General features: G+C 31.8%; 3 protein-coding genes across 3 annotated transcripts; 2 read left to right on the top strand and 1 right to left on the bottom strand.

Annotated features, from left to right (window-relative positions):
- The first annotated feature begins 13,371 nt into the window (after window positions 1-13,371).
- LOC135143294 (protein embryonic gonad-like) lies at window positions 13,372-87,217 on the top strand. Its single transcript, XM_064075161.1, has 3 exons — window positions 13,372-13,461; window positions 32,274-32,351; window positions 86,233-87,217. Exons 2-3 carry the CDS (start codon window positions 32,274-32,276, stop codon window positions 87,049-87,051), a joined length of 897 nt encoding a protein of 298 aa, XP_063931231.1. The 5' UTR covers window positions 13,372-13,461; the 3' UTR covers window positions 87,052-87,217.
- On the top strand, window positions 81,371-82,425 carry LOC135143354 (myb/SANT-like DNA-binding domain-containing protein 3). The gene is made up of 4 exons (XM_064075211.1): window positions 81,371-81,573; window positions 81,636-81,819; window positions 81,876-82,059; window positions 82,125-82,425. The coding sequence occupies exons 1-4, from the start codon at window positions 81,500-81,502 to the stop codon at window positions 82,406-82,408; spliced, it is 726 nt and encodes a 241-aa protein (XP_063931281.1). The 5' UTR covers window positions 81,371-81,499; the 3' UTR covers window positions 82,409-82,425.
- Window positions 82,472-83,847, bottom strand: LOC135143416 (putative nuclease HARBI1). The gene has a single exon (XM_064075281.1). It carries the CDS (start codon window positions 83,531-83,533, stop codon window positions 82,472-82,474), a length of 1,062 nt encoding a protein of 353 aa, XP_063931351.1. The 5' UTR covers window positions 83,534-83,847.
- Window positions 87,218-112,330: the final 25,113 nt, after the last annotated feature.

Here is a 112,330-nt window from a genome sequence, read left to right as displayed (position 1 = left end):
TTCACCCATCTGGTGGTCCTTGATTTTATATGACTCTACGATGAGGGTTTAGAAGCTACCCAGCAGTCAAAGTTATATTTGGATTTTTATCTTTTACGTTTATACATTTTCGTTGAATATGTACTTTTGTGGCGGGAATTGAAATATTAATTTTGTAATATACTATTGTTTTGTGGCTAATTAAAGAATTTCGTGTAATTTTTATGAAAAGGACAATGGACAGATAAAGTTCTATTATTTTATTAAGTAAAAACAAGCACTAGACATGACAAAACATATTTCAGTATGAGCATCCAAAAGTTTGAAGTGTTAACAAAATGTGCTTATTGTGTGAAATAATTTCAAGTACAAATCGACATCTAAGATATTTTCACGGCGACAATTTCAAAAATATTAAAAACTAGCAGAATAATTTGTCCGCTATGCTTTGAAAACTTTCAGCGTTTTCACTTATTAACGAATCATTTCAACATCGTTTATAACATTGAGTTGGAAGTAAAGGATCTACAATTTAAGAAAACGGAAGATTTTTTTTACACGAAAAGCAGATTTAGAGTTAAAAACTAATTCTTTTATATGACGAATTATTATTTTCTACTATGAATGTCAGAAGTAATCTAGCAAATTCTGTTAGTAAATGTAATATACGAGCTCCTAAAACTAGTGGCAGTATCAAAATGCAAGGAGTCTGTCCTTCACGAATTACAGCTCACTTTGATCATTCTTCCTCAGTGGTACTTGTTCAGTTTATTGCTATTCATGTTGTTCATCACAATGATCTTCGCTGTCAACCCCTGACTACAAAAGAAACGACATATCTAGTTGAACAAATTCGCACTGGTTTAACACACGAAAAAATAATTGAAACTGTTAAAAATCTAGAACTCAGTTCATGTACCAGATTTATTAATCTTCTGACTATGAAAGACATTCCCCACATTGCAGAAAAAATAATATATCTGGTAAATGAAGTAAGGAAAATCTTGTTGTGCATCAGAACATGAAAAATTGCACAAAAATGACTGCATTAGCTTCCATGTACAGTGGGCTGGAGTATATGTTAAAAAAATATGGCGCCAAAATCATTTGTGTAGATGGCACACATGGGACAAACCTCTATGACATTGAATTGACCACAAGTCCATGTGTTAGATGATAAAAATATTGATTATCCAGTAACATTTATTCTGTCCAACTGAAAGGACACCAACATATAAGAGGTTCTGGTTGGTGAAATAAAATCATTAATATCGGTTTTGGTACCCAATTATTTCATGACAGATGATAGTTACAGCTACATATTGGAATGCCTGGAACAATAAATCAGATTCTTACAAAATTAGATTATGTATTAAAAGAAACAGATGAAAATAAATTTATAAGACTGAAGCAAGAGCTGATTAAATTTTTGGTAAAAAGTAAATTTGTGAATTATTTAAACACTTACTACTTTCAAAATAAAGAGCGCATGAAGTCATGGGCCCAGTGTTATCAAAAGAACGCAGGCATTAACACCAACATGCACGCCAAATCTTTGCACAGATCTTTGAAATACAAATATTTTGGTGGTAAACCAATAGAGGGCTGGAAACATATTTAGACACTTTGAAGAAACTACTGAAGGATACATCTTGGTCAAGAATTTCATCTACTTTATGACTTACAGCTATTCACCATGACCTTTTGGTCAGTAAGTCCCATAAACTTGCCACCCAGATAAGTTTTGATAATGTAGCTAAAGAATCTGCTGTAAAACATTTAATGCACTCACAAACCAAAACTAACTTTCATGAAGTAGAACTGATGGATAGGAAATGTAGTTATCAGACATTAAAATGCGTTGTTTGTCAAATTTGTATACACCATTAAAGATACTCTTGCTCTGAGTTCTTAATCAAAAATCATCTTTCTAAGCACATGCATCTGGTGTCCATGTATATAAAGGCATATTTAACCACCAAAGGCCCTTGGTCCCACTGGTCATCAATGCGCCTTCAACTTCTGAAAAACAGTTTGAAAATGAACTACATTTGCGCTTATCTAACTCCGTAACATCGCGCAGAACACGCGCTTCTCGATTTCGCACAAACTGTTTGTGCAAAGCTCTTCTACAGCATCTTTTGATCACGTTCCTCATCTTCAAATGTTATGCAAATGCTTCCTTTTGCCACAAAAATTTGTTAAATTTCGCATTCGTGCATTCTTTAATTGCAGCATTGCAGCCGTTGCTAACATAACCTAACTTTTTATGGTCACCAACGCGTGCTAACTTTTTGAAAGGACACACGGGCGCTTCGCCTCCTGCACTTCATTACAAATATACTCCTAAACGTGGAACTTCTTTTTCCGTGGATGATTTAGTTATTGGAATTTGTGCGTGTGTATATCAACACCCAACCAAAAATTTCACTTGTTATCGCCAGTATCGTCTTGTTATGTTAGTCACATGTGTATTGACGCATGCGTTTTCGATATTTAATCATGAAGCATTTAGGCAACCAGTTATACAGATGCATGTGGTGCTTGTCGTGCCCAAGGACACATTTAGTAAAGTACACATAAAGCGAAAGGCGGCACACATCCATAACCTTCTGCGACCCTATAATCATTTATGAAAACCCTGTATAAGCATTCGATGTACCAATTTAAAAATCGTCTGCGCATGTATTTGTGACGTCAGGTGGCATCGACGACCTTGTGAGCTTCGCTAGGGAAGTCTAGGGAATTTCAGCTTGAGTTATTATCGCTAGTTGTCGGCTAACGAAAGTTAATGAAAATTTGCTCTTATCACGTGGGTGTTGAAAAGAGGTTTTTGACATACTTACGCTCAGTTCTCTCCACCATGTCTCCACAAACGTAAATTCTGCGATCACATCACACATACGACTGCAACAACTGAATAATCACAAATAATTTTTTGCAATTTAAAGAATGTATTTTAAATTTGTTGCATTCAACTCCGGGGTTAGGCAAGGTGATGGTATGTCAGCCACTTTATTTAATATTGTGATGGACAGAATAGTTAAGAACAGTCATGCGGAAGGAACAATTATAAATAAGTCAGTGCAAATCATAGCATATGCTGATGACTTAGCTTTAATTGCGAGAGACAAGGAAAGTCTTATAGTAAATTACTAACAGTAATTACGAATGAAGCAAGCAAAAGAGGATTGGACATTAACGTGGAGAAGACAAAATATTTATCAGCAAGTAAGAGACAAGGACGAAGAGACAAAAAAGAAATTGAAATAGGAAATTTTAAGTTTAAAATTGTTGAAAACTTTAGGTACCTGGGAAGCATTATTGATAATGAGGGCAAACGGCACGTGGAAATAACGCAAAGAATACATAGAGCTGGTCATAGAGTGTATTTCAAATATAGCTACATCATGAAGAGTAGCAGAATATCCAAAGATACAAAGTTGCGAGTATATAAGACAGCAATAAGATCTGTAGTGACATACGCAGTAGAAACGATGAGCCTAACTAGCGAAGCAGAAGAAAAAAATGAGAAGATGTGAAAGAAAAATAGTTAGAAGAATAATGTGGATGAAGAAAATACAAGACCAAGAATACAGAACATTAATGAACCACGAAATAGAAGATATCATCAAAGGAGAAGACATAGTAAGAGCGATAAAGGCACGTAGAATACGCTGGTATGCTCATCTAAAAAGAATGGAGAAAAACAAACACGCGAAGAAAATTACCGAATGGAAACCTGACAATAACAGATCAAGAGGAAGACCAAAAATCAGCTGGGTGATCAAGTAAGAAAGGAAATCCTTTCAAAAATGTCAAAGCTAGATATTCAAGACTGGTCGAAGAAAATCCAGGACCGCACACAGTGGAAAGAAATAGTAGAGCAAGCGAAAACGTGCAGGCAATTGTAAATTCAGAAGAGGAAATGGTGGACTGACTCCCTACGACTAACCGAGTCCAAAGAGCTCAACAGAGCGGCTACAATTTAATAAAATGTAATGCCATGTATATATATTTTAAATTTCGCGCTAATTTGATGCCACTTGACGTCACAATCGTATGCGTATGCCTATTGTCTCCTTCTATCATGCACTGTGCTAGCGGCTTAGACTAGGCACTATTATTAACTGGACAGATAGAAATGGCGTGGATTTTAATTATTTAATTTTCTTTCCTTTTGCTGATTTTACTTTTCATTCTGTAATATCCTTTTTTTTATGATTCACGATTTGTGAATAATTAGGAAATTGAAAATAAGTGACTTTAATGACAACTTACAATGATGTTAGGATGTTTTGAATTGCAAGGTATCATACATTGCAAAGAAATTTTATGTGTGTAGAGGGAGTATAGTGCTCATTGTTTTGTATCAGACACAGGGGCGGCTTGTCCTATGAGGCAGGTGAGGCAGTGCCTCACCAATGAATTTTACGCCTTATTAGGATTTTTATTATTTTTTAGCGACACATTTCGGCCAATAATTTGTCTTTTTTCTAAAATTTTAAAAATAAATATAGAAAATTATATTCTTATTTTTATCTCGGTAGGTTGCTCCCTTAATTAAACAGCGCGCTTAAACGCTCGACACAACATGTATTTTGTGACGCGAATGAGGCAGACTCGAAGCTTGCCTCTACATCAGATACAGAAATCATGTTGTTAATAGGCAAGCAACCTGCAATACACTCATAAGCGGTATGAGTTGAAAAAAGACAAAATTGAGGCTAGCCTCATTTCCGTGCTTGCAAAAGAGATGGACAACAATATTTGCGCGCAGAGAACGTGCGATTACAATGCAGCCTGCATTTGCAGAAGTATTCAAAATTAGGCCGTTGATTGTTTTGCCACAAATCTGTGTGTGTATAAAATGATTCAAAATTTCGGTAACAGAATTTTCTCTTAAAAGTTCCTACGTTTGCGGTTGTCGCGTTAGTGCTTTGTGCTTGTCATAATTTGATTTCGGTAATCGTTATTTAAGATTACGAGTAAATCGGAATTTTTCTCTACTAACGTTAAATGACAATGGCAGTTCTGTTTTTTCTATTTTCACGTATGATGATAAGTTGTATGTAGTTAAGGAATTAAAACGGCCGGTTCCTGATTTGAGTAAATTATTAATTGATCTATAAAAAAAAATTAAAATAAATCCAGAGTATTTATATTTTATATTTTTTCGTTTTGTTTTTTGTAATAAATCAAATTAGATTTATTTTATGTTGTATTTGATTTTTTTCGATATGTTTTCTTTAAAATTTATTTTAATTTTGTTTTTTGTTAGAAGTTATATTAGTTTTTTCTGACCACGCTTCTCTTTCCTTTTGTCCTGTCATTCTCATCCTTTCCTTGCAAGAGTTCCTTACACCTTCACGTTGGTTCTTGGTGGACAGTTAAATGAGTTTACAAATTTGTTTATTTGACCAAGTAGAAAATATTTAAGTAATCTTGATTTATTTATATTTTGGAGCGTTTTGTGCTTTGCCTCATCAACTTTTCAAGTCATGAGCCGCCCCTGATCAGACATATACAAACTCTCTCTTCTCTTTCGGCCTCACTCCTCTCCCCAGAGACACGTTGCTCACATCTTGATAGTATGGAAGGTACGGCATACTCTATTAATACTTTTCAACATCTTCGATACATTGCAACTCCACGAAACATTTATTACAACTATAACCCCTAAAAACACTAATATAAATAAAAATTTCTAGGGGCTATAACTACAGCGTTTAGTGAGAGCCATCTTGTTTGAAAAGGTTTTATTAATTTATAACATGAGGTTCAGCGTTTACAAATTCCTGAAATGTCTTCAACTGTTGTTATCTTTCTGCACTATACGAAAAATAATTGTAAATGTTTCTAGCTATATTTTCTACACGATCTAGCAAAAGATTACAAGCTTTAGCTGCACAAAGGTGGCGAGATGTGATAAGCATATGTTGGGTACTATTTTCTGAAATTTGATTTTTACGGCATTTAAATGGCCCATCATCACAAATGCATTATCGGATGCCAATTCTATTATATTTGTTAGAGGAATGTCATATTTTGCAAAAAAATCCACAACTGTATTGAAAATTACGTTGGCTTATTGCAGCTGAAAGTTCAAAAAGGACAAAAAATTAATCTAAAGTCCACTCTTCCTTTTTTGCTGTAATAGCAAACAACTATTACTAAACATTTTGAAATGGATATGTTAGTTGTTTCGTCTATTATAACCGAAAAATATGAGCAAAACATTCCCCTTTATTATAAATAAGACTAGCCTTATTAGTCTTTGAACATTGCACCGATTTCGTTACTTCTCGATCAGGAAGTGAACAAATAAATTTATGGTGATGTTCAAAAATTAAAAAAGGAAGATTAATGTCAAGATAAATCTTGTTGATTTAAACGTCGAGAACTATCTGTAACAATACATAAGTATCTACTGATAGAAAGCTATATGTAAAAAATTATGGTAGCTATGTAAAATTCGATTGGCCCGCGGCCAATATTAGTAATTTAAGTTCAACTGCTTTTACCTGTTTAGCTAATATTTTGTTGGGATTTTGTAAAGCTCCATTAATTGCCTCAGTTCCATGAATCTTCGTGCATTTTGCTTGTGAAATGTTGGATTTTCATGACGTTCCAAATGTTTTCTGACACCAGCTAGCAATTTCTCATAGGAATCACAATAATAGGCTCTTCCTTTCATATTTTTTAGCTATTTGAATTGCTGAATTAAGAAACCAATATAAAAATAAGTCTGCGTCAAAAATAGTAAGTATATTAAAAAATAATTTGATAAAACTTATACACAGACGAATCTAGGTTTGCAGCATGACCGCCGCAGGCAGGAGGCTAGAGATGAGTGCCCTTAAGTTTTATAAAACATGTTTTTTTATAATATTTTATTCTAATTTGAATATTAAAAACATTGTGTTTTTAATTAAATCAATTTTGGTAATTTAGGGAATGTTTTAATAGTTGGCGTTTAAAATGAATGTATTATTATGTAGCGAAGTTTAAAACACGAGCCCTAGGCGAGTGTTTTAATCGCAAGGAGTGCATTAAAGCCTTTCACACACGTGTCTCATACAATATTTTATCTACGAGCTAGTTACAACAAAAATTTATTGAGTAACAAATAATTTCTGAATTTGAGGTTATGTTGTTTGTAACATCAGTGATTTCTGCAAATTCGTGGTCATTCATAATAATATTTTTAAAATAATTAAAACATGTATTAAAATTATGATAACCCAAACTTCCCGCCTTTAAATTGACCTTGAAAAAGTTTGAAAGGCCCGCGAAAAATTCAAAAATTCAAAATTTGGTCTTGGCTGTGATCGTCTAATAAAATGAGAACCTACGTTGTTTTTTTGTTTTGTTTGAAAAGTGGCGGGAAGACGTTCGTTCATACAAGTGAGCATACACTGCGTGCGAGTAGAAAGCGCAAGAAATAATAGACAAAATTTTTAGGAAGGGGGCTAAAATTCGCACCCCCTCTCTAGGAGGAAAAGAGCTGCGAGCATTAGCCCCAAAAACCCCCTATCGTATATTCACTGACATATTACATGTTAGCGCTCCTGGCGGGGACATCTGTTCCGTCCCCTCCACCCGCAAGGGTGGGCCAGAGCCACCACCCACTTTGAAATAAGGGTGATGAGAACCACCAGATAGATTCAAGATTCAATATTGAAGATAGAGGACTGACTCGAACGCTTCTAGACCGTGAGGTCACATATTCTCTAATTCTTTTTTGTATATACATACACTTATTACTATCAATATACTTCTATCCTACAAGTTCGCTGGTCTTATCATTATACAAACTTCGGCATTACATTTCAAATGAAGCACCTTAAAAATATGAAAGAAAAGACACTCGCGATTTCACAGACATACTCATATGAAAACCGAACAAACACAAAATCCTACACACATGTTTTGAATCAATGCAAATATTTGAATATCACAAATTTAATAAAACAAAGCAAAATCTGAATTAAAGTAACTGGATGCAAATACACAAGTTATTACGGGCGTGTGGCGTTGAATTTTAAAGTTACGGCAGTTAACAGGAGCACAACAAAATTACCCCTGGGGCGTTCTAGCACAAGCGGAGTTTGGGGCTACCGGTCGGGGCTGCCCCCTCGACGGTGATTCTATCTATCGCAAAGCCTACTCATGCGGCACATCTCCATGACGAAGCCGTCCGAAACTAGGGCGTTACGATCGCAAACCCGAAGTTGGATCTCGCATAGCAGCCAGTTTTGGACCGCAGTTTAATATCTTAGCAAACACTATTAGAAAAATTTACTTGATTTACAAAAAGACTAATCAAGTGGAGAAAATAAGTAATGGACACCGCCCAAGAAAGTTAACTGACAACTAACAACAAAAAGAACAAATATGCAAGTGGATTGATGAAGACTGTTTTAGTTCTTAATGAAATCAAAATCAAATTGTTAGAAGAAAGTCCATAACTATAAATAAACATATCTACCATAGACAGGGCTATCAAAGACTTTCACTACTGCTTAAAACGTATTTCATTCATATCCGAAAGACGCAACACACCAGAGACTACCAGAGACTACGGAAACTCGGTTTCAGTATGCTGTTTTCCTAAAAATTTGGGAGTACAATACTGTTATCATTAGTATTACACTACACCTATTGGTGATATATGTCTTTGCAAAATGTTGATGACGTCATCACAGGGCGAGGGAAGTTCTGTCGAAATAACTTTCGACCAATTTTTAAATAGAAAAAACACTGGACCGCGAAATTATGACAGAATGAATACCTAGTAGCTGCACTAGTTTCAGCGAAATTATCACAGTATGTTTCATTTTTCTTTCAATCTCTCTTTCGGTGGCTTCAGCGGAAAGATCTTTTTCGAAATTAAAAATGACTAAAATTTTTTTAAGAAACACAATGGGCCAACGCAGATTATCTTACCTGGCTATTATCTCAATTGAAAATGAAATTGTCAGAAGCTTAGATGTTTCAAATCTTGAATCAACTTGTGCCCATTGGAAAGCAAGAAAAAACCATTTTGAGATATTTTAATTTCTAATATATATTTTAATTATATGTATTCAGGTAGTTATTGTATTTTGTTTTTTTAATTCAGCGTTTCAGCTAGAATGATTTCAATAAAATGTAAGCCGCCCTAATTGCAATGTACCTACTCATACTTTACTTATTCTCATTATACATATGTACTCGTATTTTTAAATAATTTTTATTTCGCTATTCATTAGTGGCCCCGCAGTGTCGTAGAACACAGGCCCGTACTTTGATTGTTACGCCACTGCTTGATGGGTATAAGATGCGGGAGTGCTGCAACAAAATTTTGCGTAGTTTCTCTGTTGTCGATAAGCCTTTAAAATATGTATTCATCAGTGACCACTTCCAGTTTTACTGTGTACTGCGGCATGTAACGAGTAATTAAATTTTAGAACCGTCAGGTAAATATCTGTTTTTACATGGCTGCCTGTAATATTACCGACAAAAATATCCAAATAATTTATTATTTTTTTAACTATCCTTTAATTTAAACCAAGTATGATATAATTAAAAGTGACATTGAAAGTCAAAGTAAATATGCATATGTTACAGCTAATATCCGAAATACGTTATTATGCATAATAACTAGATATTTTAGGAATTATGGCATAATAACTAAACTTGTCCGTTAGTATGCATAATAACCGGAAACATTAGGAATTATGCGTAATAACTGAAATTTTTAGTTATTATGCATAATAACGGAAACGTTTAGGTAATATTGATAATAACTAACAGAGGGACAGGAATTTTCCAAAAAGCTATCCACTCTGTGTCGCTTTCCCCTACATATTACAGTTGATTTAAAAAAAAAGGGACAAATTACAGAAGTTATATAAACGTCATATTCCCATTGCTTTTTATTGATCTATGAGAACCTGAATTGCTCATCTTGTCCCGTTTTTTTGAAATCAGCTGGACATGTTATAGACCAGTGCCGAAGCCTTTGAAAATGGTAAAAAGTGAAAAAAAGTTAGAACAGGATGATAACCATTGGAAAAGGAAGAAAATATAACAAAAATAAAGGGAAAAATAATTTACGGGCGATCTGAGGTCCGGAAGGAGAAGAGGGTGAGCTTTTAAGGGTAGAAAACGGTTTATCACGATTTTCGGCAAAACTACAAGTCCTAGTGCAAAAAGTTTAAGGGCAAAGTTGTAGGTAATAAAAAGATCTATAACTGTTGTATTTACACTTTCTTTACATAACCTCAAAATTTATGCGAAAAATGCAAATAACCGAGTTTTTGGTTTTTTATTTTTATCTCCCACAAAAAAGTTTTTTTTTCACGAAATTTGTTGAAAACTTACCTATTTATGTCTCAAACTCGCTGTAATTTTTTTGATTTAAAATATTTGTTTTTCCCCCTTATTTTGATTTAATATCGAAAAACCACCCTAATTTTTTCAATCGAAAATTCTCACGTCAAAATATTTGCTTTTTTAAAAAATCGGTATGCCTTTTGTTCGCTGAAATCTCTACTTTCTGAAGGTGTAAAAAAAAGTATTTTTTGTGGGAAAAAAATTTCGTTAAAAAATTATTTTTTGTGGGAGATAAAAACAAAAAACCAAAAACTCGGTTATTTGCATTTTTCGCATAAATTTTGAGGTTATGTAAAGAAAGTGTAAATTCAAAAGTTATAGATCTTTTTATTCCCTACAATTTTGCCATTAAACTTTTTGCGATAGGACCTGTAGTTTTGCCGAAAATCGTGATAAACCGTTTTCTGCCCTTAAAAGCTCACCCTCTTCCCCTTCCGGACCTCAGATCGCCTGTGAATTATGTTTCCCTTTGTTTTTGTTATATTTTCTTCCTTTTCCAATGTGTATCATCCTGTTCTAATTTTTTTTCACTTTTTACCATTTTCGAAGGCTTCGGCACTGGTCTATAACATGTCCAGCTGATTTAAAAAAAACGGGACAAGATGAGCAATTCAGGTTTTCATAGATCAATGAAAAGCAATGGGACTGTAATTTGTCCCTTTTTTTTTAAATCAACTGTACATGTGATATGTAGGGGAAAGCGAGGCAGGGTGGGTAGCTTTTTGGAAAATATTATGCATAATTCCTGTTCCTCTATTAGTTATTATCAATATTACCTAAACGTTTCCGTTATTATGCATAATAACTGAAAATTTCAGTTATTACGCATAATTCCTAATGTTTCCGGTTATTATGCATAATAACTGATAAGTTTAGTTATTACGCATAATTCCTAAAATGTCTAGTTATTATGCATAATAACGGACTTCGGATATTAGCTGTAACACATGTTACCATATACATAAAGCATAGCCTTTAATACAATCAACAAAAGATGACCCAAACTACATCCAGTGAAAATTTCAACTCTGAATATTTACTCAAACATATGTTAACATGGGGTATATAATTTAACATGGGATTCCGTATGGCCACTTTTAAAAAAGATGCACTGTATATCCAAGTACACAATGCTTTATAGCCGAAGAACATTGCCAAAATTATGTGCATCATATGGAGACATATTTGGGAGATTGCCTCAACAGAAATGAAATTTTGAATTAAAATAATTTGGTATACTTCATGCTTATAGATAATAATATGGACATATTTATTATGCAATATTTTCTCAAGTAAAATATGTTACTTATGCTTGGGTCCTCGTAGCTAAAGTAAAAAATATTTATTAGAACAGAGGAAAAGCATTTACTATAAATTGAAAGAATTTTGACAAACAGGGAATTTCTTTTAACATATGGCAAATACGGGAAATACATTTGTCAAATAGTGAAACACATTCGATAAACCATGAAAACCAAAAGAAATACACTGTAATACAATGGTATTCTGGAAGTGCTTCGGCCTCCTCTACCTAGTCGGCTGGCCCTACTTTTAATGCCGTTTTGCTTACTCATTTTCATCTCGTTCATCTGCAGGTTTTTATTAATAAATAAAAGGGTAATAAACATTACTTGACAGAGGTTTTGTATTTTCTATTATACCCTACTATAAACAAAGCATTCTGGTAAATTTTCGGTTTGTTTCTTCAATGAAAACTTTAGTTTGTTAATCGTTTTACCTCTTGAACGTCCGGCCATAAGAGTTTACTAATAAAGCTACAGACATATTGAATCCAAGGTTGACATATTTAATTGCAATCTATCAGATCTTAAAAAATTGAAAAACAACTGAAATTCTTGAAACTGTTCTCAAGTCAAATTTAATAAAAAATATTGAACTATGTTTCGGTGTCAATTTTGATATATACATATATACATGTACACTTTTTTTTTGTCAATTATCTTGCTTTTCTTTCAGTTCATATTAATCAAAATTTTTCTAGTTGTTTTTTCCCTCTTTGTAAAGGGGCCCTCAGCCTGTTAAAAGGCGTAGTAATAATATTAATAATAATAAAAATAGATTCACTGTTTGACAGCTTTTACATAGTTCGTCTGTCACAATGAAACTGCAAAATGCCGAAAGTCGGTAGTTCAAAGAGTGAATTTTAGAACATGCAAACACATAGTTTAAATTGAACGCATGAAGGGAATGACTGAAATTGTTGTAATCAAAACAAATTCTTTTTGAAAAACTTATTTATTTAAATATTTTCCTCTAAAGTTCGACCAAAGATAGTGTGTTCACGGTTTTGACTTCATAAAAATTTTACAGTGGGCTCCAATAAATCCGTTTGCCTGGGAAAACCTTCTCTTGTTGTAAGAGTAATAAATAAAAATGATTTCAATGCGACACGTGACTTACCTAACTCGCCCAATGGTCTGTGTAGCGTGCCTTTGAGTGGGATTTCTCACTGAATAAAATATATTACTTAGACTTAGATGATAAGTGAAAACATTTTTGTGCAGAAAATTTACGTAAATAAACCAGAAAACTGACTTATTTTTGAGTTTATAGGCCATATTTTAGTGCAAAAGCAACTTCGGTAACAGTAGCAAAAAATAATAATAGTGATAATATTAATATAAGTAATAATAGTAATAATGACGCCAGTAATGCTACGAGTATATTTTCGTCAGTTTTAAAAAATAAATTGAACAAAAATGAAATAGGTCTGACACAAATTAATGGTTAATTAGGTAGGACCGTAATGAACTAATCTGATAAACTTATCACTATTTTAGGGGGCGTTTCCTGTGCCTCCTTCTCGCCAGGATTAGTTGGAAACAGTGAAGGGAATTAAAGCAGCTCCAATACATGTTCAGGTAGGTGTTGTTTAAAGATTTGAGGGGGAAATGGAGGTACCATTGACAGGTAGCGACAACTTGCGGTACTCTTTGAATTAAAATTATGGTTGTGGTACAGGTGCAGAGGAGCTGATCAGTACCTAGGTGTGCGACTTACCTGATGCTCGTTGATGAGATGAATCGCGATCCGTGAAGTTCGGAATGCCGCGCTGCTCGAACGACATATCGTTCCAGAAAGGTTAGTTAATCACTTCTGTTAAGGATTTTGGAACTTATATGATAACTGTAGGTACAAAATTATTTACTCTTTACTCATAAATTATAAAAATTATTATTTTTTTTATTATAAAGATTTACATTGTTTTAGTGATTTTTGCTACATTGTCAAATTTGCATGAATCAGAGTAGCTTAAAGCTGAGCCTTTGTTTTTGTTAGAAACGCGGTAATTTTGAAGGTTAAAGTGAAAACATCGGTGATATATAATATAGTTTAGGTTTTGATGTAGACCCATTTTTAAGTAGTATATAATGTTTGTTTAAGATGTGTTAACGTATTACATATTTTGAAAAAAATAGAGTTGCTAAATAACTTTCAGACATGTACGTAAGTTATAAGTTCTCTTAGATATTAGATACTTAATATTTATTTTTGCGGCGTATTTTAATATGCAATGAACTGTCGGTGTAATTTTTAAACAATACCTATATTATATTATTGTATTAACAAGGTAACAGCCTCTGCATTCGGTTTGCTTTTTTATTTTGTTGGGTTCGAATGCCAATTTTTTTTAGAGTAAAGCAGGTAAACTATTAACTATTTTTTTATTCGTATTAAATATTAAGGAGAGAAAAATATGTCTTAAATAAAAAAAATAATAATAATTTGATACCTTAAAAATTAATGTTTTAGAGTTTGTTTAGTATTTGATAAACCGTGACAATATTGAATATAAATTTCTTTATGATGGATCACTGTTGAGAAAGTTAAAACATATGTCTATAATTTATGACCTCCAACCAAGAAACCACGAAAATTACTACCAATCATAAACAACCCTCAAGATCGGTTCATTTATGGCCACGCTCCTTATTATTCTTAATTTAATTACTTCAAAGTATACGGTGACTAGCACAACATTAGCCTGTTGTTTGTTACATGTATGCATTAAGTTCATGTAATATAGGTACTTTAGTTGTACTACAAACATTTGAAAATAGAATATGAAGAATTTAAAAAACACATCGAACGATTAAATAGTGAAACTTTTTCTTGTTTAATTTTTGTTTTACAATGATAATTGTTATGTCGTTTAGTTAGTGCTTGTTTATACTTTGCAGCGGCAGTTGACACTCTTGTAAATTATTCTATTTATTTATAATTTTGAAATATTTTTTTATCGCAGAACTTACTCTGAATCAATTTGTTTTTGACAACACAGTAATTTAGGAGCAGGTGGAGGCAGGCAGAATACATAAGTTTCAGAGATAAACAAAAATAATCATGTAATAAATACTTTCTGACGCTTTTTCAGACCTGCTATTGAAATGAAGATGTAAATTAAAACAATCGCCAGGAGAAAAATGAGGCGTGATACAAAAAGTCGGTCTTTAGGTATCGGTATAGTTACTTGGTGCTGGACCATGCCTGTTGTGTACTATGTACAAAGGCAATAAGAAAGTTGGGTAATCATCCAGCGTCAACAAGAGGACATTTTTGTGGATCGCGCGTTATGAATAAAAATGAAGAATCATTTTTATTCATTTCTAAATGGTCGTTAGCCTTATCAGACTTTTTTCTTGTGTTTTTTACTTTTTTTGTAGTTTAAACGCGAAAAATATTCTGTTCTTTGTGAAATACCTATCTTTTTTGTTTTTAATTTCGAAATAGCTCAAATAATTTTATTGGCAAACCTGCTTATTATTGTTTTAATTCATAATGATTTATGAATCATTTCAATAAAAAAAAAGATAAACGTAAACGATGGTAGCTGTATGAGAGGATATATCTTTCCTTCTTAAAAATTTTAAAAAATATCTTCTAATAATACATATCTGTGCCTGCAGAGGCATTTGAGTGACAAATATGATGCAAATATTGCAATGCCAGTAGGTAACATTAGAATTGCAAAACAATGATGGAGCGCGTCTTGTTCCAGCTTCCCCTAATAGCGTTGATTATAAGTTTTCCGACAACTACCATAATTCTTGTCGTTGATTTGACCAATGAACAAATCGGATATAAAAAAAACAATTTATTTATAGTTATTTTCATCATAATAGATCGTCATTTTAAAACACTATACACTATGTGCCCTCAAGGGTGCACATCAGCTTAAAATTAACCTTGGTTAACATTAAAAAAAGTTAATTCCATAACGAGTAAGTAACTAGGTTCGAAATATAATCAATACGAGTATATCCAAATAAATGGCTTTTTAATAATTCTTGGCTATAACACGACATATGTTTGAATGTTCTCTGCTGTTTCTTTGACACTGAATATTTGTAGTCAGTAGGCTTCTTTCGTATCTGAAATTATTGTATTTAAGATATGTCTAGGGAACAAGAATTAAAAGCCCATTTATTTAGTCCCACCACTGACCCAGAAATGATCGACGTTCAAGCAAGACATCTATATCATTACAGGTATTAATATCAAGTAATGACATGCATTGATTAAATCAATAAAATAAATTTCGAGATTCTAGAATTACAGCATCAAATTCGTCTGCTATTATTCTTTAATCTCACCCCATCCCCAAAAGCCTAGCGTAACTAATCTATTCTGAATGATATGATCAGATCGTGCATTGTTCGAGAAACTTACGAACAATGTGACAGGTTCCTAACAAAACAGGTTTTTGAATTTTAACAATAATAATAATTATGTTAAACTATTTGGTAGGTACTACACCTACATTGGAAATAAATAAAGCTAGAACTGAAATTATCTGAAATAATAATAATATTAATAATACATCATGAAATTCATTGTACAAGACATGTTTAAATTCATTTTCTTTATTAAAACACATTTTACACTACTTTTAATTGTGATTTTTCAGTCCATTGCACTTTTGACACCTTTTTTAAGTTAGAAAATTTAGAAACATACTAGAGGTGCACAACTGAACTGCGAATTAAAGTTCAGTTCACAACGTGTAAGTTTATTTCATATGAATTTAAAAAACAAAAAAATCATAACAGAAACAAAAAATTGGTCGACGGTTAAAAATAATACCCCTAAAATAAATGCAGTACAATAAATCCAACTTTTTTGAAAAATTATAGGATTAAAAATAAAGATATGTATCTACGTAATGTTAAAGTAATGGTAAAGAAGCGTGCTACGTGTTTGTTTCGAGTGATTCTTTCCATTACACAATTTTGTAATGACATGATCAACATTTTTGCAAGGACACATATCAATTTGGATAGAAGCAATGCAATACTAATAATAACAGTACTGTACTTTCAAAGTTTCGGGAAAAAGAAGTGAGTCGTTCTTCATTTAATCAATAAAATAAATTGCTACATTCATTAATTTTTTTGAGTCACGCTCTATAAGTAATTTGAAAAATTATGAATACATTGATAGAGTCATAATATGTATTCTGCATATTTCAGAGAGGAATTATTCGGCAAAATATTGAGATGGCCTCATCAATTTTTTGGGAGGGGATAAACGAATAAATTTTGATTAACGATTTACTGTCATTACGATAATCTTAAAACGTTTGTAAGATTTCAGAGCATTCTATTTTGGAGTGTAAAAATTAAAATATTTTTTCTCCAAAAATAAGGATGTTTCAACACGAATTTATACACTACAGGTGTAGAAGTGTATATTCTTTTATCAAATTTAAAAAATATTTACTATTATACATTTTGGGGAAGACGTGATCAAATTGTTGGTGGGGATTATTAGCCAAATTGTGATTAGCGTTTTACCATCTACATGATATTCCTAACATACATACAAAATTTGACAACAATCGGTTTGGTAGATTCGGAGATTATCTGTTTTACCAAAATTGACACAGACGGTGGACAAACAAATAGACAGACATACAGACGGACAGACGGATAAAGTGTCGATAAGATGACGATTAGTCACTTTAACCATATAAGAAATTATTTTTGGAAAAGAGAAATAATCGGTAATACATATAGGTATGTATAATTAAATGCTATTGGATATTTGTTTTTTTTTTCTCTTTTCTTTTTTTCCTTGTTTACAGTCGATACAATTTTTTTTCTCTAATGTTGGGTTTAGAAATTCATTTCTCGCTCAACCCTCCAGATTATAATAATATCATTAATAATAAATGTTTTCTTCCAATTAAAAATATCTCAAACAATGCGACTTCATTTCATTGGTTGTAGATCTTGATAAATTTTTGAAGACTCACGAACAGATCCTAAAGCGAAAGTGAGAAAGAAAATTCATTGAATACAAAATTGAAGTATATCTTTTACATGCAAAAGCTCGTCTTTTTGTTGAGACCGAAGATTTCATATTACTGTTTTTTTAATTTTGAAGCGTTCAAACGTTGTTGTTTATTTTAATGTTATTTTTTTCTTTTAAATTAAATGAAATCGTTCTAAAACAGTACTTTTAAGGTCATATTTTCCTGTTACTATTGTATAGTTTTGGAAATTTCATTCTACCCTATAAAATTTTATTGACAATAATGAGACGGACAGTAGTACAATGGTAAGAAATATTTATGGCTCACACCAGTTCACCAGAATTTGTCGGAGAACATTTAGCATGTAGTTGTATTCATAAAATAATGCACATTTTTGTTCGAGAGTAACGATGGCCCCTGTCCGGATCTGGATTATTCTGCTTTCTAATAACTGGGGATTACCGGCACGCGACAACTTTAAGTTGTAAATATCTCTTGCTATTGTATTACTGTCCGTCTCGTTATTGCCAATAAAATTTTATAGGGTAGAATGAAATTTCCAAAACTATACAAGTTCGATCGCCTTAATTTTTAGTTACATTACAGTTTTGCGAGAAACCAGTTGAAAGTTTTGAATTAAATAATTACATCAAAATACAACGATATACATCTACCTATTTCACTTCCCTTGACTTTACTTTAAAATTGAAAGTGGGATTTACTTTTTCTCTGGAAATAAAAAACCTTCGGTTAATTTGGAGTTCGAAAAAATGTTATAAATGTGCTTCCTTATAATATAAATTTGAAATAAATTTTATTTTAACTTGTTATACTTTAACGCCTTCGTGTGATTCATTAACTGACTTTTGTAGTCCCACCGTGTGCATGATGGCTGCTCACTAATGGTCATGCTACGAATAGTTACCATTTTACTGCTGACCATCTTGATGAAGTCTTGTCCACATGCCGTCATTACTATTTAAGTCCATCACACGGTCTGAAATAGTCTATTGACTATGGCAGCAATACGTTTAAAAAGTCCACTTATATGGAACCTACTCATCATTATGTAGTGTTATACACTAGCATTTTTGTTGCACTCGGTTATAAACTGGACATCGGTTTTTGTAATATGCTTATGTGCAAGTTTATATTAAAAGTGTATGTAAGCTGTGTTAGAGAAACGCTAATATTAAGCTTTAAAATTACACCATTGTAGTTTAATATTTATTGAAAATTGGTCAATATTATATTATAACGTAGCTATTGTGAAATTGGTGAGATATTTAGAGTGTTATTGTAAAATTTGAAATATTCTGTCATATTAGTTATGTATGTATTAAGGACATAATTAGGGAGATTATGGCACGAGGGAATATTTAAAGCCCAACGAAGGGGGCTTTTCATTTCCCGAGGGCCACAATCGACAATTATTATGCCCATGGTACATACAACGTTTTATTTTATTTTAGTTTCTAAAATATTTCACTTTCTTTGAATTTACTTTAAAATTGAAAGTAGGATTTATTTTTTCTCTGGAAATAAAAAACCTTCGGTTCACTTATGTTTCTCGGAATTCTAAAATATTGAGTATTTCCTCCAAGATTGTGTGAATTGTGTCGATGCGAACTTTAATACAAAGCTGACTATTATTTTGTTGTTGTTATGGATACCGCGTTGTTTATTTGTTAAATAATTCGATTTTCAAAATGCAAACTGAAGAAACGGAAAATGAATGAAATAAGTATTATTTTCCCAGCTTTAATAAAAATGTTGAATATCGAAGCTTTTTTGAATAAATAATAATTAATGTAAATGAATAATCAATCGTTGCTTAGCAATTTTTGACTGATTTGTGCCATAAAGGTTAATTTATGCCCGCATTTGGGTGCTGATAAACAAGATCATGATTCTAAAATAGAATAAAAAGTATTTACTATTACCTTACGATTTAGGTATTAATATAATAATAACAATGAATCCGTTAAAATTAATAAGAACTTACGTATACTATGTCAATTAATACAGTATGCAGTTTTAGAAGTACACACTCACTTAAATAAATAAAATGCTCTTTATCGCATTAAGGTATGTGTTATATGTTTATAAATAGTGAAAAACTTAAGAAAAGCAATACTGTCGAAGTTTGGCTAAAATTTTAGAAAGTTTAGTTTGACTTACATTGACAATTGATTTTTTATGATACTTGTATTACCGTTTGTTCCAAACGTTTTCAGATAAAGAGAGGTTGTAATTAATACACGCAAGCTTGTCCCATTTCTTTCCAATAAACATTATCTATATATTTATTATCTCCTACCGCGAAATATAAAACTGTTTTATTTTATTACATTTCTTTTACTTCGGGGGCATCTTTTTTTAGCGTTTATACGAATCCCGAAGTAATAGTTAATCAGCTCAGATATTTTAATCACAGTTGTTTGCAGATTGTTTTATATTTATGTATCAAATTATGTTTTGTTTTATACCTACTATAGGGAGTTTTATTTGCATGTAATTTACAGTTACAAAAGGTTATGAGATTAGTATATCTTTACCTATCTGTTATGTAGTGTTATACTCCAGTGGTGAAAATTTTATTGACATTTCTATTAGAAGATGCTACTTGGGTTTATTAGCGTAGGTTCGAGATTTAAGTGAAATTATAATGGTATATATTTCTTTCTGTTTGAAGTGAAATTCGTTATGACGATACTAATTCTTTCTGCAAGTGCGAGCCAATCTTCTGTTAGTTCTGTTTGATAAACAAATCTGCTAATGACCTGCTTTTTAACATAAAGCAATGAGTACGTAAATAAATATTTATCTACTTATGACTAAAAAAAAATGTACTTTCACTTTTTACTTGACATGAATTTTGTAAAACTACTGACTATATTTTGGATTCATTGGAAATTTGACGTAATTAAACTTTCATTATGTTTTGACTGCACTACGAAGACAACAAGATTACAATAAACTATAGAACCTGAGTAAAAGTGTTAGATTGCAAATAAGATTGCAATTGCACGTTATGTCTCTACACACTGTATGCATGTAAAAAATTTGGTAGAAAGTACTTTGGATAATAGAATTTCATATCCAGAATATGCTGATGGAAAAAATTAATAACATTGTACTTCGGATGCCATATTTTTTAAGTTATCTAAACTTGACAGATTTAGCATAATTATGTTGTTGCTATACGTCAAATTTTTTCTTATAATGTTACGGCATCAAAAAGAACAGAATAGGAAACCCAATTGTCTAATAAAACAATATATTCTTTTCAAGTGAATCTTTGGCATAGGTAATTTTGGTGCTGTATAACATTATTTTCACAAAGGAATAGGTACGTTGTCTTAACGCCAGCTCACCCACAACATTTGTTGTACCTGGTTTATAATAATATGGAATAAATGGAAAATTTGTGGTTTAGTTGGCATTCGATGCTGGACTACTAGACAGTTGACCATTAAAAACTTACCAGTTTTATGAAACCGTAAAATCCAACACCTCCTGTTATGTCAATAGTATTTTATCAAATTATATAAGAGATTCACGATCGACACTGTTGTTCAGGCTGGTATTAGATATCACAAGAAACAGTAAAATTAAGAGACAAGGAACACTACAGCATTTAGAAATTGAAAGTGGAGTTGAAAATGTTTGTCAAAATCTTTAAACATTAAAAAATAAGTGTCACTGTAAATTTTGCATTTTTTTTTGCATCGTACACGCAATAGATCACAGAATTGTTTGAGTTGTAATAAGAACATCAATATGTACAGCACTATTGAACTGATCGAGGAACGGCTGTGTTTTGTATATTAAGTATAGTAGTCCAAGAGCTGTAAGGTTATATGGTCATCATAAAATTGTCTGATTGTGTCGAAGTTAAGTTGTTTACAATATAAAAGGTTCTAAAGTCGTAAATAACGGGTCCACTGTAGCTCGACCGGCTGTTGTCGTTTCATTTAGGGGCGGCTTTCACTAAATATCGAAATTTAAGCAAGAAATGTTTAGAAAACGATTTATTGCCAACCTGTAAGCTTAGTGCGAACCACACAAGGGGGGTATTGCGGTCAACTACTTTTATGATGGTCATATAACCTTATAGCTCTTGGACCACTTTTTAGAGCAAATATGCTTTTAGTTAAGAAGGGTTAGTTACATTTTTTCATTCAGTATTGCATCTAACTGAAATTTTAAAGATTATGAATTAATTTAACCATTTTATTTAAATTTATATTTAAATTGCCTGATTTAAATGTTTTCAATTTTTGACTCAATGGACAGAAACCGATAAAATCCTGAAGATACTACGGATGTAACAATGTCAGTGCCGAAACTAGCTATAGGCCGAGTAGGCCCTTGCCTAGGGGCGCCAACGACAAGGGGCGCCAAATTCGTCCAAAAATTATGTTGTACCAAGAATTATGTCATATTAATATTTTTTTATTTTGAACGGAAACTCAGAAACATATTACATATTTATACATATTATATACCTATATGTATAATCTCGATTTTTTTTTTCTTTTTTTTATATTTTATCATAGTATCTGTTTTGCATAGTTATTAAAAAATATAAATAAAACTGTTCTGTAAAATTGCTTTTTAATGTATAGAGGAGGGGCGCCTAACACAAGGTTCGCCTATACCTAAATATTCTCTGGTTTCGGCACTGAACAATGTCATAACAGCCTTAAATGTCTCAAAATCCTCGCTATCGCTCGGATTTCGGACTGGCATTTCGGCTGTTATGACATTTATTACATCCTAGGTATGTTAATAGCCATAAAAACAATGATGATTATAAAATATCCGAGTATCTTTCGACGTCAAGAACAGAAACACAGAAGAAACTAATTTGAGAATAAAATATATTAATTGAGTTGCACGCATAGTGTGAGATTTAGATAGTGGTGCACACAATTATAATTATTTTTATTCTTCTTTTTCATCAAAATGTTCGTGGGCTGCGTTCTAAAATAAATAATTACTTTCTTCAACAGTATTTGCCCTTCCTCTTTTGATTATGTTGCTTTTACAGAAACTTGGCTTGGTGATGATATCCTAAATAGTGAATTATTTCCCAGCAGTTATACAGTGTACCGAAAAGACATACATTTTATGGCATTTAATGTTAACAAAGGTGGTGGAGTCCTAACAGCTGTTTATATTAATTTTATGTTGTTGTTCACAGAATCACTTATCAGTTATCAGTATCACTTAGCACAAACACAGTTCCAGTCGTCGATGCCCTACGTTTAAAAATCTCGATTTCTTGCGGTAGCGTTCTCTACTTATTTCTTGTTTATATTCTTTTATATATTCTATTCTATGATACCAGAAAACAACAGCCCATTAGCATCTGTGTCGATTATATACAAATAGGTGCATGAATTTACAATCAGATTGAGGAAAATTTGATTCTAAAAAGAGAGCAGGTTAACACAATTTATCTACTAATTGAACTGAATATACATTTTATAAGTACATTTTACGTAGGTATAGAGTAATATTACTGTAAGAATGGCACATCATTAAAACTATGCATTCGTTAATTTATTTTTAGAGTTCATTTATATTTTCGTAATTGAAATACCCTCTATTGACGTCACAAAACACTGGATTTTCCAATGAAGAGTTATTTTTACCTGCATTGTAGGGTGTAAGACTACGGTAAGGGAGCATTTAGGTAGTGGGCGCAATTCGGACATTTTTCGAGCGGTAAAAGGGCGCAACTCCTATCTTTTTCAGGTCATGTGCGCAATTCGGACTCCCCCGTGACACCTAACCCCATAGTACAATTAAGGAATTAAATACCACATGATGGCGATCATCTTAAGCTCCCACTAAGGTCTCTAGGTTACTAGTAATCTAGGGACTTTAGCTCTCACAACCTACTACGATATCAGTTTTAAAATGCCCGTTTTAGAAAAATTTATGAATAAAGTTGAAGCACCTTACTTATACCATCGTGATCCATTATGTTGTGTATAATTGCTATTTTCGCGTTAGCTGGCATTGCCAACGTGATGATTTTTTCGATTGAACAGCTGGTATGAAGCTTCGTTAGTCAAAAGCATCATCACATCAACAACTCACGAATCTAATGATATTTTCTAAGTTGAAATTCAAATCATACGCATTAGCACTAAACTAAGCGTTTGAAGCTTAGAGGAATGAATTAATTTTGGAGTCTAATTTTGAAATTATTCGTTTTAGTTTGGTTTAAAGTAATGTTAATTTCTTCTTGAAATAGCGGGGAAAGATATACATCCTGCGTAGTTTCATTTCCTTTTCCACTGATGCAGTACCGACATAAGTTAATAAACATGATCATGTAGGTACCTAGGTTTGATCTGAAATGCAAAGAATTTTCGTAAAACGAAACCCAAAAAAAATGAATTTTCAATAAACACAAAAAGTACGGATTTCGCGTAAGGTCTTTATTCTTCAATAAGAAAACATGGTTACAGATTTAACATATAAAGCATACAAAGTATTTAAAGAGTCAGTCAATAAGTGATGGAGATGAATTTATCTTAAAAGTGAATTATATTTTAAACACAAACTAAAGTTAAAAAATAAAATATTTACACTTGCGTCACTTTAAAAATCATTACCAACTTCTAATATAATTTTTGGTCCTGTTCCTTCCACTAATAATATTTCTCGTTCACTCCATTCATTGATAAGTTTTTCAGTGTGTTCAATAAATAATTTTCTTCCATGTATTTGTGTAACAGTTACTTAAATAGTGCTTCTACATATGTAATATTTTATCATCGTCATAATTTTCTTCACCTATGTGTTTATTATAGTAAGTCTTAGCATTAGTCCCACTTAAGTCAATAGCGTTAAACTGCTAGTGACAAGGGAAGGGGAAGGCGCATTACATCATGTCAATTTTGTTGCAGCAATCAATCAACAATGTATTCCTTGGGTTTTTATCTAATAGTCAAGTATTATGCATTCTTATGCATAGGCGGTTCATATCTTACTGCTTTTTTTTAACCATTACTGAATGCTAGATTTTTATAATAGTCCATTACATTTGATATCTATGTAAGCAGCAATCTAACATTTTCAACAAACCCAGAGTTACATCTTTCATGTAATATGACGTAGCACTTGCCTTCATGACCTTGTGGTCTCCTAACGCTCTTAGTACTAGCGTCCTGCAAAGATTTTATGGCATTTCCTTTAGCAATAATCCATGTTTCAGCTAAGAATATTAATTTCTTTTGAAGTCGGATTCAAAATTTTCTTTGTGCGTGTGCAAAAAATTGGCTGTTTGCATGACAAGACGTGGTTTTATTTTCTTTTGCATATTTAAATTCTCAATGAAACAATAAACCTCGAAGAAATCACACTCCTATTATATATATATATATCCTTTCGTCTTACTTAATTCTAGGTTTAACGTCTGCAGAGTAATATGTTTTTCTAAAAATATTTCTGCATGAATCATTAGCATATACTGTCTTTTTACATGTCATAAATTGTACTCCTATTACGAATTTCCACGTTTGTTGGTTCATGTAGGTGGTCTGTATTAAGAGATTTGGTCTCGACTTTATTAGATTAATAGACGCAAACTAACGCCTATTGCATATTCAACTGGCTAAAAATTTAAAAATAAAATTATGAGATGATGCAAATTTCCACTGCTTTTTCTTTCTTGTTCTCTTTAAAGACAACAAGGGACTATTCTCTTTTTCCACAGCGAAATATTCTCTGAGATTGTCCAACATCATCTGTACACGGAAGTTCAAAGGTTTGTCGGCTAGGTTCACTTTTGCCATAAACGAACAGTAAAACAATAACAAAACAGAAAACAAACAGTACAAATAATAAACTCTGTGTTAGCTCTGATACGAACTGTTTTGGAAAATAGATAGAAACAATTAGCAACCACGGATAAAAACACTGAAGAAAAAGTAATGAAAGGTGACATTTGAGGAAAATTTTAACGAAAATACGTTAATTGACTAGCGCAGCATCTGACGAGCCAAATGTTCTGTACACTGCATAGTTTTATCTCTTTTGAGGTGAGGGGATTTTGTGAAATAGCGTAACTGGCATGTTGTGTAGCATTTGTAGATACACAATTCGTAACTCTCTTCGTCTGTGGCACGCATAAAACAGAGATTGCTATCTCAATAATTATCTGAGCCTATATGGTCACGTGTTTATAAAGATACATGAATCCGACTATACAGTTCTTCCTCATTTAGCTGGTAGGTAAGCGCTTCTAAAATTTAAGTCCTTTATTTTGCTACATTCAGTGTTTCTAATAAAATAAGAGAGTAAAAACCATTGCAAACATGATTTACTTACTTTAAAATAGTATATTGTATACCTAGGCGGTAAAGTTATTGTTTTCCAGGACGAAAGAAGAGATGGACAGGCGAGGCGAAGCCGAGGCTGGCCACTTTTTGAGGCCCGGAAAACACACTTTACCGGCATGGTATACACATAATTTTTTTATCCTACACAAATACAACACATCGAACAGGGTTTATTTCATATAAACATATTGTTAACTATTACTTGTAATGTTGATATTGGACGTTGCATTGGGTATGATGGGGTTAATAAACGAAGTAGCTAATTTAAATAAATTTGATAATTATATATTTTATCTGGTTTTTGGGATAAATTCTTCGATTTCATCTTGGGTAAATGTTCTTGATTTTTTTGCGGCGTACTCCACATATTGCTTTTTGAGAAAGGCGATCACAATGTTGAGGATTTGTAGTTTTGCGACAGGTACCTTAGGATCACGTTTTCACCATACCTTTTAACATTTTTTTTTTGTACACCAATCCATAAACAGTTTATATTGGAAGGTATACTTTTCTTTTGCCTTAGTAGGCAATAAATCCAATGTAACTTCCTTCGCCGCATTACCAACTTCATGTGGTGTGCAATATTCCATTGCTTTGTCTGTACAATCGTCTATTTCTATCGGTTTAGATCTAAATATTAACTATCAAACAACAAAAATTACATAAAACAGAAATTCATAAGCACCAGGATGTAAACCAGATTAACGAAATTTTCATGCAAACGTATTTGAGGTCCAATAATGATTATTGATAATAATTATATTAGTGCTCATTCACAATGGGCATAAAGCATACGGATGTCATAAGCCTTAATGCATAAGAATTTATGTTTAGTGCTCTATGCTTCTATTCGTTCACAATGAGCATAGTGCTTAGGACATCCTTATGCTTTATGCCTATTGTGAATGAGCACTTATGCTCATTGTGAACGAATATAACCATAGAGCACTAAACATAAATTCTTACGCATTAATGGTTATGACATCCTTATGCTTTATGCCCATTGTGAATGAGCACTTATAATTACTGCAAACTGACGTTTATGTTTAACAAAAGAGACGTCAGGGAAGTGAGGTTATGTGGAATTATGGTAAGAAGTATCAATAGAAAAGCGGGCAGTAAGGTTAGGGCACTTACGTGGTCTATCATGGCCCCCAGTGATCACTGCAGCAAAGCGATTTCAGCAATTTATGAGTGAGTTTATGAATAAAAAAAAAAATGCATTTATGAGAGCTATCTGGTAGTAAAACATGGCGATTATTTTGTCGGCTAGGCATTTTTAGTTATTTTGTCGGGCTAGCCGTGAAAAGTCGCACTTTACCTTAGAGACGGTAAAATTGGATTGCCTAGTAGTGTAGGATAAAAAAATATTTATCTAATTATTCATCTGTGAATAATTACAGCCCAAACACAAATTTTTAAAGGTTGTATTGCTTCTACAGTAAATTCATGTTGATTTTTGTAGTTCTAAATTTTTGACCGTTGCGAATTTATGTACCCACTTACATGAAACCATGCTTCATCCGAGGCTTCATCACTAAAAATTACCTTCTCCCACAAATTTCTGTTGTGATTCATATTCACAACCAACTGCAAAATTCTAATGTAAATAATCGACTGGCAACAATTATTCTTATACCGCAGTGACACGGTGTGGATAAAGTTCCAAATCCTCACGAAAGAATGTGTGGGTTGTTTCAGCAGAAAGATTAAGTTGCTGGTATAACTGATGAATGGACGGACGTTTTCGGTGCATTTTCCATTGTGTCTTTAGCTTGAGCAATAATTTCTTCTGTATGTTTCTTAGCTGCTACACTACCAGATTTTCGTAAAAGACTCCCAGTTTGTGAAATGAGCAAAGTTTGATTACATTACTTATATGTTATCGATAGTAACATTTGGAAATTAGTTTTGAAATTCCTCGAAACAGGCCTTTCCCGAATAAATCCATTCGTCCTGAACTGTAACACCATTTTGGTAGTAGCTCTGAGCTAGAAACACTTTGTAGTACGTGTAGACGACTGCGCCAGTAGTGAAACTGTTGTTTGTTAGTTGTGGGAATAATCGATCATTTAAAGAATTTGTTGAAAAACATTTAACAAATTTGTAGAATAAACTGAGTAAGATTCAAAGGCACCTAAGCTCAAAAAACCTAAACGTCTCTACCAAGTGTTATTTATACACAATAGTATTGAGTAATAAAATACACGCGTTTTTCCCTACCTTTTCTTCTATCAAAAAAACAACACCAACTTCATAGCTTTGTTAGTTGGGCATCCATTATACAGCCTCTTCTGGAATTGGATGCAAAATTTAATATTCCATAACACCCTGTATAGTATTGCGACATGACCGGGTAACAAATCCGTCAAGATTTTACTCTTCTGAAAACAAATGTATTTATGTGTTATTATATGTGAAAATATTGTAATAATGATAGTAACAACAACAACTGTAATATTAAGGAAAAGAACATTTTTGTCGTTTTAAAAACACGACATTTGCTATACAACATTGATTTTGCATTGCCTGTGAAGTAACAGTGTATGCTGTTGGTAAGGTGCGATTAGCAAAACTTGCTCTGTGTCAGACAGTGGAGAATAAAACGCCGTCCACGTACAAAAAGGGATTAGAAGACAGTTACGATTATTATGTTGTGTTAACAAGGAAACGTTCGTACGTTCTTAAGAAAAGAACGTTTTTTGTTTTTATACCCTTCTTTTTGTAATCTCCATCGGCCGACTCTCTACTTTTACGTTTTCTCGAACTTTCATGACCCCTAGAGTAGGAAGAAATAGATCTCCCGTTTCCTTCTTTCTCTCTCTCTCTCTTTGCCGTTTGCCCAGATTTTTATTAGACAGATAATCTCTGAAACTACTGGACCGATTATTCCCAAATGTGTATTAGGAGTATTCTGTAAAACGCTAACCAAAATTTGGATAAATCATCTGCAGCTAATGACGTCCGCTCATTATATTGCATTAACACTAGCGATTTTGTATGAAATAATATACTCCTTACTATTACTATATTTTTTTATTGTTTAAACCGCCCTGTTTTTTACCAATATGTATAGAACCTTCAGCTCATATAACAACTTTAGCGAAATGCTAAAATGTCTGCTTCACAGACTATAAGAGTCGACGGTTTGAAACCCCAGGGCGCAATATCCTTTTTTTTCCTTAGATAAAATAAATTTATAAAATTACTCACTTTTTATTGATCATATTAAGAACGAGTCACCCCATTTTCTTGAAAATGTGAAAATACGAACGTCTTTGTTTAATAAGGATTAAATAAGAATAATAATATGGATTAAATAAGAATAATAATAATAATATTCAGAAAATTTTGTTCGATTGTAGCTTACTTAGTAATTTTGACCCTCCGTTTCTCATTCAAATCAAACTAATTTCTACGTGACATTCGTTCGATATAGAAACAAACACTTCAAGTTAATTTACTTATAGAGCGCAAGATAAGGATGTATAGTGATGGGGTCCATTGGGCAATTTGGTACTTTCATATTTTCTCGATATTTCATGATCCCTAGATAAGGCCGTAGCTAGGGGGTGGCCAGAGGATGCTGAGTCTGCCTCCCCTAGGCCTAGACAAGTTATAATTAGCCAAATGTGAAATACAACATCGAAATTCAAAATAAAATGCAATATTTTCTTTAATAAGTGGAAGTCAGAGCAATATAAAAGTCTGGACCATCGGCATTGTGACCCTCCGGTTATTGAAATTTGTACAAAATATCTAGTTTCTCTGTTTTACTCTCACGTATACGGCTTGACAAGCTTTATCGCTATTTGTCTTTAATTACGAGCACCTATCGTAAATGATTTTGGAGGATTCCATTGTCACATTCGGGACATTTGCGACAATAATTTTGTGTAGAACTTAGTCATATTAATTTTCTAAAGCGGAAAAGACCACAATGGCGGCTACCTTAGAAAAACTGAGAGCAGAAAAATTGAGAATTGTTTGAACAATCCAGGTCATTTTTTTTCAGGGTTTTGTTTTGTAAATTATAAAAAATTCATTACTAAAGTATGTCACGTATGGGACATCAAAAATTCTCACATTCTAAATGTATCGAAGAAATTTTGCTATATCTGCTCCGTTTTAATTATTCGAAGACGGTGTATTTTATATATTAAATATTAATAACAGGAGTACAACCTTTAATTTAGGTATTATTTTGTATTTTTACATAAACAATTATTTTTAAACTGTCACGTATGGGACATGTGTGAATAGTAACTTAAAAAACAATAAATCCCAATTCACAATTTTAATAATCAGTAAACACAGAACACACCATAATGACAGAACTAAACATAAACAATAACAAACAAATAAATTACAACAAATTACATGACTTTTTAATATTTTTTAAATGTTTGTAAAGTCTAGAGCATTTTTTAGAAACTTCAGCGGTGTGGTTCCATATGCAGTGAACATTTTGACATAAGTCAATTTGTTATGTCACATTTATAAGTTATGGCTGACTACGGCTTTTAAGAACTTTATTTTTCACTCGTATATAATGTTTGTTTTATATCCATGATTTGATAAACGTAAAGCGGCATCTTATATCCGGGGCACAATGAGCGGGCATAAAGAGTTATTACGCCCTCTCATTATGCCCTATTTTGCTAAACCGAATTAAACAAAAATTAAAAAAAATTATTGTGTATTTTTAACTACTTATTTATTTTTTGACAATTTATTTAATAACGAAGATACAAATTGCAATTTACAAACTTGCTATTCATACCAAACTATTCAGGTAAACTTAAACTTTTCGGAGGTGCCTCTATTGCAATTATTTCTGCCACTGCTTCCATTCTGCTAGCAACGTATTATATAAAAATCTTGAATTGTGTTCACTCATCCTCCAACTACCTTTACAGCATAAAACATTCGTATTTAAATTAATTACAATCATCAAAAAATAACTTAGTTTACCTTCTGAAGTAAATATCTGTTGTCGGAAGCATCTTTTAGAAATTGCATGACTTGTTCGCCAGTCAAAACTCGGGATTTTTTTGCCACATAACCTTTTGGGTTTTTTATAGAAATATGTCAAACGATGGTAATTAGAAATGTCTATGTTGTCGTTTACTCTTAAAGTTGTCTTGACCATCGAGTATTTTCACCATAAGGAACTGGGTGAATATTTTTCTGACTAAAAATGAAGAACACAGTTAAATCATTATTTTATAAACAGAATAACCCACCAATTCTTGGAAGTAAGCCACTTCTTAATCTTCCAATTAAGGAAAATTTTGTATTCTTTTTCATATATGGATCCTGATGTTCCAGGTAACACATTTTCATTGGCTTTTTGGGCTTTCTTCACAATGTTTTCTGGAATTTCACAATTTTCCTCATTCATTTCCGCGGTCGAAAATATACGTGTTGACACCGTGAATAGACGTCGTGTTTGCAATAAACATAGAATCTCCTTGACAACAAAATCAACGCCACGTAAATTTTTTTTTACGAATTAATTATATAAATTAGTCTTTTTTTTAGATTTTCTCGTGAAAAATAAAAGTTTGTATGCACCACGGGCACAACTTGATGTTTATAAATCTCGGGCAACTTACAAAATCTCGGGCCAGAGGCCCTCGATTTTGTAAACGTTGCCCTCGAATATAAACATCTTCTTTGTGCCCTTGGTACATAAATAACTATTAAGCAATCTAAATGCGTAAAAACTTTATTGTTTTACTTTATTTTTAAAAATATTGCAAGTTCAGTCTTCAGTTGTACCTCTGCTATTACCCATGGCAGACGTGTTTAAATTGTTTCGTTTTTTATAAATCACGATTCAAAATCAAATCTTTTAATTTTTCTAAAAAGCTGGATTTGATATACTGTACTTTATGGGCGCAGGATGTTCTGTCGAAGCAATCTTCGACTAATTTTTTTTGGTAATATTTTCGTGAAGGCTTTATTTTTTTACCCCGTTTTGAAGAAGCCTGAGGAATTATCGACAACATTTTTTTAGTTATTGATATTTTTGATTTATTTTTATTTTGTATCAGCCAGGAAATAATAAGCTAAAAATGATATAAAATAATTATTTAAATAAAGATTATGTATTTGGTAAAATTAAACTAAGCGCCTATGAGCAGAACGCTGTGCGGGTATAATAGTTGACGTTCTGCGAATGAGAATCTGTGTATCTACGTAATTTGTCTTGTAACTAGACGAATAAGTATATGATGTTAAAGTTAATAATTAGAATGTGTAAATTTTAGATGAACCAGCTGTGCAAGGTTTGCGGAGAGCCAGCGGCCGGTTTCCACTTTGGTGCTTTTACCTGCGAGGGATGCAAGGTTAGTAGCTATATTTATCACCTGACGAAACAGAACTTACACTTAATTGTTAATTCGTGTAGTGTAGTGCTAGACGAGTGCATGCAAATTAGAAAACCATCGCAAATATTATGGTGAAGTGACTTGAAATCTTGAATAAAGGAAAACACACAACTTGTTTAAGTTTACATACATACGTATAAACTGTTGTTAGCCTTATGAATAAGTTGGAGTTTTTTATTAATTACACGCATACACATAATGAACTATAATAATTAAACACCATGCAATAATATATATTAAGGACTACCAACGTTAAAAGTAATTTTAATTAAATTAATTAATTAATTTTTAATTAAACAGTAGGTGTCTTTTTCTGTATATTATTATTGTATTATTAAGGCATTAGCAAAATATGGTACAACTAGTTATTAATTACTTACTTGTTTCTATTTTTAGAGATGTATTGAATGCATTTTGAAAATTTGGTAAATACTATAACTAACATAATAATTTTGGGATATGTATGTATCGTTTGATTTTTACTTCTTTAGGAAGCTAAGGAAGTATTGTAAAAGGGTCCATCCACCGACTAGCTACTTTCATGTTTGCTCGACGTTTCATAACCCCTAGAGTATGAAAAAGTAGATCTTCCAAGTCCATCTGTCTGTCTGTCGTCTGTCAGGCGTCTGTCGTCTCCGGCTGTGTCAATTTTATTAGACCGATAGTCTCTCAAAGTCCTGAAATCATTATTATTAAATGTTATATATATTTTGGGAATATCGTGTAAATGGTAAGACGTTTACCAAAATTTGTCTATTGATACACACCAATAATATGATGACATCAGCTCAAACTTTTGCTTAGTAAATGCTGTTTACCGAGAGAGGAATAAAAAAACACGATTACCTATAGGTAGCGTAGATTGCAATGGACTTTTGGACTTTTGGACGCTTTTGGTGTATTTTCTACTTAAACTTTAAACTGACGGCAATCTGACAAGACGAAAATTCTCTTAAAAGCAAATCTTCAGAAATCCATAGCTATCTTTAGTAGTGTTTATTATTGCTCTCTCAATGTAATTAATGCCCCGTTTAAAATTAATTTGGGTTCGTAGCAGCAGAATTTTCTCTGATTTTACGCATAAGAGAAATTAAAACATTTTGTATTCGTATTTAATTTAAACGAAGAAAAATTATAAATGATAAAGCAGCCATTTGTGCTTCGTGCAATTATGGAATTTATTAGCTTTCGTGTAAAACTCATAACTAATAGCATCAACAATAGTATACTTTGCTATTTAACAATCTCTAAGAATATTAATGTAAAATAAACACTTTTTCAGAGTAGTCAAACATTAAGGTTATTGCAAAACTTTTATGTAATAACTAATAATATTAGACTATTATTAATTTATTTATATTTACCAACATTTAACAAATTGATATAAAATACGTATGTGTCAGAAGAACTGAAAATATTGAAAAGACTTGAACGTAACTGAATAGCTTAAAAAAAAATCGATACTTTTTTTCGGCGTTGAGGATGGTACCGCGTCTGATCATCGTTGCGCGACAATTGATCGCAAACAACTGATCGCAGCGCTAATTGGTCGCAACAACTGGTTATACATATTGACAATTGATTGCAGTAACAATTCATCGCTACACAATTTGTCGCAAGTACAACTGGTCGCATGCCACAACTGACTGCAAACGAAAAATAATAGCGTTTACAAAGAACATACGTAATTTTTATTAATATGGAAGATAGAATGAAGTATCTACTAAATTCACAAAAATTATTAAAATTATCGCAAAATTAAAGAATCGCACTGTATGTAATTTTATTATGGAATGCATCAGCAAAAACTATTTTCTGAAATATCAACATCACAGTAAAGTTGCAGTAAAAATTTAAGAGAAAAAAGGACAATAACTATGCGTATTGATTCAAATCAAAGCACCTTTGAGTGTTGTGAAAAGAAATTAATGTTCAAAAATGTGCTGTTGTATTGTATTTTTGTATCAAAGTTGTGAGGAAAAAGTGTATACAGACTTAACGAAACGTGTCAGAGCTATTGTACAGAATTACGAATACTATAAAATTAATGATTATGTTAGTACACAACATTCAGCCAAAGTTATGAATATAACTATTACATCTAAATATCGTTTATACTTTTATAAAATGTAATTTTTAATATTTCTAATTAATAAGTAACATAAATGCTTGCTTTGTTAAAGTTATTATAATGAAGCATATTCTTACTATCTAAAATGGTGTTTACTATTTTGTTAATAAAGAAATCTTGATTAAAAATTGCCAAGGTGGTTTAAGGTCGTACTGTTTCATTTTTAAAGTTGGTTACCTAATTAACTAGAAGATTTTTTTTTAATCCGGGCTTTATATTTTATCTCAATTTTAAACTCATTCCAAGTTGAGAATCAAAGTACAAAAAAATATGAAAGAAAATTATTTACGATGTTTGCGATGAATTTACGTGCGATGAGTTGATGTTGCGATCAGTTGTCGCATGCGACCAATTGTCTTGCGACGAGTTGTTTGCGATTAATTATTTGCAATCAACTGTCGTAGGTTCACGTCTTTCTATCTAACCTGATCCACTCGTTACAACATACTATACTAATTGAGTGCTCCGTATCCCTGAAAAGTGGGGAAACTACGGACACATAACATGAAATATAAATAAAAACAAAAGTTTCAGAGTTCCTCATCGTCGTTTATTGTACAAACTGGAAATAGCTGGTATTCGGGGTCTTTTGTTACGGTGGATAGAGGCCTTTCTTAAAAATCGATCTTTTTCAGTCAAAGTCGGCTCACTCTATTCTACTAAGCGCACAGTCCTATCGGGCGTACCACAGGGATCCGTACTAGGTCCGATTCTTTTTGTTTTATACATATCAGACCTCTTAGCTTTGATAAAGTCTTCCCATTCTTTTTACGCTGATGATGGCAGGTTGTATGGAAATCCACTAGAGAATTCGCAGGCGATTCAAGATGATCTTCAAATCATACACAAATGGACTTGTGACTGGTTAATGCCGTTAAACAACAGCAAATGTTTTGTCCTCCGGTTGGGGAAAAATAATCCAAATACAAATTATATAATTGAAAACCATTCCTTGAAGACGGTTCGTGAAATAAACGACCTGGGTGTCTTAATTGACAAAGAACTCGTATTTTCTGAACATGTTGCACACGTTGTGAAAAGAGCTAATATTAAAACTTATCTATTCCAGAAAATTTTTACTAATCCAAACGGGGACCTAATGAAAAAACTCTTTGTCTCGTATGTTCGGCCCATTATCGAATATGCCAGTGTGATATGGTCACCATATCTTATTAAGGATAAACAGTTATTAGAAAAAGTTCAAAGACGCTACACCAAAACTGTGGTAAACTTAAAGAACAAGTCGTATGAAAACAGATTAACAGAATTAAAGCTTCCATCCTTAGAAAAACGTCGTATAGTAAATGATCTTGTCTGCACCTATAACATACTGTCAAATAAATTCAGTATTAATTTAAATAATATATTTGTTATGGCTAACACATCTCGACTACGTGGACATACATCGAAACTATTTCATGAGGAATATAAAACAAGGTGGCGTCAAAACTTTTTAACCAACAGGGTGTTCCATTTATGGAATAATTTAGATGAACAAATTGTTAACTCGAGAACTGTTAATTCATTTAAAAAAGGTTTAAATATGCATCTGAATGATGTGTTATAAAATATTGCGTTATCTACCATCCACCCGAACACTTCTTAACGAAGAAATAGTAGTAAACCGAAAATAGCTGCTATAATGTGTTCCCTCTGACGAGCATAATAGGTTACCTCTGCTCGGTAAAGATAATAATAATAATAATAATAATAATAAAATCATTCTTTCTTTAATGAGAAATCACTCTTTAATCATTTGTCTTTAAGATGAGGACAACGTATTATATAAAAAAACTACAAGAAAACAGAATTATTTTAACAAAACAAAACCTTTGCTGTCTATATTTATCCAAATAGTTGGGGTATTAGCGGAGAGGTATTTACTTTTCTAATTCTTTTCCTTGAACTCATTTAAACACTGGTTTTGCTTCTTGTTTCGGTTCTGTGACTGTTTATTTTTTGATCCAAACTATACAGATTTATTCAAAAGTTTATTACAAATTGAGTCCATTACAATGTTTCCGTGTAAGGTAAATTCATTGCGAAATATTTTCTTTTCATACAAATTAAATTTTTTTGTTTTCTGATTCTTAACATTCAATAAATTTGAAATACAGGTAAGATATAAATATCGAATTAAAAATAATTTACTTGTAGTCAGTCAAGTATTAAATTTTGTAGTTGCTTTAAAAATGAAAAAAATATGAACTCCGCAATTTTTAATAAACATTTTTTTATTAATAAGGCGTAATTTGTAGTAACTATTTTATGAAATTATGAACATTTTTTCGTTGGTCCTTTTAAGTACTCAACAAAATAAGTCTTTTTTGTATTTAACTAGAATTATTAAAAAAATACATTTTATCAAAATCTATGTACGTTCCATACAAACACACATAGATAATAGATATTTATATATATATATATATATATATTCATAACCCTAGCTGAACGTTGTGGGAAACACCTCCAACACAATCATCAGTTTTGTAGTTTTCGTACTTATGTATAATGGTCCTGATACGTTTTGTTAATTATTTATACACTGTTTTCCTGAGTAAGTGTAAAATTATGTGCCAAAATTTGCTTTATTGTCAATTTGTTTGAAAAGTGTTTTTTTTTAAAACATTTAATGAACTTCCATACATTAGGATGGCACTGAATTGAAGTTTGTCCAGAATTATAAGAATTTTATGGACTCCCAACGTTAATTTGTTTCACAGCTCAGGCGTCAATTCTATTGTACAGGTAAAGAGCCTGTGAGGGGTAAGCCGATCTTTTCTGTACCTGAGTTCGCCCCGCTCTTCAGCTAAACAATAAAACTGACAACAGGGCTGTAAAATTGAATTAACTTTGGGAGTCCATAAAATTCTTATAATTCTAGACAAACTTTAACAAGTGACGACAATTCGACGTTTTATCTACCACTCAGTATAATTTTTTTTTTATGTATTGGTAACAAGAAGAAGCACATTGTTTTTATGAGAAACAAATTTCACTTCTTGATCAAGTGCGAATTTGTTTGTTATAAAGATTGAATTAAATAAAATGACGATGCAGGATTTTGAAATTAAGACACAACAAAATTTAGTGAAAGGAATGACCAATTCCTAAAACGCCAAAAGAGCACATTTTGAATGTTTGTTCATACTGCACTCAGAGGTGCTTTGGTTTTAATAAATACGCATAGTTACGTATTGTCCTATTTTTATCATATTTTTATTGCAATATTAGTTTTGATGTTTTTAATAATTTTTGTTTCCGTATTCCATAATAAAGTATATACAGTGTGATTCATTAATTTAGTGGCAATTTTAACACCTTTTTAGAAATAATGAAATTTTTGAGATTTTAGAACTTCATTTTATCTTTGTTATTAATGAAAATTACTTATATTTTTTGTAAATGCCATCACTTTTTGTCTACAATCAGCTGTCGCATGCAATCAGTTGTCTGCTATCTATTGTCACGCGACAAATTGTTTACAATGAATTGACAAGGTACCGAAACAATAGAGTGAAGGCTTTTACGATTTTTTGATATCGAATGGTTTTCGGGTAACCCTGTGGTGATTGAGATGGTTAGGGGCGTAACTTCCGCCCAGTGTTCACACAGACCAATAAAACTGGTGTCCCTCATTATTTTTTTAGAGGGAATTTAAAACTTGAAAAAATCATTTGTCGAATTGCAACATAATGCCAGTCACAGTGCAAAAAATTAGTCGAAAAAATGTGATTCGAACCTACACGGCCAGAGAGGACGTCCGACAATTTGCCACCTAACCTGCTTGTCTAACAGGTATTTGATACATGGGCTAATAATAAATGTACATAAATCTTTACTTCGCAAAATGATGAGGGGACGTCATTAAATTGTTAGCGGGGATGATTAGACAAATTTTGGTTAGCGTTTTACTCTACACGATATTCCTAGTACACATTTACAATTTGGCAACAATCGGTCCAATAGTATCGGAGATTATATATCTAATAATAATAATCAACAGAGACAGCTGAAAGACGACAGACACATAGATGGGATCGGGGACCTATTTTTTCGCACTCTAGGGCCCATGAAATGCCGAGAAAACTTGAAAATAGCTATTCGTCCATTGATCTTGTTACAATAAGTACTTCCTTCGCTTGTGTTCGGGAAGTGAAAAAGGTAAAAAAATATTGTTTGAATTTTATATTCCACTAAAAATTATTGGAGATTATTTATTTCTTGATAAGAAAAACCTGATTTGTGCTGAAACACAACAATATTTCTACCACCCGATCGTAAGCAAAGTGGTAGAATAGAGCAAAATATTATAATCGTTTGGTACTTAATCTACCTATATAAGTACAATGTGATTGTTGATTAAACAGCCTTTTTGATAAAAACAGTTAATTTTTGTTATAGTAGCACTTGCTAGACGTTATTTTAATTTTACAAGTCTAATAAAGTTATGTTTATTATGTTAATTTAAACTTCATATTCCTCACCCAAGTAATCTTGTGTAGTATTCCAGGTTTGAATTAGAATTTTTATTTTGTTTTTTGAAATGATTATATGTCTGTTAAAACAAGTGATTTTGGGTAACAAAATTTCTTTAATTGCAGTTTTACTGAATTATGCAAGACATACATTTCTTCAGAGTTAGGTTTGGGTAAACAATTCGTTACTGTTTTACTGTTACTGCAGTTCTCTGATATTAGGTTCAATGAATTTCAATTAGAATACTTGCTTCAGGAAAGACCCCCCCCCCTCCCCCACCCCGTTGAAAAGATGTATTTTTTTCTTCATCCAGAAGATTTTTTATTTATATCATATTTCTTAAGCATCCGTTTTTAAGGAACCTCTAAACAGCGTTATTTTTTAGCAAATTATCGAAATGCGAAGTATGGCCGATATGAAATCCAGAGACGTCCCTAAAAATCTAATATATTAAGTAGAGAGAAATGATTTAGAAGTAAACGCGTAGATATACTGTTTGCATATTTTGCTCATAATTAATTGCATTATAATTTTGTTAACATTAAATTTAAGACGTGTATTACAGACTGCTATGAATAAACATTTACACAAATGAGAAATGTAGGTAACAACAATAGATTCACCACCGACGACTGGTAGGTAGTTATTTGTAACTAAATGATACACAAACCTATGCCACGTTTTTATTTTGGAATGCGCAAGTTCAATTATAATTGGTAATTCTCCCACATATCAACAATGTATCGTTAATGACCGCTCCCAATTCTCAACCGCTAGATTATAAATTAAGTATGCGGGCGACCACGGAAACAATTATTAATATCCGTGACGCAACTGAATGGCCATAAAGCCATAAAACACGACACTACGTCGACGTCCTGTGGGTTCAAAAGCATCGCAATTAACACTCGTCTTAGTTGTGATTGATTTGGCTGCATAAGAGCTATTCAATCAACATTAGGTAGGTGATCTATTTAAAAACTACGATTATAGAGAATATTATGTTTAGCTGTCCGGTACTAAATAGTAGCAAATTTTTGTACCCGTAAGAAGTTTTGACATCACGTATATTATGTATTTAGACAAAACGACAACAAAGGGGCTATATCGGCCCTGATACGCCGCTCGTTTGTAAAAAAACGAGGGATGTGGATTGTACTATTTATGACTTAGATAGAAAATGTTAAATTTTAAGCTAAAAAGTTTCGGCAATAGGAGTAACCAACTATAAACTGTCAAATCGAAGCTAATAGGCTGCTCAAAAATGGCGCACAACAGTAGGTATGCTAAGTCTAAATTCTAGAAAGATTATTAAAAAGTTCTTTACATCAATTTGGCGTTCACTAATAAAAAGAAAATATCGATTTAGACAGATGGCTAGATCCAAACAATGTGAAAAATTAGTTGCAGATTCATCCTGAACAGTTTTTAAGTTTTTTGCTATGTTATAAAATGACGAATCCGCTCGATAAAGACAAAATGTCTCCAAAATTATTTTGAATAATGAAAGTCTGATTGTTTTCATTTATTTCACCCAACTCTATGTAGTGGATTAAAATAAGGTCAAAAATCTAAAAGAAAATTTAAATTTTGAAGGGCTATATCGTCTACATTTGGGCCCAAGGATTTTAAAAATTATTTGTTCTCTGCTCCATAAACGTATAATATTTTGACCAATTCGTTTATTGTTACTGCAAAATCTAGTACCTACTGTAGATATATAATTGCTTCTTCCTCTTTCAAAATCATGAAAAACGTGTATTAAATTATGTGTTCATAAATTATTCTGGTGTCAAGTATGAGTGCGGAATGTGTTTAATGAATTATTTTTCGCATTTCAAAGCCGATATTAGAACCCTTTATAGACGTGTTATTGATCAGTAACATAAATCTTTTTTTGTAGTTTTGAATCAATATGACGATGTTTTGTTACAATTCTGAGTGCTAAAATAACTCATTTTAGCTGAAATAGACTTTCAAAATTAGTATTTACAGTTTTTAAGAAAATTTTATTAAAATAAAAAGTACATAGTTCCTCATTAATGCAATTTACTTTTTCTTTAGAGACTAAGTATGAAAGGCTTCTTGTATGGCAGCTTCAATTTTAAGCAGAAAGTCGTCTTCATCTGAATCACTCATTTTTTTCGAAACACAATAAAATAACCACAAGCTTTTATATTAAAATTGAATTTCACGATCAGTGTAGTTATTTATCACATAAACGACAATAACCAAGGAAAACACTTTCAGGTACCTAATTTTTCATTGAAATTTATTAGCGCCTGCAAAATTAAATTAAAATATTGTTACTTTACGTCCATCCTTTTTTTGCAATATGACTCATTGCAAAATTCCGCTTTTTCGCTACACTTGTTTGAAGAACTTCACGTCTAGTGTGAAAAACGCGTTCATTTTGCAACTTGCCACATAAATAGATATTTTGTATATCTTGCAAGTTTATTAAAAATATATATCATCATTCACAGTGTTGACAACTTGTTTGCAACTCTTATTTCCGTTAATCTTAAATTGTTGTGTTGATTAATATTTACCTTCCTGGGAAGATTATTGGAATTTTTAACATTCGATTATTTTTCTTTATGTATTTCTAGAGTTTGTATGGCTCATTTTAAGTACGTAGCTTTATTTAACTTATTTTTGCTTTGAAAATGTTTATTCGGTTCCTGACAATGTCAAATTCTGCTGACTAATTTCCAGACATTTTATATATTTCAGTTATATATATTTTTTTTGTACTGATAACCTTGAATAGTATAACATGTTTTTTGAATGTAAATTATTTAAACAATATGAAAATAATAAATTTTACTTGAACTTTTTTTATAAACAACCACTTAAACTGTCTACTTTCTTTATAATTTTAGTGTAATTAACTGAACTCAATATGGCCTAGTACTCAATATGGCCTATTGGCTGTTTCTCATACGTTTCAAACAAAATGTGGTAGATCGCGACTTGGATACAACGTTTTTATACCATATAGGAGCAATCAGTAAAGTAATACAGCGTTTCGTTTACTTAGAATGCAATTATTTGTGATGGTGATTTGACGAGTCAGTATGTGCTCTATTTTATGCCGGTAAGTTTTCTCTGGATAGTTTTAATCTCACTTAAGTTATCAATTTCAGATTCTATAATTGTGTAGCTCCTTTTTTCCGTTTTTAAATGATCTGCATTAGTTGTACTTTCTTCTAGCTTTTCAGTTGAAATTAATGTTCGCTTGTGATGCGGAATCAGTATGGCCTAGGCGGGCTTTTGGCCTGTTGAGTAAATACTGGAGTTCTCGTTTGACTTTTTTTTTTGTGAATAAGCTGATTTAAATTACTATGAACAAAAAGCAAGCTTACGGACCAAGCAAGAAAATTGTTTTTGCGAGATGTACCAAGAGGGTATTGTAAAAGATATGAGAATATGCTCCGTATTAAGAAATACGTGCACGAGGAGTGCGTGGGTCTCCTTATCGTGAAAATTAACAATTTGTTTGTCAATAAACTTTTTTCCGTGCTTATTTTTGTTTTCTTTTCGATTTTTTAAAACAGGCCATATTGGGTATCTATGTACCTACTCAATTTGGCCTAAAGACACACTTTAATTAAACCGGGTACTGTTGGGCTCTACAATTTTGAAAATGTCTGAAATTTGAAAATTATGTACAGAAATGTAACCTCTTTCAACTCCCACCATTACTCTTCCATTTCAAGTTCTTACAAAAATTTAAAAAAATCTCAAAGCTTAGGTAGGCCATATAGGGTCCAGTTACCTTAGTTGAAAAAACGACATAAAAGATGTCATCAGCTTTTTGGTAGGAAATATCAACTTCGATAGACACAACGTTATACTAATCACACCAGCACTAAGTATATCCCATAATTTCAAGAAAATAAGTTAAAGCGTTTTGGATTTAATCAGTAAAATAAACTACTGTTCATTAATTTTTGTGAGATAGCCTTTATAAGCAAATATAAGAAATAGATAGATAGATTTATAAATTACAAATGTAGAACATGCTGGTTCTTATATTTTTAGACAGGATTTTTCTAATAACATTTTGAGATGGCGTCATTAAGTTTTTGGAGGGAATAAATAAACAAATTTTGATTGTTGATTTATCATCTTTATGACAACCTTAAAAGGTTTGTAATATTTCAAAGCGTTTTCTTTCACAGTTTTTAATTTTAATTTAAATAGAATTTACTTTGTAAAATTTTGAGACAATGTCATCAAATTGTTGGTGGAGATGATTAGACACATTTTGGTTAGCGTTTTATCATCTACACGATATTCCCCACATATGTGGGTACACCTAAATGTTCATCTTGTAGTTTCGGAAACTATCTGTCTAACAAAATTGCCAATAGACGACAGATAGAGGGAAAAAACAGACCTACTTTTTCATACGCTATCAGTTATGAAACATCGATAAAAGAAAATTAGGTATTCGTCAGACTATTCAAAATATTTATGTAGCTTACGATCGGGATGTAAAAATGATTTTTCAGGAATAATAGACATGCAGGAATTTTGTATAACGCATTTGTTAGGTAGCATACGTACATACATTTTCAAGAGACTGTTCGTATAATAGATACATTAAATAGGATTCTGTTGATTACCTTTTTGTAGTGTATTTTACTGTTGCATAAAAAACCTAGTATAAAAATTGATGGCAATATATCCCAAGAATTATTTATGTTTTTGGGAACTTTAAGTTGTTATGTCAAGTAAGTGACCAATGGAAATTTTGAAACTGCGGGTTTTCCCATACTGCAACAATTTGAGATTTACATAGTTACATGTTAGACTTAAGTATGTGTATGTGTTCTCTGTTGTGTATACTGGAAAAATGATGTTACTGATAATAATTAGCACGTGGTGAGTTTTATTTACGTTCATTATAATTAATTCTGCTGAACGACTACTTTCCTTCAATTGATTTTTTATTTCAAGGAAGTACGCGTAGAAAACATTTGCATAGACCAAATGTACCCGGCACGAGTCTATACTTCGCATTAGATTATCGAACCGGTTCCTTTTAAGATTCGATAAGCGGTGCATCTCTGACATTCACACTAACGTTATTTACGCGATTTAAATGTCACGGTTCTTGTTCACAGAAAACACGAATTTCGTGTAAGGTCTTTAGAACGGATGGTCAATAAGAATTTTTTTCTGTAGAAAATGATTTGAAACTAGACGGAATATAATCTGGTACACATTTAAATTCCAAGAAAATGTTGTGGAGTTATGAAAATATGTTACTTAGTTGAATAACAATGTTTCATTACTTGCTTATTAATGATTTTAACTTTTGTCTGTTGATAGCAGCTCATCATTTCAATTACAACAAAATGAGATCTTTTATGGACGTACATGTTAAGTTCTCACGAAAGTCACTGTTCATACAGATTAGTCTGCTATAATTAAAAGCTCTCAACAACGGGAAGATACGTTGATAGGTACATAAATAAAACGCTGTATCGGGCTAAATCATAGATAATCAGATTCCACACCCATACCTTGCCTACGTCCTTGTTACCGGTACAACATATCATACATAATAGTGTAAAACCGATAAACGACGGTACACCCACCCAAAGAAAGTTAGCCTGAGAAATAGGTTAGCAGATCATCTCAAGCTTTGGCTGTGCAATATTTTCATTTTCACGTTAGTTCACCAGCACATGCTATTAGCTCTAAGCGTTTTATATATTTTTTTGTAGAAGTAGCAGTTCAGTATTACTGTAACACCTTCATTTTCTTAATCTTCATTCCTAAAATCGTGATGCAGCAGATTTTTTATTTATTAATTTATTAACATGTGAAACAAGGACATATTAATACTAAAAACAACGTAATCAAGATTTCTTAAGATTTTTAACAGTGAATAGGTTTACAAATTATGCATTAATTTATTAAATTGTCCATAATTCTGAAATAGCGTGTTCTAGGGTATTTATTTTCTTTTTTTTTTTGTTAACATGTTTACGTCTACTTTTGTTTTATCATGTTGTAAAATTTTGACATCAAATGCAAAAAAAAAATCATTATGATTTCGCATGACTTACGCACATATGAAATATAATTCAAAACTGCCGAATTAGTATGTGATTTAATTGTGATTTAATTGATTATCTGGATGAAATTTATTCAATTATTTATATTCTTAATCCACGGGTTAATAGCAACTAAACTTTTAACTCGAATTAAAATATTTAGCCCAATTTTTATGAACTGGTCTAGTATAAAAATTAGTGCACTAACTCAGCTGTACTTTATTTGTTTTTGTTAACATGCATAAGGGTTGTCCGGTTAATAGCGGTGCAAAAATTATAAAATTTGCTATTAGTTTTGGCTAAATTGGTTTCAATGAAACATGATGGTTATGAATGTTATGATAAAGTTATATAGACTTGTAACTGACTAACACTGTTCAGAATGAGAAGGCAAAAAAACAGTGTTCTCAAAGAGGGTTGTGCATTTTTATTTAAATTACGCAAATTAAAGAAAAATCCTATTATCTAAGATTCCATAAACGAAAGAAAAACTTGTCAACTACGTAATTACATCGTACTAGAGCTGTATAAAAAACGTAATTAAATACGCCAAAAACATTAAGAATCATTTCCAGCATGTCTGAAAGGAATCTCCTTCTTTTAGTAAACAAATTGTCAAATTCAGCTGTTTCTAATACTAAGTCAAAATATTGGGAATCAAAGTACGCCTAAAATCTAAGACTCTCATTTAAAATACAAAATTAACGTATCGAAAAATTTATAAAATGATCTTTGTTAAGTTTTTGTTATAAATGCGGAAGTCCGAAATGTTTCTCAAGCATCTGTTATGGATAGTGTTTAAAACGTATCTATATTTGAAACTTGTTTAGTAAATCTTTAAAAAGGTTTATAAAGTTCAGACTAAATGGTCTTCTCAACATTTTCCACACTTGCAGTGCAGATCCATTCCATTGTGGAAATGTGCACTTGTGGCAACTGTAATTTAACCTGGAGTATCTTTCAGATTACTTTTTTAATTTTTTGACCATGGTAGTATTTTTACGTGTAAGATATTTTCATAAAATTTTTCTCAGATTATTCAAAATAGATTTGGATCCATAGGTTTCTCCTGGTTTTCTCCTCTTTCCAATACATAGGTATTAAAAAAAACTTTAAAATTGTTCAGACTAATTTTTTTTTACTCTATATATTGAAATGGATATTTTGTTTTCATAAGTGAACGTCAAATTGACTTAAGAATTTTTTTAATGATTTCCCTCGAGCTTAGGTTTGTGAATAATACACCGCTAAGTTAGTGCGTCACTTTTGAATCACCTTGTATTGTATTCATATAGGTACTATAATTTCCGGCATAATATGGACTTACTGGTGTGGTTCATTAGAAGCTCGTGAAACTGGATCTCTGTTTTTAACGTTTGTTTAATTTATGTACCTAGAAAACAGGAAACTCACAGTTTCATGTAATATAGCTTGGCCAGATCGGTATAGCATTTTCGTGGTAATTTTTTTAAAATGTAGACTTTTCCTGTAAAATATGGAATCTGTAAAATCAGTTTAGTTTTGTTTTAAAAAGTATTAAACTCAATTGTTATTTAATATATAAGTAGATATCGTATTATTGTGGTATTTGCCTATGTTTAGATGCACTAAAGACTAAGGAATCAAATATAACTTTTAATACATTAATTTGACATTATTATTTGTTTCATTAGATACCTATACTTGTTAATATTAGTTAATAATTAAAATATGAATACATTATACGCGATCTTTGTAAAATTAAATTTTATAAAAACTAACAATAATAATTTTAGAGCAATACTTGAATTATTATTTCATAACACGCTATATTGACCCCAAGATGTACATTTCAATAGACAATTTATAAAAGCATATGCCATGAATGCAATATATTTAATTGCAAAGTTATGCAAGCTGATCATTTGCATACAAACAGATAATATATTGAGTAATTGCTTATTACAACGAGGAACATGATCTCCTCTATTAAAAATCAAGACGAACCGAGTGCATAAAGGCCATCTTCTGTTCATATTCATTTCAATAACGATAAAACAGTCATATTTCATGGATATTGCTGTGTTAATTACTACAGTTATAGAAACGCCATATTGTAAATTGAGTTTACTTGAATGTCGCCCTGCATTAACTGAATATACAAATACCTACTAAAAAGTTACAAGCTTTATTAATAGTTGTAGAATGACTATTATTTGTTGTGTCTTGTTGGAACGCTGTTCTAAATTTTCGTATTGATATTATAAAACAAAGATTTACTGTTAGGAAGATTGTAGACAATTTAATTCATTATCGCATCTTTTATTAATGTACCCATCTTGTCAGTGTTGGTTCATTAACACGTTCTCTATCGGGTTCTGACAACCTTCACAGATGGTTCTTTCGGACTGATTGTAGGCCACATTTATATAAACTCTTCCTATTAATCAAAGAATTAAGAAAGTTATAACTTAAAATAAAATTTTTGTATCTGTAATTCTTTATTTTTTGCTACTAGAAAAATAGCCTACGAGCTTCTACATTAGTATAAAAAAATATTGTGTTGTTATTCATTGTCCGCATAGTGTGAGGATCATAATAGAAATTTACAGCTGGAGATAGAATCATGATTTATTCATATTGGTATATTATGAGTCTTGTGCCGCTTACAATAATACACCTGGTTATAAATTTACCTTATTAACTAAAGTCGATAAAATTATGTTTCACAGATCACCCGATAACGATTAATTATAAGAATTTCCAAGTTCGCACAAGTCAAAAGGTCACCGATGTTAATAATTCAAACTTTACCGCTACATCGTCGAAATCTTTAACTCATGATGGTTTAAGAGGAAATAACAGGGGGTCTATTACAGTCAATTTAGAAATAGCAACTTAACATTAATTTGAGCTTGTCAGACGGTCCGTCACTGTTTACACATGTGTACACATATTATTAAATTAACATGAAAATTTATATCCAGTAATTAAGTAAAGTGAACACGTTCAGAAATGTCATGAATATCAACATAGTATAGATTATATCAAATGTGTCACTGTATTAGAATAAATTAGCATAAACGCAGATTTAGTCACTTTAAATAGTAAAACATATGCTTTATGAATTAGTTCCGGAATATGTCTACTATTAGTACTGTTGATGAACTTCTGTTAACACTGAAAATACTTTCGTATTATTCTTGTGGAACACCATAATTTTTCGTTTCGCTTGCCCTGTAATTACCGCAGCGTCTCTAATACGTTATATTAACGTTAAATGCGCTTGAATCGTTTGCTTCATCGTTCTTCACCTTTCTGGATAACGGAGTTGTAAATCCTAAATGATTGCATGTCATGGCACCTGTCGATTGTTAGTGATGTAGTGATGAGCAGTAGGTAGAGTTCAACCTTTTCACTAATGTTGTAATTAACCCCGCTCTTTTTGTTATGAATCAATTCTAATTAGAAACTCACTCAAACTATACTTTATCAGGCGTGAACAATATTTTTGGCAGTAAAAATTTCTTTGTTACGATTATTGTTATTTAATTGGATCTCCTCTCCCTTCTGAGCACATAGATACGGTTTTTAATTTTTAGTTTTCACGATAACGGTGAATTAGTAATGTTATCAAGTCAAAAATTTGTACCTGTTGTTTTTAAACACAGAAATGTAAGAAAAAAACTAGTATTTACTATTAAAATTATTCTTATCATAATAATTACTACTGTACTACAAGACGTAGTACGTAACGTAGTAGTGATATTTTTTGTGATAAACTACGCTGGTGCGTATAAAATTTATACTAAAATTGTCAGTTCAACATATTGAAGAAAAATGCATTTACAATCTGCAAGGAAGATTCGTACATGTAACTTAACGAAAAGGATTCATTAAACTAATAGGTACAACTGCAATTAATCTTAATTAGTATCAGTTGTCAACCAGCAATGCACTTGACCATTAGAAAGTGAATAATTTCCTACCGGCTTTATAGTGATTTTATTGTGCAATTGTATTCTTGAGTTGCTCCGTGTAGGTGTTTCTTTTTCTATGCAACAAAAGGATTGATGTTTGCTCATTATGTGTCACCATATAATTCCATTTCATATGCAATGTGCATCTTATCTAAGTTAAAATATAACACTTTCACCAATATAAGGAACCAGGATAGATTTAAATAGAATTTCAGCTCCACAACAACATTTTTTGAAACGTCACTTAGTCTACATGATAAATTAATTTTTTGTATGCAATTAGCAAAAAAAAAATTTTTTTGTACCTTGCTCGTTTTCGATACATCTCTAGGGGCCAGAAACCAAAAAATCCAGCAAAACCTAAGGATTTTTTTTCTGATTATATTGATATTATTGCTTGTCATTCTGTCACTGACGATTATATGTTTCTATAATAAAGCCAAGTTTTCCTAAGTTTTGCACACTTTAAGTTAACTGTTAAAATACGTAGGTATATCTTATTTTAGGAATAAATAAAGTAAATAGTGTGTATAATGTAAGAACAATCGAAAAATCATATTTCATTTCCATAAAAAATATGGGCCTCCAAAAAGAATATAATCAATAAAAATTTGATTCATATAAAAATCGGCACAAAAAATCTTGTATGTATCACTCGCCTAGAACATTTCAGTTTTCCAGGCTTTGCCTATCGACTCTGGTCGACGAATTACTTGTATTTGCAAAAGCCTTACTTTCTGGTGTTATGGTCCAATTAATTGTTAGTGATCATTCATTTAAAATACCTCTTTAAAAAGGTGATTTTTTAAATTTGGTGATAGTAATTTGAAAAAGTACAACTGTCTACTTTACACAAGTATCACAGTTTATAACATAAGTAAGTCGATAAGGCGTGAAAAATTACATTATGTTTACTTTTGTCTTGCGAATCAACTGTGATCTATATTTTATTTTTCAGTATTAGACGGCTGATGCCACAAATTCTAGTATGTACTTGCAAAAACTAAGTATTTACACTATACAGTTTATATGGGTGTGGACCATATTAAAAACATACATTAGATAATAAAAATCTGGTATTTTAGAGAAGTATACCTTCCCACAAAAGTTTTGTATCAGTTGTTAACTGCAATGCCTAGGTTTCGTCATTTGTTTGGCTGCTGATTCACTGAAATGTGTAATACTACAAAAAGGTAGCCAAATTTAATGTTCTACAACATCTCTTATAATATCTGTGAATGAATTAGACAGTAATGGGTTCAGAAATGCGAGACATACGACTGTACTTATTTATAATGATAAAATAAGAATTATAATCATAATATTCGAAACATTTTGTTTGATTGCAGCTTCATTGATAATAATTTTAGTTCAGTGTTTCGAGGCGACAAACCTATTCAAATGAAATAAATTTTTACATGACATTCTTCCGATATATAAATATAAATACTTGAAGTTAATAAGCGTGTTATTATTGCTGAGAGGCCATTTTATCTCGTTGGTTCTCTGCTTTAAATATATTATACGTTGTCCGTACTTGTGCAATTTACACAATCCCTTACAATTTGCGCCCCCACGGCGCAGGGGCTTTATTTATGCCGCTGGTTCTTACTTTATAGAGGTTATCATAAAATAAACATCGCAAAATGTAGTTTTACAATTTTTCAAAGAAGAGGGATTTGTTGGACTTATACTTCAGAAGCGAGGCAAGTTCTGTCAAAATAAACTTAAAAACCAATTTTTTTACAGTTGCAGATTATTCTGTATTTTTTAATACGCTATCAAATTTTAGTTATTGGTTAGAATCAGGATTAACAAATCTTGGTTACATCGGTGCCAAAACTTTAACTAAGAACCCGTATTTCAGTCAGGAAACTTTGAAAACAGCATATTTTGGTCATCTACCTAGTGAAATAGTCTTTTTGTAAATGAATCTTGTGTAAAGTCGTCAAAAAATGCCAAATATTTATTCATCTAGCGATAGTGATTCAGATGATCTGCTAAGATCATTCTAATTAGTGGGACGACCAAAAATTTTATTGTAGAATCCAACTATTAAAAGAAACAATAACACATTTGTTACATTTAAATTATGATGCCATGAAGTTTAACCTACAAATTGATATAAAACACATTCAAACTAATATTAAAATGATTACCGAATTTATTTCGGGAATTACGTATTTAATCCAATGTGGAAAGGGAAATAATGTTAAAAATACTCATATCTTTTGCCGTAGACAGTTTTTGAATTGTGATTGGAGAGTTTTGAACTGTTCACAAGAATACTGTGGGGGGACGGAGATAAGAACAGAGTGCGTGACAGACAAAAATTGTCACAAACCTGTTATGATATAATAAATTGAATGTACAAGAGTTTCAACTCCCTCTTTATTATTTTATCAATTTCTTTCTTTTTCTTACTGCCTTCTGCAACAAGTTAGACAAAGGACAGTCTAAACAGTACAATTACGTCGAGATTTCAAATAATGCGCCCTTTAATTTGTGATGTTTAGCGATAAGATTCACGAGCGAAAATCGGTGATTGCTTTTACCTCTGCATAGTAGTCTAGGAGCTAGCCGATTTACTTTAAATAAGTATTTCAGTACTAACGAAAATCAAAAACGAATGCTCATTCTGGCAACTGAGACAGTTCGGAATAAACAACCCCAAATTTACAAAAAATGTTTGCACTTCTGGCGGGGGTTTGGTGATGGAATTTTGTTTTGGTACTTAGACCTATTCATCAGAGCAATTTACTGCTAACTATATTTAAATTTCAACATTGTTACAACAACCTTTTATTATTCAGTTAACGATTTGAAGGGATGAAAATCTTCTGGCAGCATTTTTTCTTTACAGGAAATACTCATCTTCAAATGCCAGCCACACAAGTTAGTTCATAAAACGTTCAGACACTTTTTTTATCCCCTTTGGGAATTAGGTGTTGCTTTTTTTGGCCGGTATCATTTGCCAGAATGGACATTCCTTATTATTTATTATGTATGTATTCAGTAGGTATAAAAGACTTCATCGACCGATTTTCATGAGTACTGAAATATATACAGTAAATCGGTCCTTAGCTCTTAGACTATATGGATTCATTTCAAATTGGTGTCAAGTTGGAAAAATCGATTTTGAACTGTCTCTTTGTCTGAATGTTGTCTCTACATGATTGAGAACAAAAAAATTATCACGTGAAGTTTGACAAATGTTATTCTATTAACAAGTCACAATAAATGGTTATCGAACTGCATCAAGGACATTCTGTAGTATATTTGAATTTACTTTGATTTTGTTAATTGTTGTCACAATCTTTCTTTTTAATCTGTTCACGTTGTCAGTGGGAGTATGGTAAATTGAGTTTAGATATGGTCAAACGAAAAAGTTCATCGGTGTAAGATCTTGAAAACCAGAGGATTTCTGTGTTTTGATTGATGAGACGATTTGCAAAAAATTATTTTATAATTCCTGGATGGATATAGCTAATGTATATGTGGGGATAGGAGTGTACTTTTTATTTCTGTTTCCACCTTTTCCAATACTGTGACGCCATTGAACCATTAGGACTAATAAAACAGAAGATTGTGTTGGTGTACAAAGTAAACGCTATTTTATTCAAAATAATTAATTATTGATTTATTTAAACGAAATACGATTAGTTTGTATTGATTTTTGTAATGAATATTTTGAATTAAATTCGACTCCTTGACAATATTTATATTTCTATATTGAATTGGTGCAGTCTTTATACTACAAATTCTTTTGGGTTTATATAAAATTTGCAGCAGCACAAAAATAAGTTTTTTGTCAATAACATCTTGTTCTCTGTTGTCTACTTAGTTTTCAGTGTTGCAATACGCAGAACTCTCAGAAGATATATCAGCACAACTACATTTGTAGAACTAGGTAGTTTTTGGTATAACAATATTAATATTGAATTTTCTTGAAAATAGAGAATAACACATTTTAAAACATCATTCTGGACCCTTCATTGATATATTTTATTTTGAATTATTCTGTTCCAAATATAACAACATAAATATAATCATTTAATTAAGTAAGTATTAAAAAAAAATGCAGTAAATAATACACTTTTAAAACTCCTGTCAAAGAATGCATTCAAATAAAGTGATTACGTTATACGCAAACAAGCCATGTTTACAGCCATTTATTTAGGTTTTCATTTTATGCAGAATTGTACAGAACATAAAATAAACTTAAAAAAATTGGTCGAATATTATTTAGAGAGTACTTCCTTCGCTCCTAAATATATAATACAACAAATGCAGCTTCTTTGAGAAATTATAAAATTTTATTTTGCAAATTTTATTTTTTATAACATAAGTTAAAATAAAGATTTATCTGTATTGTTAAATTACTGGTTAAGACACATGTTATGGAAATGCTTCAAGTGAGTTTTTTGAGTCATCCTGTATCAGCAAACCAGAAAATATGAATGCTTTGGAAAACTTATGAGATTTTGCACATTTTCGATACAATATATTCAGTAAAATTTTGAGATGACGGCATCAAGTCTGGTTCTCAGGGTGGGGGGTGGGGATGAAAAGCAAAATTTTATTTAATGATTTATTACCCTTACGATAACTTTTAAATGTTTCTAGGATTTCAAAGCATTCGGTTTTGCAGTTTGTAATTTAAAATATATATACATATACTTAAATATTGTTATGCAATTTTTACTTTACTTCTGAAACTCTAGATATCTCAGGTAAAAGATCAAGGAGGATTCATAAAACATGAGCATGTTATTGTATAAAATTTAAGTAGCATTTCCATACAAAATTTTGATGTGACATCGTCAAACTATTGGTGGCAACCATTAGACAAATTTTGGTTAGACATTTTTTAATAACGCACAAGCCATTAGTTTTTAACAGTGTTTTTCCTTTTTGGCTAGGAAAGAAGAATCGCGAAAAACAAATACATGTAAGTACATTAATAATACAGTAAGACAATTATTTTTATTAAATCTTGATGTAGATGAGGTTAAAAAATGTAAAAGTAAGGTTGTATTTTAATAAATAAATATTGACTTGAGAAAGTGCGTTTTTGATAGTTGCACAGAAAAATATTTTCAAATTCACTCTCATGTACCAAATTACAATTTCGCGTAGTAGTAGTAGTACAAATAGCTGATCGATCTTAGAGCTTTGAAGCAATTTGATCGTCAATTTAAGATCCAAACTTTTATACACAGTATGTCCTCGGATTGAATTTGCACGCTTTCAAGAGGACATACATTTTTATTTTGGGCTTTTATAAAAAAATGTCAACGAAATAACAAGAAATTGTTGCTTCGCTTAACAGAACTAATTTTGTAGTTAAAACGATGGAAGTAGAAATATATGCTTAAATAGGTAACGTTTTATTTTATTCATTTATCAGTAAAAAAAAAATATTTATTTTAAAAAATCTTCGTTATTTTAAAGTTTTTGTCCGTGAAAGTTTTTTTAAGGCCAACCAAAATTTGTATTCCTTTGACCGTTTTTTGTAAAATAACAAATAATAGTGGCGTGTAATAAATAATAAGTAAAGAAAAATTGTAATTTTTCAGTGAGGATAAAAAGTTTAATTAATGCTCGAAACGAGTTACTTAACGTTTCCAAGACCATGGAAAATACACTTTTCTTATGCTTTGAACATGCCCTTTTATCGTGTACTCAGTTTTTAAAGGTTAAAACAGAATTTCAAAAATAATAATAGTTCATTTATGATTATCATGTCTGCATAAAATTGCACAATTACCAGAACAACATGCCTGTTCATAACAACGTAGTAAACACGCCAAAAAATGCAAAAAATGGATAATTCTGAAGATCTTGCCATTTTTGGTGAAGCTGCAGAAGTCGTTTCCACTTTGGTAGCTGTGAAATCGAAACACAAGAATAAAAAATGGTACAAATACTTTAATGAACGGAGAAGGATAAAAAATTCAAATGGAGTAGATGAGATAGTGATGCTTGTTGGTTGCTAACTGTGTTGCTAACGAGAAAAGTGGCACTTTTCTTTATTAATTTGTATAAAACAAAGACGCACTTTTCTATCGAGTAGGTAAATACATTAAAACAAATGTTGCACACTCAATTCGGGGACATACTATATCAAGTTACTCACGATTTTGTAAATTTCATTATTTTAATCATATGATAGTAATGACTGCATAATAATTATAGGCGATTATATACTAGGTGTCCCAAGAGGATGTCTTTGAATTTGTTGTTTCTGTTTTGCTCGAGAGATGAACGAGTTTCTAGTTGCGACTACGTACGCAGCAAAGCTGTAACTCGAACATTCGTCTGTGTGATAAAATATTTTCAGTTCTTGGATCAAATTGTTTTCCTTCTTTATAATTGTTGACATTAAAATTCATATTTGAGTATAGTATTGCACAATTTAAAGCGGAAATTAACGGCTTAACGAGAATGTTAAGTGTCTCACATTAATTAAAAACTGGAATTGAGAAATTTGTTACTGAAAATTTTTAAACAAGATGAACTTAAAGTGCAGCAGTTATACTTAGTTATTTTCCGTAATCTTTTTTTTTGTTGAAGTTTTCTATGATTTTTACACATAAATACTATATCGCCTTCTTTAACCGAAATGTTCATCATGATTTGAATGCTTTTGCAAAGAAAGGAGCTTAATCAGAGCGAGAAAAATTATCCCTGAGCTAAACGTATTTTTATGCATTCACATGTACGAGTATATGCTTGATTAGTCACTGATTTTAAAGAACATCAGCAAGTATTACCACAACATTAATAATTTATTTCCGGGTTATAATTTTGTTTACGTAAACATATTATGTGCTTGATTTTGACCTTCACTTAAATGGTATTGCTGGTTACTAATTTAGGAAACGTATAAATAAGTAAACTTTCAAGCTTATTCTCACATTATTCAAATATTGATTTTCCCAGCGATAATAAAAAGAATGACTTCGTTAATTTGAATTTTATCCTGTGCTTTAAATATTGGTTAATAAGAAAGTGGGGCTGCTGGGAATGATTTTTTTTAAAACAACAATGTAAAGTAATTTCTTCCAGCGTCAGTATTAATTTAATGATGTTTGATACATCAAAGGAATCATTGTTAAACTAAAATACTTTTCATAAAAGAACTTGAATTTCGCAAAAAATCTTTACAACTTATTTATGATAAAACCAGCACGTATACACCTGACACATATGGTATGCTCATTTTCATGTTTTTAAAGTTGGTGAAAATATGGGATTCATTAAATTAAACCTTTCTAATAAAAATATGGTATTTAGGATCGGTCATTTTGACCTGCGTGACCCAGGTTATACTCTCACCTCTCGCTGTGCTGGTATCCAATGATCTTTAATAAGACAAGAAATAAATGGTTACAAATTGTTTTCGTTTTTGATAATAGATAACTAAAATAATTTTTCCCATACATTTTTAGTATTTGTGTCAAAATTAACGGTAAAATTGCTAATACGCCTAATGCGTACAGACATCGCTGACGTGAAAGGTGAACCTGTCAATTTCATAGTTCACCGAACGAGTTTCAAAATATGTGTTTCTATCTCGCCTCGAGTCAGATGCTGCACATGTGAAATGTTAATTTGATTTAATATGTGCTGATTTGGGTTTTAAGTCCATTTCGGTTTATAAGATATCTTCCAGTTACCTACTTTCGGTATTATTTTTAATACAATTAATTTGAGTAGGGTTTAGATGAAATTGTTAGAATGTTTATAATGTGCTGTTATTTTAAGGTATCTGATAACAAAATTAGCGATCGTCGGTAGTGGTGATTCAAGAGGCAGGTATCATCAGAACTCATGTAGTCTCGTGTAGAAGACGACCAGAACATCTTGCAACTTGTAGGTTGTAACTATTCCGTGTTTTATAATACATGCAGAGGAAGACTCCAACACAGAACACGACAAATGTATGATGTATCCATGTATCCGTGGTCGATTTAACATCACGAGTCATGAGAAACCCAAGTCCTTGCACTTGCTTTTCGATCGTGAAATATTACACATGCAACTTCTGGCTATTAATCATTTAGTAACAGCTTCCCAGCAATAATTTATATCTCAGTGCAATTCTCTATAAACGTTTTAAGTCTATAAAGACAATTTGATTTTAGCCTAATTTGATTCTTTTAGCTAAGTTTTATTTTATAGATAAATGCATTTTTTAATTAATAATAAATAACTGGAAAACGTACATACTTCGAAAATTTAATTGTAATACTAGTTAAATCTTATTACCCTAGTGGATACATGCTTACGAGCACTTTATTGATGGTTAACCTTATATCCAAGAATTTTATTAATAATAATGTATGAATAGTGTTTAAAATGTAACTGATTTATTCTATCTATCTATTAACTTCGTTTTTCATTTTATACTAATTTAATGAGAAAAACGAGTCAAACTGGAAAAGTTATTCATTATCTTTTTATATTATGTGAGTAAGACAATCTAATTGATATTTAACACGTACATATTATTTAGCTACTCTATCCTATATTTTCAAGACACAGGCCAAATCACTTTTTGGGACAATTTGTAGATCATATGAGTTCAAATGCTGAAAGCTACATAAATATACAGAGATAACTAAACTCATCTGCCTACAGCTTCGCGTTTGTTGCGGTGGAGGTATTATGTACCGCAATATCCAGAGAGTAATAAAAAACACGATCATAAAAGGCAGTCATGGATTTTTGAAAGTTTCTGTTTCGCCGCTGATTTCCAACCCAAATTTTCAAATTGACAGTAACCTGACAAAACGAATATTCTGTCAGAGATATACCTATCTTCAAAAATTCATGATTGCCTTTGCTCGTGTTATTTATTGCTTTCTCGGTATAAGTCCGTGTAATAGTGCTTTATACTCTAAAATATTTTTAAACTTCACTGTGAGTTATTACTTCTGCGTTTGAAGTTTAAACAAATATCTGGCTTACCAGTTCAAACAGCAAAGTAACTTTAGTAAATTTAACCATTCTTATAAAGAAACACATTTGTGTTGTTTAAATCGGTGTTGATTTACTGTATTTGATACAATTTTTTCATAATTATTATTAGTTATCATAATTAGTAAAGTACGGCAAAAGATAAATGCAAATGACTCCAATTATGAGTATCGCCGCTGTAAAATCTCCAGTCGCTTTCGAAGCTATACCCTGTGTAAAGTTGTCAATCAAAAGTAGTTGCTACCCTTGTACCTTGCCAGGAACGTATTTGTTCTCTGGTAAATGCGTTCCTAATGCGTAATGGTTTGATTGCAGGTTGCGGTTTAAAGCACTAAGTACCCCTCATAAAATAATTGACGCCGTTTGCATTTATCTTTTGCCGTACTTTAGTGGAACATAAAGGACATCAAGTGTAAATGGTTTACTCATTTGACTTCTCTGATTTGATTGAGTACTAACGGTTGAAAGCAGTTACTGGTGGACAACTAACTGCAACTGATTTGTTGGGATGGTTTGTGTGTTTATATTTATTTCAACAGTTTCAAACATAATTTTTGTCCGAATAAATGTTCTTGTACCACGAATTACTACATATTTTTAACAATTTTTGTTCACAGTGTCAATAAATGACATAACTTGATGTTAGGCGTGGGCTGAGACAGCATTTTTGTGAGTAGCTCAAGTGGACAGTTATTTTCCTAACTATACCTAGCTGTGAACCATTTGTTAGAAGTGTTTCTTTTATCATCAACTTGTCCAGTTCTTTTTTTAAATCGAACTATGTTATAGTTCAATTGTTCGATAACCAAAATTGTCTTTATAAGACATACAAGATGTAGAGTGTTTTTAACACACCTTCCCCGTTCGCTTTGGCAAGCTAAATCCTGTAACTTCTTCAATATAGTTCCATTTTTGACTGTTTTTCATTTAAACTATAGTTCTGTTATGAAGATAATATTTTTTACATATAATTAGTACTCGTCTTAAACACGTCTTAGACAGACACTGAAATTTCGAATATTGCTAGTAAAAGATTAACAGTATTGTATTAGATCTTCTGTTATTACCACTTAACAACATACGGTATTATTATGGCCTATAGCTTGCGTTGAAAACTCAATAAGGGTAACATATTAAACATCAAAGTGGGTCAGATGCAGATCTGTTTTAATGAATCGCATATTATCTATTTTTTAATTAAAAAACCGCCTACGTTGCACCACCTGTTGCTTCCAATTGGCAACATAGAAAAACCCTACGAAGGGAACTTAAAATGTCAGTTTATTGACAGCGTTTCGTTTAAAATTTGCACGGTTTCATTCATTTCGTTAATTTTGAAAAAATGGAAAGAAAAGTGCGAAATCTTTTAGACGTTAAGTTGAAAGTGGCCCTCGTAAAATGTTCTGATCTTATTTTGGAACTGGCTCCAAATACTTCTGAGCGAAACCTTCGTCAAAAATTGGCGGTAACTTTCTCGCTATCAAATTGGTTTCCATAATAATTATTTGTACGATAACTGACACGGTTTTTCTTTCTACATTAGGTATCTCGATGTAATGTAAGGCAAATTTTAATATCATACCGTGACGGAGAAACACTGATTTCATCTAGAAGCTCTGGGGGAAGGAAAAAATTAGACGTGTTTGAAAATCACTTTTTTAAGGAAGAGTTAGGTCGGGAAATACAGCTCTATAAAGCAAGAAACCGGAGAATACTTTACCCTGGACAAAATCCTGACCTTTACAAAAAATAATTTAGAAGTTGTTTATACAAAATTGTAAAATCAATGGGTTTCAAGTGTAAATTTGAAACTAATCGGAAGATACTTACAGAAAGGGCATATGTAGTTGCCAAACGTATAAAATTTCTAAAAAGTTACCCGGGACGATAGACAGACGGACAGACAGACAGACAGATGGACGGAAACGACAGACCTATATCTTCGTACTCTAGGGGTAATAAAAAGTCGAGAAAACGTAAAACTAGAGCGTCGACCGACATTGGATTACAATTCTTTCGCTTACGCTCGGGAAGTAAAAAATGGAGGGACATTATCATATTGTCGGTGGGAAAGATTAGCCAAATTTTGGTTAGCGTTTTGCCATCTACATGACATTTCTAATGTACGTACAACATTTGACAACAATCAGTCCAGTAGTTTCCGAGATTATCTGTCTAATAAAAATCGACCCAGACAACAGACAGACAGAAACAGGAGACCCCCTAGGGGTCATGAAACGTTGACAAAACATGACAGTAGGAAATCCCCGATGGGCTCCATTTCAATTATAGACTCATAATATTTTGTGTATTTTAAAAAGGATTTATTCGGCAAAATTTTAAGATGATATCATCAATTTTGGAGGCGAGGGGTATAAAAGGAAAACTTTTAATTAAGGATTTACCATGCTTATGATAACTTTAAAACGCTTGCAAGATTTCAGAGTATTCAGTTCTGCTGTTTCAAGGTTAAATTGTAAAATGTTGACTTTTTTTCAAAAGATCGTGATGTTTATGACAAAAAAATAACACACAAATGTACGAGTACGTATTTTCATAAAATTTAAATAACATTTACAATGCAAAATTTTGAGCTGACGTCTCCACTTGGTTGATGGGGATAAAAGGACAAATTTTGGTTAGCATTTTACAATTTACACGACATTCCTAAACCACAAATTTGGATTTGACAACAAACGATTTAGTAGTTTGGGAGATTATCTATCTAATAAATATTGACAAAGGCGACAGACGATAGACGGACAGACATACGCAAATAGGAGATCTATTTTTTAATATTCAAAGGGCCATGAAACGTCGAGAAAACATGAAAGTAGCCATTCGTCTGATTTATCTTGGGCTCGCGTGGTAAAAACTAAATATAAGTAATAGTATAGACCACAATGTGAGGATGATTGATTCTGAGTGACACTGTTTGCTGGAAATCGCAATGTGCATCAAAGAACGCTACGTCATCACATGTGGATAACCCTAAGTGTGAGCTTAATACTGACCTTGAAGTGATCAATTAGAGGTGAATTTCTGAAATTGTTTGATATCGACGGATTTGGAGATGCAGGCCAGATTCCAATCGATCATGACATACAGTTAACGGTTATACAAAAATTTTGCAATGGAAAGCTTCGGAGGTTAACTTCATTCCATTTTGTGTTAATAAAGGATACTGTAACTAAGTTGAAAAACATTTCCATGTTGATACGACTAACAATTAATGAGTGCAATGTTTGTCAGTGGATCGTAAAATTGAGCATGAAAATCGAATCAATATAAATGTTCGCTCTAAAATTACTTGAATTTATAGTAAACAAATTGGTTTATAATTATTAGACCGAACTTACCTCACCCTTGAAGTACAATCAGTTCTGCACACGTATATTTGGTTGTAATTTTTAACGTAGTATAATTTTTTAATTTTGCGTAAAGAAAAAAAATATATAGTACATTAAGTATTATTAAGAACGGCAAGGCTTATTTACGGATCGAAGACAAAAGGTAGAAAATTGAGCAAAAATTTGATTTACGTTTGTGATGATCGTATTTCATGTACGACCCATAAAATTGTAGAGTTGTGTATCCAGTTTGTAATGTTTGTACATTTTAGGGAAAATTTTGAGATGACGTCATCATTTTTTTGGGGGGAATAAACAGATATATTTTGATTAAATATTTACCGTGGATACAATAACTTTAAAACGTTTGTAAGATTTCAAAGCTTTCGGTTTTACAATTCCTGATTTATTCAGTAAAATAAATTGACTCATTCAATAATTTTTTTGAGTCAACCTGTATAAGCAAATCTAAAAATATGAATGTAATGATAAATTACAAGTCAAAACTCATCATATTTTATGTAGGATGATTTAATCGATAAAATAAATTGACTCAGTCATTAATTTTTTTGAAACACAGTGAAAAATTACAAGCATAGACTTATCATACTTGCCACATTTAAGATTTAACTCGAAAATGCTGCATATGTTTCATTGTAATTCAGGAGCGAGGGAAGTTCTGTCGAAACAGCCTCCAACCAATGTCTTTTTTTGTATTGGTAATACGAGATGACTATTTTTCTTTTGTTCTATAACTATTTTTTTTTTGTTCTATGACTAGTACTACCCATGTTAATGATGTCATCACAAATTTATTGGTCAAGTTAAGAACGAGTCACCTTATTTTCTAGAAAAAAAAATACTCAAGTTTTTATATAATAATGATAAAATAAGAATTCAGAACATTTTGTTCGGTTGTGGTTTAATTACATAATAACTGGAGTCCTCTGTTTTGAGAAGACAAACTCATTTAAATCAAATTAATGTCTACGTGAGATTCTTTGTATGTTTAAACATAAACAATCGAAGTTAAGCATGTACACTGAATATAATACACTCGTTTCCGTTGGCTGTTTGCATTGAATATATGTCATATTGTCCGTATATCTTGGAACAAGAAACCGTTCGAGATGTCATTTACACCATTGGTTTTTACTATATAAAGGTTATCCTAAAAAAACAATATTTTTTATAATTTCTCAAAGAAGCGGGTTTTATTGGACTGTACATGGCCGAGGCAAGTTCTGTCGAAGTAACTTTGGACCAATTTTTTAAGTCACCATTGAATAAGTAAATCCAGAAATATCAACGCAATGATAAATCACAGGTATGGACTCATGACATTTTGATTTTTTTTTTTCCAAAAATTTTGACGTTTCGGGTAAAAAATCAATATGGATTCATAAACAACTACACGTAACCATTGACTGGAATTGGAACTGGATTTTTTTTATTAACATTAATACCCATTTTGCATCAGGAAGTGCAATTTTAAATGTAGAAAATTATTTTAACTTCTTGAGCGTTAGCTAAGGAATTATTGCAATCTAGTCCATTGGGCGACTGACTGCTTTCAAATTTTCTCGATACGTCATGACCCCTAGAGTAAGAAAAGATAATTATCCCGTTTCCGTCTGTGTGTCTGTCTGTCTGTCCGCGGTCTGTGTCAATTATGTGACAGATAATTTTTGCCAATTTTTATATGTGTATTACGAATATCATGTTGATGGTAAAACACTTGCCAAACTTTGTCTAATCATTCTCACCAACAATGTGATGACGTCACCTCAAGATTGTACCTACATAGTAAATGGGTTTTAAATTGTATCAAATAATATAGTGCCACAGGTGTAGTTTATGAATTCGTGTTGAGCTTTTATCCCAAACATCTAGATTTTTGGAAAACAAATCAAAATTATATGATATTTTGTAATTTATTTCAATTGAGCAAAACCGATTGCTTTGAAATCTTGTAGATTTTTTGAAGTTATCATAAGCACGGTAAATTTTTAATCAAAATATCTTTGCTTAGATGACGTCATTAAATTGGTGGTGGAGATGATTAACCAAATTTTAGTTAGCTTTTTACTATTTACATGGTATTCCTAAAAGACATATGAAATTTAATTACAATCGGTACGGTAGTTTCGGAGAATATCTGTCCAATAAAAATCTACACAGACAAACAAACGACAGACAAAAGACAGACAGATGGAAAAGGGGGGCCTATTTTTTCGTAGTTAAGGGGTTATGAAATGTCGAGAAAATATGAAAGTAGCTAGTCACCCGATGACCTCGATTTAATACTTAATTAGCTAACGCTCGAGAATCTAAAACATAATCTAGGATTAAACACCCTGTAATCTGAAAACTAAACCGTTTTGGGCGTAATGTTGACATTAATTTTTCTTTATTGTTTTATACTAGGAAAACGTTTAAGGAATTGCACTACATAAACCAAAACATCTCTTTCTCTTAGATCGATGAAGCTCTGAAAGAAATGGACAGATAATTTCAGTAATCTTTTTTATAATCTCTAAATTCGTCTTATCATTTTATTTTAAGTTTCAGGAACTGACTTAATGTATTTTGCATTTTGCACTAATGCATTATTGTTATTTTTCATTTGTCATATTTATTTGAGTTTGTCCATTTTTTATTTATAGTTTTATAGTTTTATTCAGGACGTATTGTGTAGTACGATCAATGAATGTGTTTTACAATTCTTATTAATGTTTTTTGGTCATAGGAAATCTGTTGTCTTATCATTATCGTATTTAATACACTCAGCTTGTAAAAGAGCTCACCTCCTTTTTTTGGATTTGAACTGTAAAATTAATTCCGTCTAATTCGTTTATAAATAATAACGGTTAGTTTCAGTTGCTTGATGTTATAAAATATAAAACAAAATGTAGCAAACTTCATGTCACTGTTTTCAACATTCGTGATGAAATTAACTTTCTCTTATTTAATGTTAAATTTAATTAGTGACATAAAAAATAAACTAAGTTTATAATGTTTGCTATAAATTGACTCGTTGTTTATTGTGGACTATTCAATTGAACTTTTTAATCAAAGGTTACTTAACGTAACCTTAGTTATTATTTTGCATTTTGTTATCTCGAATAAATGAGAATGATGTCACTAGGAAGAATTAATAATAGAAGAGTGCTTGTCTTGATTTATTGATTTAGATATAATAGAACATAATTTTTTGTTACCTGATTGCTATTTAAAATAGTTGTAATTGACCTTAAAACTTTTATAATTGTGACCGATCAGGTGGAAATGAAAGTATTTTGTGTCGTTGCCGTCTGACCCACGCACAACAGAATGAAGCCGTCTCTGTTCGGGTCGTGGGAACTGGCGTGTAAGAACCGTATTGTACGATGCAGGATCCTATGTGGACCACAACGCTGTTCATATTACAACAGTTCGTAATATTTTGTAACCATCCTATCATTAATTTAACAATATTGTTTTGATTTACTTATCTTAGCTTGTTTAAAAGAAGAGCCTGGATTTTTTTTCCACAACATGATCGCTTAATTTTCGTATATAAAACGGTAGAATACAGAAGGGTAAAGAGAAGCCCAATGGGTACACACGCATAATTTATAAACGCTAACTTTCTACTGTTCGTTGTGATATTTTTCGGCTTTTTGAAAATTCCTAATCACTCAAGTCATAACACTATCCCACCTTCGTGTCCACGGCTTTGTACATATTGTTAGTAAGAATATAATACAGTAAGAATTTTTTATTTTTGTACTTCATCTTACTCGGCGCATTTTAAAATTAAATTTTAAACTGTTTGAAAGCACATTAAATAAAGTATCATATTTATAAGGAAAATTTCTTAAATTAATCGTTTTAATAATAATAATGACATTTAGCAAGTTTTACCAAGTCACTTGATCGATAGCAGGAGTAGAAACCATGTAGACAAATAAAACAAAAAAATCGATATCTTCAATTTGAAAAATATTCGAATTGTTCTGTTTATATAGGATAACAAATTTGGTGTTTTCCACTTCGAAAATTTAGCATTTTAGCTATATATTAATAAGCATTTGTTGAGACTATATTTTATATTTTTGTGTTTTGACAGTACTAATCGTTGGTAACATATAACAAACAGCTAGATAATTTTTCTTGAATTAAACGAGGGTCGCTACTTTTGCGGTAAAGCATTCATCCATAATTAAATTTTATAGGGCTGTGCATTTGCTTTATGAATCATAACATTGAAAGCTAAAAGCTTAGTATATTAAGATAATCTAAGCCTCGCATGCGTTTGTCCTACAACGACAATTATCTTCGGCTACAATTCATCCGGAAAGCTGACATTCATGGTTGTTGCAGTAAGCTACAAGAGACATTAAATGTAAAATCTTAGATGTACTAAAATTGTGTTTTAAACTCGTCCTATAATTTATTTTATAACTATGTGTTTCCTGTGATATATTATAATCATCTTGTGTTGCTTACTAGTGATAAACGTACAGTACAGATAAACTTTACACATAACTTACATTATGCTTTATGATTTTACTCGCGTTTTATTGCCTTACATTATAGGCAATACAAATTTTTTTTCTCAACTTTTTTGTATAGATTCGGAATTCTTTAACAATTCGTCCTAACTGTTGTTCATTTATCTGGTGTTTTTTACTCGTGGAATAAAAATTACTGAAAGTCGAGAAATATGTTCAAGAATTGAATAAAAACAAAAATCAATGTTCTTACCTGTGGTAAAAATCCGTGAAATTGTTTACACAGAACCTTTCATGCCTCTATCCAAATTGATATAGATATCCTAAAAAAAATGGTAAAGTGCTGATGACGTCTTTACAAATTTTTTTAAAGAAAAAGTTTATATTTGAAACATACGCGTAACACGCCTCTTACATTTATTTTATGATTATCAGCGTAAATATGTGACTTTAAATAAGAGGTGAATCTTCTCATTTATTACACAAATTATTATTAACATAACTTTTTAAATTCCATAGTTTCTTAGTTAGAAAAATTCAAGTTTTCTTTATATCCGGTTTCATTGCGAATACTTACTAGAATTAATTTGGTCTATTCAAGTTCTTATTTTGTAAGACCATGTTAATTTTTTCTACATGATTTATTTTTTATAAAAGTATGTATGTAGTCTTATCTATTGTACTAAAAATATTTTAAGAATTGAAAACATTTGAAGAATGAGTGGTCATGAACCACTTGCTTACGGAGGGTATAGCAAAGAAAAATGTAAATTTTATTTTAACCTGTGATTTTGATAGGAGTAATTAGAATTCTGAAATTTCGTTTGCAGTAATAGTGATATTTAAAATTTTGATCTATTGTTTTACATGGAAATTAAAAAAAAAACTAAAAAGTAAAGCGCACTTATATTAAAAACACACTCTTAAGTATGCTTTGTTTTTTTAGTTTTTTTTAAATTTAATTTTCGTTAATTACTTACTTCGGAGTTTAACTAGGTTTTGGATATTATTTACATAAAAGTAAAAAAAAAATCGTGTTGATTTTCATTGGTGTCAAAAAATGTAGTTAATGAAATTTTTATGGTTTTCGATCACAAATCAAGAAAGTATTGTCATTTTGTAAAAAACATAATAGTATTTTTGCGTATCAGCTGCTAATGAATTAAAAAAAAACTGCTAATAAATGGCGAAATTAAGCATAATTTATTGATGTGTGTTTGTAGCTATATGGGTATGTGATCCCTTAGGGTATATGTTAACAGGATCTACTATGTTAAAACATCACGATGTACAAAAAGACGATGACTTCCTTCAGTTACACACCTTAAAAAGCAAATATTTCAAAAGAAGAATGACCTCTGCGCTGAGGTCTCCGCGTACTCATCCACCTGTCATGGCAAATATATGACGTATTCAAGATTAGTTAGCTTCGATCTAGGTCCAGATTCTTGAGTGTAGAAAGTAGAAGCGACTAATTCGGTCAACACATCGTGACTTATGAGAATCTTCTCCCACAGACGTGGATGCTAGATAGGCAAGAAAAGAGTTTTATTTAATACGCATCTAGTAAAAATATTATTGCTTAACGTCAACTGGCTTTCGCTAATGATGTGGAGATTATATCGCGGCCTCAGCATGTAAGAGACCATGTTCTGTATTTGCATTATTGAAGGTACACAATGAATACCGGTTTTATTTAAAGCTGTAATGATTGAATTTTTAATTGTAATACGTCATTATGGCATTTACTTCGATTAAAGCATTGTTTGTTTATTACATATTTAAAGCAATTTTTTTTTACTTTATTTACGTAAAAACTAACAAATAATTTTATAAGTTTCGTTAATATAAAAAACATCAAAATACCTATTTTTAAATTATTCCCTTGCAATACACTGTTTGTAGACTAAATATTGCCATAAATCGGAGAGAACAGCTTATAAGTCTTACGATTTTGTAGCCGAAATGTACTCCTGTCAATATTGTCCACAGGAATTTTGGTAATTCGTATCGGTTGCAATATTTACATCTATCATTTTTTCAGTATATTCGCTTTAGAGACATGGGTGGATTTATCAGTGAGTCAAAATCCTTAAGGTTATGTATAGAAAGTTTTCTTTCATTTATGAAACACAATAATACCACATGCAAGTCGTAGTGAATTTTTCAAAATATTTCCTTAATTGTGGTAACCTTGTAAATTTTTGGTGATGGTGCATAAAATTTGGTGGTTCAGTTATAATTTTTTGGGACATCTTGTCTGAGTATTTCAGAAGAATAAAATATGCTTATCAAATCACAAATAATATCGCATTTTTGTAATAAATTTTTCAAAAAATACACATTTTTTAGACATATTGGTCCATATTTTTTTCCTGTAGTTAATATTTAAAGACGTTCGTTAATTTTTTTTTTCACTAGCAGCCAGGACGCATGCAAATGTCGACTCATTTAGTGGTAGCAAATTCAACTTTTGCGACCACCGGTTCAAAAAGAAAAATTGAGGTTATGTACGCAATGTTTGATGTGATTATTTCTTAAAAAATGAACAAATGTGTGCTACAAACATTACTTGAGTATACGCATGGTAGTTTGTAGACGGTAGAAGATAAAATGATTAACTCAGCGACAAGTATAAACGGTTTTCTTTGTGTTGAAGATTTAGATTAAGTTTGATTAGAAATCAAAACAAAATCATGTTGCGTCAAAAAATTGAACGTTTATTTTTTCAGTTTATTGTCTTATGGTTTCTACTAGTGAAAAAAATAGTATATTAACCACGGTTGCAAAGCCATTTCTAGACCTCGCGCTTCAGAGCCCTCGACGCTGCGCGTCTCGGGTTCTAATTTGCGCTCGGTCTAGAATGCTTGGCTCTGCAACCTTGGCTAATAATATACTATTTTCTTGTCAATTTTAGATAATGTATGACTTAACGAAAAGAAAAGCATACGACTCATTGTGCATCAATTCTCAAATATGTATAATAGCCTTTTAATGGAATCCAAACAACTTGTGAAAATGGGAGGATATCTTTGGGCAAAAATGTGTTTTAACAGTTTTTGAGATTAGGTTATCAACTTTTTATAGAAGATATATAGGTTGCTAAACAATATGGATCATCTAAATTTTTTCGGAACGGTTTATACCAACTCATGGAAATGTACACAAACCAATGTATTTAAACTCTAGCCCGACTAAATTTCACATTTTTCCAAATTGTATTATTTGAATATTTGTTTTTTACCTTTTAGTGCAAATAAAAAAGAGGCCTTTGTTACAACACTACAATATGGAAAAAAATGCTTTTTGTTAAATATTAAATGTGGTGCCATGTGCTACTCAAAAAAATTGGTCTAAAGAGTTTAGACAGTACTTCCCTCGCTGCCGGAAACGTGACGACTGCATGCCTATTATGTTTTTTTTTCGCAGTGGATTTTAAAGAATTCGGTTTTGTAGTTCCTGAGTAAATCAATAAAATAAATTTACGCATTCATTAATTTTTTTGAGTCACCCTGTATATGCAAATCCAAAAAAAAATCAATGGAGTGATAAATCACAAGTACAGACTCATCATATTTTGTACAGTTTAGATAGGATTTATTCGGCAAACTTTCGAGCTGACGTCATCAATTTTTTGGAGGGGATAAGCAAATGTATTTTGACTAAACATTTATTATGCTCTTTATAACCTTAAAACATCTGCAAGATTTCAAAGCATTCGGTTTTGCAGTTCATGATTAAATCAAAAAAATAAATTTACGCATTCATTAATTTTTTTGAGTCACCCTGTATATGCAAATCCAAAAAATATGAATGGAGTGATAGATCACAAGTACAGACTGATCATATTTTGTACATTTTAGATATGATTTATTCGGCACACTTTCGAGGTGACGTCATCAAGTTTTTGGAGGGGATAAGCAAATATATTTTGACTAAACATTTATTATGCTCTTTATGACCTTAAAACATCTGCAAGATTTCAGAGCATTCGGTTTTGTAGTTCCTGATTAAATCAATAAAATATATTTACGCATTCATTAATTTTTTTGAATCACCCTGTATATGCAAATCCAAAAAATATGAATGGAGTGATAAATTACAAGTACAGACTCATCATATTTTTACAGTTTAGAAGGATTTATTCGGCAAACTTTCGAGCTGACGTCATCAATTTTTTGGAGGGGATAAGCAAATATATTTTGACTAAACATTTATTATGCTCTTTATAACCTTAAAACATCTGCAAGATTTCAAAGCATTCGGTTTTGTAGTTTCTGAGTAAATCAGTAAAATAAATTTACGTTTTCATTAATTTTTTTGAGTCACCCTGTATATGCAAATCCAAAAAATATGAATGGAGTGATAGATCACAAGTACAGACTCATCATATTTTGTACATTTTAGATATGATTTATTCCACAAACTTTTGAGCTGACGTCATCAAGTTTTTGGAGGGGATAAGCAAATATTTTTTGACTAAAGATTTATGATGCTCTTTATAGCCTTAAAACATCTGCAACATTTCAAAGCATTCTGGTTAGCAGATTGAAAATTAAATTTCAGAATGTTGTTTTATAATTTTGATTTTTTTTCCAAAAATCTGGACGTTTCGGGTGAAAAGTCGATTCGGAGTTGTAAACTACATGTGTAGGACTATGTTATTTTATACAATTGAAAACCCATTTACTATGTACAATTTTGAAGTGACGTCATCGCATTAGTGGTGGGGATGATTAGACAAATTTTGGTTAGCGTTTTACCATCTACATCATATTCTTAATATAAGTACAAAATTTCACAACAATCGGTCCAGTACTTTCGGAGATTATCTGTCTAATAAAAATCCGGGACGGCAGACGGACAGACGGACGGACAGACGGACGGACAGACGGACGGACAGACGGACGGACAGACGGACGGACAGACGGACGGACAGACGGACGGACAGACGGACAGACAGACGGAAATGGGAGACCTATTTCTTCGTCTTCTAGGGGTCATGAAAGATCGAGAAAACGTAAAAGTAGAGATTCGGCCGACGGACTCGATTACAATACTTCCTTTGCTTACGCTCGGGAAGTAAAAATCAGGTTGGCCTTATATCTTCAAAACAAAGTCGATGGAAATTTAAATAAAATTCCAGAGGAAGGAGTTTTAATACTTTTATATGTGTACAACATTCCACTGAGTTCTGATAAACAGTTCTGGAAATATTTAGCTGCATCCATACTTTAAGGAACCCTGTATTATAAACAAATTATTGTCAGTATTTTACTACAATTGCAAAGAACGTTATGTAGTTTCTAAGACAAATTCTAAGGTTTCTATTTATATAAAAACGTCACAGATAAAAAAAATTGTGAGATAATGTAATATTAACAATAATGATCAATTCAGTTCTGATTAATTATACTCTCACGAAATTGTTTAGGAAAAATTTTGCTTTTTGTTAAATTTTCTTGGGGGCTAATTTCAAGTTGAATTTGCGATATCGAATTTCTGCTATGGAAGATGCGATGACAGTAGTTGCGATAGTGAATCGGAATCGCAAATCGCAACTGCTGTCATCGCATCTCTCAAATAGTAAGGAGACCTGCGATATCTCAAATTCAACTTGAAATAGGCTTCTTATTAATTATTTTCTATTATGAAAAGACTATTATGTAATCGGTATATATACTTCCCCAAAAAATTAACGCACCATTAATATTTCACCATTTATTTGAACAGTTGGCAATAATAAATAATAATCGAACGTATTAAATGTTTTTTCTTTTCATCAATTTTCTTCTTAAGTAAGCCTTTAAAAATGTAAATAATGCAAATGTTCCAAAAAAATCCAATTTCCAAACTGGTGCATTAATTTTGTGAGGAAGTGTATATTATAATTCTAAAATATTAAAGTCGTAGCTTTTTAAAAATGTTTGCAAATGTGCAAACACTGAGGACAGCAAAAGAAAAACGGTTTTAAATATTTGATATTTTTTAGTTGAAAGTATATACATTATTATTTGCTGAACAGATTTTGTAATTCTGGCGAAAACAAAAAAAAAACACAAAATTTGTAGGAATCAAAAGCAATTAAATTTGCTGACAAGTTGGTCGATAGAAATATACCTTTATTTTTAAATTTTTTCCATGAGGTCGTAGAGGTAGATTTTAATTTTTTTATTTAAAAAGCCCTGCTTCAAATGTCTCGTTCTTTATTTTATCGATGCAATTATTGAAGCTTATCATTTAGTATGCAGTTTTCTGGACAGAGTTATTTATTATGGACAACTGCTTAAAGTGACGCTTTTTTACTTCCCGAGCGTAAGCAAAGGAAGTATTGTAATCGAGTCCGTCGGCCGAATCTCTACTTTTACGTTTTCTCGATCTTTCATGACCCCTAGAAGACGAAGAAATAGGTCTCCCATTTCCGTCTGTCTGTCCGTCTGTCCGTCCGTCTGTCCGTCCGTCTGTCCGTCCGTCTGTCCGTCCGTCTGTCCGTCCGTCTGTCCGTCCGTCTGTCCGTCTGCCGTCCCGGATTTTTATTAGACAGATAATCTCCGAAAGTACTGGACCGATTGTTGTGAAATTTTGTACTTATATTAAGAATATGATGTAGATGGTAAAACGCTAACCAAAATTTGTCTAATCATCCCCACCACTAATGCGATGACGTCACTTCAAAATTGTACATAGTAAATGGGTTTTCAATTGTATAAAATAACATAGTCCTACACATGTAGTTTACAACTCCGAATCGACTTTTCACCCGAAACGTCCAGATTTTTGGAAAAAAAATCAAAATTATAAAACAACATTCTGAAATTTAATTTTCAATCTGCTAACCAGAATGCTTTGAAATGTTGCAGATGTTTTAAGGCTATAAAGAGCATCATAAATCTTTAGTCAAAAAATATTTGCTTATCCCCTCCAAAAACTTGATGACGTCAGCTCAAAAGTTTGTGGAATAAATCATATCTAAAATGTACAAAATATGATGAGTCTGTACTTGTGATCTATCACTCCATTCATATTTTTTGGATTTGCATATACAGGGTGACTCAAAAAAATTAATGAAAACGTAAATTTATTTTACTGATTTACTCAGAAACTACAAAACCGAATGCTTTGAAATCTTGCAGATGTTTTAAGGTTATAAAGAGCATAATAAATGTTTAGTCAAAATATATTTGCTTATCCCCTCCAAAAAATTGATGACGTCAGCTCGAAAGTTTGCCGAATAAATCCTTCTAAACTGTAAAAATATGATGAGTCTGTACTTGTAATTTATCACTCCATTCATATTTTTTGGATTTGCATATACAGGGTGATTCAAAAAAATTAATGAATGCGTAAATATATTTTATTGATTTAATCAGGAACTACAAAACCGAATGCTCTGAAATCTTGCAGATGTTTTAAGGTCATAAAGAGCATAATAAATGTTTAGTCAAAATATATTTGCTTATCCCCTCCAAAAACTTGATGACGTCACCTCGAAAGTGTGCCGAATAAATCATATCTAAAATGTACAAAATATGATCAGTCTGTACTTGTGATCTATCACTCCATTCATATTTTTTGGATTTGCATATACAGGGTGACTCAAAAAAATTAATGAATGCGTAAATTTATTTTTTTGATTTAATCATGAACTGCAAAACCGAATGCTTTGAAATCTTGCAGATGTTTTAAGGTTATAAAGAGCATAATAAATGTTTAGTCAAAATACATTTGCTTATCCCCTCCAAAAAATTGATGACGTCAGCTCGAAAGTTTGCCGAATAAATCCTATCTAAACTGTACAAAATATGATGAGTCTGTACTTGTGATTTATCACTCCATTGATTTTTTTTTGGATTTGCATATACAGGGTGACTCAAAAAAATTAATGAATGCGTAAATTTATTTTATTGATTTACTCAGGAACTACAAAACCGAATTCTTTAAAATCCACTGCGAAAAAAAAACATAATAGGCATGCAGTCGTCACGTTTCCGGCAGCGAGGGAAGTACTGTCTAAACTCTTTAGACCAATTTTTTGAATTTGAACCAGTAGTTTCTGAGATATGCGTGTTCAAATAAACAAAAGCTTCAGCTTTATTATATAAGTATAGATTATTTTCTCCACTAACTGTCAAATTTCGAAGACCCAGCAAGGCTTAATTTTTTGACTTGATATCCGTCAATTTGTCCGTTCAAGTACGCAATAAGCATTTATTTCCATTAACCTTACACCAATCTTCAAAAGCTCGATAAACCCCGTTGTACCTCATTTTTGAGTTTTTAGTAGCAGGTCCGTCACGCCCTAGATGCCTAAAGGAACCTGGTCCCAAATATTTCTATTGCAAAAGACTGACACAAAAAATGCAAAAATGACGGTTTTTCTTTATTTACTAATTCTTTGTGCTCTAATTAGAAACGAACGAAATGCACCACTAGATATTTATAGAAAAACAGATTTAATTTTTATTGTAATTAACGGTTTCAGAAAAATTGTGATACATAATTCGTCAGTAAAATATTCGCACTTGACTCGGAGCCTTAAATTACTCGGCACGAAGTGCTCGTATTGTAATAGAGCTCTCGCCAGTAGTGATCTATTTTCCTGACTTATGTAAATAACTATTATTTCATTCTGTGTCAATTTTGACTGCATTACGTCAATCGCGAGAGCCCGGTAAAATGTTTCTGTGACAACGCAATAAAGAAAAATAAAAGAACCATTTTTACTTCCCGAGCGTAAGCAAAGGAAGTATTGTAATCGAGTCTGTCGGTCGACTCTCCGTCTGTCTGCCGTCCCGGATTTTTATTAGACAGATAATCTCCGAAAGTACTGGACCGATTGTTGTGAAATTTTGTACTTATATTAGGAATATCATGTAGATGGTAAAACGTTAACCAAAATTTGTCTAATCATCCCCACCACTAATGCGATGACCTCACTTCAAAATTGTACATAGTAAATGGGTTTTAAATTGTATAAAATAACATAGTCCTACACATGTAGTTTACGACTCCGAATTGAGTTTTTACCCGAAAAGTCCAGATTTTTGGAAAAAAAATCAAAATTATAAAACAACATTTTGCCATTTAATTTTGAATTTGCTAATCCGAATGTTTTGAAATGTCGCAGATGTTTTAAGGCTATAAAGAGCATCATAAATCTTTAGTCAAAATATATTTGGTTATCCCCTCCAAAAACTTGATGACGTCAGCTCAAAAGTTTGCCGAATAAATCCTATCTAATCTGTACAGAATATGATGAGTCTGTACTTGTGATTTATGACTCCATTCATATTTTTTGGATTTGCATATACAGGGTGACTCAAAAAAATTAATGAATGCGTAAATGTATTTTACTGATTTACTCAGGAACTACAAAACCAAATGCTTTGAAATCTTGAAGATGTTTTAAAGTTGTCATAAGCATGGTAAGTTTTTGATCAAAATATATTTGCTCATCCCCCCAAAAAATGTATGACGTCACCACAAAATTTTGCTGAATAAATCCTGTCTAAAATGTGCAAAATATGATAGGTCTCTTCTTGTGGTTTATCATTCCATTCATATTTTTTGGATTTGCATATACAGGGTGACCCAAAAAAAATAATGAATGCGTAAATGTATCTTATTGATTTAATCAGGAACTATAGAACCGAATGTTTTGAAATCTTGCAAATGTTTTAAGGTTATAAAGAGCATAATAAATTTTTAGTCAAAATATATTTGGTTATCTTCTCCAAAAAACTGATGACGTCAGCTCAAAAGTTTACCGAATAAATTCTATCTAGAATATACAAAATATGATGAGTTTGTACTTGTAATTTATCATTCTATTCATATTTCTTTAATTTGCGTATACCGGGTGACTAAAAAAAAATGAATGCGTACATTTATTTTATTGGTTTACTCAGGAACTACAAAACCGAATGCTTTGAAATCTACTGCGAAAAAAAACATAATAGACATGCAGTCGTCACGTTTCCGACAGCGAGGGAAGTACTGTCTAAACTCTTTAGACCAATTTTTTTACACCCGCGAAAGTTCTCTAGAAATGTATAGTATGAAACTTGTGCAGAAAGTGCTTTATACACAAGGTTTATGCCATGGACGAATGCATATAAAGGACGAAGTGAGAGCTTAAATAAGTGATCCCGCGCCAAAATGCAGGAAAGCAATAAAAGGTGCTTCAGTGTGGCTGCCGCTCCAGTGGTGTATCATACAGGCAGCTCACATCTCAAAATTACATTAAATGAAAAATATAAATTTTTAAAATATCTAAAATTTGAATTTTACTTATAAAAATTTATTTTGTATAATACATATAATAATCAACAAAAAAACAAATTCACACAAGATTTTGAAATTTTGTAATATAATTAATGGGCGATTTTTGGAATATTGGCATATATGTATTAAAAAGTAAGAACATTAGTCAATAAGCATAATCTTATACTATTAAACGAGCAAAGTTTGGATACAGGGTGTCTCAGAAATAAGTACATTAATTTTAATCAGTTATAGAGCTCATTGGACTCAACAACTTTTTTTAGTAGAGTTTTGTCAAGAACTTTTTAATTATCAAGTTAAAAATTGTTAAAGTTATATCCCAATTAAGGCTACCCGCCCATGGATCCTAAGTCACCCATGGACACTAATAAAATTATTATAATTAATAATTATAATTTATGGTCAAAAACAGTTACTAGGATACGTATTTTCCCAATCTTGTCAATGTGACAAACATTTAGAGAGAAATTGAAAATCCTGCTCCCTAATGGCGTACGGAATTTCATCGGCCCAAATGTGGGTGTTGAACACCTTCCCTCGCGTAGCCGACCTCATCAGTTGATGGAATAAGAGATACAAAATTTGCTTGTTCGTTTATTTTTCTATTAACCCACTCACAAAAGTTTTGCCTACGTGGTAAGTCTGTTAGTTTCAATAACTGAACTTTCTGGTCCTGAAGGGGGTACATTTGTTCTCTGAGTATCCTCCAAATACTACTCTCCGATACATCACACTAGACAGTGATACGTGAAACGTGCTAGTGCCCGGTCGAGCTTCGACACTCTTCAAAACAGCCTCTTCAATATTAGCAATTCTATTACTACGTAACTTACCCCGATCCTGAGGTGCAGGTTTAAAAGATCCGTACTTTCGAAAATGCTGCAACGTTCTTAAAACTGCGCACATTTGGCAGACAATGATTTGGGAGGTTTTCTGAAAAAATTCGTTGGGCGCGAGTGCCGTTTCCCCGAGTTTCACCGTACGTTAAAACGATATCGGTGCATTCCAGATTTGAAAACAAAGCCATTTCAACACATTTCGTCTATAAATTAGAAATCTGTGCCAAACAAACTTTAAAGAGACAACGTTTAATAAAAACATTGACATAAAAATGATTGTCAGTGTCAAAACGGTTGCTAGGGTACCTTCTTCATTGTTGTAGTGTTGTTATTATTTAAGTTACTATTTGAGGTGAACATAGACGGCTCGTGAATATATGGGTGGGAAAATTCGAAATTCGACTTGAGTTTTCGAAAAAATGCTAGATAAAAAAGTTGTTCCGTTTCACGAGTTCTGTTACTGGTTAAAATTAATGTACTTATTTCTGAGACATATATAAATATATATCTATATATATAATGGGTTTCTCGAAAACGGCTCTAACGATTTCGATGAAATTTACAGGTTGGGGGTTTTTTGGGTCAAGAAATCGATTGATCGTAGTTTTAACTTCTGAAAATTACAGCTTCATATATTTTCAGCAATTTTCAGGCAGTGAATTATATTTGTTGCTAGGCAACATCAGATGACACTACACGAACACGAGACTGTTTTATAAGAGAAGTTTGGGTGACAGTCTGACAGTACGTTCGACGTACCTTTTTATCTTCAATTGTACGTACCGAAACATACTCCACTATATAGAGGACGTTAAAATTCACCTTCTGAGGTGAGAAAATTTACGGAAAACTAAACAGTGAGCGGATAAAAGCCACACGAAAGAGCGTTGAATTGAGGTTATTGTCAAGCATTCATTTCAGAGGTTCCATGGTCGAAGTCAAAATGTGATCGTTTTCCGGGATGGGACCGTATTATTTGAGTTTTTGGGCTCAACGTTTCGCACACTTTCGTAAATGGCATCTTCGGGAGCAGAGTTGAGATTGAGAAATTAGGAATAACGCAAAAGAGCACGGTAACTCAGTATGTTAACCACACCAGAGGCGAAACTCTTCTGGCAGTAAGAATGTGGTTGTGATCTTTTTCTAGAGTCGAGAGAGAGAACTAGGAAAAAGAAAAGAACGACACAGAGAGAACTTGGGTAATAAATGAGATTTTAATAAATGTCAAACAATAATTCCAGTTTTCTATTCTTTAATCTCTACATGTCACTCATCAGTATTTAAAACAAAGACTCCTTATGGAATTTCTTTTTTAATGTGTATTTTTAAGTAGCGCGTTTACTTCAAAATGCATACTATACGCATATTTATCTGTCCTAATCTGATCTAATACTACCAAACGAGCCGAATGAAGCTCGGTCAACCAGATATTAATTTTATTAAAGGCAATAAGTATTCTACATAGAGCCAATAGCATATTTAAAAAATTGGTCCAAAGCTATTTCGACAGAAATCCCTCACCATTGAAGTATAATCGGATAATTCCAGCTCTTTAAAACAATTACAAAATTTGATTTACGATTTTCGTTTTGTGGTAATGTCTGTAAAGTAATATTTAGAGCACTTAACCTACTTCAGCGGTAGGTAATAGCAGTCTGAAGCTCAAGGGTTTATTTATGGTTATACATCCAATGAATATCACGAAGAAATTAATTTGATTTGAATGAGTTTTTCTTCTCATAACAGAGGACTAAAGGTAATTCATTTACATAAATATTAATTGTACTATTATTAATATGATGAACATTTAAAGAAGGTAAATTGCCTAAGTTGCCTGTACTTTCGTCACGGTCAAATTCAAAGGATGTTCCTGGGCTTTCATTAGGATTGTTTTACAGGAGGTGGACCATCAAGCGTTGCAAATTTTAGTTGATTAATGTTTACACATCTATAGCAACGAAAATTTCAGTGGTAGTGCAAACTTTTAGTTTTTTTACTTTATTCGTGTTGTCAATGACAGTGCGAATAAAGTGTTGTTATAAACATTTTATTCATCCTTTCGATTAAACTACTGTTTTAGTAGCGAGATTTAACATACAAAATGAGCATTTTATTAGTGGAAATTGGAAAAAATTATTAATTAAACCACAGTCGAATGTTCAGAATATTCTTATTCTATCAATATTACATAAAGACGTGCGTGTTCTTACATTTTCGAGAAAAAGGGGTGATGCAATCTGAAATTGGACAATTAAAAATTTGTGATGACATCATTAAATGTAGGATTCCAAGGCGTGATACTCGTTTAAAAGACACATTCCAATTACAAATGCTTATTAAAAAAATCATCAATATATATATACCTATATTATTATATTGTGTAGCCTGTTCAACAATCTAGCAATGAGTGCGATATACATTATGATAATATGCATAGAATTACAGAGGCATTGCGGAAAAAGAGCACGGATTGGAGGATTTAGGTTAAATTTGTAATTTGGGGATTTAGCTTTAATTTGTAATTTAAGTAGATTAGATGTATAATATTTTTAATACACTAGTAGAGTTGTTATGTAGGATTGTTTTCGCTGTTATACAATTATAATATTATCCTGTGATTGAAACAAGAGTTCTGTATGGATAATAAACGATATTATTATTATTATTATTATCAACATTTTTGCAAGGACACGTGTATCAACTTGGTTTCCTGCAGTGTAATACTAAAAATAACAGTACTGTATTTCCAAAATTTTCTGGGAAAATGGAATGAGCCGTTCCTGATTTAATAAATGAAATAATTTGACCCATTCATTAATTTTTTTAAGCTACCTGTTTAAACAAATCTAAAAAATATTAATGGAATGATAAACCACAAGTAAAAAAAACTCATCATATTTTGCACATCTTGGTAGAATTTATTCGGCAAAATTTTGAAATAACATCATGAGTTTTTTGAGATAATAAACAGATATATTTTGATTAACGCTTTACCATCCTTACAATAACCTTAAAACGTCTTCAAAGTATTCAGTTTTGCAATTCTGGATTTAAGTATTCAATAAAATAAATTGACTGATTCATTAATTTCTTTGAAGCACATCTAAAAAATATTAATGCAATGATAAATCACAGGTATAGACTGAACATATTTTGCACACTTTAGATAGGATTTATTCCGCAAAATTTTGAGATGACATCACCAAGTTTTTGGGGTTGATAAACAGATACATTTTGATTAAAAATGTATGATGCTTTTTTTTCACTCCAGATCGTAGTGCGTCTTCAACGGATGTTTTTGACGGAATGATTGCTTTTACTGTGTCTCATTTCCGATAAAAAAGTCTATGTTTCTTGGGTAAGGACTACAGTTCTCTAAGCTGAAAACAGTGGCGAAATCTGCGTTTATGAAAAATTTCACCAAGCAAGAAGAGTATGATAAACCGTTTAAAAAAAATCTTACGTCATATAGCGCACGTTGTGTTCAAGTTATATATAAAATTTCATAACAAAATGTCTGTTAATAATGCACAGATATTACAGTCTGCAATTGTGTTTAAAATTCCATGCGTCAAACTTAGAGACTCCCCTTAATTCTTTATCGAAACATGACAGACTGACTTGATATTGTAGAAACGTGTAAGTATGGGAAGCCAACTTGATGTTTATATATGCAGTTACTGCTTTTCTTTCTTTTACCCTCCAAGACAAGCGAATCAAGTCGCTCATCCAACCACCTTTGTCAGAACCTTGTGGATTAAACCAGCTTTCGACCGAAATCGGTTCTTTCGTTTGGGAGCTACGGTGCAACAGCTACATACACTGATTATTTTGAAATGTCTCGTAAAACATAACTAAGAACCACTCCGATCAAACCAGCTTTCAAAAAAAAAAAACATTGAAATCAGTTCATCTCTTGGAGCTACGGTGCTACAGATACACCTCTCAGGAGTCGAAGTTGTAGCACCTTTCCTTTGAATTGAGGGGTTAATAATGAAATGCTGCGGCACTTTTTTCACGCTTCTATACTTTTGTCACGACTAAATAAGCACATATTTTAGGCACACAAATGAATCAAATAAACACTGATGTAGTAATGGCTGTAAAAAAATGTTAATTGCACAGATTCAAAATAAAAAAGAATATACCTTCGCGTTTAAAAAATAAGTAAGCAAATCTAATAGAACTCTATCTTCCTTGCTGAGGATAATTCTCTTAAAGGCCCGGTTGTATAAAAGCCTGTCAAGTTGGATGTCAGCTAACACTCTGTCAACTTTAACAGCTTGTTAACATTGGATTATTTGTGACACCGTTGTATAAACAATTTGCGGACGCTAGTTAACTGACAAACCTTTGACAACGAGTTAACATAGGATCACGTTCGAATACTAGAAATTTTATCGTTTACCAATTTACGTTGGTACGAGTTCCCGCGTTGACGTTTCCCTCCAAAACGTCGCTTCAATTTGTAACTTGCATTGTGTGGTATTGCCGTTTTGAGAAGATAAAATGCAAGATTTAACAAAAAGAACCCCCAATTTTTCTGCTAGGGAAAAAATTACATTTTTAGATATAGTTGAAAGGTAAGTATAACCTCGTTCGGTTTTACATGTCTGCTATATCCACTCCTCTTTCCCTGATTAAGGTATAAAGCTACTATTGAAAATAAAGGCACGTCATGTGTTATTAATGAGAAAAAAAACAGAGCGTGGGAGAAGATAACACATGAGTTTAATGCAGAGACTGAAGTGAGCAGGACCGTAAAACATTTGAAATTGCTCTACGCTAATTTGAAACGGAAAACACGAAAAGATGTCGCGGAGGAACATGTAAAAACTAAATTATTATCAAAAGACCATACTACGAATTTACTTATTGTTAACAGAAAGAACAATATTTAAAGGCAAAGGTGGTTGATGAGGAGGACAGGCGCGAACTTAATAGAACCGGTGGAGGCAATTATAAGCCGCAGTTGGATGAAACAGGCGCTCAAATTTTAGCTATAATAGAAGACCAAGTGCAACCTTTACCGAATTTTTTCGATGATGCTGCGAACTATTTTCATGATGGTAACAGCATATTTTACTCTCCAAAGTGTGTAATACCTTTAAGATCAACGCATTTATTATTGCAGTACCTACAGATATTCCTGGGTGTTCTGGTACTCAACTTCGGGCACCGACTCCTGATTTGGATCCTGGAGATGTACCAGTTACTCAGCCTGTGCCTGAGATAAGAGCCACAACATCGCGCCGTACCAGGATTAGAACAACGAGAAACAAAAAAGTCAATTACAAGGAATTATACTTCAAAAAAAAATATCAAATAGCTTGCTTCGAACTAAAATCCAAACGGCAGCTGCATGTTTTAGATTTAAAAATTAAACGTAAAGAGTTGGAAAATTTAAATGCAAAATAAAAATAATTTTTCATTCATATCGGCTTTTCTTTAACACAATTTTAACATACATTAAACAATAATTTAAAGGTCTGCAAACACTGAATTAATTAGGGCCACTCGAACTGCTGTGTTTTCGTTATTAAAAATGTGCAATTCTGGATCTTCATCAACATCTTGATCTTCACCTTCAAAAAATGCGTCCTTTTCTAGAATGCATATGTTATGTAGCACTGCACAAGCGACAATAATGTGGAGAGTTGATTGAAGTTTCATATTTAATCCTCTAGACAAACAAGGAAAACGTCGTTTCAGCACTCCAAAACACCTCTCAATACAATTTCTACTGGCCTTGTGAGCCGCATTGTATGCTCTCTCCATACGGTTTCTTGGATTCAGCAGTGGTGTCAGTAAATAACTGCGACATGGGTAACCATTATCACCTAATACAAAGTCTGTTCCGTATACGCCAGAAGCTAAATCAGCACACAGGGGTGAGTCATTGAAAATGGTGCTGTCGTGAACGGAACCAGGCCAACGAGCAATAATGTTTATGATTTTTAATTCTGAATCACAAACTCCCTGAACATTGATTGAGAAGTACCCTTTGCGGTTCCGAAATCGTTCGGCTTGCTCACCTCCTGGAGAGAGTATTTTGACGTGAGTGCAATCGAGAGCACCTATTACTTTCGGAAACCCACGAATGTTGTGAAATCCAGACTTAACTGAACGTCTTTCTTGGCCAGTTACTGGCATCTTAATGTAACGAGGTTTTAAAGCTGCTATAACATTACATACTCTGGTAATGATTCTACTGGTTGAAGATCTATGAATGCCAATATTGTCCCCGAGCACTTGTTGAAATGATGCACTTGCCAGAAATCGTAAAGTAACAAGGAGTTGCAATTTTGCAGAAATAGAGTGATTTCTTTTTGTTGCAGGTTCCAGGTGATGACCAATCAGATTGAGCAACTCGTTGAATGTGTTTTTGTTGATCCTATACCTTTCCTTGAAATTCATATCATCATATAGTTCAAAAGGATCCTTACGAACGAAAAAGCGTCTTGGACGGCGAATTCTTGCTGCTTGCAGTCTCCCTTCTTCATCGCTTTCGTCACTCAATGAAGACAAAGTAGATGCTGACATCTTCTATTGATTTGCATGAACAATTATGTTAAATACAACATATTACTACTGAATTACGTTTATTTTACCTCAAAACCTATCAGAAACCTTGTCCTTAAAACTTCAAGCAAACACAAAATCGCAACTTAATTGATGACGGATGACTAATTAGCTGACAGAAAGTTAACTAAGGTTTGACATGATGTTAACTTTGACGATAGCTTTATACAACCCAAATCCTGAGTTAACACAGGTTTGACATATTGTTAGTTAACACGCTGTTAACTGATTGTCAACTGCTTTATACAACACTTAACATTAGCAAACGAATTTAACATTGGTTTAACAACTTGTTAAAGTTGACAAAGGCTTTATACAACCGGGCCTAATTAATCTACAACTAAAATTTTGAAGTAATTGTTAGTTTCGAAAAGTGTTTATCTACCTATCTGTTTCCACTACCAAGACAACAAATGACGGAAATGTCAAAAATCTTATTTTAAAATTTTATGAGTTGCGAAACATTAAAAAAGACAAGAAATTATATTTGTCTGTTACAACAATTCTTTTAGCTATTACCCCAGAAATAAAAACAATACGTCGAAAAAGGTGTGTTGAAAATGTTTGGGTCATAGCTTTACTATCTTATGTATTGAGTCTAGATAGTTCTGCATCTATGAAATATTCAGATGTGCAGAAACGTGAGCGGAGTGATCATTAATATGTATTCAGTGTCATTATTGGTAAAACAACGCATAAATTTGTGCTCGTGTCGAGATTGGAATTTCAAGAAAAATTAATATTTTACACAGTATTAAAAAGGGAACAGGAAGAAGGTTGTGTGTTATGCAAAAATATATTATTTTCAAAACATAGATAAAATTGGTATCAGTATTATACTAGGCAAAAATTCCTGTATTTTCTGATACGTGCGTTTGCAATTGCCAAAAACATCTGTTCTGTTTTAAGAAAATGTGATGTGCGTATGACACGATAATAAAGGCCCTATAAATTAATTTATATTCCTCGCTTCTGAAGCATAATCATTACTCAGTATAGATGAACACTTATATAAAGTTTGGTTGGTGTCAAATAATCTTCACGATTTTTCTAGGGTACATTTGAAATTTATAAATAACTGGTTCGTAAATTTAAAGATTATTTAGCCAACTATCATTGACAGATGCAGAGTGACTAATTAATATTTGTGACTTTTTTGTCAGGTTGGTAACTTGTTTAAAATTTTATGATGACACACCTGACTGTCAAAGTGACATTTATGATAACTGCCATCGTCTCAACCAATCAACACATTTGTTAGGCCTGCTCGTGTCAAAATTGACAACTGTGAACTGATGTACTAGCGTGGATACCAACAATTCAGAATTGCGAACATAAAAATTTGCTTGAATCATTAGTAGCCACCCGGTAGCTAAACAAAGTAATACGAGATATTATTATTCGTGAGTTCTGAAACGCCTAGCAGACATTAAATAATGATTGTGTTACAATTTTTTTGTTAGCATTCACTCGAGAAGTAAATCTGAATAGGATGTATGCATAAAAGTTCATATTATTAGAACTGAAATTCAGGACTATTCACGAGAAGCTGCGTGCCAAAAAATTCAAGACAACAGAAATAAAATTGTAAAACCATCTTTGTATTTCATACCATTTTTTAAAGAAGTAAAGCAGTTATTTGTTTTGTTGCAATAACATTAACGCAATGCCAGATGCGACTGTGCTAAAATTGATGTTTCGGCAGGATTGATGCGAAACGTATTCAAACAACGGAAAAACTGATCTGATTTTGATATATGGTGAGTACAGAAAAAAATCGGCAATTGTTTTGGGTTTTGACGAGGGTTTGTTTTGAATCTGTTTTTGCTTTCAACCTAAAAATTGACGTTTATTTCCAAATGATTAAAACCAAATAAATAACTATGTTTTATTTAAAACATAATATAATAGTAAAAATATCAAAGACTGTTTGCAGTTGTATTGTTGGTTGCGTTTTGAATCTTTTAGGCTTGGAACTTCTTGTTAATAACCTATATATTCCTTCCAATAAAACTTGAACGGAGGATATGTATCCTATAATATGTATGATTGAAATAAGATTTTGTTGGTTGTATTAATTCAACATCCATAGAAATTCTTTCGCTTTTTGACGTGTGACCAATGTTAGGGTGTATTAAAGTCTTCTTGCCAACAACTGGATCAATTTTTTCATAACAACGTTGGTTGTATAGCTCCACCATTTCTTTGTTGAAGTTTAAAGAAATTTTGATAATCTATAATAAGTAATAACACTAATCAAAATATTACGCCATCCTAACAATTTAAATTAAACATTATTTAATTTTTGTTTCATCTTGCTGATTTGACATTACTATAAGCTTTGTGGTTCCCTTTTTTAAAACGCAAAACAATGATGGTGCAGTTCAAAAATATTATCGGAAATTTTTCTCAAAAGAAACAATGCAAGTTATAATTTTTAAAAATAGCCACTTAGGTTGTCATCAAGTTTCTACTTCGTTGTTTTTATTCTAACGTAGGTGATACATGTCCACATAGCAGTGACTTTAGAGAGTTGATATAGTGATTAAACTTTTTTGACTAAAGATTTCTTTACGTTTAGGCCGGTTGTTTTTTAACTTTAAAAATATTTGTTTTGTTTACCCTAACATCAAGACTAATCATTAATATCTCTATTTCAGTCCTTTTTTGGAAGAACGTACAACAACATCAGCTCAATATCAGAGTGCAAAAACAACGGAGAATGTGTGATCAACAAAAAAAATCGAACTGCATGCAAAGCCTGTCGTCTGCGAAAATGTCTTTTAGTAGGTATGTCCAAAAGCGGGTCTCGTTATGGTCGTCGATCGAACTGGTTCAAAATCCACTGCCTCCTTCAAGAACAACAACAGGCTGGTGTCAATATAGCGGCGGCGGCTAACCTACTTCGTCCACATCCTTACCTTACACCATTGTTTCAAAATTCCGTCCCAAGAACCGCTTCCAGAGAGACTAAGAGTTCAGAATCCGATAGTGGTGCTTCGTCGGCTGATATAGAAGAAGAAGTTCGTTCATCTAGTGCATTTAGTTATTTGAAACCTACCAATGATCGTGATTATTATACAATGAAAAAACTACCGTCACCGGCCAGTGATAGCGAGTGTTTTGACAGACGGAAATTTATTAGTGCTTTAGTTAACGCTCCCTCAGTTTCTCCGGCGTCACTTCCCTCTATTTCTCCTAGCGGGGGTTTTTCTAAATGGTTACCCCCACTTCATGGATTTACAGATCCTTCATCGTGGAAAGATCTGTGGACTAGAGGACCTTTCACAACTGTATCTTCTGCACCGGATCAGGTAGAACCCATTGATTTATCATTGAAAACACCAGAGTTAGTGACGACGATACCATCTTCTGAGAGTGATCAAGAACTTTGTATAGATGTTGGCGTTGATGAACCTTTAAAACCTGTGCCTTTAGACTTGACTTTAGACAGACCGGCCACTGATGTGACTAACTGAAATTTCAATCAATGAGGTTGTGATTTTTGTTTCTTGTTGTACTCGTATTATCATTTGTAGTTGTATAATTGTTCCTTTAAATTGCATCACTGTACAATAATGCTCAAATTTTTTTACTTTCGCTGGCTACTGTAGTCAATATAATTTGACATGTGCCTTACTGGAATAATACGTACCTATTTAATATAAAGGTGTAAATTTTATATTAAATTTGTATATTATTTACATAATGAGAGAATAGAAAGAGCTATGTATTTTTGACATCAACTATATGAGAGGATATATACATATTTGATGTTTATTTAAACGTTAGTTAATTCATTTAAGGCCAGTTAAAACGATATGTGATTTGATATATATTCTTAAGGTACGGAACTATTTTATGACTATTTTTTAAAGTTATTATATCACAATATTTGTACTATTTTACAAAATTGTATGGTTTAAGTTTTGTATATATATGCAAATACAATATTCTGAAGCTAGATTTAATAATATCAGATATGGTTAATTACTAAATAACAACTCAACATACTGTGAAAAATTGATGACGAAATTAAGTATATACTACTGAATATTTTTTGTAACACATCAAATATCCCACGAAGCAGCCTCGTTTTGTTTGTACTACACCTTTATGTTCTAAATTTTGTACTGTTGGCAGTTTTTTTGTTAATGACGTAATCGCTAGCAAGAATTGTTCACAGAAATAAATGAAGAAAAAAACATTTTCATTTAAATTTCGAAAATTTAGTTTTGATTCTAGGTTTAGAGATTATTTTCCCTACATCAGTAAAGTCAGTAGACATATTAAATCCACACGGCTGTTTTGTTTTAACGTGGGACAACAAATTTTGCCCCGTGGTATATCTTGCAAAAACAAATTTTTCTCTGTTATGAATACATACAAGGCGAAAATTTAATTGAGTACTTAGCAAACTTTGAACAATTTAGTGCCATGTTTGATGATGTTGCAGCTTCCATTATCTGGAAGAAAACTGAAAATAGGAACTTAAGATCTCAACTAAAAAGGAATCCATATTCACAATATTTTTGTGCTAGTTTCATTTTTATGGTTAGAATATTCTGTGATAGTTCATGCCAACATTTAGAGGTTTTTAAAGATTTTTAAACAGTAATAGCTGTTATACACATAAACAAAAATTTTACTCTCTAAACGTATTGCTTTATAAATTTATCATATAAGCCATGTAAACCATAAGCCATAATTTAATCAGTTCACTCGCGTATAGGCGAAATAATATAAATAATGTGTGATGATCATATTTTATTCAATATATCACGTTAATTTGTCAATATCATCAATTAAAGCACAAAAAACAAATAGGTATGTGGTTTCTTTGATACAATAGATGCCATCAAACTTTTAACAATAAGTACTTCAGTAATGCCTTCTAAATTTATTATGAAACTTCTACTTTTAAGGGTGTATCTGAATGTAATTTTAAAATTTTGCTGGTATATGTTTAAGTAAAATTACCTCAAAAACTTATGAAGACATAAATTAAAGTAACACAATATTAAAACTTAAACTTGAATCAGAAGATCTTACTTCTAGACAAAATCCTTGTAAAAAAATAATATGCATATAACATTTGTAGCAGAGATCTGTAATTTCTTATATCGTGTCTCTCAAGCTTTTTCCTTTTCCTGTATTACGATGAAAATGTTAGACATTGTGCTTTAATTGTTTTTTTTAATAATATCGGTTTTATGATAATAATAAATAAATAAATATACATATATATATAATATATATATCCAATTTCATCATCTGTATGTTGTTTTTGGAGAATAGAATAAGACAAATGTTTTTCCACTATATTTGCCTAGTAACTTTCCAAATTCAAAGATTTTATAACTGTAACAACATTTACTAATCGTCAAATATTAAGGCTTTTACTTCGTTTAAATTTTGGATTTACAGAAATTGGACAAACAGGGTAAATTAAATATTGTATCCAAGTTACCTTAAGAATTAGTGCATAACACTTCTGCGACTTAAAGCTTTATTATATTTAAGACTAAAAAAATACAAAAGTTACAACAATATGTCACGTAAATGAAATTATTTTTAATATTATTAATTTTTACTTTGTGTGCCAGTTTAAATAATAATTAGTCAGTATTAACAGTTCACGATTCTTTCAAATTCGTGCAGTCTAAAGTATATATTTTATTGCAATCTATAAAAATGTGACATTTTACTTGACAGTATTGTGATTTGTCATCACAAATCTATTTTAGGTTATAATTGATAACAGCTGAGCCTTGCTGTCAGTTTGCTACATTTATCAAATGATTGGACAAACACACTATTTAGTTTCAATACCTCCACATAAAACTACGAATTTTAATTGAAATGTAAAATATATGTATACCTATTTATAACGCAGTTCTGAATCTGACTCATCAAAATCTGATTCTGAATAAGAATCTCCCGATAAAATAATGAATACAGAAATATCAGCAACAGAAAAATTACTCACATGTTTTTTCCAGTTTGAAGTAACTAATCATTTGTTTGCAGTGTTTACAATAAACAATACGAGTAATTCTCCCACATTTCGAGTGTACGATTCAAAAGTGTTTTCGATCATAAATGGTCAACTTTATTTCTACTCGAAAGGTTGTATTGGCAATGATATGGGCGTAATCTAAGAACTTCATGGCTCTTGTAATTTAAAATTTTATGTATAATAACTTTTTGACTGTTTTGATTTAATTGTATATGGTGTTTAGTGAACTATTCTATTTCCATTTTTCCATGGTAGAAGACGTGTGGGCAGTTTTTCCAATTGCATTCATTGAGTGATATGGTTCACTGTCCATTATTACAACACACTTATATGATTGCCTTGCTAAACTGGGAATTAAATGATTATGCTATCATTTTGGGATGTCCACATTTTATCACGATACATACAAATAATATGTTTTCGTTAAATTTTTGATATTAAAGAAGTATTCTCAAAGAGAAAAGATTCTCGATGCCATAACATGTTTTTATTCACATAGAACTTTTCGTCATTAACAAGCAATATCTAACTTATGGATTTTAAAATTATGTAGAAAATAGTTCCTCAAATTCCAACTTTTCTCTTGCGAGTGTTAATATTATATCTAAAGTAAAATATAGATTATGCAAATAGTACTGCCAAATGAAAGACTGAAGGTATTTCCGAACCACCTGATTTAAAAATTTATCAGTTTTAAGTCTTTATTGTAAAAGAAAAAATTCTAGGTGCTCAAAGTCTTGTTTGAAGGTATCAGTTATTGAATTTTTACCGACTTGCAATAAAACATTAAGTTATTTATCACTTCTGAATATTTAAAAAAATAATAAAAAAATTTTTTTTTTTAAATACGTGACAACCTTTCGAAAATGTTTTACATCACTAGAGTTTTGTATTCACCAGAGCTTTTATTGATGCAGGCTTTCTTGTCGGCCGAAACCACAGGATAAAATGCCAGGAATAAAATAAATAATCTAAATTAATAACAGAACTGACAGAAATTATTTAAAAAAAGAACGTTATATGACCGCACCGACGCTAACTACCAAAAAAATATCTTAGCCTACTGCATATTTAAAACAATCGTGAACATCAGAGTCATCAACAAGTAATGTTTCAGTTGGTGGTATCAATGAATTTTGCTTGAAATTGGCAGACATGTCACTCCACCTTACTTCTTGTTGTTAAAACCTACATGGTTGACAGTGATATTTAATTTACGTCAAAATTTGTTACTGATTAGTATTAAAATGGATAAACCAAACTTTCTTGAGCGTTTAAAAGCGACATGGCATCAAGGATTTTAATCACGTTTGGCAATAGCACCGCAAGACAATTTTCTCAAAAGTTAATTATATTGCCAACTCAACAGTACGTGTTGATCATGTTGTAAATTAAATTGCAGTTTTCAACTTTGTGGTGTTATGTTAGATTGTATTAATGATCCATATTATATTCCTTAATTTTTTCGTTAGTTTTTTTCGAAGAATTCATCTTGGATTACCAATTAAATTATAAATTAGAAAACTTTTTCAAAATTGATTTTTATCGAATAAATAACATTTGTTGTTAAAATATGATTGTATATAGGACGCTGGGATTATAGCCAATCAAGCAGATTAATTTGAGTGTCATTGTAAAGTTCATGATGAAACATTTATAAATCTTATAATGACACTCAATTTTTCCTTATACTCCAAAGCGAAGACTGAATGTTTGTATTAACAATAGTCAGTTTACATCCTACTAAAAATAACAAAATTGAATCCTTTTGATTATTAATTACAATTTTTTTAAATTTTCGTAAATTACGTTTAGCAGCAAATTGTTAAGGATGGATTTGCACTATTATTATAGCAAAAGTAATTCATTTGATGCATTTTCAACTGCGCAATATGGATTTGAATGGTTATTCAAAACTTGTGGCCATGCGTTGACTATCCACTATGCCTCTTAACAGTAAGTGCGCTTTTGAATTTGCGAGCCATGACGCATTTGACCCAAAACAGAAATGAACACTATATGGATTTTTTCTAGATGTGTGCATATTGACTAGTTAATTTATACATTGTCAATTTCTGTATCCAGAAAAAAGAGTATTTCGATACCTTGGAATTATTTCTACCATGCTTATCCCTTCAATACTTCCACTTTAAACAAATACATCTTTTGGTGTCTTCTTTTAGCCTTTATTACCAAAATGTGAGTATATCGTCCTTCATTTTTAACACGTTGTGAGCTTAAATTCGATTTTTATCTCCTTATGAACTTATATAAAATAACCCGGCTCATTGCCTTTTGCTGTAGTCACTAGACACATTTTATTATAAATGGCCATACCAAACTAATACTATTAATCTGCATTTTGTGCTACCGTATCGAAAAATCGAAAACCTAAACTACAAACCGAAAATGAGTTAAGTTTGCAAAATAAATTAACATTAAAAATTAACATTTGACGTTTAGAAATATATAAGTCGAATATCAACATAATATTTGTAATCGCAGACAAAACTTAGCAACAAAGTGGGTTTTAAGCAATAATAGCGAACACTGGATTTGTCAAAATTTTTAAGCTTAAGCCACCACATTTAAGTGTCAAAACAGAATGACAGATATAGTATGGCCTTGGACATTCACTTGACGTACACTAGATTTTTACCACATTTAATTGTAGCTAAACCAACGTCTGCGTATAGTTTATATTAGACAATTAGCGAAATTACGTTCCGTACAACGTATTATCCGTTAACGTACACAATCGCCAATAGAGACACTGCATTTTCTGTTTCCATAGATATAACAGTTTTTTCTACGTTTTGCGTGCTGTACGTTCTACGGAACGTGTTTTCGGTAATTGTCTATTAATAGAACTTATACATACGAATCTCATGAAATTTTTGACTCCAATGACGTTACTTTGTCGCCGAGGTTAATATGTACAATAAATTGCTGAGTCGTATTTTTTCTGTCAAGGATGTATTGTTAGATTTCAGATTTTCAAGAGCATGCTGCATATTGCAAAATATTACCAGGTGGACTGAACTACGTTTTGGGACTGAGGTTAGGTTTCATGTGCAAGAACTTTGTTGTAGTTGTCAGGTTTTTAGGAATTTCATAATGAAGCTCTCTTGTTTTATATTCATATTAAAATGTTAATTTGATCCGCGTGGTAAATGACAAATATTAACTTTCGCTTTTTGATGATCTGTGTGCGCCGGTATTGCTACATAAAACAATTACTTTATGACAAAATTTGTAACTTTTAAAATATATAAAATTAAATTCAGTTGCCAATGAAAATAACATTTTATTTACAAAATTATTTACCTACTTAAATTCCAGTGCAAAAAATTGAATTGTTCTATTTCAGAAATTTGTATTACATTCAGTAAACTAATATTATTTTGTATCTACACTGGAAAAGTGGAAAGTGTTACTTAAAAAATAAACTATCAAAAATATTTTTTATTTCATATTGTCATAAAATGTGTCCCATCTTGAAATGTATTGAACGGGCCTACCTTCACTTGTTAATGGATCTCTGGATATAATGTGAAAGCCAAATTTAATGATATATATCAAATGTTCACATGAAGACACGCAACGAAAACTTTTTATTTTAGGAAGTTATAGTGTTTTTCTTGAAAATCGAAAGTACTTGCTATTGTCTATAGAATACAGTTTCATTTTTTATAATAATAATATTTTTGGTGTATTACAAAAGTCAACATCGTTAATTTTTATTTAATTTTTATATATTACTTATTTTACCTAGTGTTGCCACACATTAGTATTTTTACTAATAAGCAAGCTATCGTTAAACAAAATTTGAGTCATCTGGTAAAAATTAATGTTTCTCTAAATTTTAAAATACCTTTGCAAAAATGTAGTTGGAGATTTAAATGTATTTCACAGTGCATGTGTTTATATACATACAAGTTTTCCAAAATTAATTGTTGTCATATGCATTGACTTTTTTACCGCTGGCCATAGAAATTTACGTATAAAAAATTTGGGTGGTAAGTATAAGTTTTCTAGCAGAAATTTTCAATTGAAATTTGGCAGAATATTATGCTAATATTTTATAAATCAATCAGTTCATTCTATCATACAGAACAAAGTAATAATAGAATGAATTAATAATACTTAATAAAAAAGAATATTAAAATCATTATATATTGCTTGGCCAGATCCCCAGGACGAAGTGTCAAAATAATTATTTGCAAGTAATATGTTCGAACTAATCCAATATTTTGTCAAATTTCTTATGAAAATTCCTGTAGAAAACTTATTATTAACAGAGGCGAAAGTCTTTTGCACTTAAATTCCCATGGCTAGGGTTAACAAAAAGAAGCATGGTTTTACCTTATAAATAATATGAAGCTTAGGTAATTTGAATTTCATAATTGCTAGACAGGGTTATCGACGAGAAGCTCCACGCCTTAAAAATTCAAGACGCATCAAAAAATATAATAATAATAGTTATCGGTTTTGTGTAACAATATTAGCGTAGTGTCAAATACTATCACTGTGACGAAAAGACTGATGTAATTTTGATATATGGTGAGTGCTTCACGTTTTGTAGGGAACATTACCCGTACAGGTGATTCATTAACGAGCCATTGTTCTGAATTTGTTTGTTTTTAATTTTAACCTAATTATTGTCATTTATTTCCAAATTATCAGAACCAAACAACTATGTTTAACTTAAAACAGAAATGATGGTAAATATCAAAGACTGCTATGAAATTGTACTTTTGGTTGCGTTCTGAATTTTTTAGGCGTAGAACTTCTCGTGAATGTGGTTTATTTATTACTGGAATACTTTTGTATCCTTTAAAAAAGTAATAATAAGTTAAGTAATAATAATGCTAATGGAAAAATATTAATTACAAATTATTTTTGTCGTTATTAAAAAAAAATAGAACTATATTTTTAGTACATATGCGACAAAAGTATCAATATACGTGTGACTCAAATTTTCTGGTTTGACTATGCCCTAGAAACATTTTACATGTCTTTCATTGGTTTTATCAAGGTCCTCTATTCCCGAATATAAAATATAACTGTACGGTAACAAACACGACATTTACTTGACTGATTGTGCATCACTTGATGGGACAATTGGTCAAGTAATCGTTGTATGTCTAAGAAGTCATGCTTTACATTTTATCGGATTGGTCATTTTCACTTCGGCGAGGCCGAAGTTTGCTTACTGTTATTTAATTAAGTAACAATAACACATACTCCTACAATTTATTTCGGGAAAGTAAAAAAGTCGTGTTTTGGAGTAAAAAAACGTCCTTATTATTTTTAACTAATTCTGATTCCAAATGACCAGAACTACAGAATTTACTATTGTATAGTAAGTTATCTCGTCAGTGCCATAGATATCAACGTTAGAAGTCTATTGTGTTTTTTTTTATTATATGTGGACCTGTCCACAGAACACCCTTACAATTTTACGACTGTGTCGATACGCGATCATTTGCATCTCATAGGGACTAGAGACTGATGAGATCTAATTCATTGTTTTTATTGTATGGAATATTTGTGATACTTCAATGATACATCATGTTTTTTAATCGTATTTTAGTTTTAAAAATAATGCAATAATTTTCATTATCTTTAAAACTCAGGTAACATAATTATTAATTCATTTTTTACACCTCTCACAACCAACCTTGAAATTTTCGTAAAAGTATTCCTACATATGTAGGTACCTATCGAACACCAACGAGACTACTGGTTTTACGATTTTGATTTCTACGAACAATACAGTTTTTTAGATTCAAATTTATTCTACCAATTCAAACTTAGGAAACGCTCTAGGACCCGCTTATCTTTAGCAGTATTAATTTACGATACTCTTTGTTAGCAAATAAGGGGCTTGGAAAAGTCAAAACCACAAAATCACTATCTTTGTTAGCAAACTATACATATTTAAAAGGAAATTTATTAAAGATAGTGGCTGTTTGTTCGACAGAACCTGAGATATATTTCATTCAAAACAGTGTGTTAAATAAAATTAATAATAAAATTAGTCAGGCAAATTCATAAAATGCACTCCAGTGCTTTTTTTTAAACAATGAATTCTCGTTTACTGTAAATTGTCGAAATAATGTGAGAGCAGTCTCAGAGTAACTTCCCAGTCATACGTACGTGCAAATGCACACAAAACCATGAAAATTAATGTGCTATCTAAAGGTACAGGCACAATGTCAAAACACATCGCTTAAAGAAGCAGCCTATTAGGTTGTTCATGCATCTATAATTAGTTGCCACTGTAATTAGTTTTTAAAGTGTTGTTATTAATTGAATTCTATTGCAACTTTATTTTGCTTAGTGCAATAAAGTGGGTTAACTTTTTTATGTTCAGTTTAGAACTGACTGAAGTGGGGAGAATTTAAAATTTTCTTAAAATGATTTTTGAATTTGTAATAACACAATTCTGATGTGTATTTATCTAGTTTTTTTGTATAACTAGTGATCGAAAAAATTCTTCAATTTAGAAAGGCGTAGCAAAATACTGCCACGCTCAGGACACTTTCGATATAATTTAGAAAAATTATTGAGTAATTGACATTAACGACATTTTTCGCTATCGTTTTTTTAAAGTCTTGAAGTCAGTGCGTAAAGGACACTAATGTCACTCTTAGCATTTTTTTTTACTTTTGCACGTGATTTTTACCTGTGCTTAAAGTACCGTAATGACATGATGGCTCTGTTTCACATGGAAATGTTTTCGATCACACATTGTAATTGTATTGTTTTATACGAAATAAACGAAACACCTTATGATATGCTTCGAGATTTTAATCTCTCGATAATAATGAATAAATTAGTACCTGATACAATTATTGCAGTTTCAGAAGGATATTGTAAGTCCAATTTTGTTTGATTCTTTTATCTATATAATGTATTTATTGATGTAAGTATTTATGTTACGTTAAAGGTCAGTTGTGGGTTGACAATTTATTGTAGTGTTGTCTCTTGAATAATGTGTTTCATTTTTATCTGAAAACCTGAAAATTAAACTTAAGTATATCTTGGCTGTAATTATGCAGTTCTAAATTTAAGTAAAAAAAAAACAGTTTTGCAGATAAAATTGAAACTTGATATTTTATAATACATAACCTTACGGTGTAAAAAAGATAAGACTACTTAGTTACATATATCAGGATTTGTAAAGTATTAAGTGTATGTGGCCAGTAATTATGTGCCTTAAATGTTATACAATTTTATATTTTCGCTTTAAATAAAATGTTATGTTTTAAAAATTGTGATTATTTTATTTTCAATAAGTATTTCTTCAGTTTACCCTGAGTAAAAAGTGTTAAAGGTTAACGCGTCTAAATTTGTGCATGTATACGAGTACTTATACATATTTGACTCTGTGATTCGTGGTTTCTTTGGGTATTATGTAATAGTCAATGAATAAATAATAACAATAACAGTTATTGTGTGATTATTTCTGACGGCGTGCACGAAGTAAAAAATTCACTTGGGCTTTTTCCCCTCTGCTTGCCAAGTAGAGCAATATTGACGTGATTTGAGCTGGACTATATAAACTTCGTGTCCAGGTGAATCTCCATTATTTGACAAAAACTCCGGATTCGCAAATTTTAAAAAATATTTTTCATTTCTATTAACTTGTGTTGTCAGCATTTTCTTTTTGATTGCTTCGGAGTAACTGTTTTTGGCGCTTATTTTTGTCCTTTATTTTCTTTTTTATATGGGCAGGGACAATTAGCCCATTATTGTTCTCAATACATTCACAACATCAATGCATGTTCAAACTGTAACATTTTAGGCAAAAACAACAATAGTATTATTAAATATGACGCATGCCAGAGTTCCTTACACTTGGCAATGTGTTAGTCTATATCGGGTGTTTGAAAAATGGCGGATTAACTCTCCGCTGTACTCTCAACAATCAATTGGTGAGTCTGGGAAAACAGTAAAAAAATTCCTTCTCACAATTTGGTGGAATTGTAATGATTTTATAGTCGGTTCTTTCGCTACGTTTAACATTTAAATAACACATTCATTACCACGATAAATAGTAATGCAATTTTTAGTAAATATTTCTTTCGCCCATGACCATGTTTAATTACCAGTTGGAACGTACGATATGGTTGTGTTGTTTCTGTAATAATCTGATAAAATTCAGTGGCGGCTCGTGACCTTTTGAGATTGGGGGACACAATTTGATTGATGAGTTAAATATGAAGACATAAAAGAGGTGGTTATTACCAAGTAATAGATGAAATTATGTGACGGAAATAAATACAAAAATACATTCAATCAAAGTAAAAAAGTATTTGTCAACATACGTACCTTTTTGCCTTCGGTCAAAATTTTACGTTGATGGCATCTAAAAATTCATTTTGGACAGTTTTAGACGTTCATTTAAAAACCGTTGCTTCTTTCAAATGATCTGATAAAGCAGAATCCAATTCAGCCGTAAAAAGACCTGGATTTTGCGATTCCCTACTTTCGTCATGTCCACGTACAGCAAGTTCGAACACTCCACAAAATTTTATGCACATTTATCGGCGTAGTATGTGGCGATTTGTGTCGACCCTTGCGTTATCTGCCCGAATATTATTAATGTAGGTAGTTTCCCAATGTCTGTATTACCGAGAAGATTATCCAAGAATATTTATAATACTTGTTACGTCTCTTTGCCATGAACACTTTTTTTTTATTAATAATTCAGGTGTGGTTCACCTTAAATTTTTCATTAAAATTTTACCGTCGTTACACAGAGGACGATTTTTTATTAAAGATTCAATCGAATTCATTATTTTTATGTAAAATCAAACAATTTTACTCGCGCAGAATGAAAATTAAAACCCGCAATTGAGTTACTGCTGCTGAGCACTGTCAGAACGGGACGCGATTCCAGCTGAATGCCGCGGCTAGTTGCGTGGTTTCCATGACAACGGTGTAAACAAAACGTCTAAATCAACCATGATTTGGTCGCTGTCTTCGGCTTTTATCAGCATTTCATCAGCAAAAACATATCATATATCCAAGACACAACATCTTTAAATGTAAGTGGATGTAAGTCTTGATATATTTTATAGAAGTGAAGCGAGATAAAAAAAATGTTTTGATAATTATGACACAAATTTCCGGATAATTTTTTAAATATTGAAAATTACTACTTTTCTATGTCCAGTGTGTTTGTAGTCGTGCTCTCCGGCACAAGTTGCCCCTGATAAAATTCCATTTAACAACAGTGTTTACCATGATATACAGCAAGGGTACAGACGTGATATAAATAGGGTATAGATTAGTGAAAATCGAGTACGCAGTTAAAAATGTTGGACGTATCAAAAATTGCCAAGGCTTTCAAGAACCTACGCTTAAAATGTTCGCAGTTAGTGAGTATGCTGATGTGTATCTGGTTTTTGACCAATGCGAAGGGAATGCCACTGCTGCACCACGTGTTTCTACTGAGTGTTGTCGGGTAAGAAGGTAAATGTAAAAAAATAAATGTGATGAGGCAACTGGAGACAAGATTGCGGGAAACAGGCAGCTTGCTTCCTGTTGGAATCAAGTTCCATGAACGGGGTCGTCCAAGGACCACACGTACTCCACAGTTATTAGAGAAGGAGGTCGTAGATGTTGTGGCTTAACATCCGACAAGAAATGATGGGGATATTAGCGCAATTAGGAGTGTATTCAAGCACAATAAATAAAACTACAGGAGTAAGAGACTACATCACAAAGAATTGTCTTATTATTTTTTAGGGACTCCCGAAACTCTCGTACATAACGTAGTGAAGAGATAATCCCATTTTCCAGACAGTCGAGTCGGTAAGGTAAAAGTCCCTATAGATGATAACTTAAGCAGAGCCCTTAAAATGAAATCCCGTAAAAAATTCATCTCTACTCTTTTTTATCGCATTTGATATGTGGGTCTACTCTGAAATGTCTCATTTTTACAAAAGTTGTTTTTTTTTTAAGTAAATATATGATCATTTGAATGAGAAATATTAAATCAAAGTTAAAATAATGAATTGTACTAGTAGATGATATACCGAAAATTGTTCTACACCAGTAAATGATCGGTCTTGTCGTAGTAGATGATAATTCGAATTTCAGTCGATTAACTACCAAAACTTTTAACAATATTGTAATTAGAACATATCAACTGCATTGAATAAAAACATATTTAAAAAAAAATTAAAATATATAAACAAAAAATTAAAGAAAAAGTTAAAGATAATTGCCAAACTCCTGTATTTCTTCCACATTAAACACTCCTCGATTATTTAGCTTAGATGGTGTTTATTTTTTTAACAATATTTTCTTTGACGTACCATAAAACATTTATGGCATCCGGCCATTTCCATTTTTTGGTCCCCGTGTTGACACCATTTTTATACATAACATTGACTCTGAACTTTCCATCAACTATTTTTAAAATTTGTCCCAGGTAGTACATCTCTTTATATTTGATAATAACAAAATCGTTCCTTTGGTAGGGTCATTTATCAACCTTTTTTCGTTTCTTCAAAGTATTTGCTTCTTTTTATTGTTGCTTTTCTTCGTGTAACCTCTTTCGTTTCTAGTTTTTGGTTTTCTTTTATAGTCTTTTTTCCGATGGTACATCTACCAGTGGGAAGGGCTCGCCACAGAAGCAATTTTTTCTTTGGGCAATCTCTTTTTTCCTTTTTGTTTTTCTTTTTCGGAGTTTTTGGCCAGAACAGAATGTTTTTGAAAGGCTATGGAACATAAGTTAGTCTTTCGTCATTCTGTTTTTCAGGAGTTATTGGAAGTACTTAAATGTTTTGATTCTCACGTTCTGTTGTCTCACTATCTATAATGTCGTTGTGTAATTTCTTGAACGTGATCATCAAAATTTTGAGCGTTTTCATTAAAATTACTCTTTTCAGAACTGGAATTTTGGAATCATCATCAACTGGTATAATGCGTTAATCCTCAATGACCCATTAAATGGTACATTAAGCACTGCAAGAGTACCAGTAGATGAATTGCAGTTTTGTAGATTATAACCCAATTTTATTGAGAATTAATATATTCTAAATGATTTTTCCAACATACAATGACATGCTAGGAGTACACCATTAATTTGACTAACGCTTAAAGTCAAATAATAAAATTACTCTCGTACATATTTGCTTAGCGATTTACGTAAGAGAAGCTGTGAAATTGGGCTGGAAAGTGACTTCAGATTTTTATTAAGACTGCCATTTACCAATACCTCATTGTACAAAAGTGCAATAAATGCAGATTTCATACAGACATCTTCAGGATACTATTTCTATAAAGATTTTATGGATTTCTGGTGTACAATACTTATTTTGCAATTATTTTTGCACGTTTTATCATCCACTGGGACCTTATCACTGACTGGGACTTTTACCTTATAAGTGAAATGCAGAGTGAATTCTTTCAAAGTTTAAAACTCTAAAATAGTGTGCTACAGTTTTAACTCCAACATGTTCCAGTTCAAATATATGAAAGCTCTAATAACTACGAGGCACATTTAGAATGTACCTAGTACCCATTTGCAAACAAAAGACGCTCATGTTGAAACAATGCTATCTTCTGTTAAGTTAAAGTTAATTATTTAAAGGTTCATGTTAGCCTCCAGTGTGGGAAATTTTATCAATTTCGTATTAATATTGCCCAAAATGTGTCGAATGTTTAAAAACAGAAGAATTTCCGACCTGCATGTCGCGCGTTCGCATGACGATGCTCGACCTCACGTTGCTGGAAAGATTCAATTGGGAAATTGTGGAGCATCCAGCATAACGTATCAGCCAGTCCTTTTCACTTGTTTAAAGATATAAAAAATGCCTTACGTGGAAGACAACTTGAAATGAGTGAGGAGGTAAAATTAACCGTGAACAGGCGGGAGAGTTTTATGCAGCTAGCGAGAGTTTACTGTAACATATTTATTAATGATGTTAATAAAAAAATTTAAGAAATGTGTTCCATATAGACACCAACAAGCGCTATCCACTGTGGTGTAATCTTCAAATTTTTAAATGCAGGTAATTACCTATGTACTCTGAAAAATATGAAAGTCTCAGATATAAAAAATATTACAAACTGTTTAAGGTGTTTCCCTTAAAATGAAACCTTTTAATATATATTTACTTTAAAACATATTTTTTGTACTGTTATATCTGAAAATGACAAATAGCATATGACGTTAGCGAGTCGCAATTTTTCTTGCAAGATCTAGAGCCGCAAAGTACAAACTGCAATTATAAAATAATTTCTGAATAAATTAATAAAACAAATTCGCCCATTCATTAATTTTTTTAAGTCACTCTGTATAAGCGAATCCACAAAATTTGAATGAAATGATAAATCGCAAGTATAAACTCATCAAATTTTGATCATTTTAGATAGGATTTATTCGGCAAAATTTTAAGCTAACGTCATCAATTTTTTGGAGGGGTTAAGCAAATATATTTTGATTAAAAATATTCGGTTTTGCAGATTCAACATTAAATTGCAAAATGTTTTATGATTTTGATTTTTTTTTCCAAAAATCTGGACGTTTCGGGTAAGAACTCGGAGTCGTAAACTACATGTGTAGGAGTGTTATTTTATACAATTTAAAACCCATTTACTGTGTACAATTTTGACGTGATGTCATCATATTATTGGTCAGGATGATTAGACAGAATTTGGATAGCGTTTTATCATCTACAAGATATTCCTAATATAAGTACAAAATTTGGCAACAATTGGCTCAGCACTTAGATTTTATCTGTCTATTGAAAATAGGGACGGCAGACAGACGGACAGACGGACAGACAGACCGACAGATAGACCGATCGACGAAAACAGGAGACCTATTTCTTCGCACTCTAGGGGTCATGACAGGTCGAAAAAAGGTAAAAGTAGAGAGTCGGCCGACGGACTCGATTACAATATTTCCTTCTCTTACCCATGGGAAGTACAAAAGCATCAATGCCCTGCAAGTATGCAAGCAATACTACTTCATTAAAAATAAATAAATGTCAACTTGTTTCGTCATAAAATATTTTACAAAAATGTAAATAAAACTCTAGGCGTCGAAAATAAACTCCACTAAAGAAATAGAACAAATTGTGTTTTACCTGAAGAAAAGAAGTTAAATATCTTTTGCTGTGTAGAAGAAAACTCCAAATTTTCATTAACTTCATTCCAACTACTTTGGAATTTCTTGTTCTCCAGATCAGGTCTGTATTATTTTACGTAACATTGGTAGATACTTCCATTGTATGAATGCGTTTTTTTTTCAAGCTGAACATAGGGACTTTAAGGTATAAGTTCAGAATTAAGAAAATGTAGCGGTACCTGTATCTTTTAATTTAAAATATGATAACACTTTTTCAGCATAGTTTCATCCAACGAAGATCACAAACCTTACTTGTTTTATTGTTGTCTAAACTGATTTTCAGAAGATCTTGACTAGATGGATCAATTTATTTTACTTGAAGAACTACTTACGAGTAAGTACTTTCTTTTTTAATAAAATTATTTAGCTGTTGTCTTAATAACAATGAACACTGTATATGATGCAGTAATTACATCACATCTTTGAGACTTAATGCACCTAATGTCCTCCTACATGTCTATCGTTTGAACCTTGTTTTTTTATAATGGGTTTCAGTCTTATAATTTGGAGTCCCACAAGTGCTTAATCTTGGACCCCTGCTTTTTAACTTGTTATAAATGACCTCCTAACGTCAGTAAACTACAGCATACTCGCTTATGCGGATTGTGTCAAGCTTTTTTGCCCCATAAACAGTGTCGAGGATTGTGCTCGCCTTCAAGGCAACTTGGATCGCTTAGTATGCAGGAATGATCTTAGAGGATTTAAACTGAACCCTGATAAATATTATGTGGTGTCATACACGAAGAAATTGCATCTTATTCCGACTAATTACTCAAAAAAGGAAGCCCTTTACTAAGGAAGGAGTGTATTAAAGAGCTTGGAGTCACTTTTGAATGCAAATTGATCATTTAAATTCTGTCTCTAAGTGCTCATTCACAATGGGCATAAAGCATAAGGATGTCATAAGAATTAATGCATAAAAATTTATGTTTAGTGTTCTATGCTTGTATTCGTTCACAATGAGCATAATGCTTAGGACATCCTTATGCTTTATGCCCATTGTGAATGAGCACTTATGCTCACTGTGAATGAATACAAGCATAGAGCACTAAACATAAATTTTTATGCATTAATGCTTAGAACATCCTCATGCTTTATGCACATTGTGATTGAGCACTAAGGCGGCAACGAAAATGCTTGGCTTCATTATGAAGAATGGTAGAATTGCCAATGACATTATGGCGTTAAAAGCCCTATATTATGTTTTTGTCGTCAGCAAACTAGAATATGGCTCAATAGTGTGGTCGCCACTCTTACATCAGCTTCAATGAGAGACAATCCAGAGAAAATTCTTGAAATACATCTTCTTCAGTGTTGATTGTATTTATTTCGAATGAGGAACTGACTATATCTCTCTATTGCAAATACATAATTTAGCTCACTTTTTAATAGACGTGACTTAAATGTTTAAGGTTTATGTTTAAGCTCATTAACAACAAGAGTGATTGTCCATATATTATGACTTACGTAGGCTTTCATGTTCCGAAACATGCATCACGTTATGTGGAGACGTTTGGTCTGGTAATACCAAGAACTAATGCTATGAAGAACTCGCAAGTGAGTAAAATATCATACTTTGCTAACATCCACTTTAATGACATATTTCATGTTGTGCACCAACTGTAGATTCTTATGTATGTGTTTCACTCATAACTAAGTTTTATTCATAAGTAATTCGCATTTGTTAATAGCATTATACTATGTATTATATATAGTGTTGTCCTATAAATGGTGTGTACTGTTGGGCAATAAATGCCATTCTTATTGTCAGATTATCACACTTTACTGTCCGAGGTCTGGGGTACCATAAAGGTCCAGTTTGGGACCAGTCTTGTCTATAAGTTACCTTTTGCTTGAAATAAAAAAAAAAACTGTAAAAGTAGACCTGACTTGACCTCACCAGATCAGAAGAGATTTACCTTCTTCTTCGGTATTCCCTGAAGATGTCCTTTACGAACATAAATAAATAAATAAATAAATAAATAAATAAATAAATAAACAAATAAATAAATAAATGAATAAGTAAATAAGTAAATAAATATATTGTCCAATAGAATGTTGGCGAATCTCCAGTCTTCTCAAATTTAACGCGCTCCAAACCCGGAAAACGTCTTTCTGTTATTGACTTTGGCCGTGACAGGTTTTTATTTTATTTAAATATTGTTTATACATATTCATAGTCGCCGTAGCACTTACATTATTTTTGAGTTACCTTTACCTTTTTTGTAATTTTTGACGCCTGTTGAAAATAAATGTGATATTATTATTATTAAGTTTATGTCACGCTCAAGACAGTCAATTTATTTTTATTTGTAATAGAGTCCATCCGGTGAACGGCTAATTTAATGCAATGATTATTGTCAACTGTTATACGTATTTTGGGAATATCGTGTAGATGGTACAACGCTAATCAAAATTTGTTTCATCATCCTTACTAACAATGTGACGATGTCACCTCAAACTTTTTATGGAATCTTTGATATTAAAATTTTGTATAGTGAATATGTTATTTAAATTTTATAGAATAACATACTCCTACAACGTCTTGACTAAATTTTTTGAAAGAAAAAAATAAAAATAAAATTGTATAAGAAAGTTTGAATGTTACATGGGGTTTTCCCTTTTTTGCAGTGTTACTGCTATGACCTAATATGTTTTATTGATCAAATCTCGCGAATGGTACACTCCAATGTTTTATTATTAGAGTTACACTGCATGTGTCGGAATTGACATACGTGTCCTTGCTGAGATAATGTTGGTTGGAACATTTTTAAATTGAAATACTCACTAATACATACAAGCATAGTCTTGTCCTGCATCAGTACATTCATATTTTTGGAGAAATTGTTAATCTAAATAGTTGCTATCATAGGTTGACGAAAAGGACACTCCAGATTTCAGATCAAATATAAACAAGAGTGTTTTTATGACATGATGTGCTGGAATGCTTGACAGTGACGGGGTATGGATGATTAAAGTACGATACATCAATGAATTAAGAAAAACAAGGTTTCCAAGAATCTTTAAAAAAATATGTAGCGTGTCATTTATTAATTAAACAACGTGGGATGTCATAGATAAACAAAAAAAAATTATAAGGCGACAAAACACATTTACAGGATGTCATTTACCTGCTTATACAGTTGGTGGTATTACTATCTATATTTATTTTAATTTATAGAGGTTATCAGTAGCACAAATAAAAATTCGCAAAATTATTTTTTTTTAATTTATCAAAGAAGCAGAAATTGTTAGACTTCTGGGGTCAGAGGACTCCTGTCGAAATAACCTTAGACCAATTTTTACTCCCGAGCGTAAGCGAAGGAAATATTGTAATCGAGTCCGTCGGCCGTCTCTCTACTTTCGTTTCCTCGACCTCTCATGACCCCTACAGTATGAAGAAATAGGTCTTCCGTTTCCGTTTGTCTGCCTGTCTTTCTGTCTGTCCATCTGTCCGACTGTCTGTCGTTTGTTCGTCGGTCTGCCGTCCCGATTTTTATTAGACAGATAATCTCCGAAAGTACTGGGCCGATTGTTGTCAAATTTTGTATTTATATTAGGAATATCATGTAGATGGTAAAACTCTGACCAATTTGTCTAATCATCTCCACCAATAATCTCCGGATTGAAATTTTACCCAAAACATCCAGATTTTGGAAAAAAAATCAAAATTATGAAACAACATTTTGCAACTTAATTTTGAACATGCAAAACCGAATGCTTTGATATCTTGCCGATGTTTTAAAGTTATGGTAAGCATAATATATTTTAATCAAAATATATTTGCTTATCACCTCCAAAAAATTGATGACGTCAGCTCAAAATTTTGCCGAATAAATCCTATCTAAAATGTTCAAAATATGATGATTGATGATTTGTTTATGTTATTATTAACTGTAGTTATCCATGTGCTTAAAAACGCATTCATATTTTGCCATTATTGTTGGTACGATACATCAATCAGTGCACTGGATGTATTAAACAAAACTACAGTTTGATTCATCAATGAATGCATAAAAAGTTTCTTCCGGAAACTTTACAAGAATAACGTTTACTGCGTCAGTTGCTTATCGGCGGAGTGACCGTCGCCATAGCGCGCAGACATATAAACAATTGGTCCAAATAAAAACAAGCTTGAGTTGACCACAACAGATGTGGATGTTACAGCGAAGTAAATTGTGTTACATTACTGAATGTTGAAAAAAAAATGTGGTCTAGGGTTACTTATACACAACATACTTCTCCTTGGCATACAGTCGAACAATTGTCATTCAAATACAGAGTTTAGCTTTGTCTAGATAATGCCAATGTGCTTGGCGAAAGTATATAGTCTGTCCAGATTTTTATTACGCAGAAAACTACCGGTCCGATTGTTGCCAAATTTTATATGTATGTTAGGACTTTCGTGTAGATAAGATTGTAAAACGCTAACTAAAATTTCTCCAAACTCCCTATGAATGTCTTCACATCTCCAAATTTTTTCTAATAAATTTTATAAATTAGCATACTCTTGTATTTGTTTTATTGTTCAAATCTCTAAAACGATACACCTCAGTGTTATTTTTAGTATTGCACTGGATGTGCCGGAATTGATATACCTGTTCTTGCTGACCCTTTATGAATGCATTTATATTTTTAGAGCAATTGTTAATCCGGTTCCTATCGTTGATTGGAGATCTAAGATCTGTAAAGAAATGTATAGTGTGCCGTTAAAAAATAAGTGATGTGGTAGAACAACAAAAAATTTCAAATTTATTTGATTGAATTTATATGATGTTATTAACCTTCTTGGGCGGTTACTGGTATTACTTATCTATATTTATTGTAATGTATGGAGGTTATCACGAATACAAATTCGCAAAATCATTTTTTTTTCATTTTTCAAAGAAGCGGGATTTATTTTTATTTTTTTTTTTTAATAATAATGAAAAAACTTTCAGAGTTTAAAAAATATATTTGTAGTCACTGCTACACGTGTTTCGGTACACAGTACCGTCTTCAGGCAGAAGAGAAACTGGGGTTTTACAGAGCTATTCCTGAATTTATACCTGATTTAACAATGGTGTTTTCAAATTTATGTTAAGTAAGGGAGATTTGTTTATTTCGGTTTGGTCGTTCATTAGTGTATTTAATTTATTGTACCTATTTATTTCCAGACATTCTAACACGTTTAATTTTGCGCCTTTATTTTCTATGTGTAAAATTTTGAATTCGTCGTTGAAATTATGCTGTTCTTGGATAAGGTGGTTCGCGTACGTAGAATTTGATTTTTTGTTGACAAATGCTGATTTATGTTCTTTTATCCTTTCCTCAAATTTTCTCCCTGTTTGTCCGATGTATACTAAGGGGCAGTCACCACAACTTTAGCATGTAAACTCCAGAATTCGATTTCTTAGGTGACTTGTCTTTACTATTGTTTATTAATTTATGTAAAGAATTGTTGGTACGGAAGGAAATTTTATAGCCTGCATTTTGCAGTATTTTTGCAGTTTTAATAGAAAGTTTTCCAAAATAAGTTAAAATGTTATATTGTTTGGTTTCTTTAATTAAAGGATATATTAATGCTGATGTGATTTTTTTAATTTTCTTTTTTAACATATTATCTATGATCTCGTCCGAATAACCATTGTTTTTAGCTATTATTTTTATTCTCTTAAGTTCGACCTCAAAGTTATTTTCAGATAAGGGGACAGTCAACAATCTGTGTAACATTGATTGATATGCGGCTAATTTGTGACTCCAAGGATGTAAAGACGTTCTATGAATAGTTGTATCTGTATGAGTAGGTTTATGGTAGATATTAAATTCATGGTAACTCTTGTGGTGGCTGATTTGAAGGTCCAGAAAATTGATAGTTTTATTGCTTTCTATTTCTATTGTGAATTTTATTTTTCTATGTAACGAATTTATGTAATTAGATATGCTACATAATTACATAAATTCGTTACATAGAAAAATAAAATTCACAATAGAAATAGAAAGCAATAAAACTATCAATTTTCTGGACCTTCAAATCAGCCACCACAAGAGTTACCATGAATTTAATATCTACCATAAACCTACTCATACAGATATAACTATTCATAGAACGTCTTTACCTCCTTGGAGTCACAAATTAGCCGCATATCAATCAATGTTACACAGATTGTTGACTGTCCCCTTATCTGAAAATAACTTTGAGGTCGAACTTAAGAGAATAAAAATAATAGCTAAAAACAATGGTTATTCGGACGAGATCATAGATAATATGTTAAAAAAGAAAATTAAAAAAATCACATCAGCATTAATATATCCTTTAATTAAAGAAACCAATCAATATAACATTTTAACTTATTTTGGAAAACTTTCTATTAAAACTGCAAAAATACTGCAAAATGCAGACTATAAAATTTCCTTCCGTACCAACAATTCTTTACATAAATTAATAAACAATAGTAAAGACAAGTCACCTAAGAAATCGAATTCTGGAGTTTACATGCTAAGTTGTGGTGACTGCCCCTTAGTATACATCGGACAAACAGGGAGAAAATTTGAGGAAAGGATAAAAGAACATAAATCAGCATTTGTCAACAAAAAATCAAATTCTACGTACGCGAACCACCTTATCCAAGAACAGCATAATTTCAACGACGAATTCAAAATTTTACACATAGAAAATAAAGGCGCCAAATTAAACGCGTTAGAATGTCTGGAAATAAATAGGTACAATAAATTAAATACACTAATGAACGACCAAACCGAAATAAACAAATCTCCCTTACTTAACATAAATTTGAAAACACCATTGTTAAATCAGGTATAAATTCAGGAATAGCTCTGTAAAACCCCAGTTTCTCTTCTGCCTGAAGACGGTACTGTGTACCGAAACACGTGTAGCAGTGACTACAAATATATTTTTTAAACTCTGAAAGTTTTTTCATTATTATTAAAATTAATATGGAGTTTAAACACGTATCAGCCTCATCAATACAAACATTGAAGCGGGATTTGGGGCACTGCACTTCGGGGGCGAGAGAAGTCCTGTCGAAATAACTTTCGACCAATTTTTTTTAATATAATATTTTGCTATTTACCTATCGACCGCGGGTTTTTCTTATATATATTATAAATTAATCATAAAAGTAGTATAAGAACAAAATTTAAATTCATATAAAACGAAAGTGTCGAGTCTGCCACTTTATTAAAATAAAATGACCATTTTAATGGTCACAATAAAAGAAAATAGCTTTGGTGTAAAGTTTCATTATAAAGCGATCGAGTTTTGTTATTTTGTAAGCAAATAAATAAATGCGAGTGTCGTTAACTCTAGACTTTATCCTCATCACAGTATTTTTTAATATGTTGCAAGTATGAGTTCAACTACCATATTTGTTAATCTGCTTAGAAAAGTTACAAACGAAGATTTCTTTTTCTCAATAATCGTATTACGGTCGTGACTACAAAGATAAGAAGTCACTTTCAACATAAAAATACATGTGTAATAGACATTCTCATTCAAGTAAGGCACAGTGGCTCTGTCCGCAAAGACCTGTAGGTAAGTTAAATCGATGAGTAATGTCGCCGCTCCTACAGATCGAGTTGAGAGTGCAGAGCAGATCTTCTGGACCACCAGCATCGTCCAGTCAGACACGGCGTATGTCCTCTGACCCCGATACCATTACAAATACCCGAACATATCTCACGCCGTTATGTGCACCGCCTGTCACCTATCGTACCATCAAACCTTCTAGAATCGGCTCCATATACAGGACGCATTCATAGTGTATAGCCACATTAAAAAGTCGTAAACTGTTCTGGTGAAATCTCATACAGATTAATAAAAAGGACGTAGAATGCAGGAGGTAATACATCCATACACTTAGTTTTATATATTGATGACTCATATATACTTTTATATTTAAACAATTAACGATGCAAATGAAACTAAAAAATAAATTAAATAATTAGGCCAAGCAAAACTTAGATTTTCTTTTTGTTTGTAAATACGACGTGGTATCTATGGTAAATTCTTATTTCAGGGTATTTCAAAACTATTTTTTATTTATTCAGATTAATCATATTTTACTTAGCCCAACGCCCACAAATTGGTTCTAAAGCTTAAAAAAAAAATTGGTCATAGGTTGTTTCAGTAGAAGTTCCTGCGCCTCTGAACTTCAATGAAACATATCCAGCAGTTTCGAAAAATTATAAAATTTGATTTCGCAAATTTTATTTTTTTTGAGAACTCCTATAAGTTGAAATATCTACACACTTGTATATAATGTTAAAGTAAATGTAAACAAGCGTGCTACGCGTATGTTTCCAATGAGTTTTTACTTTACAAAATTTTGTGATGACGTCATCAACATTTGTGTAAGAACACGTACATCAACTTGGATTGGTGTAGTGTAGTACTAATAATAATAATAACAGTATTATATGCCCAAATTTTCGGGAAAATGGAGTGAGCGGTTCCTGATTTAATTAATAAAATAAAGTGACTCATCATTATTTTTTTTGAGCCACATTTATTAGCAAATCTAAAAAATATGAATGCGCTGATAAATCGCAAGTAAAAATTAATCATATTTTGCACATTTTAGGTAGGATTTATTAGATAAAATTGTGAGACGATGTCATCAGTTTTTGGTGAGGGGATAAACAGATACATTTTGATTAAAAATTCACCATGCTTACAATAACTTTAAAACGTCTGCAAGATTTTAGAGCATTAAGTTTTTTAGATTCAAAATTAAGTTGCAAAACTGCGCTACATAATTTTGATTTTTTTCTAAAAATTTGGATGTTTTAGGGGTAAAAACACGGATTCGTAAACTGCACGTGTAGGACTACGTTATTTTATACAATTTTGAGGTGACGTCATCACATTGTTGATGCGAATGATAAAGTTCGGTTAGCGTTTTACCATGTACACAGTGGCGGCTCGTGGTGATTTTGGATGGGTGGGCAAAGAATAGTTAGGTTATAATATGTATGAAAAAAATATATATACATATATATAATTAATCATCTTTGTGAGAACGTGTTTTTGTTTTGGTGCTGCATGTCAATCAATATAATATAACAAATATTTTATGTATATTACATATATATTATTTTATAAATGTTACTAACAATGTCGTTCAGCAAGAACCAACGAGAACGTCAAAGACTCTTGCTAGAAGAGGAAAGAGGAGCAAAAAAAAAAGGTTCAGCACATAAATAGATTTGTTAGGAGTTTATAGAAATATAAACTCAAATAATGATCCCAACATGTAAAGATTTTGAAATAACATGACGAGAAAACGTTAAATTTTAAACCTTTGAGATAAGCTACACTTAGAAAAAGCACCAATTTGGAAAATTATTGTAAAAGCAAAATTAAAAATGCCAAATGAAACAAAAAATAAATTCTCAAAATACTAACAAAGTTAACAATAACAAATAAAATAAAAATAATTCCAAAATAATCGTTCTGAAGACCACTAATTACCAAAGACTCCTCCAAAAAACTTTTTAAATTTATCATCGAATTTACTTTAAGAGAAATTTGCGATTCATCTTGTCCCCGAAATGTATGTTTTTGTGTAGCCAAGAAAATTAT

The sequence above is a fragment of the Zophobas morio genome, unplaced genomic scaffold (genome assembly GCF_036711695.1).
Source record: "Zophobas morio isolate AGI-343-1 ecotype UQ-CSIRO unplaced genomic scaffold, CSIRO_AGI_Zmor_V1 ptg000058l, whole genome shotgun sequence".
In the NCBI taxonomy this organism is placed as follows: Eukaryota; Metazoa; Arthropoda; class Insecta; order Coleoptera; family Tenebrionidae; genus Zophobas; species Zophobas morio.
Note: the sequence above shows the minus strand (reverse complement) of the source record. Positions and strands in the feature narration are given on the sequence as shown.

Bases quoted from the DNA above. Each gene is read 5' to 3' on its own strand.
- LOC135143294 (XM_064075161.1), top strand. From the start codon at position 32,274: ATGAACCAGCTGTGCAAGGTTTGCGGAGAGCCAGCGGCCGGTTTCCAC. The intron at 32,352-86,232 runs GTTAGTAGCTAT...TCTCTATTTCAG, and splicing joins TTACCTGCGAGGGATGCAAG to TCCTTTTTTGGAAGAACGTA.
- LOC135143354 (XM_064075211.1), top strand. From the start codon at position 81,500: ATGCAAGATTTAACAAAAAGAACCCCCAATTTTTCTGCTAGGGAAAAA. The intron at 81,820-81,875 runs GTAAAAACTAAA...TATTGTTAACAG, and splicing joins AAGATGTCGCGGAGGAACAT to AAAGAACAATATTTAAAGGC. The intron at 82,060-82,124 runs GTAACAGCATAT...TTATTATTGCAG, and splicing joins TGCGAACTATTTTCATGATG to TACCTACAGATATTCCTGGG.
- LOC135143416 (XM_064075281.1), bottom strand. From the start codon at position 83,533: ATGTCAGCATCTACTTTGTCTTCATTGAGTGACGAAAGCGATGAAGAA.